This window comes from Triplophysa dalaica, chromosome 16 (assembly GCF_015846415.1).
Source record: "Triplophysa dalaica isolate WHDGS20190420 chromosome 16, ASM1584641v1, whole genome shotgun sequence".
Taxonomy (NCBI): Eukaryota; Metazoa; Chordata; class Actinopteri; order Cypriniformes; family Nemacheilidae; genus Triplophysa; species Triplophysa dalaica.
Genome location: NC_079557.1, coordinates 698334 through 818333, shown reverse-complemented (window position 1 = coordinate 818333; position 120000 = coordinate 698334). Strand labels below are relative to the sequence as shown.

The 120000-nt window shown below is 40.0% G+C and overlaps 11 protein-coding genes and 1 long non-coding RNA gene across 19 annotated transcripts in view; 6 read left to right on the top strand and 6 right to left on the bottom strand.

The window, feature by feature from the left end:
• stx18 (syntaxin 18) overlaps nucleotides 1-10291 on the top strand; it is a 22343-nt gene extending 12052 nt beyond the window's left edge. For 2 of the 3 annotated variants that reach the window (XM_056769191.1, XM_056769189.1), the window contains exons 2-11: nucleotides 7561-7628; nucleotides 7749-7864; nucleotides 7960-8037; nucleotides 8569-8635; nucleotides 9001-9065; nucleotides 9141-9223; nucleotides 9489-9547; nucleotides 9681-9750; nucleotides 9848-9928; nucleotides 10023-10291. In XM_056769191.1, the coding sequence (XP_056625169.1) occupies nucleotides 7753-7864; nucleotides 7960-8037; nucleotides 8569-8635; nucleotides 9001-9065; nucleotides 9141-9223; nucleotides 9489-9547; nucleotides 9681-9750; nucleotides 9848-9928; nucleotides 10023-10118 (711 nt within the window). In that variant the 5' untranslated portion in view covers nucleotides 7561-7628; nucleotides 7749-7752 and the 3' untranslated portion in view covers nucleotides 10119-10291. Of the gene's footprint in view, nucleotides 1-45; nucleotides 298-7560; nucleotides 7629-7748; nucleotides 7865-7959; nucleotides 8038-8568; nucleotides 8636-9000; nucleotides 9066-9140; nucleotides 9224-9488; nucleotides 9548-9680; nucleotides 9751-9847; nucleotides 9929-10022 lie in introns of those variants that run through there. The other variant, XM_056769188.1, reaches the window with a different exon arrangement.
• Nucleotides 5004-7554, bottom strand: LOC130437706 (uncharacterized). Its single transcript, XR_008909222.1, has 2 exons — nucleotides 6362-7554; nucleotides 5004-5178 (listed from the first exon to the last, which is right to left on the bottom strand). It is a non-coding gene; the product is annotated as an uncharacterized LOC130437706 (long non-coding RNA).
• An 808-nt stretch (nucleotides 10292-11099) lies between the features above and the next one.
• On the bottom strand, nucleotides 11100-15229 carry zbtb49 (zinc finger and BTB domain containing 49). 2 transcript variants are annotated; one of them, XM_056770323.1, is made up of 9 exons: nucleotides 15192-15229; nucleotides 14698-14849; nucleotides 13456-13618; nucleotides 12306-13119; nucleotides 12170-12216; nucleotides 12022-12095; nucleotides 11847-11929; nucleotides 11595-11756; nucleotides 11100-11480 (listed from the first exon to the last, which is right to left on the bottom strand). In XM_056770323.1, exons 2-9 carry the CDS (start codon nucleotides 14847-14849, stop codon nucleotides 11203-11205), a joined length of 1773 nt encoding a protein of 590 aa, XP_056626301.1. In that variant the 5' UTR covers nucleotides 15192-15229; the 3' UTR covers nucleotides 11100-11202. The 2 variants fall into 2 exon arrangements, with proteins under 2 accessions (XP_056626301.1, XP_056626302.1); XM_056770324.1 differs by having other exon boundaries at nucleotides 14698-14865; nucleotides 15192-15220.
• Nucleotides 15230-15373: 144 nt separating this feature from the next.
• lyar (Ly1 antibody reactive homolog (mouse)) lies at nucleotides 15374-18087 on the top strand. The gene is made up of 9 exons (XM_056770325.1): nucleotides 15374-15671; nucleotides 15777-15956; nucleotides 16035-16149; nucleotides 16225-16332; nucleotides 16415-16498; nucleotides 16721-16943; nucleotides 17031-17096; nucleotides 17532-17617; nucleotides 17892-18087. The coding sequence occupies exons 2-9, from the start codon at nucleotides 15835-15837 to the stop codon at nucleotides 18027-18029; spliced, it is 942 nt and encodes a 313-aa protein (XP_056626303.1). The 5' UTR covers nucleotides 15374-15671; nucleotides 15777-15834; the 3' UTR covers nucleotides 18030-18087.
• Nucleotides 18088-21396: 3309 nt separating this feature from the next.
• Nucleotides 21397-27895, top strand: tmem128 (transmembrane protein 128). The gene is made up of 5 exons (XM_056769765.1): nucleotides 21397-21598; nucleotides 25818-25959; nucleotides 26285-26446; nucleotides 27006-27113; nucleotides 27202-27895. Exons 1-4 carry the CDS (start codon nucleotides 21517-21519, stop codon nucleotides 27103-27105), a joined length of 486 nt encoding a protein of 161 aa, XP_056625743.1. The 5' UTR covers nucleotides 21397-21516; the 3' UTR covers nucleotides 27106-27113; nucleotides 27202-27895.
• A 1180-nt stretch (nucleotides 27896-29075) lies between these two features.
• On the top strand, nucleotides 29076-34210 carry otop1 (otopetrin 1). The gene is made up of 6 exons (XM_056770165.1): nucleotides 29076-29492; nucleotides 29579-29715; nucleotides 29851-29909; nucleotides 30255-30385; nucleotides 32753-33654; nucleotides 34037-34210. Exons 1-6 carry the CDS (start codon nucleotides 29132-29134, stop codon nucleotides 34205-34207), a joined length of 1761 nt encoding a protein of 586 aa, XP_056626143.1. The 5' UTR covers nucleotides 29076-29131; the 3' UTR covers nucleotides 34208-34210.
• Nucleotides 34211-38209: 3999 nt separating this feature from the next.
• drd5a (dopamine receptor D5a) lies at nucleotides 38210-40460 on the top strand. Its single transcript, XM_056769733.1, has one exon. The coding sequence runs from the start codon at nucleotides 38458-38460 to the stop codon at nucleotides 39709-39711; it is 1254 nt and encodes a 417-aa protein (XP_056625711.1). The 5' UTR covers nucleotides 38210-38457; the 3' UTR covers nucleotides 39712-40460.
• Nucleotides 40461-46374: 5914 nt separating this feature from the next.
• Nucleotides 46375-73870, bottom strand: slc2a9l2 (solute carrier family 2 member 9, like 2). Of its 4 annotated transcripts, none has more exons than XM_056769583.1 (13): nucleotides 71356-71463; nucleotides 69867-69955; nucleotides 67769-67867; nucleotides 66493-66653; nucleotides 61531-61655; nucleotides 60778-60923; nucleotides 55728-55860; nucleotides 54494-54681; nucleotides 54304-54414; nucleotides 51239-51340; nucleotides 50950-51025; nucleotides 48170-48297; nucleotides 46375-47303 (listed from the first exon to the last, which is right to left on the bottom strand). In XM_056769583.1, the coding sequence occupies exons 2-13, from the start codon at nucleotides 69936-69938 to the stop codon at nucleotides 47043-47045; spliced, it is 1602 nt and encodes a 533-aa protein (XP_056625561.1). In that variant the 5' UTR covers nucleotides 69939-69955; nucleotides 71356-71463; the 3' UTR covers nucleotides 46375-47042. The 4 variants fall into 4 exon arrangements, with proteins under 4 accessions (XP_056625561.1, XP_056625560.1, XP_056625562.1 ...); XM_056769582.1 differs by lacking the exon at nucleotides 71356-71463 and adding an exon at nucleotides 71166-71218 and having other exon boundaries at nucleotides 54283-54414; XM_056769584.1 differs by lacking the exons at nucleotides 69867-69955; nucleotides 71356-71463 and adding an exon at nucleotides 73638-73870 and having other exon boundaries at nucleotides 54283-54414; nucleotides 67701-67867.
• A 309-nt stretch (nucleotides 73871-74179) lies between these two features.
• Nucleotides 74180-82811, bottom strand: wdr1 (WD repeat domain 1). The gene is made up of 15 exons (XM_056768909.1): nucleotides 82654-82811; nucleotides 81756-81877; nucleotides 81566-81656; nucleotides 81348-81495; nucleotides 81089-81269; nucleotides 80864-80941; nucleotides 78976-79056; nucleotides 78669-78902; nucleotides 78376-78463; nucleotides 78130-78286; nucleotides 77058-77145; nucleotides 76868-76978; nucleotides 76585-76758; nucleotides 75138-75282; nucleotides 74180-74903 (listed from the first exon to the last, which is right to left on the bottom strand). Exons 1-15 carry the CDS (start codon nucleotides 82667-82669, stop codon nucleotides 74797-74799), a joined length of 1821 nt encoding a protein of 606 aa, XP_056624887.1. The 5' UTR covers nucleotides 82670-82811; the 3' UTR covers nucleotides 74180-74796.
• Nucleotides 82812-83490: 679 nt separating this feature from the next.
• LOC130437558 (zinc finger protein 518B) lies at nucleotides 83491-89885 on the top strand. The gene is made up of 2 exons (XM_056768906.1): nucleotides 83491-83993; nucleotides 86325-89885. The coding sequence occupies exon 2, from the start codon at nucleotides 86485-86487 to the stop codon at nucleotides 89302-89304; it is 2820 nt and encodes a 939-aa protein (XP_056624884.1). The 5' UTR covers nucleotides 83491-83993; nucleotides 86325-86484; the 3' UTR covers nucleotides 89305-89885.
• A 1143-nt stretch (nucleotides 89886-91028) lies between these two features.
• Nucleotides 91029-101521, bottom strand: LOC130438463 (cytokine-dependent hematopoietic cell linker). Its single transcript, XM_056770394.1, has 18 exons — nucleotides 101510-101521; nucleotides 99346-99391; nucleotides 96608-96648; nucleotides 96474-96513; nucleotides 96192-96235; nucleotides 96070-96106; nucleotides 95776-95838; nucleotides 95058-95092; nucleotides 94926-94945; nucleotides 94688-94846; nucleotides 94585-94609; nucleotides 94267-94288; nucleotides 94121-94172; nucleotides 94003-94028; nucleotides 93688-93782; nucleotides 91691-91768; nucleotides 91441-91596; nucleotides 91029-91355 (listed from the first exon to the last, which is right to left on the bottom strand). Exons 1-18 carry the CDS (start codon nucleotides 101519-101521, stop codon nucleotides 91200-91202), a joined length of 1107 nt encoding a protein of 368 aa, XP_056626372.1. The 3' UTR covers nucleotides 91029-91199.
• A 1572-nt stretch (nucleotides 101522-103093) lies between these two features.
• Nucleotides 103094-104737, bottom strand: hs3st1 (heparan sulfate (glucosamine) 3-O-sulfotransferase 1). Of its 2 annotated transcripts, none has more exons than XM_056768908.1 (2): nucleotides 104535-104737; nucleotides 103094-104294 (listed from the first exon to the last, which is right to left on the bottom strand). In XM_056768908.1, exon 2 carries the CDS (start codon nucleotides 104283-104285, stop codon nucleotides 103440-103442), a length of 846 nt encoding a protein of 281 aa, XP_056624886.1. In that variant the 5' UTR covers nucleotides 104286-104294; nucleotides 104535-104737; the 3' UTR covers nucleotides 103094-103439. The 2 variants fall into 2 exon arrangements, with proteins under 2 accessions (XP_056624886.1, XP_056624885.1); XM_056768907.1 differs by having other exon boundaries at nucleotides 104571-104735.
• Between the last annotated feature and the right edge of the window lie 15263 nt (nucleotides 104738-120000).

The following is a 120000-nucleotide window of genomic DNA, read 5'->3' as shown; positions in this document are numbered from 1 at the left end:
GTAAAACTGGTTACTGTAGTAAAATCGTGGATAATGTTCCTGTGGGAACCTTTGGTGTAACCATGGAAACGAGCGCGGCTGCACTCGCGCGCGTCGCAGCCGGATGACGTCAGATGGGCGACGTGTCAGTCAGTCATGGCTGCTGATATTACGTTATTATTCAAAGCGAGTGTAAAAACGGTGAAAACGCGCAATAAAGCGCTCGGACTCATCGACACCGCCGCGAGAGACGAACCGAGCTGCGCGAGGAGAAACACGCGACAGAGAAACACGTTCAGCTGTAAAGCCAAAGAAGTGGTGAGACAATCTGTGTTCACGTCACTTTCACTTTATCTGTATAACGTGTCACCACAGTAAAGCTAATCTTGTTTCATCACGTTGTGATTAAGAGAAATAAAACTTTATTTCTGTCGAACTAAGATTTTTCGCACAATGACATTAACCGTTAAGCCGTAAACTGTCGACAAGTGTATGTACAGCTTTCCTGTAGCTCAGTGGTAAGAGCATTGTGTTAGGTTGTGGGTTCGATCCCAGGGGATTGCAAATACCTATGTAAAAATGTATAGGATAAAGCAAAGTCGCTTTGGATAAAAGTGTCTTCCAAATGCTTAAATGTAAATGTATGTGTTTGTGTTGAAGTGAATCATTGTGTGATGTTTCACTGTAGGAATTCATTGTGTTGCGAAGGATTTAGGATGATGTTGATATAAATGTAGCACAAACTTGTTGTAATTGTTAAAGGTGTCATTTGATGTGGTTTTGTTTTTAACAGCAGCAGATTTAAAGAAACTGAGAGAGACAATGATGGATTTTGAGAGATGACGTTTGTTTTAATTGAATCATGGAATCAGTTTGTGTTTATTCGTGGTTGAACATCTGTGCTGCTGGTAACTGAAAGCTTTTAGCTTCAAATCCCACACACATCACCTCATGAACTATCACATCAGAGCCTGAAGCAGTAATTAAGCATGTACTGTAACATGTACTGTAACATGTACTGTAACATGTTTTGGGGTTGAATATGACAGCTGAGACTGACACTGGCTGCGTCCGAAATCGCATAGTTCCATAGTATATAGTAGGCGAAAATGAGTATGGCTGCGTCCAAATATTCCCCAATTGTGGTTTTTGACTTGACCACTTGGCTACTTTCATGACGTATTTCCTGTTTTTGGACGCAGCTTATGAATCATAAATAGTATTTCCTGTTTTTGGACGCAGCTTATGAATCATAAATAGTATTTCCTGTTTTTGGACGCAGCCTATGAGTCATGAATAGTATGTCCGAAACCTCAGTATGAAAAAAAACAGAAGGCGAGAAATACCCGGGTGGTCTACTACTTCCGGTCTAATTTCAAAAGTAAATCAAATAAATACAGCAGAAAACTTCAAGACTTTCGTTTCTAATGTAAGTGCCAATCAATTAATTTTGCTTGACTAAATTATGTTTTTATCAACGCTCACGTGTAGGATGTTGTCAATACGTCCGAAATATATTCATACTACCGCCACTCGTACTATATAGAACGTACTGTTTTTACGGCAGATAGGAAGGTATTTATTCAAATACAGTACGTACTCTCACAGAATGCCATTTTGGACACAGCCACTGTGTGTGATAATCGAGAAGAGCCACACCGATTAATATTATAAAACTCTTTTGATTTAGATTTTCTGTTAGAGATGTTCCTCACAGTGGGATTGGCCAAAATGAGTAATAATAATATATCGCAAGTTCTGCATAAATGATGGTTGCTAGACACAAAACAAAAATAGGTTCTGGCACATCTTTGAACTCATGTATGCGCTGTGTTCGGTGTGTGTGTCACCAGTGAGCTAAACATCTCATCTGGAGTGTGACCTCTTTTAGATCATGTCTGAATAGTCTTTAAGTTCATCACACTCGCCTCTTCAACAAAATGAGCACAGTATCTGTGGCAGCAGGAAGAATCAATGTTAGCATTTGTATGAACACGATTCAGATGCTTTGTCTTGTGTGTTTCCACAGCTGTATTCGTGCCTCACACTTTGAGAGAATCTTATTCTTCATCATCTTTCCTCAGATTGATTCTTATTCTTATTTATTTGCCTGCTTGGCTCATCAGTGTCGTGACAGAAGTGAGGCGGCCCGCGGTACATTTCCACCTGAGGTTTTCAAACTCGATGTGCAAAATCAGCTTGTTTATTTGCTGATTCTAGACATCACAATGCATTCTTATATCTGTATTTTCCTGTGATAGATGTAAGACACAGTTCAGTTCAGTTTTGCATGAATTTGGACACACTCAAAGTGAGAGACCTGCGGACAGCCCCAATAAGTTATTTCTGAGTTGTTCTCTTTTTAAAAAGCAAAAAGAATCTATGGTTCAGATTATTGATCATACAGTAATATTTCTTATAGAGATGAAGGCTCTCAGTTTTAGCTTGATCTTAAAAACTTGTTGGTTTGCATATAAATCACCTTTTGAAGTTTGAACTGCAAACCAACAAGTTTTTAAGATCAAGCTAAAACTGAGAGCCTTCATCTCTATAAGAAATATTACTTTTACAATATTACAATTACAATTTTAAGGTCATGTTAAAAATCTTTTTTATATTTTGGACATCCTCATGATGGGGTGTTTGATCTCCACCTTGTCCGTGTAAGGTTAATTTTTTATTACATGCTACGAAAAAATCAAATAAATATTTTGAGTGTGTCATCTGCATGTTTTGCGTGAATGTGAACAAGCTGCACAGTTTAACGCATTACTACACACGTGTGACGCTCGTGCATTTGTCTGCGTCTCTGTATGAGGACATGAACACATGAAGTCCAATTCCAGAGCTGATCTGAGAGTTTATTTCATAAGCATTTCACTTTGAGAGAATAGATAATATCAACCACACACTCTTCGTATCAACCTGTCTAAATAAAAGCCTGGTAAACTTGAACATCCAGATTAAAAACACTGTGTTGTATTATAATATTAACTAAAACAAATTATATTATTTTAGCAGTAAATTTACAAACTATAAACTCTAGAGTATATTTACTTAAGTGTAAATATATATCAAAAACTCCATTGTATCTGCAAGCGTAGGAATTTGACTGCAGTTTACCATTGTAAATAATATTATAACAAATTTTGTTTTTAAATATAGTTATTGTAAAGTAAAAGAATGGAAAACACAGAACTTAGAAAAATAAAAACGGAAAAAAAGAACTTGGGAAAAACTATATAATTATACGGTCCTAATTTACCCAACTGTAACATAATTGTCCTTCGTCCATTACCCAGCCGTTAAATATATGTGTATATTTTGTTCTAACATAACAGACGTTTTATACCTGTGCTACAAAACTACTTTAAACCTCTGTAGCACCAGTGCTACGTGCAAAAAAGTTAACACAATAGTAATATTAAATGAGGATTGCCGTTTATATGTTTTTTAAATGCTTCTTTTGTGTCTTTTAGTGACTGTAAAGCACTTTTGGGCAACAGCTGTAAATGTGCTATAGAAAGAAGAAAAGCATTTCTTGTATGAAACTACAAGCATGTTTCAGTAGATGTCTTATTTGAAATGTATTGTTATGAAACATCACTGTGGTGTTTTTCATACATTCGATAAAACCAGGAGCTCCTCTCTTTGTGTCATGGACTTCATATGAAACTGTAATCATACATAAAACTTCATAGCTTTTGAGCTCACTGAGCAATAAAACCTTTTCATGCTTTTGTATAAGTATTAATATTCACTCATTCTCTAAGGGTTTGTTTGAGGCTGTTGAAGATCATTCAAAGCTTTCTGTTGCGCTCACATGTCCTGCTGATGTGCATCTCGGTGTTCAATTTTCTCGATTTGGATGGCAAATGTGATGGGATTTTCAGCGCACGCCGCACAATAATTGTTACGACACACTAAATGACATTGTTTCATGTTTAATTCTTGATTGATTAAACAGGTATATATCGTGGATGTGCACAGATTTTGCAACCTTTAGGTTCAGAACTTGTGGGATGACACACACACCCTGACTCTTGAAAAGTAGAATATTCGTTATTTTTGTTTGTGGACGGCAGTTTCAGTGGATTTGATGTGAAGTCCGGTCTCAGCAGCCCTTGTTTTGAATCTGTAAACATGCTGCAATAACATTTTCATTGAGTTTCTCTTCGAAAGTGGATCCACTGGAGGCCGTGATTAGAGGTGCAAGATCAAAACAAAGTCTATATTAAATTAGTTCTCTAGTACCAGCGCAGAGAGCTCCTAATGCCCAGCAGATGTTCTCTCCTCCCCGCCAGCCTTCACAAGACAGATAGAAAAGCATGAGGGAAAATAAACAATGTCAAATGCGTCTGGATGTTTTCTGCTCCGGGCGAGAGAGAGCGCTGGAGAATTTGATGGACTAATGGAAACGGAGTCGGTCACATCAGATTCTTTTACCTCGTACTGAGCGTTTTGACTCTCTGATGTTTGTGAAGAGTAAACAACCAGTTAAACTCTCTGTGTGAAAGTGCAGACTTTAGTTTGGACCCAACCTGGATGATGCTCTGAATGTGAAATATATCAATCATTAGGCTACTTTAGATTTGTTTTGATCATCATGATGAATTTCTATCGTCTAATAATAAACATCACAGCGTGTGTGACGATTCACACACGCTGTGTTGTGTAGAATTGTGAATCTTTACTGGATTTACAGGTCCAAACAGCACAGTTTACACACAATACTCTTTAAGAAGCCTGACTTATGGAACGTGTTCTTGGAAAGATCTCTGAATTCAGAGCAAAATAAAAATGATTTTATTCTTAAAGGGAAAGTTCAGCCCATGTCATCACTTACTTTTAGGACTGGATGGTGGTGATAAAAATGATGTGATATCGTAATGAGTTACGTTTGTGAAATAAATCTAAGCCAAATTGAATATAATATATAAGCAAAATTCTAGTTTTATCGTTTCTGAGAAAAGAAAACATCATTAAGATTTCTGAAAGTAAACAGTTATGTTATTCTGTTGCAGTTCATTAAAACTAATCTGACAACTTTATTCAAACCATTGTGATGTGCACCTTATATCGCTGTCCTTTTAAAACTTCAGATCTGCAAACTCGCTGATTTTCTTTCTTCAGAAAATTGAAAAAACTGTGCTTTTTAAATGATTAAATAACTTGTTGTCCAGTGTTGGGTAAGTTACTCTGAAAAAGTGAATATTACATATTTAGTTACAAATTACATATTCAATAGTGTGATTACATTACTGTATAAATGACGCTCTTCAAAAAGTATTAAATTACTTATTACTTTCTATATCCAACATCAACCTTGATTAGAATTGATTCAAGGATGAAAGGGCATTACATATTTACATTTAGCAGAAGCTTTTATCCAAGTTATTATATATACATTTTTAGGCATAGTTAATTATTTCAAATAAATAACTACATAAATTAGTCTATTTAACTGACCAACGTATACAAATGTGAGAATGACACATTAAAAATTCATTTTAAAGTTGTAGACTTGTAGTGTTGATGTCATTTCCACTATTGAATATATTACATTTAGTTCAATTACATCAGAAGTAACTGTTATTAAATCCAGAAAAATAAGAGTAATCCCTTACTTACTTTTTCAAGGGGAAAGTAATGAAATTACAGTTTCTAGTCACACCCAACACTGGTGTTGTCGATGTTAAAAAGCACTTCTTAATACTTTATAATGGTAAGATGTTTGCAAAACCCAGTGACAGACATAACTAACAAATAATAATGTGACAAATAATAACGATATATGGCAAATATCACAAAATCTGGAGATACGAGGTTTCAGAAGGACAACAGCGATTTGTTGTATATTTGCCTAATTTTGATATTTTGCTTCCGTGTTAACTTTATATTTGAATATAAGATGAAAAATAACGTCCAGTCAAAAATGAGTGTCGTTGTGTGGATCACAGAGAGTCAGAAGTGTCCGCGAGGTTCTATCTGCGCCGCACAAGCTTCTGTCTGTGAATAAAACCTCCATGTGAGTTTATTTAGTTCTGGAGAACAAACTGCTAAATTTGATTTGCTTCAGTCTGCGGTGACGAGACGTTCAGGTGAAATCACTACCTGATGTTCGGTGACGCTTTTAACTTTCCACGCAACGCTGATGTTAGAGACGCGTTTCCACGCCGCTTCAATCAGCGCGCGCGGGATTTACCGAACGAATCTTTCGTAAACAGCGAATCGCTTTAATCAGCTACGCAAATTTAGCACAAACTCTTTGACCTTTCTGGGTAAATCCTTCAAACAACAACAAGTGGATTGTAAACAGGTTTACAGTGATTGTTTGGCGATGTGTCTGTCGGACGGGTTCTCTCAGAAGGTGTTCGTTCACCTTTAATCGTTCAGCTGCATTAAGCGCCTGTCGGAGCGTCGGCTCATAAAGAGAGTATTGTTGCGCGGTAACCGCTTCTCTCCTCAGAAACTAGACCGGCGACGAAACCCCAAAACTGACCCGAACCCCATTACTGATGATTACTATCAAGTTACTATGGCAACGGCTCCGCGGGAACGAGAACAGACGCGTGACTTTACCGCTTGTGCGTGTGCGTGTGAGGTAAACTGAAGGTCCCTGATGATGAGATTAAATGCAGCCCGGCAGACTGTCTCCTTTAGCCCCTCACACACACACTGGTGCTGGCTTCATTGTTGGGGTATTAATTGCTCTTTAGGGTCTTAAATTACCACAGCAATTGATCCCTGTGACCTCACGCAGGCCTCCAGGACCACTGTGGGAAACACGCGCGCGCATCTCTCATGTCCGGCTCGCTGCTGCCCTCTGCTGTCGTCACTGATCTGATCTGATCTGATCCGATCCGTCAGTCTCAGTTGATAGACAGATGATGGATGATAGACCAGTATTTGATTCATGTGATGGTTCAGTTAGAGAGTCACTTCAGATTGAGTTCATACACTGAACAGTGATTTAATGTAGCAGTTTATTATAGATATTTTAGATAACTTCATTTAAATACAGTGAAAATAAGAGGTGAGTCATTTATTAAGTAACTTTCACTGTGTGTGTTTGTGGGATGTTGAAGGACAGCATTCTTGTAATGTTGGATTTGGAGGGAATGAGTGTGTGAAACAGCATTTGACCTTTGACCTCGTCTGACAGTGTTATTGTGTCTGTTACAATTAAACTGCCTCTGTGTGTGTTTTGAAGTCGTGATTGTGAGTCACGAGTGATTCTGTTCGGGTCAAATTCTACAACTGCAGCAATTATGTAATTGGTGTTATTAAAGGACCAGAAACAGTTGAGTAACATTAGCACAATAATTCACTGCATCTGTCACTCTCACACCACTGTGTGTGTGTGTGAGTGTGTGTGTGTGTGTGTGTGTGTGTGTGGCTCACTATAAAGGAAGTTGAAATGAAACCACACCGACTACACACACTGAAGAGATTGTGTTGAATTTTCATGAATGTAATGTTATGCAGCAGTCTTAAAACAGTGTGTTAAGTCGAGTCGAGTTGTGTTGTGTTTGTTATTCCTTCAATTGCGTGTTGATCTGTGTGATGTTTCTACTGTAGATTTCTAACATCTCAAAGCTGAAGGATTTTCTGCTCCAGCACAGGAAGGATTATGTCAACGCAGGCAGGTCAGTGGAGAACTTGAACGTTTCTTATGCCAAACTGTAGACTGATGTCAAAACTTATGAATGAACGGTTTGCTGAAGGTATGATGGTACACAACTGAGTGTGTGTTTGTGTTTCGACAGTTTCATGTCCCCAGATCTGTCCCACATGACAGACAACGAGAGAGATCAAATCGATCAGGATGCTCAAACCTTCATGAGAACCTGCGCAGACGCCATCGGCCAACTGCGATCTGAGAGTATGACGCACACACACATACTTTGCATCACACACACCAATGTTAACACACTCTCTTTGAGAACTCTCTGAACCGTGTGTGTGTTGGTTTTCTAGAAGACAGACAGGTGGTCTCAGCACAGGTGAAGGATCATCGTGCAGCTGTGTTGGATCTTATTGAGGTTTATCTTAAAGGTGAACACACACACACACACACACACACACACACGGTCCTGTTTACACCTGATATTAACATTCACTTCAGGTGATTTGATCACAGTTTCAACATTTAAACAGTCATACTGACACGTTAAATCATTCATTCAATCAACACACAACTGATGTTAAAGATATCGATTACAACAAGATGCGCCACTGCCGTTACAATGAATGGCGAAGGAAGTCCCGCCTTCCAGGAAAACGAGCCAATCGTCAATCAGTAAAGACTGATGACGATTCTCTGGGGCGGGGCTCTCGCGAGGCGCTTAGTTGCCAGCCTGTGCGCAGCCACAGTACATGAGGCGATATCGATAAGCTACACAATCAAAACGTTTCATGGTTTTTATTTAATATTAGGGTGCGTATCGTGTGAGCTCTTGTGATCAGATTTCATCATTCACACTGAATGTTGATAAAGAGAGTTTACTGTACACATATTCAGTCTGTGTGTGTGTGTTTATACTGAATTCTGCTAATGAACAAATGTAAATGTGTGTTTGTGTGCAGGAGTGTGTAAACTGTACTCTGAACAGAGAGCAGTACGCGTGAAGAGAGTCGTGGACAAAAAGAGACTGTAAGTACAGAAGGTGTGTGTGTGTGTAGTCTGTCTGAAAGATATTTACACATGAACGTTACACACAACCCCTCAGCTGTTAGATGAAGGACTTTCTGACATATAGACAGTTTAAAAATGACAACATAAACAAACGTTACAGTCCTGACACGCGCCTCTGATGAAACGGTCTATAGACAGTATTTGTGTGCTGAAGAGTCTCACATCAAATAACACTACCGACCATTCACAATCTAGGACACAACTATTCATTTCATCATTAAATTGAACCAGCAAGTGTTATATGTTGATAGCGTACTGTTACTGCTGCAGACTTTACTTTTAACTTTACAAAGTTTATTTTCTGGGGTTTGATGTGTTAACAGGTCCAGATTAGAACCTGAGACACCCTGTAAAGGCAAACCACAGACTGATGTGGAGGACAACAACGGTTAGACACGCACAAACGCGCACACACACACAAGCATACACACACCAGTGCCTGACGTGTGTGTGTGTGTTGCAGATAAGTTGGTGTCAGACAGTAATGTTGACCTGTGGGAGGACAGCAGAGTGGAGGACGATCTCTCACCAGAGGAAATACAGATGGTACAGGATCTTCACTGTGTGTGTGTGTGTGTGTTTGTGTACAGGTGTAGTGTGAGTGGTGAAGTCAAATGTCCTCTCTATCACTGTGAAATATCATGACAACCAGCTAGTGTTGGTTTTGCTTCTCACTCAATACAAACACTCATAATCATGTTTGTCGTTTAGTCTAATGATGTGTTTGTGAGGGTTTAATCGAAAGAAAAAATCCTTAGCCGGATATTAAATCAATAGACATCTGTAAAATGTGTGTGTGTTTGTGTGTTAGTTTGAGCAGGAGAATCAGCGTTTGGTTGGTGAAATGAACAGTCTCTTAGATGAAGTCAGGTGAGAAAACACAGATTTTTAGACATAAATCGTCCCATCATATATTCATTAACACAAACCAATCACAGTCGGCTATTCCATCAGAAAGACCAATCATAAACAAGATAATTGTTAAACTGTGTGTGTGTTCCAGGCACATTGAGGGGAAGGTTGTGGAAATCTCTCGTCTGCAGGAGATCTTCACTGAAAAAGTCCTTCAGCAGGTCAGAGAACACAACACAACATCACACAACACAAGACAAACATGATCACACTAATCACTCACACTCACTGAGCTCTGTGTGTGTCTGTGTGTTGTAGGATACTGAGATCGACAACATTCATCAGCTTGTTGTTGGTGCCACAGAAAATGTGAAGGAGGGAAATGAAGATATAAGAGAGGCAAGAACATACACCCGAACACTGTGCTTGCATGTTTTTTAATCACAATGTGACCTTTTAATCACATTAAACGTGTGCGTTTGTGTGTGTTCAGGCTATACAGAACAACGCCGGCTTCCGTGTTTGGATTCTGTTCTTTCTGGTCATGTGTTCATTCTCACTGCTGTTTCTGGACTGGTATGATGGCTGAAGAACTGATCAAACCACTCACAACAGTGTGTGTGTGTGTGTGTGTGTGTGTATGAATGAGTGCAGCTCCCTCTAGTGGAGGGTAGAGAGTCTACAGCACATTATGAGATCAGTTTAATCTTAATGTGGAGCATGTAAAGTACAATATTCAATAAACATTTATCATTGAAGTCATTTTGTGTTGGAGTGTTTGATTGTGACTACATTTTGTCTGATTTACATCGATGTCACAGTGATGTTACTGCTTATAACACAGCAATTTACAGTCTTGAGTGATTTACGACTGGAATAATCTATCTTTTATAAACTCTGTCGATGTGAATATGACACAAAAAATGAGCTGAAGAATGATAAAAAAGACCAGAAGAATATATCCAAAGTTAGGTTTTCCACTTACTATTCTTACTATTTACACTCTACAATTGCACATCGATAGCCCACATACATCTGGCTAAATATACGTCTGCCTTTACATCTACAATACATAGTGTGCTCATCTGCAAACGCGTCATATAGACATCAATAAGATATGTGTTAGATGTTTATGATCTAGAATCGATGTAAACCTGCTCTTTCTAAGATGTTTAGCAGATGTTTTCCAGATATTTAGTGAACGTATTACAGACGTCTCCTAGACCTATTGCAGATGGGCAAACTATGTATTGCAGATGTAAATGCAGACGTCAAATAGACTTAAGCCAGATTGAGTGTGCCATGATCATTAATTTATGTGTCTTAAGATCTTCTCAGAGAGTTGTGTTAATTTGTTTAATGTGTGTTTGTGCTGTCTTATGGCTCCAGGAGGGTGTGAAGGAGGTTGTGTGTTTGTCAGTCAAATGTATTTTGAATTTTGCACTGCAAAATGCGTTCTATAATAACGGAATTGTCCGTAAAATTAATGGATTATTTGCTGGCGGCACAATAGTGGTTTTACAGCACAGGTCTCATCACTCAAAAATGAGATGTACACAACAACACAATCTAGTGTTTAAATAAACAACATTTTATTCAAAGCCCACAGACAGAACAGAAATCCCTGAGAGAGATCACGCAACACACATTCACGTCACCGTAAAGATTGACTCTCATTGGTCCATTTCAGTGTCACTCTGCAGAGTTTTCATGGCCCGCCCCCACATCGCACCGCTGCTGCAGAGTCCTCCGGCGGTCCCGCACTGTGCGTCAGGTGCGTCTTCACAGAGCGCCTGCTCAGCGCCTGCGGGCGTGCAGTGGGCGCTGCGGTGTCTGCGCAGAACTGCGCTGCGTGTGAAGCCTTTCCCGCAAGTGTCGCATACATACGGCCGTTCACCTGTGTGTGAGCGCACGTGACGCTGTAGATCACCTGACCCGGCAAAACACTTCCCTACACACACACACACACACACTAGTTAGTACTGAACAATTCTTCTGAAATAAACACATAGTAAAGGTTCTAAATGAAGAGCTATAAGTTATGTTAAGAGTGTGTGTCTCTCACCGCAGGTCTGGCAGCTGTACGGTTTGTCTCCAGCGTGTCTCACTTTGTGCTTAAAGAGTTTCCGCTGCATGTTGAAAGATTTTCCGCACTGATCGCAGGTGAATTCGTTCTCTGTGCTGTGAGTTTTCTTGTGTTCCTTTAGATTACTGAAGTTACTGAAGCCTGACACACACACACACACACACACACAAACACACATCTATTAAATCATGTCTATCTCACATGTGTCACGCGTGATAGTTTATTTCTCACCTCGTCCACAGAAGTCACACAGGTGCGGTCGAGCTCCCGAATGAATCAGAATGTGACGCTGAACATCACCTGCCGCCGCAAAACTCAACAACACAACAAACAGCAGAAGTTCACTTGAGATTTGTTCAGTTGTGTGTCACTGTGTCACAACTTTTCTCTGGAGTAACACACATACCTCTTTCCACAGAGCTCACAGATGTAGGGTTTCTCTCCTGTGTGACGTCGTAAATGTGTCTGAAGGTTTCCTGCCTAAACACACACACACAAATATTTGTCCCTCTTGTGTTCACTGTGTCGAGTAACAAACATCAGACCAGATTTACCTGTGAAAATCTTTTACCGCACACGTTACACTGAAACGGCTTCTCTCCTGTCAAACACACACAACAGGAACACATCAGTGTGGGAAGAGATGCACACCATGTGTTTGTGTGTGTGTGTGGGGGGGGGGTTTGTTACCTGTGTGTGAGCGTGTGTGCAGCTCGAGGTTACTGGGATGTTTAAAGGTCTTTCCACACAACTCACAGCAGTATTTGTTACTGCTGACCTCTGACCTCTCAGAGTCAGACCTCACGTCAGGGTCACGTGTCTCTCCTGCAGGTGTCGTCTTTAACTCGGACACCTCTGCTGGGTCAGAGGTCACAATCTCAATGGGGTCAGCAGGGTCAGAGGTCACCTCTGTGGGCTGCATCGTCGGCGACTCCTGCTGGTCACATCGAGTATCAGCATCCGCACAGTTCTCCACCTCATCCACGCTGACGTGAGAGCGCAGGTAGTTAAACTTCTTCAGGTACACTGTCTTTTTAGGGCGAAGAATACGGGCGATGGGATGGGCCTCAGGTGGGTGGGCGGAGTCCGTCACATGACTGGAGCTTTGTGTTTGGTTCTGAGGCAGTGATTGGTTAGCAGTGCTCGTGTTCAGCTGCTCGTCTGCTCCTCCAAACGACCCGGCGTTCTGGTCGGCGCTCTGTTTGAAATACTGTTTAGTGTAGAAGTTTCTGAGCTTGTAGCCGTGCGGCGGCTGTCGGTTTGGCTGTGACGCAGCGTCTGGCTCTAGCGTGGTGTTGCCCAGGGCCGGCGTGGGCTGTGCACGTTTGTACGGGTCGTCGGCAGGGATGAGAAGATGTTTGTTGAGATCCGCTTCTGAGGACAGAGAGTTTCTCAACACACAGTCCTGGTCATAAGAGACGTCCGCAGGCAGAGAGAAGGACGCGTCCGGCACTGTCACACAAGGCTTCAGAAACGCGTGACATGTGTTAAGGAGGTTAGACACCTACACAAACACAAACCACTCATGAAATCAAATATAATCAAAAGTTATTTTTTCATTTATTTATGTCGTGACAAACCTGTATGGGTTTTTTTCTTGTGAAGAACACAAAAGAAGATATTTTAAAGAATGTCGTTAATCAAACAACACTGAACCCCATTGACTTCCATTGTAGAACACAAAACCAGACATTTTTCACAATATCTTCTTTTGAGTTCCACCGAAGTCAAATAGACGTTTACAACCACACGAACGAGAATAAACAATATATGCATTTCTGATTTTGGATGAGCTATCCCTCTTTAAGGGACTTTTAAAGTTGTAACGGCTGTGTGTGACCTGCAGGCTGTGTGCGATCTCCATCAGTGTGTGAACATTGTCTTGGTTGAGCTCCAGGTGTGAAGTGTACATGTAATCCAGAATCTGACCGATGCCACCCACATCCTGAATGCTCAGATGAAAAACATCGTTCTTCTGTGCTGGAGAGTTCTGGAACAGAGATCTGATGAAAGATCATTCAACACTGAACGTCACACAACACCACTGTGTTTTACATCAAATTGCTGTAGTGTGTGTCTCCATAGATATAATCAACTAGATGCCGCATTAGCCCGCTTTCTATGGCCCGCTATACGTATGTCGTCCGCCATATTGGAACGGTGCGAGCCGATTTTAACACTCAAAATCGATACAAGATTATGAAAACATATTCATTGTTGTTCGAACTCACACATTGTATCCTAAAGGTTATAAAATTTTTAGGCAATTTAAAATCCCGTGGTTACACAACCATGGCTGTGAAGCGCGGTGTTGGGGCATTCTAATCAACTGTGAGTGACGTCAGTGGACAGTTCCAATATGGCGGACAAGTCTATGTGCCTGGGTAGGGTTGCACAAGCCCTTCTTAAGTTCTTTCTTAAATCAGCACTAGAGGCTTAGTAACTGCTAGCTAGTTTGTAACTAACTCTGCACGTTATTCGGTTTCAGCGTTTGATCTTAAGGCCGAACGTAGCTAGTAGTTCGTCAGCTCTCCGTAAAGTAACACGTAGTCGCATAATATGACGTTTACCTTTAATAGTCCAATAGCAGCCATTGAATGCGTGAGGTACAGTTGTGTTGAATTGTTGTGAATTTCAAAACGTTTTTGATTTAAATGTATTTTACAGAACATAATAACGGTAAAATAGTTTTTTTTTAATAGAATACCACCTAATTAGGAATAGCATAATAGGAATTAAATATTTCAAATTAAACAATATGAATATCAAATGCTAATTATAAACAATACAGCATTATAAAATCTGAATAAATGACATGTTATACGTGATTTAATTTTACTGCCAACCGCAAATGAAAGAAAAAATATGATTTTATGTTGACAAGCACAACATAGGCAGATGGACACACACGGAGGCGCCTCGAGTTCAGTGATTCTGCTTTTTTATTCCTATAGTTACTCCTGGCGGGTGGCTTCCGTAAATATTTATAGTGCGTATGTTGTAAATTAGTATAAGTCAAAAGTAGCTGCAACCGGGGAGCGCATGAATGCGGCATCTAGTTGTATATATCTATCTGTGTTACCTGAAGTATGCGCTAAAGGCAGCCAGCACGTTCTTGTGCGCTTTAAAGCAGACGCCCTTCACCACCAGCATGCAGTCGCACAGTAAACCCTGAATGCGCTGTTCCTGCAGCTGCTGCAGCACATACACACTGTGACTGCTCAAACCGTCCATCTGCACACAACACACACTCACACAGAGAGACAGACAGATGTCAAGTATGTCGTGCAGATCAGATGTTAGTTGTCATCTTTCTATTTCTATTACTTGTACAGTGCATCTGTAACTCAGTCATAGTGATGCTGCTGCTCATAATGACAGAAGTGCGTGAGTCCGTGTTCTTGACCGGCCATGAGAAAATGAGGCTCCAGCAGAAGCGCGCTCCTCATCTAATATACTCGATCACATCAATGAGCGAAACGCGTCACGTGCTGTTGATGTCTCGTTTTATGTTCGCGTGTGTTTATGCGATAAAAGTGTTTGTTTAGAATAAAAAATGTTTGTCACTGTTCTCACCTTTTGTTAGGATGAACAGGCACAGAGCAGATGGCGTCACTCACTTCCCTTTACAAATTAAGAGTCCTTATGCATATCTGTCCTAATTTTCAAATCGGCGTATTATTTTTAAGAATTCAATAACGTATAAAGGAATTTAATCAATTAAAAACAGTTTTTTACAATGTATTTGTTGACATAACTGGACGAAATTTAACGTTTTAAAAGTTTATTTCATCGGATTGTTTTACGGGTGTTTCGTGTTTCCGTCCGGAACGAAAACAGTCCCACCGGTCGACCGTGGGATCACGTGGTTCATTCCTGTGTCGCTTCACGTGTTGATCTAGTGAACTGGATCTGAATTAAACTCGAATAAATGTTCAGAGCAGATTGTGCCAACATTCACCAGAGAGTGTGAAGATCAGACCGGAGAGATCAGTCACTCGAGCTGCTGTTCTGCACGTGATCAGACTGAAGAAAAGATCAGACTCACTAGGTCAGGTAAGTTTGAGTTTGCATTAATGGGTCACTCACACACACAATACATAATACAAAAAGGTTGAATTTAATAAGGTCTAATGCACGATGTATGGTTTCTCATCCCAGGTGCTGAAATCAGTTGGAGAGATCAGATTCGTCAGACTGAGAGATCAGATCGATCAGGATGGTGTTCTTCACATGTAATGCCTGTGGAGAGTCACTGAAGAAGGCTCAAGTGGAGAAACACGTGCTGAAGTGTAGTGGATGTCAGGTTTTGTCCTGCATCGACTGTGGAAAAGACTTCTGGTCAGTGTGAGGTTGTGTAGATGCTGTGTGATTGCGTGTTGTGTAGTGATGATTGTGACCGATGCTTTTTGCGCACAGGGGCGAAGATTACAGAAACCACATCAAATGCATCAGCGAAGATCAGAAATATGGAGGAAAAAATTTCCAGGCAAAGGCGAATAAAGGCGACGTGAAGCAGCAGCAGTGGATTGAGGTAAATAAACTCTTGAGCTGTCAGAAATATCCAGAGAGATTCTCCAGAGAACTCAAAGCTTCTGTTGTGTTCCAGAGAATCCAGGAGGCCATGAAACGACCCGACATTGATCCCAAACTGCATCATGTTCTGGATCAGGTCAGCTCGTATGAGAACGTGCCCAGGAAGAGAGCAAAGTTTCAGGTGAAGATCTCAAACCAACCGTCGTTCAGCTTGATGGTTTATGAGTTGATTTATGATTGTCGTGATGTTTGTTCATGTGCAGAACTGGATGAAGAACTGTCTGAAGATCCACAGCCCGCCTTTGATCGAGCAGGTCTGGGATATTTTTTCAACGACTGCCAGCAGCGTAAGTGTTTGAGCTTCCTTATCGTTGTTTCTGCTGATTATCAGTGACATTCGATGGACATCTGTGTCACGGAAAATCAATATTATAGAAGATTTATAATAATATTTTTAGGTCTTAAATGAAACTCAACTCTATCAAATCTCTGAGCAAAAGATGAAAGACTCACATCACGTGTGTATATTTGTTTATATGTTTATAATAATGTGTAACAATGTTTTGCAGGAAAATAACACACAAAATAAGCAGACACTTAGTGAGTGTTCTGCGGAAAACAAAACGAATCCTAAAGTGAGATCAGAAGAGACCTCGAAGCAGAACGGACACGATACCCGTGATGAGAAACAGATGAGTAAGAAGAGGAAACGACAGACAGAAGAAAACCATCAGAACACAGAAGAAAAAATCAAGAAAAAACACAAGAAAATAAATCAAGTGGAATTTGATGGTAAAAACATCTTGAGAATATCTTGCTGTCTCTTATCAAGAGATCAACAGAACCCTCATTTCATTCCTGTCTTTTCTGACCAATCAGAGAGTTTTAACACAGAAGGGGAGGAGTCAGTGGAGCAAGAGGTGGAGTCTGAATCAAATGCTAAAGGTATTTTATTCATGTAATAGTGCTGGCATTAATACACCCTGTGACAGAGTTTCATGTAGTGATGGACAATTGTTGCTTCATTTGATCAGTGTGAATAAATTTATATTCAATGAACTGGCTGATATATCAAATATTAATAAAGCTAATATATAATAGCTTTCCTGTAGATCAGAGCATTGCGTTAACCATGCAAGGTTGTGGGATCGATCCCAGAGGATTGCACATACCTAAGTATAAATGTATAGGATAATGCTACGTAAGTCGCTTTGGATAAAAGCTTCTGCCAAATGCATAAATGTACATGTATTATATAAAAGGGAAAGTATTTATCATGTAGTAAACATAGATTGTCGTCGCAAGATCTCACAATTGCTAGATATCACCCATAGTATATATTATAAGTTTGAAGTTCTGAGTCTGTTAATTGTGTCCTAGGGAAGTTTAATTGGAAAGGAACGATAAAGGCTGTTCTGAAAGATGCTCCAGATGAAGGGCTCGCTGTCAAAAAAATTAGAAAGAAGGTGAGTTGGGTTTCACTTTAGTGGTATTTAAGATATGTAACTTCCTTCCGTGATCGGCTTTTATTCTAAACTGGAGACTTTTATTTTGAAAATAAGAGTCATTCTTTCGAATTCTATTAGGAAAAATTCATTTGATTGGTTAGTTTTTTAACCACTCTGCACAGCTAACTGTAACTTGCCCTCTATGGTTTATTCTCATGTGTTCATGTGTCATTGAGGCAGATTGACGGTCTGTTATTGATCATCGATTGTGTGTCTGTTGTTTATTTTTCAGGTTTTAGCTCAATACTATTCATTCACCGGAAGCTCCAACTACAGATCGGAGGAGGAAGTTCTCGCTCTGTTCAACAAGAAAATCAACCACAACCCAAAGTTTAAAGTCCTCAAAGATAAAGTTAGACTTGTGAAGTGATGCTGGTGTTTTCTGCTCATCACTGTTTTTAATAAACGCTGTGAATAACAGAACTGCATTATTCTGTGTGTGTGTGTGTGTGTGTTCAAGTGTTCACCTCTGACCGCTCATCTGTCCTGAGATCAGTTGTTTAAGATGGTAGTGGGGGGGCTGAAAGGACTGAATCGGTCTCTTGTGTGGGAGTTTTTTTTCTCAGGCCAGGGTTCAGTTGGCCCGACACACAGAGGCTCCATACAGGTGCGAGCGCTCGCTGGACCCGCGGGTCAAGACTCACAGCAGTCCGGTTTCTGCCCGGAGAATGAGCCGCCTGTGTGACATACACACACACACACTGCGGAGCGCTCGACCTGATAAATCCCAGCGTACCGCACTGATCCTGTGCTTAAATGTAATCATATCAGCCCAACGGCTCACGTTTGCTGGAGGTAAACTCTCGACTTCAGTTACATGATTTTTTTTCTGTTCAGCATGTTTATTGTGAATGGAATAGTTCAGTCTGAAATCATAAGATATGTATGTGTGACATCTGTACATCAAACTGTCTGGTGACTGGTGTGATGAAAAGACCTGAAGTTATTCTGAATCAACCAGATTGTGGGAAATGTAGAAACTTGATCTTCAAACCCCAGACACACTGAAGTCAGCAAAAAACTGAAAGTGTGTGTGAAAGAGAGAGAGTTTGTGTGTGTGTGTGTGTGTGTGTGAATGAGAGAGTGTGTTTGTGTGTGTGTGTGTGTGTGTGTGAATGAGAGAGTGTGTTTGTGAGAGCGAGTGTGTGTGTGTGAAAGAGTGTTTGTGTGTGTGTGTGTGTGTGTGTGTGTGTGTGTGTGAATGAGAGAGTGTGTTTGTGTGTGTGTGTGAATGAGAGAGTGTGTTTGTGAGAGCGAGTGTGTGTGTGTGTGTGAAAGAGTGTTTGTGTGTGTGTGTGTGAAAGAGAGAGTGTACTTGTACGAATATCTTTATGAGGACCAGTTTGAGTTTAAGAACAGCAGACTGAGGACTAAGAGAGTAAAGTGAGGACATGTAGGCCGGTCGTCACTTTCAGAGACCCCTTTAAAGGGCTGTTAGAGGGTCAAGACCTGGTTTTAGGGTTTAGGTTATAATCAGGTTTAGGTTAGGTTTAGGGTCAGGTACTCACTTCTGATGGTTAGGGGCTAGAGATTGCATTGAGTCAATGTATGTCCACATAAGGATAGCTGTGCAAACGTGTGCGTGTGTTTCTGTGAGAGCGAGAAAGTGTATGTGTGTGTGTAATAGTGTGTGTGTTTGTGTGTGAGAGCGAGTGTGTCCGTTTGTGTGTGTGTGTGTAAGGTATGTGTATTTGATAAACTCAGCTCGGTTCTCTCTCCTCACAGAACACTATTGTTCTCCTCATGGTTGCCTCAAAGGCCTCTGGGAAACAGGAGAAGACGCGCAGGTTTACTGCAGCAGCAGGAAATGATGTTATTGTCTGTTTGGGTGAGAATCAAATGTACTCGGTCGATTCTCAGAATCACACACATTCTTCCTGCAGGACGTTTGAAAGAGTCACATTATGATACATGATGGTCTTTTGAACACGATACTCTGATAAAGTCACAGCAGGTACAATCAGGTTCTGTTTAGAATCAAAGCGTTTAATATCTCCACAGGTTTGATGTGATGCTTGAATAATGGAAGTGATAACGGAAAGTGTTCTCTGGCAGGTCATGCTTAAAACAAACGAAAGATTCACCCATGCAAGCGGCAGGGAAACTGATCTTCTGAGGTTTAGGAATGAAGAGTTGATGCCATTGATGAGTTTTGAGTTGTGTTCAGTTCTGTTGAGATCTTCACCGGTGCCCTGTTTTCTCTCATATGGGACCCTGGAGAACAAAACCAGTCTTTAGGGTCAATTTATCAAAATTTAGATTTTACATCATCTGAGAAAAGAATAAATGAGCTTTCTATGGATAGTATTTTTTTGAGAGTAGAATAATATCTGGCAGCAATACAACAGTTTAAACTCTGGAATCTGATGGTGCACACAAATCTAAATATTGTGAAAATTGCCTTTGAAGTTGTTAATCAGAGGCACTGTGGTAGAACATCCACTCACAAAAATCAAGTTTTGACGTCGTCAAGGTAGGATATTTACAAAATATCTTTACTTACTATCCTTATGATATTTGGCATAAATGAAAAATGCATAATTTTGACCTATACAATGTATTTTTGGTTATTACTAAAATGTTCTGTGCTACTTAAGACTTGTTTTGTGATCCAGGGTCACATATGGTCAGCATCATGTGTTCAAGGCCAAAACAGAAAAGTGTGGCAATGAAAGTGTCTTATTCTGACTCCAGCAAAGCTGTAACAACACAAAAAGTACAATATAACTTAATGACAAAAATCTATTTGTGTTTATTTACAGGTGTTCACAGAACTCCGTTGGATAAACATGTCCACGAAATGCATACAGTAATCGTTCATTACGTGTTTTGTTTAGTTTAGGACACCGAGCAGTGAAACAAAAACAAACATGAATTGCCTAAGATAACAGTTAACTATACAATACATCTGTTTACCAAACACACACTCAAGCATTTCAAATAGATGTCTAATAAACACTTATACTTCATTTACTCCATTGTGCCCATTAGAGAAGATTTTTTTGGGTCTGAATGGGGTCTATTTTGTTTCTAAATATGACTTTTAAATGAATTAAACATCTATTTAATGTGATGTTTAAAATAATATAGTCATTTGTGATGTGTGTGTGTGTGTGTGTGTGTGGGTGAGTTTTGTTTCAGGTCAGTCTGATTCCAGCTGGCAGGTAACTCAAACTGGGGCAGGTTCAGAGAGACCGGGGCGGTTGGCAGGATGCAATATTCCACACCTGTGCTGCTGTCCACACACCTGAACAGCTGACCTCCTGAACCCTCTTACAGGTGATGCTCAGCTGCTCACGGACCTGCTGACCTCCATTTGACCAAACATTTCATTACTGCCAATCAACTCCTGTTTCTCTAGGGTCAACATACACATAGACATAAACATACTTATATATACTTATATACATGATACAACTCTACATTGCATTTAGATATATGTTCATATTTATCATCTAAAAATATATCAGTTAAATAACATATCAGATGCTTTAGTGATATATAAATACATTGTAATATATAAATACAATTTATTTAAAATAATAAATATATTTAAAAGCTATTTAGTAAGAAAAAGCTATATTAATAAATGTCAATTTTTACTTTCAGAATGTCCTTCTCGCCTTTACGAGTCGTTTTGTGACGTCATTAACGGGAAGTGACGCGATCAGTGATTAGGCTGAAAACGCTTTTAATCAATAACCAAATGTGCACAACATCAATAAGGTGAAGAAATGAGGAAAATAAATCGGTAAATTACAAAGAAAACACGTTAAATATAACGGCATAGTTTGAAGGCGGGCGCTTGATTTGACGTCTCCTCCGAGTCTCCGCCCCTTTATCTTGACGTTGGTGTCATGGCGGATTTCAGTGAGTTTGTGAATCTGCGGCGGCGATTTATCAGCATACAAGAACAACAACAACAAGAGGACGAGCAGAGTGAGAAACACACACAAATATACACAAAACAACAACACACAGCGTTCTGATGATCGCTGTCGTTTCATCCGTCAGCAGCTGTTTGTGTTCATGTTGTGAAACACCTGAAACATCTCTGACACGGTTTAATAAAGTAGTAACAATGGCTTTATGGCAGTTGATTGCCATTTTTATTACCATAGTTTCACTTCAAGTATCACGGTTACTGTTGTGAGGTTACTATGGTGTGATAAAGAAAAACTAAGGTTACAGAAGTTCTTCATTTTCGTAAGGGTGATGTGATGTTGTGATGTTGTGTTTCAGGCGTGTGTGTGATGTTGTGTTTCAGGCGTGTGTGTGATGTTGTGTTTCAGGTGTGTGTGTGATGTTGTGTTTCAGGCGTGTGTGTGATGTTGTGTTTCAGGCGTGTGTGTGATGTTGTGTTTCAGGCGTGTGTGTGATGTTGTGTTTCAGGTGTTTCAAGTGTGTATGATGTGATGTTGTGTTTCAGGTGTGTGTGTGATGTTGTGTTTCAGGCGTGTGTGTGATGTTGTGTTTCAGGTGTTTCAAGTGTGTCTGATGTGATGTTGTGTTTCAGGCGTGTGTGTGATGTTGTGTTTCAGGCGTGTGTGTGATGTTGTGTTTCAGGTGTTTCAAGTGTGTCTGATGTGATGTTGTGTTTCAGGCGTGTGTGTGATGTTGTGTTTCAGGTGTGTGTGTGATGTTGTGTTTCAGGCGTGTGTGTGATGTTGTGTTTCAGGCGTGTGTGTGATGTTGAGTTTCAGGCGTGTGTGTGATGTTGTGTTTCAGGTGTTTCAAGTGTGTCTGATGTGATGTTGTGTTTCAGGTGTGTGTGTGATGTTGTGTTTCAGGCGTGTGTGTGATGTTGTGTTTCAGGTGTTTCAAGTGTGTCTGATGTGATGTTGTGTTTCAGGCGTGTGTGTGATGTTGTGTTTCAGGCGTGTGTGTGATGTTGTGTTTCAGGCGTGTGTGTGATGTTGTGTTTCAGGTGTTTCAAGTGTGTCTGATGTGATGTTGTGTTTCAGGCGTGTGTGTGATGTTGTGTTTCAGGCGTGTGTGTGATGTTGTGTTTCAGGTGTTTCAAGTGTGTCTGATGTGATGTTGTGTTTCAGGCGTGTGTGTGATGTTGTGTTTCAGGTGTGTGTGTGATGTTGTGTTTCAGGCGTGTGTGTGATGTTGTGTTTCAGGCGTGTGTGTGATGTTGAGTTTCAGGCGTGTGTGTGATGTTGTGTTTCAGGTGTTTCAAGTGTGTCTGATGTGATGTTGTGTTTCAGGTGTGTGTGTGATGTTGTGTTTCAGGCGTGTGTGTGATGTTGTGTTTCAGGTGTTTCAAGTGTGTCTGATGTGATGTTGTGTTTCAGGCGTGTGTGTGATGTTGTGTTTCAGGCGTGTGTGTGATGTTGTGTTTCAGGTGTGTTTGATGTTGTGATGTTGTGTTTCAGGCGTGTGTGTGATGTTGTGTTTCAGGTGTGTCTGATGTGATGTTGTGATGTTGTGTTTCAGGCGTGTGTGTGATGTTGTGTTTCAGGTGTGTCTGATGTGATGTTGTGATGTTGTGTTTCAGGTGTGTCTGATGTGATGTTGTGATGTTGTGTTTCAGGCGTGTGTGTGATGTTGTGTTTCAGGTGTGTCTGATGTGATGTTGTGATGTTGTGTTTCAGGTGTGTCTGATGTGATGTTGTGATGTTGTGTTTCAGGTGTGTGTGATGTGATGTTGTGATGTTGTGTTTCAGGTGTGTCTGATGTGATGTTGTGATGTTGTGTTTCAGGTGTGTCTGATGTGATGTTGTGATGTTGTGTTTCAGGTGTGTCTGATGTTATGTTGTGATGTTGTGTTTCAGGTGTTTCAAGTGTGTCTGATGTGATGTTGTGTTTCAGGCGTGTGTGTGATGTTGTGTTTCAGGCGTGTGTGTGATGTTGTGTTTCAGGTGTGTTTGATGTTGTGATGTTGTGTTTCAGGCGTGTGTGTGATGTTGTGTTTCAGGTGTGTCTGATGTGATGTTGTGATGTTGTGTTTCAGGCGTGTGTGTGATGTTGTGTTTCAGGTGTGTCTGATGTGATGTTGTGATGTTGTGTTTCAGGTGTGTCTGATGTGATGTTGTGATGTTGTGTTTCAGGCGTGTGTGTGATGTTGTGTTTCAGGTGTGTCTGATGTGATGTTGTGATGTTGTGTTTCAGGTGTGTCTGATGTGATGTTGTGTTTCAGGTGTGTCTGATGTGATGTTGTGATGTTGTGTTTCAGGTGTGTGTGATGTGATGTTGTGATGTTGTGTTTCAGGTGTGTCTGATGTGATGTTGTGATGTTGTGTTTCAGGTGTGTCTGATGTGATGTTGTGATGTTGTGTTTCAGGTGTGTCTGATGTGATGTTGTGATGTTGTGTTTCAGGTGTGTCTGATGTGATGTTGTGATGTTGTGTTTCAGGTGTGTCTGATGTGATGTTGTGATGTTGTGTTTCAGGTGTTTCAAGTGTGTCTGATGTGATGTTGTGTTTCAGGCGTGTGTGTGATGTTGTGTTTCAGGCGTGTGTGTGATGTTGTGTTTCAGGTGTGTTTGATGTTGTGATGTTGTGTTTCAGGCGTGTGTGTGATGTTGTGTTTCAGGTGTGTCTGATGTGATGTTGTGATGTTGTGTTTCAGGCGTGTGTGTGATGTTGTGTTTCAGGTGTGTCTGATGTGATGTTGTGATGTTGTGTTTCAGGTGTGTCTGATGTGATGTTGTGATGTTGTGTTTCAGGCGTGTGTGTGATGTTGTGTTTCAGGTGTGTCTGATGTGATGTTGTGATGTTGTGTTTCAGGTGTGTCTGATGTGATGTTGTGTTTCAGGTGTGTCTGATGTGATGTTGTGATGTTGTGTTTCAGGTGTGTGTGATGTGATGTTGTGATGTTGTGTTTCAGGTGTGTCTGATGTGATGTTGTGATGTTGTGTTTCAGGTGTGTCTGATGTGATGTTGTGATGTTGTGTTTCAGGTGTGTCTGATGTGATGTTGTGATGTTGTGTTTCAGGCGTGTGTGTGATGTTGTGTTTCAGGTGTGTCTGATGTGATGTTGTGATGTTGTGTTTCAGGTGTGTCTGATGTGATGTTGTGATGTTGTGTTTCAGGCGTGTGTGTGATGTTGTGTTTCAGGTGTGTCTGATGTGATGTTGTGATGTTGTGTTTCAGGTGTGTCTGATGTGATGTTGTGTTTCAGGTGTGTCTGATGTGATGTTGTGATGTTGTGTTTCAGGTGTGTCTGATGTGATGTTGTGATGTTGTGTTTCAGGTGTGTCTGATGTGATGTTGTGATGTTGTGTTTCAGGTGTGTCTGATGTGATGTTGTGATGTTGTGTTTCAGGTGTGTCTGATGTGATGTTGTGATGTTGTGTTTCAGGTGTGTCTGATGTGATGTTGTGATGTTGTGTTTCAGGTGTTTCAAGTGTGTCTGATGTGATGTTGTGTTTCAGGCGTGTGTGTGATGTTGTGTTTCAGGCGTGTGTGTGATGTTGTGTTTCAGGTGTGTTTGATGTTGTGATGTTGTGTTTCAGGCGTGTGTGTGATGTTGTGTTTCAGGTGTGTCTGATGTGATGTTGTGATGTTGTGTTTCAAGCGTGTGTGTGATGTTGTGTTTCAGGTGTGTCTGATGTGATGTTGTGATGTTGTGTTTCAGGTGTGTCTGATGTGATGTTGTGATGTTGTGTTTCAGGCGTGTGTGTGATGTTGTGTTTCAGGTGTGTCTGATGTGATGTTGTGATGTTGTGTTTCAGGTGTGTCTGATGTGATGTTGTGTTTCAGGTGTGTCTGATGTGATGTTGTGATGTTGTGTTTCAGGTGTGTGTGATGTGATGTTGTGATGTTGTGTTTCAGGTGTGTCTGATGTGATGTTGTGATGTTGTGTTTCAGGTGTGTCTGATGTGATGTTGTGATGTTGTGTTTCAGGCGTGTGTGTGATGTTGTGTTTCAGGTGTGTCTGATGTGATGTTGTGATGTTGTGTTTCAGGTGTGTCTGATGTGATGTTGTGTTTCAGGTGTGTCTGATGTGATGTTGTGATGTTGTGTTTCAGGTGTGTGTGATGTGATGTTGTGATGTTGTGTTTCAGGTGTGTCTGATGTGATGTTGTGATGTTGTGTTTCAGGTGTGTCTGATGTGATGTTGTGATGTTGTGTTTCAGGTGTGTCTGATGTGATGTTGTGATGTTGTGTTTCAGGTGTGTCTGATGTGATGTTGTGATGTTGTGTTTCAGGCGTGTGCTCTGAGGAGTCTGTGGATGTGAAGTCTTCGGCTGGTATCAATCGTCACTCAGTCTTCTGGATCGTGGCGTCTCTCAGTGTTTCCTACTATGTGGATTTCTTCAGAGTTGTGCTGAACAGCAGTGACATTCACGGGTGATTACAGACACTCATCTTGATACCAGGATTACCTGTGAACTCACTCACACACCCTACTGTCACTCTCCTGAACACTGCGTGTGTGCTGCTTTACAGTTGCACTGTGGTTTTGCCCCACTGCAAATCTCATTCTCTCCATCCGACACTCCACATCTCCGTCACACAGCCGTTGGTTGAGCCTGGATTACAACACAGATTACAGTGCTCTGGTTACACACTGAGACCCAAACACACAACTCTCCTCACACTCTGCAGTGGTGTACAGTAGACAGTAAGAAGCATGATTTGATATGACGTCATGCGTGTGTGTTTTGTGTTGTAGTTGGTGGTTTGCTGTTGGACTGCTGTTGCTGGGACTGTGTCTGAGTCTGGCAGCGTTCTGTATCGTGTATCTCGAGTGGTTTAAAGGCATCAAGAACTATGAGCAGGAATATCCAGCTGTACCAGCGGTCACGACTGCGGCCTTCATCGCTGCGTCCTGCAGGTCACATCAACACTCATTTCACAACTGACACATCCAGGTTTCGGTCTACACAAGATAAAAGTGATAGTTCATCCAAAAATGAAAATTCTGTCATCATTTACTCGCCCTCGTGTCATTTCAAACCTGCATGACTTTCTCTCTTGTGCGGAACACAATAGAAGATATTTGAAGAAAGTTGGTAACCGAACAGCACTGGACCCCATTTACTTCTATTGTATGAACACAAAACCAATGCAAGTGAATGGGGTCCAGTTAACAACATTCTTCAAAATATCTTCTTTTCGTGTTCTGCGGAAGAAAGAAATTCAGACAGGTTTGAAATGACAAGAGGATCATGAGAATACATCCATGTCACATTTAATCAAAAGAGAACATTATTTTGCATTCAGACTTTTCATTCCCATAATGCACCATCTTTAAACAAGGGATTATTTTGAAGTAATTATATTATAATGTACAAATACAAATGGATGTGAAACACACACAAACATTTCATCAACAGATTGTGAAGTTTGTGTTGTATTACTCTGTGATAATCGTAATGTTTTGTGTGTTTCAGTTTAAATGTGGCCCTGTGGCCGGTCTGGTCTTTCTTCACTCCCGTCATTCTCTTCACTCAGTTCATGGGAGTTGTGATGCTGATATCACTGCTGGGCTGAGACACGGGGTGAGAAACAAACACTCCCACAACACATCACGTTCAAAAAGACCTTTCTTCAGTTTTAAAGATCTGTTATATTTCTGTCTGGGAATAGAACGTCACTGTGTTTTAAGAAGCTGAAGGTGGATATCAGATGATCTGTGACGGCCGTGACCTCTGCCTGACCTCTGACCTCTGTTCAAGAAGCGATTTCATGACCAACAAGAGACTGAATATTCTGACCTCTCACATCAGCGTCTGATAAGAGGCGTTTGACTTTTAATGTTAACACCATTATGATGCCAGCGCTGGAGAACAGCATGAGGTCATTTCAGGTACATGAGGTCTATGGGAGGTTTTCCCTGAGGTCCTGTATATTTTTCTAACGTTAACTTTCTTCTTTACACTTCAGGTTGCATTAAATTATTTTTTCTTTTTTACACACTAAACAAGAAATGTCGCATGTGTGTAAGAATGTGACTGTGTTTGTGTTCTTGTAATGAAACACGTGAATCAGTTTGATGAGACAGATTCCTCAGCTCTACAAAACACTCATTTGCTTCTAATAGTGACTCTCTCACTGCTTTCAAAGTGTGACTTGCTATCATTCCTACAATAATGACTGTATTTTAATGATTGTGTGGAAGTGCGTGTGCAATGAAGAGATTCACATTTCTGAGTATTTTTTGTAAACTGGTTTGGTGGGCCATGACTGATGACTTTGAGAAATTAAAAACCTTGACAACACATCTGTGTGTTTCAGTAAATGTCACTTTCTAATCTGAAATAAAGTGTACCACACAAATTCATTTGCATTACAATTCATTACAAATGTGTACTGATGAGAAACTGTTGGCGCTGTTTAAAGTAAATGTTTTATATGCACAAAATACACAAAAAACATTCCAGCAATGCCACGGACAGAAGATCCACTTTGGTTTCCTGTAGAAGCTTTCAGTCACAGTTTGCTAAAAGAACCATTTCTTTATTATCTTGTTAACATTTCTCCATTACAAAGAAGCTTTTGTGTGACCGCAAGCTTCAGTGGACGTTAAAGGTTGTTTATGGAAGCAAATCTCGACAGAGATCCTCTTCACAACAGTGTTCAGGTGCATCTGTAGATCTGCTCTGATGTTTTGTTGTCATTATTCGAACACTGATCATCAGCATCCGTCACATCAAACATCAAAGCGCGCGTGTAAATGTGATGAAACTGAAGAACTGATGACATTACCGTCCGCTGGCGATAAGCGCCTGATGATCGCATCTGTGATCAGACTCAATCAGAGCTCTCGATAAACGCATCACATCAGACGCAAAGCACAGCAGGACATTCATGAAAACTCAAACTTGAGTCGGGATGTTTCTGAGGGTCTGTGAGCATGTTAATCCGCCTCAGATCCGTTATAATATAAAGCGCTTTTGTTGGAGCTGCGGATCGGTTTCAGTTAATTGGGGGTCTCGCTGATCGCGCGCGCGCGCAAAGCGCGTTTCTTCATATACGAGCATTTAAACGAAACGCGTTAACAGCAAACATTGCGTCTGATAGAGCTGCCATCGTGTGCTTTTCTCTTTAGAAGCTTGCAGACGTCTTTTCTCATCACATTTCAGAGATGCGCAACAGATCCACGCCGTTATACGAGTCCGCGGGCAACAAAGGGAACCTTTCCATAAAGGGCCATTGACCAGTGAAATATGAGCTCGTGAAAACTCACTGGAGCTTCACACGTGGACTGTGGGACGATGAGAAATCACTAGACTGCCAAAGCCACACTAAACCAGCAGAGCTGCGGAGGTCTGGTCTGGATGGGTGCGTGCGTGATGGTGAAGTTTATTTCAGCTCCTGGCATCTGAGCTCTTCTCAAGTTCTCGGTGAATTCTTGGCACTTCGTCGATTCCCCCGAAACGTACAGCCGAACGAAACTCAATCCGCGGTAATCTCTTTGTAGGAGGTATATATGAGCGCCTTGTTCCCGAGCGGGATGTATGCGAAACATGCGTGATCTCTGAGCGCGTAGCGCATTTGGAGACGCGTCGCCGGCACCATGGTGGAGCACAGCGGCCTGGACATCATGTGTATGAACAAATACAGCCCCGGCTCCTCCACCGACACGGAGAAGAAACTTTTCACGCGGCTCAAGGTGAGTTTGACCAAGAGGTACCCGCAGAAGAACGCGGAGACGCTGAGCGCGCAGTACGGCGCCAACCTGCTGCTCATCGGCGTGTCCGTGATGCTCGCGGTCGCCCAGCACGGTCCCGTCGTCAGGGAGGAACACCTGCTCACCTTCATCACGGTGCTGATGCTCGTGCAGCTCGCGTGGATGCTCTGCTACATGATCCGGAGGGAGCGCGAGCGCAGTCCGTTGCCGGAGAGGGACGCGCACGTAGGGACCAGCTGGATACGAGGTGATGCGCGCGGCACGTTATTCTTCAGTTCGGTTGTCATGATGATGATGATGATGATGATGATGATGATAATGTCTGTGAATCAGGTGGACTGACGATGCTGGCGTTACTCTCCCTGATCATGGACGCGTTCCGCATCGGGTACTTTGTGGGCTATCACTCGTGCATCTCTGCGGTTCTGGGGGTCTATCCCATCATCCACGCGCTCCACACCATCTCTCAGGTGAGAGCACATAATGGGAATAAAGAATGTATAACTTTAACGCGCTGTATACTGGCACTTTTGGAAAGGTGTAATGATCCTTTATTATGATGAGACGCAGTGGATGACGTGAATGTGTTTTGCTTTTCATTGCAGGTTCATTTTCTTTGGTTCCACATCAAAGACGTCATCAAGAAATATGAAACGTTTGAAAGGTGCAAATATAAAACATATAATGCCGCCTAACCACTTTTATTAATCAGATTTGATCCAGAACCAGGTATAAGGTATAAAATAAGATATTTTTAGAAAAGTATTATTCTGTGTCCATTCAATGGATGTCAACTGAATTCAAAGTAAACAGTATTTTTCAAAATATCTTCTTTTGTGTTCAGCAGAAGAAAGAAACTCATACAGGTTTGACATGTCCTGAGAGAGGAATACATGTTGATAGAATTTCCATATTAAGCCTGAACTGTAACTATAAGAAGAAATATCTTTAGAGTTCATTGCTGTATCAATACACTTCTGTTAATAATGTTGAATGTTGTGTTGAGCAGGTTTGGGGTGATTCACGCCGTGTTCACTAACCTGCTGCTCTGGTGTAATGGAGTGATGTCAGAGGCTGAACATTTCCTCAACAATCACAGGAGGAGATTAACCGCACTGGGATACGCAAACCACACCACAGGTAACCGTGTGTGTGTGTGTGTGTGTGTGTGTGTGAGGACAATAGTGTTTTTCAGAGTGAATGTGTGGGAGGGTTCAGAGGCCCCCTCTTCTCAGACGGACATTCTGGCTTTTTATCCAAAGTGAATAACAAAAGAGAGAGCATTCAGCATTTTGTCATTTTATTGAATCATACAGAATTAACTGTGATCATATAGATAAAAAAGTCTAAATGTGTCATTTATTTGAAGTTTCCCTTGAGGAAATAAATATTCCAATAATTGAATTAATAGAAAATTTGCATGTTTAACTTCAAAAAACTTTTTTATCTGTTTTGAGGTTTAATCAGTAGTATTTTACATAATAATAATTATTTCTAAACATTTCTTTGCTATTTCAAAATATTTCAAAGCAATGGAAACTTGTTTTGTGCCGAACAAACTCCCTGCAATTCCCTCGTGAACCCCCAGGGGGAACTGCTGTATAGACACTAACATTAAAGAGATAGTTCACTAAAAAATACAAATTCTGTCATATTTTACTCACCTTCGTGTTCTTCCATTGTCTACCATAATAGGAAAAAATCCTTACATCAGTTGTTCTGTTGAACACAGTATGAGATATTTTGAAGAATGTAGGACAGCAAACAGTTCTGCGGCAATTCTGACGACTGTGGTCATTTTCAATGACTACTGTGTTAGTCAATACCGTCCAAGAACGTATTTATTCAACCAAATAAAGAAATTTGTGCAGATTTGGAACAACTAGAGTGAGTCATTCATGGCAGAAATTTCATTTTTGGGAGAACTATCCCTTTAAATTTCATTGAATCAGTGATTTGTTTTGGTGCAAACCTCTAGATGGCACCAGACAGACAGAAATCACTCATGTCCTGTTCTGGCTCTCCTTCTCGTTTCTCAGTTTATTTTTTTAACATAAGTTTAGTCCAAACTAGATAAAAGCATCAGTATAGACCAACAAACATTAACGTTTTTAATGCACAACATACTTATAACATAATATTATTAGAAAATTACAAACATCTGAATATAAACATATTATAGTATGAAATATATAGTGGTTCATTCTTTTAGAAATCTTGTGAAAATGACTTTATTTTGAATCATTTACTCGCCCTCACGTCATCTCAGATCTAAATGACTTTATTACTTCAGCTGAACACAAAAACACACAAACACACGATTATTTTTGTAATGTTATCATCTTATTTGTGACTCAAAGTGGCAAATTGGTCTTGTGAAGTTTCTTGTTTGTCCTGAGATTCACGAGATCCATCGAGATAATGACATGTTGCCGCATTTGACTTTTTAGAAGAGATTTATTAACCCGCTCGAGTCATTTAAATGATGGATGTTTGTGCTTTTTTGAAGCTTTATAAATCCCATATAGACTGTTTCAGCATAACAACACAAACAAACATTACTCGGCCCAAACTTAAGTTGAGGTAGACCTCAGTAAAGAATCAATAACTGTTAAGTTGCTTTAATACAATTCCATTCCATTTTCTACCGCTTATCCGAACTACCTCGGGTCACGGGGAGCCTGTGCCTATCTCAGGAGTCATCGGGCATCAAGGCAGGATACACCCTGGATGGAGTGCCAACCCATCGCAGAGCACACACACTCACTCATTCACTCACGCACTCACACCCTACGGACAATTTTTCCAGAGATGCCAATCAACCTACCATGCATGTCTTTGGACCAGGGGAGGAAACCGGAGTACCCGGAGGAAACCCCCGAGGCACGGGGAGAACATGCAAACTCGGAACCAAGTCGGAAGCGGGAATCGAACCCCCAACCCTGGAGGTGTGAGGCGAACGTGCTAACCACTAAGCCACCGTGCCCCCCTTTTAATTCAATTCATATACAATAAAAAAGTCATATACATTAACATCAATTAATTATAAAATTAATAAATAAAAACACAAAGCGAAAGTTTACTTGTGTCAAGGCACTTGCGTCAGATGAAACCATCTGAAAAAAAGTATTGAGACTTAATTTTTATACCCTTGTTTTGTTTGTGTTCAACTAAAGTAATGAAGTTGTATAGAGTAGATCTGAGAGAATGATGAGAGCTTATATGTGACATTGATTCCTTATAATGAAACTCTGTCAAGTGTTCTGAGAGACGCCAGCTGAAGATCAAACTCCTGAAACACTGACATCAACAGATGGTTATGTTTACATCTCTCTCTCTCTCTCTCTCTCTCTCTCTCTTTCTCTGTCTCTCTCTCTCTCTCCCCTCTCTCTCTCTCTCTCTCCCCTCTCTCTCTCTCTCTCTCTCTCTCCCCTCTCTCTCTCTCTCTCTCCCCTCTCACTCTCTCTCTCTCTCTCTCTCTCTCTCCCTCTATCTCTCTGTCTGTAGTGGAGGAGGAGCCTCAATGTAACTGCAGCACAAGCGTATGCTCCATGTTTTCCACCAGTCTCTACTATCTGTACCCCTTCAACATCGAGTATCACATCTTTGTGTCGGCGATGTTGTTCGTCATGTGGAAGAACATCGGCCGGACACTGGACCACCACACCAACCACAAGCGGCCGTCCACACGCAGCTCTGGCCTTCTGCTCGGGCCGGTTCTGGGTCTGCTGGCTCTGGCCAGCTCCATCACAGTACTGGTGGTGTATCTCATCCACGTGGAGAAGTCCATGCAGACGCGCGAGGCGGCCGTTTCCATGTTCTACTGCTACGGGGTGGTGATGCTGGTGTGCATGTGCGGGGCCAGCGGAACCGGACTCCTCATATACCGGATGGAGGACTGGCCAATGGACACCGGGCAGAACCCGTCCCGTGCGCTGGACTCGGATCTGTTGCTGGGCTCGTCGCTGGGGTCATGGCTGATGTCGTGGTGCAGCGTGGTGGCTGTCGGAGCGAGTCAAAGTTCACCGAGCTACCGCTGGACGTGTCTGGCCTACTCTCTTCTGCTGGTTCTGGAGAAGTGTGTTCAGAACCTCTTCATTGTGGAGTCGCTGTACCGCAGGCACACAGATCCAGCCGGGGGTGAAGAAGGTTCCGGGTCGGTGCCTGAGATCTTCTCTGTGGCCTCTTCGATGGTTCCGCCATACGACGGCATTGTGAACCGGGCGTACGAGACGCAGGACAAGCGCTGCACTCCTCTCGAGAACGAGGCGCACGAGAACCGTCAGGTGTACAGCAGGAAGTGCTCTGGAGTTAGACTTCCTGTGGGAAACAGCCTAAACGTGACGCCCGGAAGAAAGAGACAGGTCCTGAAGAACATCACCATCTTTCTCTTCATGTGCAACATCTCGGTAAGATTTATCATCGAAGCAGAAAGTCACAGACAGAATCTTTGGGGGTTATCGTACACCCGGCGCAAGTGTTTTTGTTAGTTTCCTGATGCAGTTCTCAATTTTCTGTCCAGTGCATCGATCTTATGAAATAGAGCCCTATTTGAAAACATCATCAACTCATGCTTATATAATGTTTTGGCACAAAAAATGACACTGAATTTAAAATAGAAAATCTGGACAAATGGTTAGTCAACGCCTAACGTACGTAAACTAATGCAATCTAACACATCAAATAAAACTGTTGAAGAATGTGGTTTGAAAAGTGTTAGATATCTAAACCTGTGTCACACACATATTGAGACTTAAGCGTGAGGTGTGACGTCTTGTTTCTGGTCTTCAGTTGTGGCTTCTCCCGGCGTTCGGCTGTCGGCCGCAGTACGACAATCATCTGGAGCAGGAGATATTCGGCTTCAGCGCGTGGAGCACCGTTCTGAACGTGGCCATTCCTCTCAACCTCTTCTACCGCATGCACTCTGTGGCGTCTCTCTTCGAGGTTTTCCGGAAGGTTTGAGCATGTGGAGAACGAGGTGTTTTCACACGAACGACAGAAGCACGATGCTCACAGAGACTAAATGAAGTCAGAGATGAATGTGGAATGATCAGGACTTCTATACAGTATAAATATATATATATATATAAATATGTATGTGTGTGTATCAATAGAGATGTGTGTGTATATCTGGTGCTCTCACACACACACACACACACACAGACTGTCATTCAGAGTTTATTGATTGATGATTGACGTGTGTGTAATGAGCCATAATGAAGATCTAATGAAGTTCTCATAGGTTTCATTGGCTGTTAGAGACTCTTCATAACTGGCCATGAAGACCCCCACACACACACTTATGTTTACATGGCCAAACAGATCCAATGAATTCAACACTGACATGTTGACAGATCTCAGATCAGTGTTTGATTCAATGATAATGGAAGATGTTCTCATGTGGAGTTTGTGAATGTTTCTTCTCATCTCATCGTCGCTGATAAACACTGTGTCATTGTGCGGACAAATCTCACAAAACAACACATCATCACGCGTCACATTTACCCCAACATCACAAGATTTAAATACAACATGATGATGTGAATGAAGTGGAATTCACCATGAAACATTCCTAAAGCTTCTTAAATGAGCTTCATACGTAAACACACTTTCTGTTTAGAGAACATAATTTGATGGATTTTCTGGTGAGATGTGACGCTCCTGACAGGTTTGGTGATGTTCAGGTATCTGTTCCCCTCATGTTTATACGCTGCATTATAATGTCAATGTGTGAAACCGTTTCAAGCATGTTATAAATGTACAATGTCCTGTTCTTACACCACTGTGTGTTGAAATAGGTTGTGAGACAGTCAGATGGAAACGTGAGAGTTTGATGGATTTCTGATGGAATAAATGATTTCTGTGTTGGAAGAGGATTGTTTGGTGTCTGGTGATTCAGTTTCTTGCATGTTTGTAAAGTTCTCCAAACAAACTTAATAAATATAAACAAACGAAACGACAGCTCGGTGAAGAGACTTCAGGATCACAGACATTACACTTTCATTATCAGACTTTCATTATCAGCTTGAGGTCAGAAATGAATGCAAAAGCAAAAGTGTTTCTTGTAAGATCATAGACTCGCTGAAACTGTCCATCGTGTGATCTGTCGCTTTCGTCATGATCTGTTTTAGAATAAACAAACTGAACGCTGTCTTTTTCTGAAGCTTGTGCAAGACGTTCTGCAGACGTTTCTATATGTGTTTCCATCAGCACTGTTGACCTTCAGCTTCTCTTTTGTAAAATGTTTCTTTGATCAAATCCCTCATTCACACACAAACTGTCATGCGCACGAAACAATTGAATAAATGAACACTGACATTTAAGAACTCTTAACTGTCGTGATGAACTCTATGTGTATGTGAAGATACTGTAAACATGTGATCACTGTGATCCTTCATCATCATCATCATGTGTTTGTTATGGGATCCTCACGACATTCAGTGAATATTCAGACTGTAATGTCAGTTATTTTATTCAAATCACATCACAGTGGAGTGTTTATTCGGGCTGTCACGCTCTGATGAAGAGATTTTCAGCAGTAATATCTGTGTCAATGAGAAAAACAAACACAGACGTGCCTTCAGAACTACTCGTGAGGGCCAGCTGTCTGTCTGTCTGTCTGTCTGTCCTGTAATCCCATCATTTCACCGTTCATCCAAACACAAGTACAGACAGACGGACTGATGTTTGACAAAGAAATGAATATGTTGTGGATTATATTTGTGTTGAAGTAAATCTTCAGCGTAAAAGAATGACATCCGTCCACCAGAATGTTGTCTAAACTTATATTGTCTGGTTGAAGCTGAAGAAGCTTTTCTGACCTCTGACAGATTTGTGTTCATTCATTTACATTCACTCAGCCCATCTTAACGCAGTGCAGACAATCTTGATGGTAAGCGTGTCTCGCTCGTCTTTGGCTCGTTGGTAGGCTCGCTCTTTCACCTTACTGTGCTTTTAGCCAATAAAAATGTGTGACGACACAAGGATCCAGAATTATAAAAAACTTTCTGAAAAAAGTTGAAGTGCTGGAGGAGTGTTCAGGTATCAAGTACAGAAATAGTACGCCACATGTCCAACTGGTTTGTGAACATAGTTGACCATGTTAAGTATGAGAAAGCAGCAGGAGGAGGAGGAGGAACATTTCTAGATGCTCTCCATAATATAGTTGTACAGAACAGACCAGATCAGCGCAGGTTTGTGGTGGTATGGGATAATGTCAGTTTCCATCGGGCTTCTCTGGTCCAGGCCTGATTCACCAACCACAATCAATTTGTGGAATTATTTTCGGCTTGGAGATGGTGTGTATCTGACCGCCAACCACATGCCCGCATGCCTCTTCTGCAGGCAATGGAACAGGCCTGCGCCGACATTCAGGTGACAGCAATCCATGGATGGTTTCGACATGCAAGGGGATATTTTCCCCGGTGCCTAGCGTGAGAAGACAACGCTTGCGATGTCGATGAGATCCTGTGGCCAGACCCCAACTGACGGCAGGATTCACGAGCCCACGTTTGCACAATTGCCATGATTTTCAGTGTTTACAGTATAGTGTTTTTTCTTTTTTTATTTGTTTTGCTTTATCTGAATTCATATTACTGCAATGTACAATATTGAGTAGGCCTATTTCCTTTTCTGGTTGTTTGAAAATGTGCCTCCTGAAAATATGTCTTCTGAAGAAACAGTGAAAATCAAAGACTGCAGTGTTTTATATAAAGTAGACTAGTGTGTTCCCCCTGATCTGAAAGTGTATGTATATGATGCAAGTATGTGTCATTTTGTCATCAGAGTTACATTTTGACAAAGGAATGTTAGGTTTTGATAGTAGAGTTTCAATTTGACACAGATGTGAATGGTATATTTCCCAGTGTTGTGTCATGTTTACGTGTGTGTAGAGTTTTGGAAAAATGAGCAAAGTTTTGCAAAATGTGTTCAAGCAACGGGTAAAAACTGTAAGAGAATGGAACGTTTGACACAAACTAATGCATGAAACATTAGAATATTCATCAAATGCTTTTTTTAACTAACTGGAGTATAATGAAACAAAATTCAAACAGAAACATTAAATAGAAAGAAAGAAAGAAATGTCAATTACAAAACGATACTTCAAAGAAAATGTTTTTTTAGGTTCTCTTTCTGGATAAAGAAGATAAATTTCAACCTCAACAAAAATATTTAAAATTCACCCACAAAATTGCACAACATTTACAGATTTACATTACATTACAATGCCCAGATATATTATTTTCCATTTCTTTTTTTTCCCTTTTAATTTAGAGGTACTTCATTAGCATGACTTTGTGCTAACAACATTGCCAAAAAACAAGAAACATACAGTATATATAAACACAATATATATATATATATATATATATATATATATATATATATATATATATTATACATATAGTGTGTTGAGCCTGCAGGTGGCGATACCCACATCCTGATGCGCGTGATTAACAATCTTTTAATGAATGAAAATAATCAAAGTTTAAAAAACTCAAAAATGTAAAAAAAAACACTCTTTTTATTCTGATTCATCATAAACACACAGGGGCATGTTGTCACATATGAAATATCACAATAAACCCCTGCTGGCTACTATCAATCACGAGTGAACTTTAAAAACTTTACCAGCTGTCCAGTCTTAAATTAACCAGTTTTACTCCAAAAAGTAGTCCTAATGGTGACCACAAATGAACTATTATGATTTCGTTACCGTAATGAAATCACGGTATATGTAGTGTTAATCAATCAGCCAAGGACTTTCACGATAATAAAAGCACAGTTAATATTCGTGAGGGTTTACAGCAATAATGTTGATATGAGATTAAGACTGAGCAGCTTTCTGTCTGTGATTGTGATGGAGTCTAAACACGGATTATTTTACGGATTTCATTCATTCATTCTGCTCTGGATTTCTGATCACGAATCTCTCTCTCTCTCTCTCTCTCTCTCTCTCTCTCTCTCTCTCTCTCTCTCTCTCTCTCTCTCTCTCTCTCCACCTCGAGCTTAAAATAGCAGTGAGGATTTTCCGCGCGCTCAGACAGAGGTCATACGATCCTCGAGCTTCACGCGAACGAACCGGACCGAAACCGTTTGTTCATCGGAACAGATCGGCGTCGACTTCACCTTTTCATCGTGTACCAGATCATGCGGGTGACCGCGCCAACACACGGACCCGATGACGACCCGTGACTTCACCGGGACTCGCGATGTCCAGCCCAACCGAGTCCGAGACGCGAGGGATGTTCGCCCGCGCGCTCACCGGATGCCTGCTGTGCGCACTGATTCTCTGGACGCTGTTCGGGAACATCCTGGTGTGCGCCGCGGTGTTCCGGTTCCGCCACTTGCGCACCAAAGTTACGAACACTTTCATCGTGTCTCTGGCGGTCTCGGACCTGTTCGTGGCCGTGCTCGTCATGCCGTGGAAGGCAGCGGCGGAGGTGGCCGGATTCTGGCCGTTCGGCTCGTACTGCAACATCTGGGTGGCGTTCGACATCATGTGCTGCACCGCGTCCATCCTGAACCTGTGCGTCATCAGCGTTGACCGCTACTGGGCCATCAGCAGCCCGTTCCGCTACGAGCGCAAGATGACCCAGCGCGTGGCGTTTGTGATGATCGGCGTGGCGTGGACTCTGTCCGTCCTTATTTCGTTCATTCCGGTCCAGCTGGATTGGCACAAGGCGGCCGCGGAGACGAACGCGAGCGGCCCCGGAGACAACTGCGACTCGAGTCTGAACCGGGAGTACGCCATCTCGTCCTCGCTCATCAGCTTCTATATTCCCGTGGCGATCATGATCGTCACTTACACGAGGATCTACCGGATCGCGCAGATTCAGATCCGGAGGATCGCCTCGCTGGAGCGCGCGGCAGAGCGCGCGCAAAGTTGCCGGACCAACCGGCTCGCGTGCCAACACCACAACACGCTCAAATGCTCCATCAACCGGGAGACCAAACTTCTGAAGACTCTGTCCATCATCATGGGCGTGTTCGTGTGCTGCTGGCTGCCCTTCTTCATTCTCAACTGCGTTGTTCCGTTCTGCGACAAACCGACCGGCGCTCCGGGCTCGGGTCTCCCGTGCGTCAGCGAGACCACGTTCGACGTGTTCGTGTGGTTCGGCTGGACCAACTCCACCCTCAACCCCATCATTTACGCGTTCAACGCCGAGTTCCGCAAGGGTTTCGCCAGTCTGCTGGGCTGTCGGAACCGCTGCTCCGGTACTCCTGTGGAAACGATCAACATCAGCAACGAGCTCGTGTCCTATAACCAGGACGCGCTGTTCCATAAACAGATCGCGAAGGCGTACATCGACATCATACCCAATGTTGTGGACTGTATTGACGCCGAGGACGCTTTCGATCGGATCTCGCAGTTTTCTCACGATAACGACGTTTGCTCGGACTCGGAGTGTGACGCGGACACGCGCGCGTCTTTCACTCCGAACGGAATCCACGGGCCGACGTGAACTTTTGAGTTTTGAACGGGATGCTGGAGCACGGCGTCATCTGAAGACGCTCGTTTTGAAATTATAAAAGCAGATATCGACATTCAACAACTGATATTGATGAGACCTGCTGACTACTGTAACGGCACAACGCACGCAGAATTTACACACACACACACACACACACACACACACACACACACACTGATCAATGACACACAACTGCTGGAGAGATTCTTTTGCCTTACACCCAGTGCAATATGAAACACTAATGAAGATAAACTTTCATCACAAAATGCCAAAAACTGAAGTGGAGCGCAGACACACTTCAGCTGCGTGCCAGTCTTCGTTTCCTTTGACAGGAGCGTCTGCGCAGGCGCAACACTCCTGCAGTATTACAACCAACATGAGCTAATATCTTTTTAAAAACTGATTAATTTATTTAATTAAGAAAACAATGATGTGCTGCTGATGTTTTTATAAATGAACTGGAGAGAAAGACAAACACTTTCAGTATTGTGTGTGTTTACAGTGAATGTGTGAAGAGATGATTTATACGGTGAGACACAGACAGATGTAATGTTGTGTTGTGTTTCATTACTGTAAGGTTTGTTGTTTACAAAAGCAAAGACCTTAGATTTACTGTAACTGTGGCACTGACACCATGAAACGGTTTCTAGACTTTGACATTGTAATATTGTGTGTGTTTCACACACTGGAATGTAAAATATCACGATAGTCACGTTTTCAATAAAAAGATTGTTAAAGCATCATTCTGTGTGATGTTGCAGAAGCTCAGGTGTCTGTCAGAGCTGCTTTTGAACTGTTTGAAGTAGATTTTCTATTACGAAATTGATGCGACGCTACAGTCAGAATTCTGTTTAAACACGTCCATAAAACTGAAAACATTTCTGCTCACGTGTTTCACCCGAGGACGTTTAATAAGAGAAGCACAAACACATGAGCTAACAGAAGCACTCAATATTTTTATTTTCACTAACTAAACTCATATAATTATATCTTTGCGTCCTTCTGAAACATTGGATATTCAAATTTGCTGTTTTTCAGAGATGCAATAATTGAAATGATAAAATACAGTGTTATCAAAGTTGACAAGCACTTTTTAAAACGGTTCACTGGTTAGATATTTGCAAAACCCAGTGACAAATATAAAGGATGACAAAAAATAAAACTAATGAAATATGGAGAAGTGAGGTTTCAGAAAGACAGCAGCGAGATGTTCACACATCAAACAGCCCATCAGAGACTCAAGCGTGTACTGGACACTGTTTTGCTTAAATATAAATTCAAGTCTGTGTGAGATTCCAGTAACAAGCTGAAATCCTGAAGTTCAAGGGTCTCGAAACACAAACACACAGAGACACAACGAGTATTTCCAGTTTCATGTGCCTGAGGTTAAGCAGTTCTCAACATATTCATCTTCAGTCTGATCTCTGCAGTTTACACTCGCTGGAATGACAAAGATTCCTACAGTCATGAGCCAAATCATTTACAGCTCATCTGCGTACAAACCATCTGCACAAGAGATCACACAAATCTACAAACACAAGAAATGTGACCCTGGACAACAAAACCATTTTTACATAATCTGAAACCTGAATAAATAAGCTTTCTAACGATGTATGAGTTGTTATAATAGGACAATAACTGACTGAGATAGAACCGTTTAAAACTCTGGAATCTGGAAGTGCAAAAGAATCTAAATATTGACCTTTGAAGTTGTGAATCAGAGGCACTGTAGCAGACCATCCACTCACAAAAATAAAGTTTTTATATATTTAAGGCAGGAAATTTACAAAATATCTTCATGGAACATGATCTTTACTTAATATCCTAATGATTTTTGGCATAAAAGAAAAATCAATAATTTTGCCCCATACAATGTGTTTTTGTCTTTTACTAAAAATGTTCCCGAGCTCCTTAAGACTGGTTTTGTGATCCAGGGTCACATATAAAGATATATTCTCACAACAGTGAGACAGAAAACCACGGCCAAACAAATCAACATCACAAGACCTCAGGTGTCTAAAACACACACACAAGTCTCAAACAAGTGTGTATATTACACTCTAATAAAATGATAAAATATTTGTATGTTGTTGAATCTGAGTTATTTGTAAAGTTGAGATCCAAACAGCACCGGCGTGTGGCTCTTCAGGTACAGATGCGTTCACAAGAGCTGTTCTCAGGTCAGTGTTTAAACTGGATGACTGTGGTTCATTCTGAGATGTGTTAATAATTCATTAGATTGTGAAATAGGGCACACGCACACACTGAACACACACACACACTTAACACACACACCCCCCCACACACACAGACAGACACTGAACACACACACACACACTCCCTCAACACACACAGACACAGAACACACTTCCACAAACACAACACACACACACACACACAGACAGACACTGAACACACACACACACACACACAGACAGACACTGAACACACACACACACACACTCCCTCAACACACACAGACACAGAACACACCTCCACAAACACAACACACACACACAGACAGACACTGAACACACACACACACAAACACACACACACACACACACTCACACTTAACACACACACACACAGACACTGAACACACACACACACACACACACACAGACACTGAACACACACACACACACACACACAGACACTGAACACTTCATCTGATCTGCTGCTAAAGCACAAAAAACCATCACGTCGTCCTTTAACTGGAAACACTGATACAGACGCTCGATCAATACAACAAATGTACAGACACTGAGAAGAGCTGCTGTACTCTCACAAAAACATCTGTGATTATAAATCTGACTCACAAACACTAATGAAGAATAAGACTAAAAGATCCACTTTCAAACTAACTAGTCAAAAATCAATGTCTAGTAAACAGTTTATCAGAAACACAGTGTGCAGAAACCCAGAGGGAGATGAGGAGACACAATATTCAACAAGTTCATAAAGTGTGAAGCAGACGTCTCTTAGAACATACAGCTGAATTCGTACCACGTCCTCCATTTTAGTAGACAAACAGTCGCCGTACATGATTTCTATTGCACAAAAGGTTCTTTAAGAGAGAAATTATTATTTCACAAACCTTTAACTGAGTTTTTTTTTATCACTTTTAGTTTATCAAGCACACACTTCGTCTGTTTCTTCTTGTATTATATCTGTTGTTTAAAGAGGAGCTATCATGCTATTTCAAGCATTCTGCCCTCTGTTAAACATGCTGGCTTCTCATGCTTAACACAGTCAACATGTCAAAAAACAGTTGAATGTATGACGTGGTATTTCTGTGCTCGATTCACTCCTCCAGGGTTCGTACAGGTTTCAGAAAGTTTTTTCCAACATGGATTCCCATTTTGTAACAAAAGTGTGTAGTCCCTAATTGGACAATTCTCCCGGAAGAGCAAGCCCACGTGTCATCCAGTGAGCAAAAGAAAGAGCACATGCATCAATGCCGCTTCCCTCGGCTGACGGAAGTTCAGCTAATCTCTAATACTCAGAATGTTATATATACAGTGAATGTACCGCTGGATGTGGACATGGTTTGACACTGATGGAGCGAGCAGTTCGAGCGCTAAAAGATGTCGGACATGAACTGCACGCGGTCAGTCAAACTAAGTCATACGTCTGTGTTTTGTTGGCCATCGGCGTGTATGTTCATTATATAAACATCATGAAGGGATTAATGTGATGATGTGTTGTGTGCTCGTGCTGTAGTTCCATCTCATCTCCATGCGCTCGTCTTTTTTTGGAAATAATGGTACAGCTGTATCTCTCTTTTATACATTTGATCAAACTAAATACTCTTCAAAGATACAACATATCCAATACTACTGTATAGACTTAAAATTAATATAACATTGACAGAAACCGCCTGTGATACCTCATCTTTAAGTCTGATGTTTGTGTGGTTTCTAGAATTTAGTGGTGCACATGAGCCGGTGTGATGTCAGGGATAAACTCAATTAACAATACAATAAGCCGTGGGTTACAGTGTATTTCATAACAGCAAAGAGCGTTGTGCCACGACATGAAGCTTCGCAGGGCTTATTGCTTTTATAAAATGGTGGTTTCACATGCATAGGCAGGTTTCATAAAATAAAATAAATAAAGTTATATTTAGGCTATGTAATGACGTCAGCTGTTATAAATCTGGGTATTTTATAACGGCTTAGAATTTAAATCATCCAATCAGAATCAAGGACCAGAATTGACCATCTTATAATTCAACATGAATCTTTAAAGGCGTCATATGACACGGCTAAAATGAATATTTTGATTTGTTTTAGATGTAACTCAATGTGTATACAGTATTTAAGGTTGAAAAACGCTGTATTTTCCACACACTGTGCATGTTTGTATCTCCTCTTTGATTTTTAACAAAGCTCATGGTTCTGAAAAGCGAGGTGTGCTCTGATTGGTCAGTTCACCAGTGAGTGGTGATTGGTGGAATACTGCAAGCGTATGAGGGAAATGTAACGCCTCTGACCATATTTGGAACATCAGGTTCCTCTTCAATTGTACTGACAGGTACACCACCTTACTTGTATTTGCATTTGGGCGGTCTTAGTCAAATCAGACCACCATCTGACGTATATTTGTGTGGGTGTGGCTACACGAGGTGTTTCATTCGCTTTTACATAGAATGCATCTTATGTTGCCACACTTTCATTTCTGCAATTTGACATGTCTAATACATGCATGGGCAACTTATAACACACCAAATACACAGAACAACACGTGCCATATGACCCATTTAATACTTTTTTTGAAGTAGCGTTTCAACATCAGAGAATAATTCTTTAAAAATCAGATGATTCACTCATTCAGATTGAGTTTGTGTTAATGTTAGTCTGATCTCTAGAATAATTTCCATTATAATATTCAGACACACCGGGAAAGTTAATCTTCTAAACACAGGGGGACAGAAATCCTTCCCAACACACACACACGATACTGTCAGATACTGTGACAAAAGCCGCATCCAATCACCTGTGAGCAGCTCGACCAATCAGCAGCAGACGCTCACATCTCAATGTCACACTGACCGCATTAACTGCGCTTCACACACACAGGGTCTCTGTCTGTTACGCAGCTCTGGTGTTCAGGAGAAACAGGATTTACTTGTTGTATATTCGGCATTACTAAAAAGTCAGTTTTACGGCCGCAAAACTTCCAGGAATCTCGTTTTGTTCACTGAAATAATGACTCACCAACAATGACAAGAACAACATTATCTGAACCTCACTAGCAAACACTACACACACAAAGCCACAGACAACAACAATATACTCTATACACAGATCATCTCATACCACCATACACATACATACACACACACACACATACACACACACACACACACACACACGTACATGTACACACTGGTTGTAGATGCGCAATGAAATGGAAGCATCTCAGATGACAGAACAAGCCCTCCGGGACCGAGAACCAAACATTACAAAACAAATGACTCTTAAAGGGGAACAAGAGATGGTGTGTTACAGAGATACACAAACACAGAACAGCCTGCAAAATCCTTCAAAATATCAACCGAGTGACCAGAACATAACAGAGAAAAGAAGAAAGTTCTCTTTACACTGAGAACAGAGATGATCAAAAGAGTGATTTCACCGTGAATCAAATCAGAGCTGAGAAACACTTTCATCATGTCTGTACACCAGAGAAACAAGAGAAATATATATTCTCACAATTTGCACACTGACTCAACCTCAAAATATCCACATCCCCTACAAAACAGTCGAATTCACAGTTTTTGTGTTCTCTATTTGACATTCTCTTTCATTTTTATTTTAACATGCAGTGTACCTGTGCAAACACACGTGAGGTGTTAGAGAAACTGAGATGAGGATTCTGTCAGCTCACTCCGTAAAACTGATCTGAGTGTCATGTCACTGTTGGGATGTAATTCATCATGTGTTGTCATGCGTCATGTGAGCAGATCAACACGACAAACAGTCCAGTGATGCATTAGAAACAACACAACCAGGTAGGGCTTGTTTTGGGGTATTGATTTGTATCATTTGTTCATTGATTTGATTAACTAAGCTCTAATCTTATACTGCACCGTGAAATAAAACCACTAAACAATTAACCAGAGAAAGAGGGAGAGAGAGAGAGACAAACACAGAGAGAGAGAGATAGATAGAGAGAGAGAAAGAGAGAGACTAACACAGAAAGAGGGAGAGAAACATAGAGAGGGATTGAGATAGAGACAAACACAGAGAGAGGGGAAGAGAGAGAGAGAGAATCCAGAATACACCGATACACAGACAATGTTTTATAGAAAAATCCATACAGCAGCCGTTTGAAAGTCTGTCAAACGATGAGAAACCGTTTAATAACATTATTTTATTATATCCCTTTATTCTGCTACTTAAAATTATATTTTTCTTTTATAAATCTTTGATTGAACTATATTCTTTATATAGTTTTTATATATTTACATATATTCTAAACCACTTTAAACTGCACTTCATACATCACACTTTATTTTATTTTATTTTATTACTATAATTATCTTTCTTTTTATGATTTATAGCGGCCACTAGCGGCAAGTTTGAGGATTGCAACCAATCTCAGTCCTCAGCTCACCCCTCCCTTGTGAATCATGACGGTGGCCAACATAGTACAAAAATATGTGGTCGGCTAAGACAAAGTGTCTTCCAACGTTGACACAGGGAAGAGATCATGTGGGCATTAGAAAGACTGTAATGTCATATTTATAACATAAAAGTCAGTTTTTGAGTTTTTAATATCATGATGTTCTGCAGAGTCAGGACCCACAGATCATCACTTCTATCGCTGTGAATTTTATTACTTTAAAGAATTCCTTCACACACACAGTTTCAAAACCACTATTATTAAATCAAACAAAGATTATTTTTAAATCTCTTCCTAAAATATTTCATTTTACGATTGGTTTTACTTGATTATTCAAGTTATGTTGTATTGTTTATTCTATAACTTTTATCTGTGTACAGTGTTCTTATTTTTGTTTTACCTGATGTGATGTTTGCAGTAAAGCGCTTTGAGAAATAAACTTTTAATGGCGCTTTATAAAACTGTGTACTATTATTATTATTATAATAAAACAACAGACATTCTGGTTAAAACACTTTGTGTTTTCTGAGGAATTTAGTCTGAAGAATAAAACACTCACATATGATAATGTCTCTCAACTGATGTCCAATAAAAATCTACTGGTGACTTTAAACCCAACATCAGAATCTCTTCTGAGCGTCACACTCGGCTGTTGTTGTGTTTTAAAGTTATTCAGCAGTACAAACCCTTCAGAATGAACTTTCCATTTCCGTGTCAGTGTGTTTGATGCCGTTGGCTGTGTGTGTGTCGGTCTGCAGGCGTCTGCTGCGCTCCAGAGCGTCCTGCATCTCTGTGTCCGTCTGATCCGACACTCCGTTCATCTTGGCAAAACTCTGGCTGATCTCCATAAAGGTTTTGTTTTTGGTCTCTGGCAGAACGAGGAGCAGGTAAACAGCCCCGGCCACACACACCACCACAAACAGCAGGAAGGCAAAAGTCTGCAGCGCCTCCTGCAGGCGCACATCAACATCACACTGTCATACTGTACACATGAACACAAACATCAGCTCTGTTTCAAACACTATAAAAACAGTCTGATGTCTACTGTCTAGACTGCTGCCCTGTAAGAAAACAGGCAAACGGAAATGAAGCTTCAGAAAAAATCTAACCACAAACTCATGTTGATGTGAAGCAGCACTCTTTTGCTTGATTCTTTAAGATTATTCAATATTGAATTACAGTAATATGTTATAAAATTGTATGGGTGTGGGTGGACCGCTCACTGACATGAGTGTGTGTACAGTGAGTCTGACCAGACTGACAAACTCTATGATGAAGTTAAAGAAGGACGTTTCATTTTATACTGAAACATACAGAAGCATAGTGTACACACAAGGGCACACACAAACACACATGCACAAACACACATGCACAAACACACACACACACAAACACACACACACACACACACACACACACACACACAAACACACGTGCACAAACACATGCACACAAACATGGGCACACACACACGTGGGCACACACACACACGCTCACACACACACACCCACGCACACACAAACACACACGCATGCTCACACAAACACTAGCACACACACACACGCCTACTGATCATTTAACACAATTACTAAAGCTACAGAAGATCAAGAATAAAGTGAATTTCTGCACTCTGCTCTGATAATCTGAGCGGCCCGGATTATGACGGAGAATAAGATTATACGTGCAAGACTACACACCACAAACACTCACACACACACACACACACAGTCAGACATGAACTTCTATTTTAAAAGACACAACAAGAACAGACACTTCATGATATCTGTCTCACACACATGTGACGGGCGTGTCTCACCTGTATGAAGGGAAACAGGAGTCCTACAGCAAAGTTTGCCAGCCAGTTCACCGTTCCAGCGATCATGAACGCAGCCGGACGATTGGCCTGTTCAAAAAGTTCACCGGTCAAAACAAACGGGATGCCACCTAACAAAACACACAGACAACTCTGTTTCAGACCGTGTGTGTGTGTGTGAGAGAAATAAAGAGAGACCTGCAGTGAACATTGATACACACACTTTTGTTTTGTGTTTTTTGTCTGTTCTATTGTTTTTATATGAAGCTAATGATGTTAGCACCTTAACCAAAGCTGCTAACCACAATGTACCTGATCTCAGGTTTGAGAGTATTTCATCTCTACACACACACACAAACACACACAATGTCCTGAGTGTTTTTGGTGCTGAATGATAAGATGCTGTCTGTCTGATAGCTTGTGAAATGAGGATTTGACACTGATTTAACAGCTCATCTATTTTTAAACATCAGGTTTTTTTGGAAAGCATCTCCAGCACATCTGGATCAGTCTCTTAAAAACCACCATCTGCACACTGACCCCCGCGCGCACGCGCACGCGCACACACACTGCATCATTACATAAAGTGTTGTGAGAGGACATCATCCGCGGTGGCCTTGCGGGCAGATCAGCTGATCTCAGGTTCTCCGCTGGAACTCGACGGATTTAAACGCCACTCTCACCTAAAGCTTCATGTTTAAGCGAACAGTCTGAACCAATCAGAACACAAGCCCCGCCCACTGCGGTGATTCTGCGCTCACAGGACGTCTGTCCGCAGCTCAGCTCTTCTCCCTCGTGGTCGGCAGAGCAGCTGTGGTCACCCTGAAGCCCAGAAATCATCAAACCACATCAAAAAAATCCCTCTGCAATGTGTTTTCATCACGTCTCACTTTTCTCTAAACCTAGGCGGAACACTTCAAAACTGACTACAGAAATAAATGAGAATCTACTAAACAAATAAAAAGACTTTTCTGCAGAACTCACTGATGACACGTGTGAAATAAAGCTGATGTGAAGCATAAACTGATGTTTGACATGTGCAGCAGATTCACTGGAAATAAAACACATGACACTGCACCGTCATCACGTAAACACATCTTTAACATTCGATATGTAATGTTTCATCCACGGCATCATGACAAACCTTAGATTTCACCCATCAATTCTCTTAATAACATTACTGTGTTTATTCAAATAAAAATATAACTTTACTAATCCTCTGATCGGATGAGCGCGGGCCTGTCTCCTAGTTAACTTCCGGTTTGTGTTTGGCTAGTGTCTAATAATATAACTATTTATATCTGATCTAATTAATGTTAATATTCATTTGTATTATTATTTTACTGTATAATAATTGTATTAAGTAAACGATTTGCTGAATTTTCATTTGATTAAATAAACAATCTGTTGAATGTGTCCTGTAGTTCGGTCGCATTTAAAGAAAGCGTTTGGTACACTGACACCTAGCGGTTGAGTTTAGTATCGCAGTCTACATTCAGAATATTACAGAGACAAGTTTAGCCAAGTTACACTTCTTCTCGGTTTATTTTGATTGTTATCTGAAATAATCTACAGCGCTCTATTGTTTGTGAATGTGTACCGGAAGTTAATTTGGGGTCACAAAAGTGCGCATGCTCAGTAACGTTGTTTATGTTGGTGAGATGAAACCGTCTATACAGCAAATAATCACCAGAATCAATTATTCAATTATAAGTCGCTTTATTTTCAGTATAAAGGGTTACATTATATATGAGGAAAAATGATTAAAATTCTCTTAAATCACGGGCTGGTTTGTGTTAAAGGCCCCAGTGCACACACACACACACACACACACAATAACAGTTCAGACACACACGCAAGCAAGCACGCCCACAATATAGACACACAATACAGATATACACATCATTATTCTGGCTGTGGGAAGTCTGAGATGAATGAAGTGAATATTTGAATATATTTCTCTCCTCATCGTTTAAGCTTTGGTGTTGTTGTGTGTTGTGTATGTGTGTGTGTTTGTGTTTCAGATGATAAACTGCTTTTAACAATCTGCTAAATTCTCAAACCAATGACTCAATTGTGGAGTCAGAGCGGATCACCAGCAACAGGAAAACATTTAAGAACCTCTGACAGACAGACAGACAGACAGACAGACTCACCTGCAATTCCTGACACGCATGCACACACACGCACACTTTCTAAATGTGACGGGCGACCCTATTAACTGTCTGTCCATCATGTATCTCTGTGTGTTTTCTCTCTGCTGTGTCTGTGTGTGTCTCATGAATATTAATTTGACTGGTGCGGTCAGAAGACAGCGATTCAAATGAGATACAAACAATCAGCTAGAAAGAGTGACATTTTCATATTCTCTAAACCTGATTCATATCACATCATCACACTGTATAATAACCTGAACCCTCAAGATTCAGTGAGAAAACTACACGAGGGAAATATGACACAGATTAGATTTTAATCTGAACTAGACATTTACGCTTCTCAAACCTTATAAAGACTTCAGTTTTAATGTGTTACCATGACTGAGGGTCTTAATATTGTTAAATGTGTGTGTGTGTGGGGATGAAATATTCTCACAATAATAGCTCAGGTACTGAGATCAGGTACAGTTTACAGTCCCCAAGAAAACACACTCATAAACATCCTGAAAAATACTTTCATTTATATCTGAAAATTTAAAGATGTGGTTTTAAAATATCTTGAGCTCTGTGTAATGAAATCAATGCATTAAACATACAGAGCACATGTGTGTGTGTGTGTGTGTGTACCTGGGCCAGAGCAGAAAGAAGCAATCAGAGCGAGAATGGAGACAAAACTGAGATATGGCATCCATGAGAATCTATCCTGAACACAGAGAGAGAGAAAGAGAGAGAGATAGAGAGAGTGAGAGAGAGTAGAAGTTTGAGTAGAAAGATAATTATATCCTTAAATGAGACACACTTCAGTCACGGTTTTAATGAAACATCTAAAATAATGGAGTGATATTGATATATTAATAAACTGTGAGAGGCTGGTCAACACAGATGCATCTGAGACCTGTGTGTGTGTGTAATTAACCTGAAAATTGAGGAAGACAGTCAGAAGACTGAAGCAGACGGCCATCGATGAAAAGCCAAAGATTAATAACGGCCTGCGTCCAACTCTCTCTATCACTAAACCCTGAGAGACAGACGTGAGAAACACTGTGAATGATGCTCTGTGTCATTAAGGTCAATTAAAGTCATTCTCATTTGTAAAAGTGATCTGAAATGCATTAAAAATAAAGGCTGTAATCACATCAGTCATGTCAAACACTTGTGCAGAATTGGTTTGCTAATGAAATCTGACCTGATATTATTATCTAATAAACAACATTCAGCTTCCTTCCGAGTTCACTCAATTTGGGTTCTCTCTCTCTCTCTCTCTCTCTCTCTCTCTCTCTCTCTCTCAAGAACACGCGCAGACACACACACTTGGTTTCCATGTTTTATGGGGACATCACATAGATGCAATGGTTTTTATACTGTAGAAACTGTACATCATATTTCAACCCCTAATCCTCACAGTCACACAACAATTTCTGCTCTTTTAGATTTTCAAAAAAGTTCATTCTGTATGATTTATAAGCTGGTAATGGAGACCAAAAATTGTCCCAGAATTTGGATATTGTCATTTTTGTCGGGACATCTTTTCCCTATACTGTAGGGTTTATCAGGCACACACACACACACACGAACACATACGCACACACAGCTATCAGAGATGAACAGGTTGCTGAAGGTCTTTCTTCTGATGTCCATTGTGTCAGATCTCTGTACACACAAATCCCATAATGCTCTCTGATATAGTTCTGTCATGCCGTGCTAACAGGGCAGATTACCCTTTAATTTCCCACGAGGGAAATCTGCTTCCCTTTCTCCCAAACCTCATTACAACCATCTTAAACACACAATCAACACACACAACGGCTAAACAACACGCCCAATATCATAAATACGAGAATAACACACTGTTCTGCCAAATTAGGTTTCATTAAAAATACTGCAAAGATAATGTAATCGCTTTTAATACTATTGTTTTATTTAGCATTAATTAAATGCAGTAATATTGGGTTTAAAAACATTTTAATCTTATTGACACAATCATTTCCTGTTTATTTATTTTGATTTAGGGTGTAAGGCTGGTGCCAAGGTGTCCGCACCAAAAGGGCATCATATCCCGGGAAACACAGAACTTCATCCAATACAATGAACTCCCCGCAGAGTTTGCATCTCCATCTCAGACAGCTTATAACAATGAATGATGATTACCAACTCACACCTTTACATCTGTTCTCTTCCCCCCCCTCTCATCTCTCTCCAACTGAACTCAGAGCAATTCAATGCTCACCCATGAACTGGATTTGACAAATATCATATCTTATAAGAACAAAGAATCTTCATATGCATGTTTGGTATCATTTGAAGTGTCTCAGTGCGATTGGTACAATGGTCTCATATCCACAGCAGTGGAGCAGATCATAACAGAGGTTTGAGGCTTTAAAGATATTCTGCTCACTGTTGAGGTTGTGTCTTCATGCAAATGCCCATTTGTGGCCTGATCAGATCCAGGACAGAGTCCTTTACAATGTCAATTGTTGTTGTGTGGAGGAAGGGTATTTTGGTCTGGGTATTTAAGGGAAGCAGGCAAAATGTTCTGGGGAATTCTTACTATGATGAACCCCACGGTGCCTTCAGACACACAGCACTGTGTTTTTTCCGATCGCATCTTTTTCTATTGTCAGGTGTGCGTCTTAGACTCGTAGACTAATCTTTGAGGATTTGATGTTTTTGTTTTTGTATTCTCTGAATTGAATTGTAATTGGCAAGAAACATTTACCTGACTAATAAATTGCCATGTTTGAATTGTTCCGCATTATTCTGATTTTATGAACTTTAGTAGATCACACAATATCCTTTGTTAGCGCACATCTACGTTCAGGTTAGTGACGGACTAAAGTCCTGTATTAGGAGGAGCATTGGGGCACGCCAGCTGAGATTTTAGAGCTCCTGCTAACTACTTGGCATTAGTTAAGTGTACTTAGACCGTAGGGGCCAATGTTTCCGTTTAGAACAACACATATGTTGTCTGACCAATCTAAATGAGAAAAGTCTCAAACCTCTGGTTATTGGAATATTATTCTAACTAAGTGTACATAGGAAACTATGGCATGATTATACAAATATACCATCAGAGGAAGTAAGATTGGTCTACTTATCTCTATGGAGTGGTCATGACCTCTGGTTAGAAACAATCATTACTCTGATTAAGTTTTTATAGTCTAAGGGAACTAGATAAAATAATGCTTTCTGAGTGTTACTAGTCATAGAACCTCTGACAGTGACCAAGACTGACGAGTTTGTGACCGTGAGATCCGCGTGTAACGGCCGGCGCGAGACTCTAAGCGACACTGAGTGTAATTTAGAATAAGGCAGAAGAATCAAACACTGACCCAAATTGCAGGATTATTATCACTCATGATAATCAAATACAAATAATATCATTCAACGAGGTTTTCTTTTAATCTTTTGGAGTCAGATAAATTACGCAATGTTAAAATAACGTTAACTGTAACAACCCAGAGCGCTGGAAAGACAGAAAGCGCGAATGCCTTCGCCATGACACTTGGACTCCGCCATTGGGTCAGTGGTTGGTTGGTGGTTCTTCTGTTCTCACATTTTCCTCCACCTCACAAGCGGTAATATATAAATGGACCTGTCATTCAAGCGGTGCTAGTGACACATGCCGTGAGGACACAGATGACATCAACATTATTATCACTTGTGTATCATTTTCTGCGTCTATAAACTCTGACGTGAGCAGGAGTCTTCTTCACTCTTTTATTACACTTCTGACATGTGACACTTAAATGATGCTCACCATGGACACAGCCACACCACCATCACTCTCAGCCAATCACACGGCTCCTCTGTGTTGTCTGAGCGCTGACTGACAGCTGTATAACCCTTGTAACTTGTGTTTAGTGATCACGAGCTCTTCTAAATGTACCCTGTTCATCTCTTCGTCTTACATGATGTCAGATGATTTTCTGTGATTGAGTGATTCAGAAATCACATCCGCACATTGCAGTTGCTTCCGCTCACCGATATGATGGCCGCCAGCGTCTCTATGCCGCCCGTGCTGAGCGTGATGTAGGGAATGAGCGACTTTGTAAATCCAGCATCCTCAAAGATGCCGTTGGTGTAATACCAGATCTGCAAACACAAAGATAGTTGACCGGAGACTGCAGAGATCATACGTGTGAGTTTTTCTCATGCGTGTTAATAAACCCACAGCGTTGAGTCCACAGAGCTGATAACAACTCATGACCACGACCACGGTGATGAGCTGCCAGCGGACCGCTCGCTTCCGGAGCAAATCCATCGCCACCACTGACCGCTGTGTGCTCTGAGCTCGACTCTCAGCGTGAACCTCCTCCAGCTCACGAGACACATCAGTACGACCCAGAAATACCTGGAATGCTGATAGACAGACACAAAATCTTTTAAAGATGCACAAGCATTTTATTTCAGGCGGTCAAATACAAACAAACACAACTGTATATTTGACTATTTCAGTTTAGACCCGCTGTAAATACAGTATAGACAGTATAGATGTCCCATTGTACAGTCAGACCGTGGTCATCGGCAAGAATCGGCCCTCCCTCACGGGGACTGGACTGGTCCTCTTTCGTCGTACACTACTGTTGCTCGTCCTTTTATGCTTCTGATCTCATTATAACTCGCATCACCGGCCTCGCGCCGTTCCCTCACAGCTCCCGCCTTACAGCGGCGTTCTCCTGTCAGATGGCGTCTCCTTTTCTTTTTGGACTCCCATTTTGCATTTATTCTGTTGTTTTGTTTCCTTTTGGCTTGAGCTGTGTTTAATCAGATCTTCTTTTCAGTATATTTTGTTGTAAATATAACGCAACTCTTTTCGCCAGTATGCTCGTCTGCTCACTTTTTTGTTGTGATCTTTTGGAATCACAACAAATGGGGGCTTGTCTAAAACATTTTTTTTTAATTTAAATTGGTTTTGGTTACTGTTTTTGCGGAGAGACAAGTATAAAATGAGTTGAGGTAATGGACAAATTGCTCTTGTATTGTTGCAATTGTGACAGTCTAAAGCCTGTAATTTGCTCCTATGTTAGATTCATTATCAGTGTGTGTCGGCATTATAATGTTGGTCTCACAGCTAATGATAAAAGGGTTCGGGTCAGATTAGATTTTCAAAAAGCATCTTATGAAACTGCTGAAGTAAATAAAGATGAGAGAACGTTTCTCTAGAAGACTAAACTGAATATTCTCCTGTGTGCGCTTCAGCTGGTGTCCGGCTCTGACAGCGTCTGTGTTCTTAAGTTAAACGTGTTTCTCTCAGAGGAGATGTGTTTGATTTGAGTGCTGCTCTTTAACAAGCAACCTCAATCTGTCACTCACTTCACAGTGAACCACAACTAACCAGAGCACTTCAAAAGACCTCAGACACACACACAGAGAAAATAACAGAAACTGTGTGTGTGTGACGCCACCTCTCTCGGCTCGAGCCTCATCTCGTCGTTCCATCAGCAGGAATCTTGGACTCTCGGGTAGAAACGGCAGAACACACAACTGCAGTATCGCTGGAACAGCGAGGAACCCAAACAGAAAGTTCCATCTGCTTTCCTGCAACACAAAAAATATCACAGAACAAACACACACACAAACACACGTGGTGTTTTTAACGTGACTGCATGATGATTCACAGGTAAAGTGTGACGGGTCATGTTCATCTGAAACTCTCAGAGAGCATTAAATCACATATTGACATGTTCAGATGTGGGTCAGCACCCGTGCGTCTGGGCTGGAGCTCACAGCATCAGCTGCATCACCTTCACCTGCATGAGGAGTGATGTCACAGGCTCAGGCATCACATCATCTTTAGATCAGACACAGACTGACGGGTTCACATCAGGGCCGAGGGATTATTCCACTCGTCTGGGACACTCTCTCTCTCTGTCCAGTATCATGACTCTTCACAGAGGAGATTGCGTGGACAACAATATCAGACACCGGCCTGGTGCCCATCAGATGATACTCGTTTATTATAATATATACAGTATATACATTTATTGTCTGTTTGTGTCACTGTTTGTTTTCACAATCTGTTTGTTTAACTGGACGGTTATGTGATGTTATCAAGTACAGGTGTGTTGTGTTATATAAGCGTAGCTGGTTGAAGGATGTGACTCTCCTCAGAGCTCATGAAATATCACTTTGCCGGATTCTTTTAAACTCTGAGATGAATGAGATTTAGTTCTTCTGTGGGAATGAAGGTGTCACTGGTAATTCATTGGGACTCGGAGCGGTAGAAGAATGAAAGTCACATGAAACCATGTCGACCATGGTATTGTAAGGGGTACTGAAGTTCAGACCTGTTCTGATTCAGGTCAAACTCACGTCCAGAGCCGCTTCAAGAAAGACGGCGAGAAACTCTGTATAACTGCCAGTGTGTGCATGTCAAAACTAAATCTAATCTAATCTGATTCATTCACTTCATTTAGTGTTCATGTAAACACTGTTTAGATTTGTTATTAATAAAAAACACATGTCCATGTAAACACAGCTCCTCTTGTGGAGTGCTTGTGTCAGACAGATGAGGGAACTCCAGATTACATTCATCAAGATTCTACGGACAGTTAAAAGGAGAAGTTCACTTTCAAAATAAATGTTGATGATGATTTACTCACTCTCATGTCATCCAAGATGTTTATGTGTTTGTTTCTTTAGTGGAAAAGAAATGAAGGTTTTTGAAGAAAACATTGCAGGATTTTTCTCCATATAGTGACTTCAATGAACTCCAAACGCTAGAAGGTCAAAATGACAGTTTCAGTGCAGCTTCAAAGGACTTTAAACCACCAGAACATGAATAAAGGTCTTATCTAGAGAAACCATCGGCCATTTAAAATATAAATGTATATGCGATGTGCGTTCATGACTTCATGTAATACGTAGTCACATTGAAAAGGTCACGCTTGATGTAGGCGGAAGTACAGAGTCAGTGTTTACAATTTGAATGTGCAAGTTTTCAATGTAAGAATGTGAAGTCATGAACGCATATCACAGAACAGAGCAAGGCCAGCGTTTGTGTTTTTAAAGCATATACATTTATATTTTTTTTATTAAATGAGCGATGGTTTCTCTAGATAAGACCTTTATTCATGTTCTGGTGGTTTAAAGCCCTTTGAAGCTGCACTGAAACTGTCATTTTGACCTTCAAGCGTTTGGAGTCCATTGAAGTCCACTTTAAGGAGAAAAATCCTGCAATGTTTTCATCAAAAACCTTCATTTCTTTTCCATTAAAGAAACAAACACATAAACATCTTGGATGACATGAGGGCGAGTAAATGATCATCAACATTTGGTTTGAAAGTGAACTACTCCTTTAATCATCAAAAGAAACGATACCAGCCCGCTGAGAGTGAAATACACGTGTGTGTGTGTGTGTGTGTGTGTGTGTGTGGTATGTTGGGAAAAGATTTTAAGCAAAGTGTTTTGTGTAAATGTCAAGAAAAGGTCACATTACAGCATTAAGAATGAGATTTTTTGTACTACAGTAATAAAAATTTGCCTCACTGTCATGACAATAATGTCACAATGCAAAAAGTTGCTGTTTAATATCTTGTATAACACTCATTCCCTCAAACACATTTATATAGCACATGATAGAACCAACAGAGAGACACAAACGGAGAATGAATGAGAGAAAGAAAGAAACAGACAGACAGATGATCAGTGAAGAGAGCAGAATATCATAGAGATTTGGATGTGAGCTCATTTGACTGAGAATAATCCCCCCTCACACAAACACACACATAAACACACGCGCACGCACACACCAGCTTTAGTCTCATGTGTTATGTGTAAGACATGTGCTGCGTCCCAATCCGCATACTATCCGTACTAAATAGTATACGAAATTACAATTAGTATGTGCCAAATCATGAAGAGTATTTCAAAGATTCCCAGATGGTCTTTTTTTTTAGATTCAACTTTATTGTCATTACACATATACAAGTACAGTGTAACGAAATGTAGTTTAGGTCTAACCAGAAGTGCAATTAGCAAGTGCAGATATACAGTGTGAATAAATACAGAATACAATATTAGGAAAATAATTTACGATGGGCATGTACTATAAAAATATGACAATCGGTATGTACTATGAACAATATATACGGAAGGCTATATACTGTGAACATTAATGTACAGGTGGTTATGAACAGTTAACAATTTAGACTATACAATAGTGCAAGTGACTTGAGTGTGCATTAGTTACAGACATTAGCTATTAAAGTTACAGTGCAATAGATGAGTTGATGTGGTTATTAAAGGTACGGTGCAATACATGAGTAGATGCAGATATACAGTTACAGTGCAGTAGATGAGTTAATGCCCTTATTAAAGTTACAGTGCAGTAGATGAGTTAATGCCCTTATTAAAGTTACAGTGCAGTAGATGAGTTAATGCCCTTATTAAAGTTACAGTGCAGTAGATGAGTTAATGCCCTTATTAAAGTTACAGTGCAGTAGATGAGTTAATGCCCTTATTAAAGTTACAGTGCAGTAGATGAGTTAGTGCAGATATTGAAGCTATAGTGCAATAGATGAGTAGATGCAGTTAGTTATGCGATAGATGCAATGCAATAGATGAGTTACAGTGCAGTAGATGAGTTAATGCCCTTATTAAAGTTACAGTGCAGTAGATGAGTTAATGCCCTTATTAAAGTTACAGTGCAGTAGATGAGTTAATGCCCTTATTAAAGTTACAGTGCAGTAGATGAGTTAATGCCCTTATTAAAGTTACAGTGCAGTAGATGAGTTAGTGCAGATATTGAAGCTATAGTGCAATAGATGAGTAGATGCAGTTAGTTATGCGATAGATGCAATGCAATAGATGAGTTACAGTGCAGTAGATGAGTTAATGCCCTTATTAAAGTTACAGTGCAGTAGATGAGTTAATGCCCTTATTAAAGTTACAGTGCAGTAGATGAGTTAATGCAGTTATTAAAGTTACAGTGCAGTAGATGAGTTAATGCAGTTATTAAAGTTACAGTGCAGTAGATGAGTTAATGCCCTTATTAAAGTTACAGTGCAGTAGATGAGTTAATGCCCTTATTAAAGTTACAGTGCAGTAGATGAGTTAATGCCCTTATTAAAGTTACAGTGCAGTAGATGAGTTAATGCAGTTATTAAAGTTACAGTGCAGTAGATGAGTTAATGCCCTTATTAAAGTTACAGTGCAGTAGATGAGTTAATGCCCTTATTAAAGTTACAGTGCAGTAGATGAGTTAATGCCCTTATTAAAGTTACAGTGCAGTAGATGAGTTAATGCCCTTATTAAAGTTACAGTGCAGTAGATGAGTTAATGCCCTTATTAAAGTTACAGTGCAGTAGATGAGTTAATGCCCTTATTAAAGTTACAGTGCAGTAGATGAGTTAATGCCCTTATTAAAGTTACAGTGCAGTAGATGAGTTAATGCCCTTATTAAAGTTACAGTGCAGTAGATGAGTTAATGCCCTTATTAAAGTTACAGTGCAGTAGATGAGTTAGCGTCCAGTAGAAATTCTTAGTGCAGAATGATGGACAATAACGGCTAATATTACCCACAAAACACGGCGAGAGGGCGGAGCTTAGTGACACTCCACTGCATTAATAAGATTAAATAGCAGATGATTCACTGAATTAACAAATGTAGTATACAGTAAACATTACATAAGAAATAAGAAATGAGTAAATAAGTAAATGCAAAGAAGAGCTGTATTTTGATCACAGTTAATGATGACTGTGTCGTCTAGGCAACAACGGTCACTTCCGCTTAGCGTTAGTATGTACCAGTGTGTGCATATCGTCTTGCTATGCCCTAAAATGTATATACTTTTCCATAACAAAACACTACATACTTTTAGTGCATAGTATAAGAAGACGAATTGGGACGCAGCAGAGCTCTGGGGCCGGATTCACCAAACTGTTCTCAAAACAAAATATAAGATTGTTCTAGAGATTAAATATAGTAAGCTTAATATAATGTTCCTTCTTAAGAAAAATAAATAAATATTTCCTTGAGAACATTGTAAGAAGAAATGACATATGCTTTGCAAATCAATCTTGAGAAGAAACTGTAAGAACTGGTATAAAGCATTCCTAACTTTGTTCTTAAATCAAAGATTGTTCTTCTTAAGAATGTTTTGTGAATCCGCCCCCTGGTTACACTGTGTGTTATTTTCACCGCTACACGGCGGTCAGATCTGCGCAGTCGTCTGCACCACTGCAGCTTTTTCTATAGATGCCACATCTCGCCATCAAACTCGCCCTGACATTTACAGCTAATCTCATGTCTGCACATGTTAAAACACGCTAATGAACCGCTGCAGTGTGTGTTTGTGACTGAAGTATAAATATTACACAACAGAATCCAGAGTCCATTTCCCATAATTCCCTACAGATCACTGAGAGGCTCTGTCATCAATATATCAGTCTATAGCTGTTCCAAACACTAGAAGCACTGTTTACACACAAACACACACACACACACACACTCACCTGTCCAAATATCTCAGGTAAGCCCAACACCTGTCCAATAAAAACACCCAGACAGATGAAGATAGAGTGAAACTGACCAATGAAACCACGAATCTGCCGTGGAGAAATCTCACCTAGATACATCGGCAACACACTCAGAGACACACCTGACACACACACACACACACACACACAGAGAGATCGATACTATCATCATTTACATACATCATGATGTGTTTAAAACAGGGTTTCATTTATATTTGATATAAAAATGAGTTTTAAAGTTAAAAACAGACCGTGTGATATGATTCTCGTGGGTTTGTTTGATATACTTTAGATTAGGGCTGTGCAATTAATCAAAAAAGAATTGTAATTTTCAACTTTGGCCTTCAACAATTACAAAAACAAAATAATCGAGGTAAAACAGTTATTGTGCCGCATTCCATTTTGCATGGATCCTCTTTTCTTGTGGTATAAATCCATCGGATAATATATATTTATAAATGTAATCTATTAAATATATAAAGCGCATCCCTTTTCACATGGTTCAGCTGTGCTATTCTTACATTTATATATTTTTTCAGTTGAATTCACAGTTTAAAAGAAATGTTGTTCTTAAAGGTGATCAGTAATCGTGTTAAATAATCGGGATCACAATTTTGGGCAAAATAATCGTGATTATGATTTTTGGTCATAATCGAGCAGCCCTACTTTAGATTTAGTTTAAATTAGAGATCCAAGAATATGGGCATATACGAGCCAATCAGAACCGACCTGAGTCCATGCCAATGATGAAGCGACCAATGATGAGCATCTCAAAAGAGCCGGCTGTTTCCCCAAGACCCAACAGGAGAGCAGCGATCAGAGCGAGGACATTATTGGCCAAAAGTGTTCCTTTCCTACACACACACACACACACACACACACACAGACACACAAACACAGAGATGTGATTATACTGTATGTGTTTATCATTGACTGCATCAATGTTTTCTAAAACAATAAATAACATGAACATGAAACCTAATTTTCCATTATTTTAGTTGTGTATTTTACGCTCGTTCTCACACCGACTGTGACGTCTGTGAGTCTAAAACTATGTGACTGATGTCTGATCCTCTCTGTCGGGGTCTGACTGCTGATGAATTCTAATGGAACAGGTGTCACCATAGCAACAGTGCTCTGCCATCTCTCTCCAAACTTTAGTAAAACAAAACCCTGGTAGATCTGCTTCTTTAATGTATGGATTGTCTCATTTAACACAATAAATATCATCTCTATGTGAAGTCACCCACATCTGCATTTAAATCATATCATATAGGGCCTTACATCTGTAGATACTAAAAGTTAATTCAGAACCAATATCTTAAAGATTTTTAAGATGTCTAACATACGTCTTGACTCAACAATTGTAATGTAATGCAACAAGGACTGAAGTCAACAGATTCTGGAAGAATCTTGAGATTGAAATATCTGTGTAAACATAAAAAGACGATGGTGAGATCATTATTACGTCACTTTTATACTCCCTGTAGTTTAGCTGAGAATGCCAAACCGGTGTCATGAGGTATCGAGTCCCCCCTGGAATTCGGGCCACTTTAGGACCCCGACTGGTACAAAAGTTCACATTTTTGTGAATGTTCGGTAAGTGCTAGGGATAGCTTCTTTATTCTTTAAAGCTATCACTTTATTGCTCCCTTAACTCTCTGTAAGTGGCTTTGGATAAAAGCTTCTGCAAAATGACTAAATATAAATGTAAATATCAACATATATGCATTTAGCAGATGCTTCAGTGACCTACAGTGCATTCAGTCCTAACATGTCAGTTTGTGTGCACTCTTGAATTGAACCAACATCATGTGTGTTGCTGGCGCAGGAACATGGGGTCGGTATGTTTCAGTCAGACGACTGCGGGTGTGAGCACTGATCTCCACACGCTCGGGTTTATCAGGTCTGTGACACCCCGACACAATCTGGATCAGACTGGATTACAAACAGACTGAAAACATTCCTCAGAGATTGAGTCTCATGCAATTAATGCTGCTATTCTGGCCACATGCTGTTCATGTGTGTGTGTGTCTTAACATTCCTTATGCTGAACACACAACACAAACCTCTCTGAGCATTCACCTCCATTACTTTCCATGAGCAGGAAACAGGTGTCAGATCATCTTCAGTTCTCACAGCAGTGATGCTGAGACCTTCTGCTCAGGGATCTGTCTCCTGATTTGAGAATCATCGGGTGATTCTCACGAAATCCAGATTTTCTTAAAAACACGTGTACTATATTCCCTTTATATTAATTTTAACCAAGATGTGACATGTTTGAAGGCATTACTTTATACATTTTTACTGACAGTTTAACACAATTTTCAATTAATTTGTACAAGAAGTCCTTAGAAATTCTCATTACCGTAACCATTTAAAACGGTCAATCTCAAAGCATGTTTTGCTAAAAATAAGTTGATGTTAATCATACATAATAAGACATTTATGAATTATATTTAATAGTAAAACAGCTCGTTAGAATGCTTGATTCTGATTGGCCAGTCGCAACATTTGCAGGTTCGTTATTCCCAACAGCCGCTCAAAAATAATAACACATAGTAAAAATGAGCTGATAAAATATTTTTTCTCATGTGGCACGTCGCCGTGTAATAAGCGGGATAATGTACAAACAGCAGGCTGTTATCGCCAAATAAACCCCTTCAGTGTGACACAAGACCCTCCGCTTCACGTCCCGATCACACTGTCGGGGATAATTTCTGTTATATATGCCACGTTTAACCGTTATAACGGATTTATACTGTAGTTACAGACAGGGGCGTAGCAAGCTTTACAAAAGTGCGAGGGATGGATGTGGTTTGTTTGTTAACAATGAAAACGATGAATGCAACGACAGAACGGTGCAAAAGGTATAACATACAAGATATAAAAAGCTTCCCATTTAAATGAGTGATACTAGAAAAGTATCAAAACACATTCGGAACACACAGAAAATAAGTCAAAACTCTTCTGTGAAAATACACAACAGTAGACTTACTAATGAATCATAAATACTTTTCCCAGGGGGAAAAGACAGTGGTAAACTTGATAGTGACATGGGTCTGACAAGACTGTGACTGAGACTGCTAAAGTTTGCTTACTTGAGCCTTGAAAAGGGGAGATATAAAAAACGGCCACACAAAACTTTTTCTCTGGTGGTATAAATAATGTAACAATTTACTGTTTTTAAACATTAAAATATATACCCTTTTCTTTCATAGTTCTTCAACAGGTAAGTATCCACAAAAGTATTCATCTAATCAAAAAAACAATGCTCAAAATATCAAATAACTTTTAATATTTATGGAAAGAAATAATTGGTCGCTCCAGAAGATGAAAAAGTAAGAAAGTGAACATCAAAGGCAGCCAGCATTAGCAAACGTCATAAAACAGTCACTGAAGAACAACTAGACAAGATTGAAGGTGAAAAACACGGGAGAAACACCCCTGTGAGCTTTCTATAAAACTGTGAGAACTGCAGCTGACACTAACTGAATAAATAAACATAGATTGAAAACTTGTTCCATTTTTTTACATCATTCAGCAAAAAAATACAAAAAATACAAAAATGATACGTCAAAATTATGTTTTGTCCAAGGTAGAGAACACAATTATCTTTATTATGATCATTTTTGTGTTACCGAATTGTATGTTTTATCATTCAAAGCTTTAATGCCATGATGTTTCAGAATCACCCAATTGGGTCTCATTCTCGCGGAGAGAGAGAGAGAGCGAGAGAGAGTCGGAGCGAGCGAGTGAGAGAGAGCGACTGAGAGAGAGACAGAGACAGAGAGTGAGTGAGTGAGTGAGTGAGTGAGTGAGAGAGCCAGAGATCGAGCAGATTTAATGAAGCAGGTACAGAGTAAGTAAAACAACAGTGCGAGCGAGAGAGAGAGAGAGAGAGAGAGAGAGAGAGAGAGAGAGAGAGAGAGAGAAAGAGAGAGAGAGAGAGAAAACAAGATAGAGCGAGTGAGCAAGCAAAAGAGAGAGATAGAGAGAGACAGACAGAGAGAGAGAGAGAGACAGAGACAGAGAGAGAGAGAGAGAGAGAGAGAGAGAGAGAGAGAGAGAAGAGAGAGAGAGAGAGACACAGAGTCAAGTTTTAGCAGAGCCTGAAGGTTGAAGATTGGAGCAGAATTTCTCACTGTCTGAACTTTGGTCCCGATGAGCTACAGATGAAAAACTTCCCCTGGGAAATAATCTCAATCTAACCGCCTCCATCCGCTGCCCGACATCCAGTTCCTGTTGAGCGCCCTTGAGAATGTTTGTGTTGCCTCCTAATGCAGTGTGTGAGCGGAGTCACAATGAGCCCAGCATCTGTGTGTGTGTGTCAGGTGTCACAATCTCCACAATGAACTAAATCACATTGTGCTTAACCTTAGATGAGTAACACACACACACACACACACACACACACATAAAAAATACTAAGAGAAGGAAAACGCACAGAATAAAAGCAGGTTAAACTCAACTGGAGGAACATTGTGTTCGTCGTTCAAAGGTTGTGGATTCGACACATACTGATAAAAAAATAGCGTGAATGCAGTGTATGTCACTTTGAAGAAAAGCATCTGCCAAAATGCATTAATATAATCCATCACAAGAGAACTGTGTGTGTGTGAGAGAGAGAGAGAGTATTGTGATTATTGAAGAGTCATATGACACGGCTGAAAGGAATTTTATGGTTTGTTTAAGATATAACTCAACGTGTTGTGGAATTAAGGTTCATAAACACTGTATTTTCCACACACTTTGCATGTTTGTAACTCCTCTTTGCTCCTTTTGCAGATTTTAACAAAGCTCATGGTTCTGAAAAGCTAGGTGTGCTGTGATTGGTCAGTTCACCAGTGTGTAGTGATTGGTCGAATACTGCAAGCGTATGAGGGAAATGTGACGCCTCTGACCATATTTGGAACATCAGGTTCCTCTTCAATTGTACTGACAGGTACACCACCTTACTTGAGTATACATTTGTGCGGTCTTAGTCACATCAGACCACCAACTGATGTAGATTTCTGAGGGTGTGGCTACAGGAGGTGTTTCATTCACTTTTACATAGAATGCATCTTATGTTGCCACACTTTCATTTCTGCAATTTGACATGTCTAATACATGCATGGGCAACTTATAACACACCAAACACACAGAACAACACGTGCCATATGACCCATTTAATAGAGTAATGATAACTGGATTCATTTAATGTGTGGTCGGTGAAAGTAACATCAGTGTGTGTTGTGAGCGTGTTCAGCCTCAGACGGACCAGAAAAACAATCACAGACAATTCTGTATCTCACTGTCAGACGCAACAAAAAGCACTATATGACTGTAGATGCAAATCCCCGCGGTGAAAATAAATGCGACCCAAACACAGCAATGAATACTAATAACTGCAGATAATGAGACACGTGTGATGAGTTTCACCACTCATGTACACACCATTACACACAATCACCATTAACTAGAAAAACTCATTTAACAAAAGCCTGAGGAACAACACACTTAACCAATCACCCGTCTGTCTGTCTGTCTGTCTGTCTGTCTGTCTGTCTGCATGTGCTGAAGATAAATCTCTCACACACACAGACAAATAAACATAATTTCACCTAAAAGTGAACAAATCAATAAAAACTTGAATAAACGTTTAACGGTTGAGAAATGAACCGGACACACAGAAGACACGGATCTAACCTGCCCAATACTTTGATGAGGAAAGAGACCATCAGCGCCCCCACCAGGCCACCGATGGCAAAGATGGACACGGTGACGGACCACAGCAGAGTGACCGTCTCGTATCCTATTGGCTCCTGATAACGGTTCATCCATGTTTTATTGTAGAAGGTCTTTATGTACTGCAGAGAGAGAGAATCAACATGAACCATGAGTGAATCTGAGAGCTTTGTAAAGTCTGAGAGAATGTGTCGTGACTCAAATAATTCATCACAACTAAACATAGCTTTTAAACTTAGTACATCTACAATTAATAAGACAAACAAAAATACACAGAAGACCCGCAAGAGAGAGACACACACAAAGAAAGAGAGAGAGACACAGAGAACATTGAGTCGTCTCTGCCCTGCTCTGATTGGCTGGTGTGTGTGTCATGGTTCCACCTCTCCTTGTCAGGTATTTCTTGGTTTAGAGGTGGAATCATACAGAATCCTCTGTTTCATGTGGGGAGAGACATTTTTGACCCTTGCGGTCTTCCATACTCTCCTCAAGTCGCGTCATTGCCCTACCATTCTGTCACGGATCACGTGGCAAGAGAACCCAATTGCAAGGCAGACAGGATGACGGGAGGTGAAGGGTCAACAGGGTTTATTTAACAAACAAAGAACACTACTAAAACAGGCAAAACAAAACCCATGAGGGGAAAACAAACAGGATATATATATAATATATTACAAAACAAGAATACGGACTAACTAAACTAACAAAACAAACACTGGGAACAAACACTAAACTGACACTTACTGAGACACGTGGAACAGGAAACGGGAACAATGACTTGGCATAGAACAGCTAACATCAGGTATCACATACATCAAACAGGGTATGATATACAATGAACGCGCACAAGACAAAGAAACATGAGGACTCTTTATAGGAAGAGGTAACAAGAGGGAACAGGTGCAAGGGATTACACTCAAGGAAAGCTAATTAACACAAACTTGGAAACAGGAGGGTAGGAACGATGACGAGACAAGAGAGAGATGAGATCGTCTCTCTCCCACATGAAACAGAGGATTCTGTATGATTCCACCTCTAAACCAGGAAATACCTGACAAGGAGAGGTGAAACCATGACAGTGTGTGTTGATTCAGTGTGCACACGGTCACGGGTCTCTGATCTTAAACACACTGTGGGTTCTCTGGTTATTGACACTATATTACACTTACCACATATAAAACTCCTTGGACAATTGTGTGTGTAATGTTGAGAGGTCAAAGGTTAATGCCGAACTCACAGCAGCAGGTGCGTTGACCACAGACAGATTATATCCGTACAGAAAGGACGAGCCCAGAGCACCAAAGAACGCAGCGGAGATCAGACTAACGGTCAGACGCTGTGGAGAGAAACACACACAAACACACACAAACACACAAACACACACAAACAAACACAAGCTGAATCATCTCTTAGGCACATCTGCCAAGGCCTTCAAATCTACTGATGGGAGTTGTGCTCGTGATTTCTTTCATTCACTTCTTTGCTCTTTGGGGGTTCGGGGTAGTCTAAATGTGCCCCAGAAAAGCAAAAGCGATTACTTACATCCTTTTCTCAAACACACACTGAAAGCATGTGTTATGTTGCGATAACACGAATCACCCGATTCAATTTACACGTTATGATTACAAATGATGCGACATGACAAGAACAGACTGTCACGTCACTGTCAGAGAGAGGGGAGGACAGTAACTATCCTCAATGTATACAGGTGAGATTTGACTAATGAGGAGGCAGTGTTTTCTTAATTGTGATTACTATTTTAAGGAATTAAACATATGAAGAAAAACTCCTCATGTTTTTTATTGTGCATTCCAATCAAACTGCAGTTGGTATGGTTTGATTCAAACCTTAATAACTAATGAAATACAGCTAACTAACACAATTAAAAAACATAAAAACTTACTAACATCATAAAATAACATGCTTTTTTTACATTTTGGAACCAAACTCTTCATATATATATATTTTATTTTACGTTCAAATCATTGATTAAAATTGGTTATATGGTAAAGGCAGAGTGTTCCTATTACTATAGTAGACTATTTGCTATGATTTTCCCAAAACTGCTTCTAGGGAGATCTAAAATGCCAACTGGTATTCTATATAGAATTGATTTATATGAACATGTTTGTCCTTTGAGGGTCACATCACCTGACCGCTGTCCCCCCGCTTATAAAATGGCTGATACTCCCCATGGTTCAAATAACATGTCATGTCACGTGTACATGTAATATTACACCACAGAGTTATTTGTGTTGTTCTGATGGTTGTGTCGTCAGTGTGTCTGTGCTTTAATCTACAGGGACTTTCTCTGCGATCAGCACATGACATTTGTAGGAGATGATGTGTGATACTGGAGCAGCAGGGTTACTGTTAACCCTGTTGAGACCGCCAGCAACACCCAGAGACAATGACCGTTGGCGACAGGAAGTGGGCGTGTCTGGTGACTTGACAAAATTGAGCTCAACTATATGCAAATGATGAGTGACTTTCAGGAGCGTCTACCAATAGGAATAACGTCAGCCGTCTCTCCTCTGTTACTTACGGCCGGGTTTGTTTTAAGGATTTGTTTTAAGGATGCAACGATCTGTCGGCCACCGATATTAATTGGCTGATATTGCATTAATTTAACACCATCAGCATATTGGCAATAGCATGAAAGCTGAAACCAATGGTTTATTAATTAACAGCATGGTGTCAACCAGTTGCATGTCTGAATAATCCATGTTTTTCTCAGAGCCAAATAATGAAATTATAGCAACAGCACAGAGTTTATTTCAGTTTATTATAGAAATGTTCAATGTTAAGTTAAATATGAGTTAAGTTAAGTTAAATATGGCTAAAAATCCAATCAGTGCATCCCTAGTTTGTTTATAAATGTTTCTAGGACTTTGCGAGAGACTGGTGACACAATCGCTGGCGGTCTGAACACAGCTTTAGTGTAAGTTAGTTAAAACAGATCAAGGGAAACACTGATCTGACAGCAGTGAAATCCATCGGAACAGAATAATTGTGTGATTTTTTATTTTTCACCTGGACTGACAAAAGAATAAAAACTAATTCACAACATGAGAAGATCACACACAAAGACACGGATAGTCCACAAGAGAAGACATCACACACACATCCATTGTTCTGAATGAAATTATTAAATCGATGGTAAAGCTTTCCTGTGGCTCAGTGGTTAGATCATGGCACAAGCATGACCTGGGATTGCACATACTTAGAAAACAAATGTATAGTCTAATGCAAAGTAAGTTTTTTTGGATAAAAAAATGTAAACTACCATGGGACGACCCAACTGAACGCACGCACACGCAGACACAAACACACACCTGTTCAGATGGAGCTTTGACATCACTGTTGTCTCTGTGTGGCTTCTGTTTAATTTGGGTATTTTTCTCCATTTCTCAAATCCAGATCACTGAAAGACACACACACTTTTGATCAATGTATTATTTTGTGTAGTGAGTAACAGCTCTGATAGCAACAGTGACACCAGCTGGTAAACACGCATCAGTGTGTGTCTCATGTTGTCCTTCAGTGTGTGTGTATAACACACTCTGATGAACATGACTGAACTCTCTGCTCCTGACTGGATTATATTACTCGCTTCTTCTTACATTAAATAAACATTTAGAAGTATTCACACAAGGATATTTAAACCTGTCACCAACATTACGGCAAGCAGTCAGTGATCCACATGAGGAAAATAGCTTATGATTCAAACTATTAGAAAATGTAAAAAGGGTTTGTGTGAGGGTTCAGTTCAGGGGATCATAAACACCATCAGCTCAGTTTGAAAAGATCAGACGTCGATGGAAAGTCCTCACAAACCTGTGTACAGTGTGTGTGTCAGGTACATCACAAGATACCCAAACAAACACACTCCACATGCACATTAAACAATCACAACCCACACACCATAAACATAAACACAAACAAGTGACACACTCACACACACACACACACACACACACAGACACACAACATAACTCAACTCAACACTTCTGGGACAGAAAACCACACACATGAATGACACACACACACACACACACACACACAGAAAGACAGACAGACACACAGATCACGCACACACTCACACACACACACACACACACACACACACACACACACAGAGACACACAACATAACTCAACTCAACACTTCTGGGACAGAAAAGCACACGAATGAATAACACACACACACACACACAGAAAGACAGACAGACAGACACACAGATCACGCACACACTCACACACACACACACACACACACAGATCACGCACACACACACACACACACACACACAGAACGACAGACAGACAGACACATACAGACACACACACACACACAGATCACGCACAAACACAAACACACACACACACAGAGACACACAACATAACTCAACTCAACACTTCTGGGACAGAAAAGCACACGCATGAATGACACACACACACAGAAAGACAGACAGACAGACACACAGATCACGCACACACACACGCACACACCCACACAAATATTTCAACTCTACACTTCTGACACACAAAAACACACACAACTCTCTCTCTATCTCTCTATCTCTCTCACACACACACGTAACCTTACAGGGCTGAGACACAAAAACAACACACCTGAAACTCCACACTGGTCTATTTCACACACTGGTGTAACTCCACACATCTGCATAGAGTCAGTGAGAGACGGTTGTGCTAATGTCACTGAATGCTCTTCACTTTGCCTTTACCAGTTAATGTTTCAACACGGTTTCCATTAAATATTCACATGCATTTAAAACCCCACACAACACAACACAACACAAACCTCACGTGAAAGTGCCGTCCGTCCGTCTGTCCTCATAAACCCACACAGTACAGAATCTCTACATCAGGACAGAATTGCTGTGTACCTTTCAGGACGAAGTCCAACAAAAACAACCGAAACCACTGTGTGCCCTGCAGCGCCCCATCACACAAATGTGACTATTTGTTCGTTTGAAGAATCTCCCAGAATTCAGTGAGCCTTAAAAAAATAAGGGTGGACCCCAGTCTCATATTCATCTAGCGGTGTAAAGACAGTTATATGAAGACCAGTTCACACGCGTGAAGCCCATCACATGGTCAATACACATTTCACAACTGCAAAGCATCACATATCACTGTGTCTTTGCTCAATCAGGTACAACTGCAAAACAATAAGCGCTCAAACAAATCAAAAGCTTTCATGTTTTACAATAAACACCATCATGATACTGTAATATCTGTTCATGCTGTGACTTCATGTGACCTCTCTGATACCCTATAACTGAATCAAATACGATAAAACAATAAAACTTTTAATACGCTCTGTAAAACATTAGCTTACACGAGACCATAAATATTTATAAAGATCAGTATCGCATCTACAGCGTGTGTTTGAGGGCCTTACACATACTGTACTAAAACGTACTATAACACACAGACAACAGCTATGATAGTAAACAAATAAATACATCATCCACAGACAATACAGATGTCTGTTCAGAACATACTACATCCAACATGTTTGCATTGTACGAATACATTGTGAAATGATATAATCCACAGCTAGCCGTGCGCCAAAGGGTTTTTATGCACAACGTGGAGGCCGAGAACCAGCTGATGCGAATCCTTTAACGCACTCGCTGTGGATTATCCCGCTTATATGGTCTATGGTCATTTGCCAAGTTAAAGCTTATATTCATGTTTACAGTTTCATTTTAGATAAAAAATGACGGTCATTTTGTCAGTTTAAGCTTAAGGGTTAAGTAAGAGATAATGTACTGACAGTGTGATCAGTACGTGAAGCAGAGGGTCTTGTGTCACACTGAATGGGTTTATTTGGCGATAACAGCCGGCTGCCTGTACATTATCCCACTTATTACACGGCTACTTGACACATGAGAATAAAACTGGATCTAAAATGTGAATTTGAAATATTTTAGCTAATTTTTATCGATTGCAGATCTTCCTAGAGGAAAAGCCCTTTATTTAAAGTTTTAAGGTAAGAATGACGTTCAAACGTCACGAACAAGCTATTTGGTTGAATCGTTTGTAAATATAATATCATATACGTTATTAAAAGACATATTTATATGTCATTCGTAATAAAGGGTTTAAGTGCACACCTTCCAGCAAATCAGAATCCAGTATTAGAACAGACCATGGTATAAAGAAATGTATCATTAAACATCATTACAACAAATGTATATTTTAGATACATAAAATATATGAATTTTATATTTCATGATAAAAATCCACCGTCACCATCTCCAATGAAACATCATCATGTCCTTAAATGAAACATTCTGATTGGTGCAGCTTCTTCAATCATTTGTTCAATCTTAATTCCATTTAGACACAAATAAAGAGTCATAAGTAAGAAAAAATCTAACTGCTGATGAAATTCAAATAGCCTGAAGCAGAAGACGAATAAGAAGTTTGTGTTTAGACACATTCATACAGAAGATGATTTCAACTGCATGAATCAGATGTCTAATAATCCTGTGAACTATAAAATAATCACTTCCTCTCTTTTCTGTTTCCCCTCGATTGTGAAAACATGACCAAACATTAATATATCATCGCAAAACTAGACTGAAATCACTACAAACTGAACACATATATTTCTCTACATGTGTATCGAGTAGAATTTCTAAGAAGAAACAGAATGTGTCATAAACTCACTCAAGTCTGCAGTCAGTCTCGTCTGGATCAGTTTCTGTCTGTCAGGAATCTGATAATCTGATCTCTCTCTCTCACATGAGACTCATTACAGTAATTCACTTACTGTTCCATTCAGAGACACAATTCAAACTGAGTTTATCAATGCAACTGAAACAAAATACATCAAGACATACAAACCCAATGAGTTTAGACTATTTTAACAGTAATAATTGAGTATTATGAATATTTGTATTAAACGAATTAGATTTGACAGTAGAGGTGAACGCTGCCCCCTGCTGGACACAATCGACTTTCACAAACTGACCTGAAAACCTTTATGTTTCTGCAGCTTCACTTGTATTTTCACACTGTATGTCAACAACTCTAAACAATCTTTTCAATACAGAAAACAAATAAGTTTACCTTCACAATCCCGATAGCTTCGTTTCTCCACCTGAACACAGACTCATGTCTGAGAAATCACCTGATTCGTAGTTGTTCTCATTGAGCGTCTTCCAGTTTAAAAGACACTTTTAATAGGTTACCTCGTTAAGTTAAGCTGGTTTTAGTGTAACAATAGAGTTTATTATTAAAGCCTCTCATATTCCGATTTATAATGACTTTTATATTTAATGCTCGTCAGCGTTGAGACTCGCGATGTTTTTCCCGCTCTCGCCTTATCGAGCTCGCGCTGCGCAGGTGCTTCATTCTTTTCTTCATCGACGCGTCACACTGACGTCTATCATAAAATAAATTAAAAATAGTGTCAAATTTATTACTGTTTGTTCTGTGGGCTCATAGATTTCAAAATACAACAGCTGTCTCTACACATAACATCAATACACAGTGAAAAACGCATTTTTGTGTCCACTGAAGAAATAGTCACATACAGATTTACCAACACATGAGAAAGAATATATATATATTTAATTAAATGTGACCAGAAGATACAACATGACCAGAAGTTGCATAAAAAGAGTTTTATTATCCTTAATAATATAATTATGAATCACATCCACTCAAAAATGAACCAGAGAAATTCAAACATAAACCGTAAATGAACAACATGTGAGGGTTAGAGGAGATGAAGCTCTTGTTACTCCAGCTCAGACACTTTCTTCTGTTCATTTCTCATGATTATTGCTCCCTTACATCCTCTCCACATACACACACACACACACATACAGGAGAGGAGACGTCCGCCACAGAGCTCCTGGAACACACGGTCACGTTAGGTTTCGAGAACTCCCGGCCGGGCGATGAACTCTGACCCCTGCTTCTGGAATGTCACAATGACAGAGTTTCCGGACAGATTGGAAGATCAAGTGCTTCAGTGTTTCTGAGTTCATGTCTGTCTGTCTATCTGTGCAGCGATACACAAGATCTTTCCATTGTGTGTTTGTTTATTAGCTGAATTACTGTTACGAGCTTCTAAACCGCATGTGAAACGCACATGGCAGCAGTGACATACAGACAGACACAAGACAAAAAGCCATAAAAAGAGAGAGAGATAGAGAGAGAGAGACAGAGCGAGTGAGACGTGGTCTCTTTTCCTGTTGATCCCGAGAGCTTGTGCGTGAGTTTAGATTTTTAAGGTCCACTGTTTCACACAGGAGTCGTGAGAGGTTGTGACGAGCGTGTTTGGATTGAGCCACGCCAGACCACTGACGTGATGCAGGCGATGAGAGTCTGCCACACAAACACAAACAGATTTCATATCAATACACAAACAATTACATTGTAAAAACACATCAGTTCTGACAAATCCAGAAGCGGATGAAAGATTTCACTTTCCTCAATGAAACAAAAAAGGAGAATTAGAGATCAGAATTCTACAAACAAAACAGCGTTGCGCAGAATTTTTTTTTCAATAGAAGCAGACGAAAAGGTAAACTACACTGTGTGTGTGTGTGTGTGTGTTACCTGGGATTTTGATCCTCTTGTCAGGATTGCTGACCGTCCACACATAAACCATCATGTCCATTCCACCGGTGGCAAAGTGCTCATTGTCAGGTGACCAGGCCAAACAGACCACCTTCGCGTGATGTCCGTAAAACTCATTCTTCTCCTTAAACACACACATTCAGGCATTCATCAAACTTGAGACATCATCGAATCTCTTCACTTAAACATGAACTTTCAGCTTTCAGAAACAGAAACGCCCTTTAAATCTTTCTTGAGCTCTGAGATTAACACACGTTATGTTGGATCATAAAAGACAACGGTGGTGATTCAGATGGGCGAAATCCACAGACTGGACTTGTTTGGTCATTCTTAATGCTTTGTGTGATTGTCTGCCTTTTTATCCATGGTTTAGATTACGTGTTGTAATGTTGGTTAAGAAAACAATACACAACGAAAAATACACGAGAATCAGGACTCCTACAAAGCGAGTGCTCAAAGTTCTTATTATAAACTTCACTTCAGATTTTAGATTCTTATGCAGCAGTCACACTAGAATTTGCACAATGCGAAATTTGTTCGGAAATGGGAAAATGGGCGGGAACAGGAATACAATCAGTCACTACAATTGAACAAGTACAAACACGCACAACCACACAAAATTCCACATTTCACAGTTTAAACCAGTGGTTCTCAACTCTGGCCCGCGAGATCCATTTTCCTTCAGAGTTTATCCCCAACTCTGATATTAAACACCTGAACAAGCCAATCAGCGTCTTTACAATAGATGCGTTCAACTTAATGCGGCGCTGCGCAAATCTGTCATCATATGACATTTAAGTACCGCAAAAGAGATTCAAGTGCAGATTGTTCGGTACGCATTTGAATCGCTCTCGCGGTACTTTAATGCGATATAACAAACAATCTGCGCAGCCCAACATTAGGTTGAACGCGTCTGTTCCTGAAGTCACTGATTAAACTCTTCAGGTGTTTAATCAGAGTTGGTGCTAAACTCGACAGGAAAGTGGATCTCGAGGGCCAGAGTTGAGAACCACTGGTTTAAACTTTACCATCCGCTCCTGTTTCTATTGCCACCGCAAACCAAGCCGCTTCTCTTTTTATAATCTTTTTTTATGTGGATACCCGGAGCTGTACGATACATCGTATTACTTTTATCGAAACCGCAATAAAAGGTTCTTGTTTAGAAAAATGTGAGTGAGGAGGTCTGATAATCTGGTATGTCTCAACAAAATCCATGTCAGCAATTTCGCAACGAGACTGGAGCCGCCTGGAAGAAGCCCCTCCCATGATGCGAATTCACGTCAGTTGTGAAGTAAATTTCACACGAGAATGAAGCAAGTCAACTCAAAATGTTCAAGCGTCCAACTACGTGCGATTTACCGCTGGTGTGAACGCTCAGTTAGAAAATCGTATCATAAAACTAATATAGCTGATCAGTTTGATTTACCGTGTATCCGTCAGCGACATTGAACACACTGACAACCTTCTTCTCATCCGTGACTGCGAGGAACGCCCCGTCCCAAGAGTATGACATGTCCGTCACAGGCCCCTGAACATCCAGAACCTTCCCATCATCCTTCAGGGTGTTTCCCTGAACAGAGTACAGGTGCACCTTTCCATCCTATAGCAACAGATCAGACAAAAACAACGCTGTCAACCTACCCGAGCAGATGTAAACACTGAAACACAACTAACTGCAGTGGACTAGACAGTTGTGATTGGTCACTTACAGCTCCGCCCACAGCCACAGTTCCACCCCCGGGTTGACAAGCGACAGCTTCAGGCTCGTACCCGAGACCGTCCAGAGTGAAGAGCTTCTTCTTGTCTTTCAACAGAACCAGCTGCACAAACAACCTGCGTTTATTCTGTGTTGTTACACATACATGACAGCACATGTTGTGTGTGATATCAGTTATGTACCTGGCCAATACACGCAGTGACAGAGACGCCTCCCGGACCAACGCTTACACACTTCGGCTGCATGTCCATTTTTATCACATCAGATGCACTGACACACAAAATAACAGAACGTGTTTTGAGGATCAGCTTCAACAGTGTACACGATCTGATCCCATTTGAGTAACAACATTTTCACATCTCACAAACATAAATGTAGAATTTAATCACTTTTCCTAGATAGCACCTTTAAAAGTTGCACCTCAAAGCGCTTGGCATAAGACAGAGAAATCAAGTAAAAGAAATTCACATTTATTATCAGATTCAAGGAAAACAAGATAGAAACAAAGAAAGAATAAAAAAATACACTAGACAAATAATACAAATCACAACTAGAAAGGCACATAAATCACATAAAAACTATCATAAAAAAGTATGTTTTATTTTAAAATTAAAAAAACAGTTTTATTCAAAGTCAAAATTTAAAGGAGAAGTTCACTTCAAAATGAAGATGTCATAATAATTTACTCACCCACATGTCATACAAGCCGTTTCTGTGGGAAACAAATTAAGGAAGCTTTCCAGGCTTCTTTCCATGTAATGCACTTCAACGGGGGGGGGGGTAAATTTCTGTTTCATCGCAGCTTCAATGGCTCTACACAGCACCAGCTGTGTTTTTATGTTTAAAAACTATATATATTTTTTCTTGGAAAAAGACCAATCGTTTGGCTAGACAACACACTTATTCATCAGCTGGTGTCGTGTAGAGCCGCTTGAAGCTGTGATTAAACTGAACTTTGGACCTTAACCAATAGCCCCCTGTTGAGGTGCATTATATGGAGGAGAACCCCGGAAAACTTCCTCATATGCCAAAATTTGTTTCCCACAGAAGAAATAAACACAAAGACGGTATGACATGTGGGTGAGTGAATCATGATGACATTTTCATTTTAAAGGGAACTCGAGACCCTTAGACAAGAACTGAAATACAACACTTCAATTTGAATTTGAATGACCTGAATATTATAAGAATAAACAAATATTTACTCATATTTTTCATTGTTCATATTCAATCCCAGAGGGCTGATCATCTCACCTGTACTCCTTCTTACTGAGGTCAGTATAGCGAACCGTATCGTCCATGCTGCAGGACACCAGACGACCGGACTCATCCACGGCCATCCTGGAGACCTGGTTGGAGTGTCCCTTCCCCAGAAACTCGTCATTATCTCCGGTCTCAGAGTCCCAGTAATGTGCACACACACGACGTCAAGGACAAACACTTTCACAACATTAATAAAACACAATTCAATCGTCCAATCACGAGAGAAATGAAGGATATTAATGTGTCCATCATGACTGCCTGAATAGATGTTGGATCGTCCGTCCGCCTTATGAACCGTGAGACACTGGATGGATTTAGTGTGGCCCTGCACAGAAACACACAAAACCATAAACAACCTGTCCGCTGCGTGCAAAACACCTGCCAGATGAGGAACAGTCTGCACTATTTCTGCAGCGTGTGCTCTTTAACTTATTTTGACTAATGGGACATTAAACAACACATCCAATAAACTACATTCCCAGCAGACCCGACAAACAGAATGTCAGGACACAAAATTGCGCGTCGCTCACTTTAACGGTGCGCAGCGGACGGTCGGGGTTATTCCTGTCCAGATAGTTGATGTAGCCAGACAGAGAAACACTGAGCAGGTGATTCTTCTGCCACAGACAGCCCAGCTGCTGATCCAGAACATCAGCGCCCATGTTAAAGGTCGTCACTGTCGTCCCGCTGCCGACGTCCCACAGTTTCACCGTCTTATCTCCTGATGCTGAGATGAGCTGCGTGCTGTCAGGACTCCAGCTGACCTGAGAGACAAACATCATCATCATCATCATCATTATTTCAGAGCTCGTGAGCCGTAGGCGCACTGACACTCACAGCATAAATGCCTCCGGCATGAGCCTTCTCTCCACCCAGAGAGCCCACCTTCTCCCCAGTCTTCCCATCATACAGCAGAATCTGAAACGAGAGAAACATGAGAGATGAGACGCACAGAATGACTGCTACAGAGAGAGAGATAGAAGCTCTAAACACAGTCCTTTGCTTTGTTTACCAGTTTCAATTGAAACGCATCTCACAATAGAAAGGCCTCCGCTCACACTCGAAAAATAGATTTTTACCCTGTCATCACGCCATGAATGCACCAGAGCTAAAGGATAAGGGGACTTGAGGGAAAAGTGACGTTAAAATGATTTTAAAAGTCAACATTAATGTCACCATGAAACGGAAGTTGCGATTGACTTCTTTTCCCTTTCGTGACGTGTAATATAGTGAAACGGCTTAGAAAAAAAACGTAGGGTGGGACTTTATTTTGCCCTTGGCTATTTGATTGGTTTGTTGTTATTCAGTCTGGAGGGGAGGGCTAAAAGCACCTGGCCATTGGACAATGAGTATAGTCATACCTCTTTTTTTGTTGCTGATGTCATGAGGTGAAGAGTTATTGAGATTGGGAGAGGAGCTTAAATGGGTCATAATTGTGTTCATGTTATAAGTTCCCCATGCATGTATTAGACACGTAACATTGCAGAAATAAAAGTGTGGGAACAAAAGATGCATTCTATCTAAAAGCAAATGCTCACCCAGACCTGCCTGACTTGACTAAGACACCCAAATGTACACGCAAGTAAGGTGGAGTACCTGTCAGAACAATTAGAGAGGAACCTGATGTTCCAAATATGGTCACAGGCTGGCCAATCAGAGCACACCTCGCTTTTCAGAGTCATGACCTTTGTTAAAAAATCTGTGCGTTTCAGAGAGGCAGAGCAAAGAGGACATTCAAACATGCACCGTATGTGGAAAATACAGCGTTGTTCAACCTTAAATCCTGTTTACATATTGAGTTACATCTAAAACAAACAATAATATTAGTTTTAGCCATGTCATAAGAATCCTTTAATGATTTTGAGTAAAGACTGTGAAGTGAATTTTGAAAAAATAATGGTGCGCATGGATAAATCATTTATAATAATCAATGCAACACGGTGAAAAAAAAAATGTTCATTCCTTAAAAATCAAGTTGTTTTAAATTGAAATATGTGCCACCATGGCAATAAACGCAACGTTATGTGAACGGGACATCCCAATTATTTAGGATGAATATGTTCTGGACTAAAACTTTTGACAACTTTTTTGATCTTTATTATTAAATCTTTACATCTTTCATTTTCTTTTAACAAAATGACGCTCAAAATATTTGCTCATTTTATTCCTTACAAATAATAAATGGATTAAAACAGTACTATGACAAACCCGCTTATATTAAACATACATTTATGAATAAAAAACGAATAAGATGGATATTACTTAATAAAGCGTTACGACACAAAGTAAAATAATTGTTATTTTAATAAATACACAATTACAATAAAACGAATTCCCTGATATTAAACAAAGAAAATACTAACAAGCCTTGCCCTTTTGTCTCTGCCATCGTCCTTACGCGCCTGACTGACTTAAAAACTGCACAGCACGCTCTTATAAAGCTGACGCTGCTAAATTCATCTAGCGTCCGACTGAACAAAATGTTCTTTATTTCTATAAGAAAGAATCTTTTAGTGATTGTAAAATAGTTCTGTTTAAACAAATAAAATACAGAGTAGAAAGAGCTCATTTTTTACACTACTAGCCAAAATATAAAAATGTTAATTAAGTGTTTATAAAACAAATGTGGGCCTCCATTTGTTTCTTTGAAACGGACCTCTGAATGGCAAAGGCTGCCCCTGACCAAACACAAAGATGTTCTTCTCATTCAAATATAAACTCTCACCTGACCGTCGGCACCGGCCGATGCGTAACGATTCCCATCAGGAGAAAACCGCACAGAGTTGACGAAGCGACTGTGATCCTGCACACACAAACACATCACCAATAATAAGATTTCCTGCGCAAAACACCCTAATCTGTTAATCTGGTGGAGTCACAGCACACAGTGTTGTGTTTCTCTCTCTTGGATTCATTCTGCTTGTTCTCTCCAGACGTGTGAGAAACTCACGCTTGTGGTGCTTTTATATTTAAAGGGCGGCCCCTCCAGGAAGGTGGTGCAGTTGTCGTCGCTGCCTGTCACAAGGCGATACGGCCGCGTCTGCTTGATGTCAACGCTGTTGATGATCTTACTGTGACCCACGATTTCACCCACCGAGGAACCCGTGTCCCAGAGAAACACAGCCCCAAACCTGAACAGACAACAATATTCAATCAGATTTCTGTCTGACACAGACCACACGCTCCTAGAATCCAAATCGGTCGCTCACTTCTCTCGGCCCTCCCCCACCACAGCGATTCTCTTGCTGTCTTCGGTCCAGGCGATGTCCTTGATCTTGCCTCCGAACGGCTGATACTCGTACTTCAGCAGATGCTCCTTCTGAGTGGTGTCCCAGATCCTGATTTTCCCGGACACATCTGCAGAAGAAGAACCGGTTTAAACATCGTACAACGGTGCAGACGAACAGCAGATGTCACCCTGACTCACCGCCCGACGCGATGTAGAACCCAGTGGGGGCGTACTTCGCTACGATGACCTGATGAGGATGTTCAGTGTAGATGTCTGCGATCGCAGGGTTCTAAAAACGACACAAAACATCACGACCTTAAACAATCGCCAGGTGTGAAGATTTCAGCAGCGACAACACATAGAAACAAATGCTCATCAGAACACTTACGTCAATGTTCCTGATAATGACGCTCTTGCCATTAGTATACAAGAAGTTGTTTCCTTTTGGATCTCCGCCCAGGACTTTGGCCACGCCCCTCTCCATTTGAGGCAGGCTGGCAAACACGCGCTCTGTAGAAAAACACAAACGGTCAGATCATAAAGTTCTGGATTCATGAAATAACCAAAAGGCGCTGAGAAATCCAGCATATTGTCGGCTGATTTTAGGGAAACGAAACAGAATTAAACATGGTGAAATAGCACTAGTACACTTTTAAAGCTAGAAGACACCAAAAAAAGATTGCAATTTATTTCCTAAATAAAGAAAGTTTTGAGATTCAGTTCAGTTTGTGATTGACAGATTCAGTTCAGAAGTCCACACGCCCATGACATCAGGCTGGAGTACACTAGAAACATTACAGTATATAGTATGAAATTAGTAAGAATTTCATAATTGATGTATTTTTTGCACTCAGTGTTTACGTCAGATGAGTATATGTGTACTCCAGAAACAGTATTTACAGTAAGAATAATACAGTATGGTGTGAAGTAAGGTATCACCACAGTTGAATACACTCACTGAGACATGAGGTGTGTGTCACCGTGTAATAAAACAGCGCAGTAACACACAGACATTCATAAACACACACACTCTCTCACAAACTCATACACAAACACACACGAGCGCGCGCACTGCTGCAGCTTTTATCACCAGAATCAGTGCGAGTGCGAGTAACCACATCTATACTACACCATACTATAGCACAATTATCACCATTAACTAAACTATACTAGCATAACCATCAACACTAGCCCAAACGTTTGCATCCAGTCAGCAAACACACACACACACACACACACACACACAGGCTCGCGCTCGTAGATATCAGACACAGCATCAGACTTACTGAGCTCGTAAGACATATCGGCTTATTTCCTCCGGTAAGTGAACTGAACGCAGGTGAAACGGGCCCGTCCGGATCTGAGCACTTCTTCTGTCACCGGCTGATCCCTGAACGCGGAAGAGGCGGCGGCGCGCGGCACGTCTCGGCTTTGCCTATATATGGTAAAGACCGTTCGTCTCGCTCACACGCCTAGCAGGAAGTGACGTTTAGCTGGAGAAAATGTACGACGGTTTAAAGGACCGTCTTTTGTTTATTTGTTCGATTCTTTTTTTCACGGTTTGAGTTTGTCTGCTCGGGGCTCATGATTGTTTGCATCCTTACGTGTGCAAGATGACGTGCCATTGGTTTCCCCACGATGATCCATGTTTAGTGTACATTATGTTATGATAGAATGCCATGTGTTCGTTTTACGAAAGAAAACTCTAAAATAATGTGAGAAAAACGAGTTACAGTAACATTAGGTGCGACCTGATCTTCAGTCCACCCGAAACGTCAGACGAGTGTTGGAACAAATAACGAATGATGTAATTGAGACATGATAAACACTATACCGAAAACCTCTACAAAAGAAGAACAAGACACTCGTGTTTTGCACTAAAATAACTAGCTTAAGACGATAAACCTGGCCACGTGTAAAAAATATATTAATGTATACTTAGTTTAACTCATTTAAGTATTGTTTATTTGTTTCATTAGTAAAGTATTCTACATCATTTTCCGTTGGATACATTTCCAATTCATTTTTGCGCATTTGTGAGGTTTACTAAAGATGTAAAGACGTAGATCCCCCAGAGAAAATGTGTATTTAATGAATTCATCTTCATGGGTCATTTACAGGAACTACTTGTCTGTATTGTTCTCATCGATCTTAATCGATTTTAAACGATTAAAATACAAAAACAAATATAACTATTTAAATTGAAAATAAACAGTTTTCCTGTTACGTAATGGTAGGGTCATGTGACTGGATACGGTTACAGCATTGAACTGACCGAACATTTGTTCGAAAGTGTCAAACATGACTCAGACCGACAGCGAAACCCGCAAACAGCCGCAATAAACTCTACAATCTACCGTTAATCACGCGCGTGTACACGTTTCTTTACGTAACAAGACCACTGTGTAAAATGCGGGAGCGCGCGTGAGCTGTAGAGCTCTACTGAGGCAAACAGCCAATCAGGTTCTCATGTTTTGTCACGCGTCTCGTGCACCCGCACCCATACTGCGCAGACACATCAGCAGAAAAAATACATTGTGCAGACAAAGATGGAGTGAATAGTTTGAAGTATGGGAGATATTAGCGCACCACTCGCTGTTTTTTTGAAGAAGAGCATGCTTTTAAGGTTAGTATAAAACGAGCTGTTGTTATAATCGCGTCGGTCATCATGGCGGCTGCGGGTTGTGCTCGAGACCATTTGTCGAGTACACGCACATGAGATCTTCAAATGCATGATCGGCGCACGTCAGTTTTAGATTTGCCTAAAGTCTGTTGCGAAAGACTGTTGTTTTGTTTCGTTTTCCGTCATATCAAGGGACCGTACTGCAAAAAAATCGTTATTTACTGATAAATTTAGCTCTGACAAATTTGATCCTGACTCAATTCGTCGTGAAGAGATGAGACAGGAGTGTGAGTTTGTGAAGTGGTGTCAGCATGTTGTAGTGTAAAATAAAGAGATATTCTTTTCCTCGTGAACTGCAGAAAACATTTAAAACTGTACAAATGATTCTGGAGGTTATTTTCATTTTAAAGAAATCATTTTGGAAATAGAAATTGTGTCGAATGTCTTTCAAGGATATCATTTATTTTATGATGTAAACCAATTCATTTACATGAATTCATCATCATTTGGAAGTAATAGGATATTTTTCCATGCTATTTTTAAACCTTACTCTAAAACACTTTGTTTTGACAGATGCCCCACATGTATGACTTAAAGTCCCCCTGTGGTGAAATTTCAAGTTTTTAATGTTAAAAATTCTTTCATTTTAAACATTGCAGAGTATTTTCTCTATACACTGTAGTTTACCAAAGAAAGTTTAAAAAATGAAGTTAAAGGGCCTGATCAGATAGAACGCATCTTTTGCTGTGAAACGGGACTCTTTTGAATTGTTTATAGATGGCAGTAAGCGTTTTGCGCGCTATTATGCTATATATTATTATATATATTTCTGCCGCCTGCTGCGCGTTTTAAGTGGAGCGTCCAAAGTTGAAAAAAAAACTCAACTCTGAGCAGAAAACCGCTTGACCTCATGTGTGCTTTTTCCATTGTCCAATCGAATGAGTGGAGAGGCGGGGCAACGGACGTTTACAGATGCTCGGAACAACCGGAGACATGGAGGAGAAACTTGTTGTGGCTGTTTCGGGTTACCTAGCAACATACAAAAAACGCTGGCCGCTGCTTATTTCAAAGAGTCATCAAAAGACCAGCGTGGCGCGCCTCGCGTTTTCGAACATGTGATCGTACCCTAAAACTGTCTCTGTTTTTGGACATCATAACCCTGTAAGCAATCACTTTAACAAATTCAAGCTATAGATGCAAAACAATGCATTGAAACTGCCGCTGCTGTATCAGCTCTGCTCCTTAAACACGAGCACACGCTGCTCACACGTTGAATGAGGCATCTAATGCTGCGTTCCAGACAACTCTGAATTCGAATATTATGTCGTAAAATATCTGACTTCGGACCTCAATACATTTTCTCTCAATCATTAGCATTTTACAACGTGATGTCACTATGATATGCTTAGAGAACGTAACAGTAGTCTATGTTATTGTTACATGGTAGCTCTTCAAACGTAGGCATTTGTTCATAATTTCTGGATGTATTAACGTTCATGTTACATACATATTACGTGTTATAAAAGTAGTCTAAAGTTTGTTTACGGTTCACTAAAGCTGGCGATGTGCTATTCACCATCTTGTCCGTGACGTCAAATGATGCGTCTCGCTGAGATCAGGGTTGATCGATCTGCCCTGAGTTCAGAATTCGGATAACAGACTTGGTTTGCCGTTCCGGACGAGATCGCCAATACCCAAAATCCGAATTGTCTGAGCTTTTCCCAGAATCAATGGTCCCATTGCATGGAGCTGGGGGACCAATTCACATGTTCATGTTTCTTATAGACTAGTGATCCATTTAAGGCATGAAGAAATTATCACATGAAAAAACTTTTACATATGCTATTTAATGCTTAAGGATCTGTTCAACAATTATTGAATGCAGTTCGACTTTTATTGTGTTGGTCTGGCAGTATGATTGTGTAGAAGCTTTACATATTAAAAGTTTTTGCAACATTTTCAAAAATGTATAAATACTACAATTAACAGAAAAAGCAATTTGGTACACTTAGTAAAAACATTGTTACTCACATGTGTTTGGAAATTACTGTCAGATCTATTGTAGTTTGCATGACACGGCATTATCTTTTATTTTCTGTCTCTATGAAAGGTCTGAACCTTACTGTTTCTGGTAAAAAATTCTAATCTAGAAAGCACACAAATAGACAGTTCTTTACTGATGTAATCTGGAATTCATTTGAATAAAAAGCTTATCTATGCTTACCTAATGTTTTAAATCACAAAGCTGGGCGTTGACACTGCACTACACTTTATTGACTCTTTGTGAAGTTTTTTCTAATTTCCTAAAACACTCTTCTTTTCTCCATTGTGCAGGTTAAAAAGGTGTTCTAAAATGCAAGACTTTACTACATTACCTTCAGTGTAAAGAAAAAATCCTCCAGCAGGAGCAAATGTTCATTGCTGTGAATGTAACCAACGAACACAGTGGATATCGGAATCACTTACTTAATTTTCTCACCCTAATGTCCTCACCATGCGCTCACAACAAAGTTTCATGTCTTTTTTGAGCAAGGATGAAGCTGTACCTACTAAAGACAATGATCGTCTGTGCTGTGCAAAATGCCGTTTTTCAACCAAAGACATGGACCTATTCCAGAGGCACGTGTCTCATCATAAAGAGGTGACGTTCTCTTGTGCACTCTGCAGCCATGTTTCCTACTCCATAACAGAGTCTCAGAAACACGTTGTCTCACATACAGGCTCGTACCCATATCGATGTAGCTTCTGCTCCTATGGAGCCGTGCGGAGAGATTATATGGTGAAGCATATTCAGCGTATACACAAGAGATCAGCGGAAAAAGGTTTTTTTACTAATTTTGATGAAATCACCCCATCCTGTGGACACCCATCAGTCACTGACACTCACAGAACATCAGGTTGGCCTGAAAGGCCTGAGCATTGTATGAATCCCAGCACAGCTTCTCAATCCAAAGGAAACGCGCATGTCGAATACCTTAGCGGAAGTCAAACGAGAACCAGTATTTCCAAGACTGTTAGCAAAACCAGCAGTGGACATTCCTACTTGACCTGCAGTACAACAAGACAATCTGTCGCCAACACAACACTTGCTCAGACACAGTTTACAGGTGCTGCTCCCAGCTACACTTCGAACACGAGTAACTCATTAGGCAACACTACACAGGTGGTTCCAAGATCTGGGCAAGAGAATGGAAATCTGTCAAGTTCTCTGGTCAGTGGGGATAGTCAGGTGGGAAAGGTAGGTTGTAGCAAGCCAATCTTAGAAACACCTAGTCTGAAAGCAGCCTTTACAAGAGTCCCAACTGGTTGTACAGATACACCTTTGATAAGCCAGAGGAGTGGTGTTCCTGAAAGGCCAATCCATTCCAAAAGCATTCCCAAAATCAAGGTCCAACTGCCTGTTGAAATGACCAGCCCTCTCAGACCGCTTCTTAATATGCCATCGGGAGCATTAACCCAGAGAACAGTTACAACTCAGAATGGCCAAACTGATCACCGGGTCAGTCAGTCCGTAATGGGGACAAACAGTCTTGCGTCACAGAAAAAGAATTTGACTGCAACGCTCATCAACAGTCAGGTCAAACATTCTGAAAGAAGTCCAGTGGTTTCCACGCAGAGAGAACAAACTACAGAAAAGAGCATTCGGATGAGAACAACCCCCATAATTCTCAGAAGATCATCAGCAAAGAAGGCAAGTCCCCTATCCAACGTTCAAGTGGAACTGTTAGCACCGTTAAACCAACCCATTGAGCACAACAAGCCTTTGACTGTGTCCTGTCCAGAGGAGATCAATATTCCTGCTGGCTGTTTGGTTGAGTTGGTTGAGGTGAAAAATGTCAACGGGACTCGGGAGCTGGAGCTTCGCCTTGTCCCGCCTAATGGAACCCCACAAGAGCTGAAGTACACTGTGGACAGATCTACACCAGTCGCTACTGGAAAAGAAATGTCATTCAAATGTCAAGTTGCCACTGAGTCTACAGCAAGTCCATCAATGTCTTTAACCGGTCAGATGGCGAAACAGCAGCCACCTTCAAGATGCTCTGTTCAAAGTGTCAGAAAAACTCAACACAAACCTCAGCATTCCTCAGACATAGCAGTTAAGACCGTGAACAAGCAGAACCAGAAAAGCAATGGTCCAGCGTTTAAACCCTTGGTGGCGGCTTGTGAGGGTACAGAAGTGAGTTCTGAAGGCCTTCCTGTGATCTCATCAGTGTTTTCTCTTTGTCCCACACCTACATCCACTGCAAGTGTCTCTCAATTCGTGTCAGAATTTAACAACAGCAGATTGCAAACAAATGGGCCACTATTCAAGCTACAGCGAGAGTTGAAAAACATTTCAGATGATGAAAGTAAGATGTCAGCAATGAAAGGCTCAAAAGAAAATGTGCGGTCAGTGGTCTGTAGCATTAGCATTAAAAAGGAGGAAGAAACTGAAGAGAAACCCAAAGTTGAAGATATGGAGTTCAAAGAATCCAAAACAGAGCTTGAAACTGTTGAAAACAGCAAAACAACTGAGACTTGTGGTCAAGAGAATACAACACCGAACATGCTCGAAAAACGCTCTAATCTTAATGCAAGAGATTTGAATGACAACCCAAATATGACTAACTCTCCAATAGCGGGCATGCAATCCAACAAGAAGAACGTTTCGGATAAAGACAAGCGAGATTCCGAGTCTCAATCTGGAAATGACCTTGAACAACGCAGTTGCCAAGCTTCCCTCATGTATCCTAAAGTGGCTTTGGTTAGGATTCCAAGTTCACTGCTAGAACCCAACAAGAAGGTTCCAGAGACGCCACCACAGGAGGAGAGTTTGACGGCACGACCTGTCCTCTACTGCAAATTAACTGAGCAGAACATGTCCAGTGGTCATGAAGGAGCCATCAAGCTGATCTTAAAAAGAGACTTCCCTAAAGACCAAAACCTCCATGCACCTCCTCGTAAAAAACGCAAAAAGGGAAAAACCAGAAAGCACAAGTCGGTTTCAATGAACTTTCAAAGTTTTTTGTCTAAAGATCGGGAGCTGAGATTAACTCCTCTGAAAGAGGACCAGCTTGTCAAGCTTCCTGGTCCAAACCAACCTGTTGTGGTTCTGAATCATCCAAATCCTTCAGTTCAGATGGTCAGTGTTGGCGTCCAAACCCTGAAGAACTTTAAGTGGATACGTTCGGTCCATCACTCACAGGAACAGAGGGAGGTTCCAGTCAGCAATCAGCCTTCATTGAAGATGAAACTGAAAAAGGTAACTGGACAAAAGTATCGAGTAATAGAACTGGTTGTGAGAGGACTTTCTGAAAAACTGCTAAATGTCTAGTATTGACTGATATTGATTGAGAATAGTATTATTGACTGACAATTTAGAACTGTACCAGTGTTTTAAATTACAGTGCCATTTTAAAACTACTTGTATTATAACGTTTTTACTTGTTTGTGTGCCGCATTTTATTTCCGTATTGACGATTTCAATATATTACCTACGACTGAAGTCTTTTCTGGACCTTCTTGAGACATTGTGTTTTAGGTAAACATGTTGCTTATTCTGCTGCAGGACCTTATACCATTTCTTTTACTGTATTCATTGTGTTCTACGTCCCTACAGTTATCTATCTGTGCCCCTTTGTAGTTACAGTGTGTTTGATCCGTTATATGGATTCGTATTGAAAATAGATTTGAAACATTGTGCCAACATCAAAGTCTGTTCATAAGATGATATATATTCACTTGTCATAATTGCACTCCATCTTTTTGATCAGAATTGTTTGTCATATCGATGTTTTGTGTCTTACACCACTGAAGAAAATTGTGTTCATGTACTGTAGTGAATCTGTGCTGTCCACGCTCACAGATTCATTGGTAATGTACAGTGTTTGTCCACAAATACACTTCTACACATTATCTTTCTTGAAGCTTGTGTCTTGTGGACTTTAAACATGATGATGTTCATTTCCACTATTTTGTGTAATTCACTAAACTGTTAAAATTGTTTATCACTGCTGACTGATATCTACCTCAAATCATCAAACTACAACTCTCAAGTGTTCAAAAGCTATGTATACATGCAACCATAATATCTGCTTGTAAATAAAGCATGATTGAATTGAAAGGCATTCACATAAACAGTTAAATTAATCCAATTGAGCTTTAACTAAATTACTTTCCATCGGATTGGTAGGGGTGAAAAAAAAACTGTATTTGGTGCAAGAACCTTAATTATATAAGGCACTGGCAACATACATTATTTGTTCTTATTACACGCCTGTTTGGAATGCCTGATTCTGATTGGCCAGTGGCGACATTTATAACACTAATAACACACGGTAACCCGGATGCAGCAAAATATTTTGACAGGTTTTTTTTGACAAATGTATTATAAATATGTCCTTTAGTAAAATATATGACATTACATTTACAAATGATTAAACCAATTTGTCTGTTCGTGATGTTTGAACATCGTTTCTTTCTTCAAAACTGAAACTAAATGGCTTTTCCTCACAGAAGGTCTGCATTCTGTAAAAATGAGCTAAAATATTTCAAATTCACATTGGCCAGTTTTCCTCTCATGTGACAAGTAGCCGTGTAATAAGCGGCATAATGTACGTGCAGCCAACTGTTATCACAAAATAAACCCCTTCAGTGAGATACAAGACCCTCCCCTTCACCTGAGCACACTGTTGGGGATTATTTCTGCGATAATAACCGGCTGCCTGGACATTATCCCTTACTTAACATTAAATAAATAAAAAACAACAACCTCACCCACAAATCTTGACTTTGTAAGTATTTGACAGCCTGTGGACTTGAACTTAAGTTTTAACTTTGCAAATTGATAATAATTAGGTTACCAATGTTTAGGGTACATATCTATACTGTATAAAAAATGGGGTGTGTGTAAACGTACCTAGTTATAAGAAAGAAAACAAGCGGTTGACCCTACACTGAAACAAAGTTAAACCGTAAACAACGCTTCAGATGCCTTTGTTTTATGTATTATAATTAGAATAGGCTAAGAAACGAGAAAGAAATTATGATATAATGATCATCAGTAAATCAGAGGATGTGTTTCTGAATCAAGTTCAGATACACACCAACATTTTAATAAATGATTTATTAGTTATGTTACACCAAATGTCTGTACAACAATACATTAAAGTCTTAAATAAAACTCAATGACGTTTTAAAGACTTCTTTTTAAATCTGTGTCGGGGATGTTTAGCGCAACAGTTCTGTCATGTCCTGCTTTGTGACCGGGTACATGAGGACACTGTGTCTTCTCGGGTTGTTAGCTGCCAATATTTTCCGTCCATCAATGAGGATGATGGGAAAGATGGAGTGGAACTTGATGATGTCAGTGACGGAATCAAACCTCTGAAAGACAGAAGACAGGACAGCTGAAGCTCTGCTCGACCCTACGCTCTCTCTCTCTCATGTGAATCGTGTGATCAGAACTTACTTCACTGTTTCTGAGTCCTGTTCCCAGAGTGTATTTACAGGTGTCCTCACAGAAACGAATTTGAATGTTGAAAACCCTTTTGTCGTAAAACACAGCGAGAACAAAGGGTTCCTGGGTAGTGTTCCTCGAGCAGTCGCGCACCAGGAAGGCACCCTCCTGTTCATAAAAGCATTTCGTATAAACAGGGATGGAAAACAATCAGTTATATGAACTTAATTTCTCATGTCAAAGAGAAATATTGAAAGTGTACCCGGTTGACCAGATGAAGAGCATGTTCAGAGTCTACGCGACTAAACGGGCCAACATACCAGTTCTGCTCCTCTAAACCCTGCACGACACAAAAACAAACAGATGTCACCCTTCAACACAGACTCTTCAGTTTCATGTTCTTCAAGTCTTCTTCAATAACACATACACTCTTAAAATAAAGGTTTCTTTCTTAGGCTACATTCTCAGAAGCTTTGGATAAAATTCTCCCGATGCAAGAAAGAAATGCTTCTTATAGAAATCTGTGTACGGTTTTAAATACAAACAGGCACTTAAAGCTTTGTAGCAACCCCCACTGTCTTCTGAAGAGGCACCATTTGCCCCTCTCAAGATCACAGGGGTGCTGTTGGGCGAGATGTTTGTTTATTGTGGGGGACGTAAAGGTGGTGTCCTGATTGGGTCATGTTAGTCACATGGTCAAGAAAAGGAATACAACGGAAAGGATCAAAAGGAAATCAGCCTCTTCTCCTCTGAGCTGTTTTCTTTCAGGTCTGCCCTGTGACTTCATCCTCTTCTTCTTTATCTGAGCTCTTATTTAAACGATCCGTAATGCAATACAATATAGTCTTATTATCGCAATGCTCTCCCACATATGAACAATTTTGTGAAAATGTCAACCTTACCAGGACAAAGTTTAGTTTCTACCAAAGGTTTTTACAACACTACTAACACACATGTCAACATTTGATGGTTTAAATACCCATTGGTTTTTTGTTTCTGGTTTGTGCATTTTAATTTACAGGAATTCATCGTCTTCCAAAAACTCTTTTGTACTTTTTTCACACATAGATTTTTTTCTGCAGAGCATCATATCAGAATAGGAGAGCAACATGCAACGAGTCCGTGTTATTTTCGGGGAAACTACTTTGATGAGCACCATCAGTGCTTGTTTATTGATATTACAATGCAGAAGCCACGTGGTGTCATTTGCCTGTCAAATTAGCGCTTTGGAGCTTTTACAAATTTGACCGGAAGTTCAGAAACATATGAGAATGCACTTTATTTGCACGCCACTTCTTTCATGCGTGCTTTTATCGGAAGGGAGACAGAGAATGCACTGATAACACTACCGATTTTATGATGCAGAGCGCTCTAGATGAATTCTGATAACAATCAAAAGAAACCGAGTAGAAGCGTTACTTGGCTTAAAGGGGTGGCATTCTGACTTCTTTACAATGTTCGAACATATAAATCTGTTTTGTAACTATTTTTCTTAGTCCCTTACGCGGCAGCATAGAGAGCAGGAGAAGGAGCATGCGCAGACGTCACTTTCACTTGTGTGCAGGAGAGAGAGTTTAAGTTTGTGAAGTTCAGGTGTTTGTTTGTTCACTGTATTCGGGTGATGAATGTTATATAAACGGTGGATATAACTTTGGAGTTGAAGATGGTTTTAAACTCATTTATGGAGCTGTTCCAGCGCTAAGAATGCCGGAATGAACCACATGCGGTTAGTGAAACTGATGTCTGTGTTTTGTTGACAATGTGCTTTAGTTAAACATACCCCCCCCCTCACGCGCCTTATGATTTCAGAAGTAATCTATCTATCAAATGTATCACTCTTTTATAAATGTGATCAAACAATTCTACTCTATAGGTATTCTATAGGTAGATTAATATGAGAACCCCGTGTTAGGGCCGCTTTAACTTGTCTCTCCAATATTCAGAATTTGCAATACCAAGCTCAACCGCTAGATGTCAATGTACCATACGCTTTCTTTAAATACGACCAAAATACAGGACCAATTCAACAAACTGCTTATAACAAAATTCAATAAATCGTTTACTTAATACAATTATTATACAATAAAAGATTCATATTAATTAATATTAACATCAATTAAACAAATTATTATTATCAGACACTAGCCAAACAAAAAACATTAACTGCAGCCCCGGCGCGCATGTCCGATGAAACTATCCTTAGACCTTTGACAAAAATGATTTTTTGTTTGTGACCTGTACAGTTGTGTGTGTGTGTACCTGTACAGGTTTGCTGTGGCTGCTGAAGCCGCTGTGGTGTGAATCTTCTTTAGTTGGTGGCCATTCATGGTTCTGCTGTCTTCTGAAATGTGACTCTGTCATAAAAACACTTTGAGCATCATGACTGATGATGTAGATTGAGATGTGTGTGTCTGTGTGTGCATGCGTGTTCTTTACAGTGAGATCTAACTCTTAATCTCACATTATAAAAGTTTTAATAAGGGATTCATCAGCAATCTAAAGTGAAATCTTTATTTCTGAATCAGTGTTTTATGTGTAAATCTGGACTGTGATGTTGTATGTGTGGATTTGTACCAAAGTTGTGTTCTGTCACACAATCACTGCAGGTTAAAAAACAGACAACAGAAGAGAGTTAATTCATGATATGATGCAGTTAACAGCAGTTAAACATGATACAGAGAAACATCTGAACCTGCTGAGATCCTGAGAGTCCAGATCCAGAGACAACCTCTGACATAAATGAGCTGAATAACAAAAAACAAACACAAGCCATCAGACCGTCAATGACAATATGATCCAAATAAAAACATCAAATAATAGAATCACATCCTCACTTACCTTCAGATGATCGACTTTTAACCTGGGAGTCCAAATAGAGTCATTTACACAAATTATTTATCATCATTTACTTTAAATGAATCAATAATGTTTTTTGTGGTTTTGTTGAGCAAATGAAATGAAAGTTTATTTAATATGTTTAAGTAAAAAGTTAACCAATGAACATGAACTTTATAAAGCAACTGCAATTGTTTCTCTATAATAATTATAATAATAATAATAAGAAATGATTAAACAATATTTTTGCTTTTATAGTTGAGGTTTGTATTTGTATGTAAATGCTGTAACGCAGAGATGTGTAAAAAATATTAGACTTACATTCTTTATTTCACTCAGACCTGATCTGAAAAATAAACACAACATTTCATTACAGATAGATCACGTGTGTGTGCGTGTGTGCGTTTGTGCATGCTTTGCTCACTCTGTCCATGTGTGTGTGTTGTTTTGGTTTCTGTTGTGTGGTGAATTTGGTACTGGTCTGGATGCTGGACAGTCAACAGTCTTGTTTCGATGCTCACTGATGGTCTCTGTTGGTAGAGGTGGTAAACTCATCTGATCTCTTGGTAAATATCGAACCGGTCTGAAAACAGAGCACAACAAAACTCACACACAACACAACACAGTCTTCAGTTTTAATACTGTTGAATGAAGTTTATTACCTCTGTGGGACTGTAAAATCCTGCAATGACAGAAAACAGAAGCTCATGGTTTCTCTCATCATATACAGAGTGTGTCAGTGACATGAGGTACATATAAATATATTTACAATAATATAAAGGTTTAGATTTTACCCTGTCAGCTGATCCCAGTAAAGGTAACCTTCCATCTGCAGAGACACAACACACACAGAGTGAGAGAGAGAGAGAGAGAGAGACATTTTAATATAAACAGTTGCATATTTTACGTCATGCTTTCAGTTCTTTTTTTTGCGCTCACACTGCATGTGTACCACGCCCGGGTCCAACCGCACCGTGCTCTGGGTCACTCAACACAATCACAACACAAATGAAACAACACTATATCACTCACTGAGAAACTCAAACAAATGAACAAAGTCAAATGAATCCAGTCTGTACACAGTGACAGATCACAAACTTAAGAGGACACAAACTCAACACACACAAACATGTCCACACTGTCATCAAACTCCACTTCCAACACAATGCACAAAACACACGGATATACAGACAGTGTCCATAGTCCACACACTAGACGTCTGAAAGTCTGTCAGATGATGAGAAACTGTTGTGTGTGTGTTAGCTGCACAATATGTGTGTGTCTGTCACAACACAAGAGAAAACATTCAATCTGCCCTGACCTGATGTTTACAATATATCCTCATAACATTATATTAGTATATCTCTTTATTCTGCTACTTTGTTTAAACTATACTCTATTTTTGTTGTTATATATTTACATATATTATATTATAAACCACTTTAAGTGCACTACACACATCACACTTTATTACATTTGATTTGATGATTATAATGATCTTTTTTTGTGTACCTGATCTTGGGGGTAATCTTCTCCCGGGTTTGAGGTCTCTGTTGACCACTGGCCCTTTGCATCCTGTGAAACAGGAAATAATTATGACACTGATTACAGTTATTATGGGATGGATTCCCCAGACTGGAATACATGATGACAGCAGCTAGCTCATGTTGTGTTGTTAAGTGTGTGCGTTTCACTTCATCTCTGACCAAACACACCTGTCTGTGATCACAGTGAAACCTCTACAGCTGTTGTGTTATTGTGTGTTATTGTGTGTTATTGTGGGTTATTGTGTGTTATTGTGCTCACCTGGCTGGACAGTCCGTGGAGGAATGTACACACTATCCTGCAGATAACAAGTACACAAACTCACATGACAAGTAGACAACACAATCTGAGATGACAACAACACCCGAGATGGAAACACTTACTCTTGTGACATGATTTTTAGGTGATCGCCCATCGGTATATCTGTCTGTTACACACAGAAAGAGAATGAGTGAGAGATCATTTTGTCATTTTAACGTTTGTAAGATTCTTTAGTTGCACAAACAGACAGTTGTCACTAGATGGAGACATTACAGATCAACACATTTGTTGGCATTGTTAAATCAAAGTAAAATCATTTTTTTAATTGTTGCTGCAGAAGTTGTTGACGTGGTAATAAAAAATGATGCTTTGTGGGTTTGTCTGAGTTTGATTGGTGAACAAACCTTTTGCGAGTCTGTCACGATCCAATCTGTTAATGCCTTCCTGAAAACACAACACAACACTGATCAATAACTCATCACACACATGCACACTTACACACCAGGATTTGATGTGGAAGCTTCAGTTCTTCACTCACCATTACTGAAGAAGACACATCATTTCTGAGATGATCTCCTCCTGTCAACACACAAACCCACAACAGATGCAGATGAGATAGTGTGCGATGTGCGGAGCACATGCAGCTTCGTCTGACACAGATCTAATTTTAGTGTGAAGCTCTCGCTGGTTTCCTGTCATCTTTCCTGTTCCAGTCAGTCAAACATTCACTCAGCTGATCTAAGAGCAGCTCCACACACATCAGCGCTCTGAAACTAATCCAACAACACCAGTTCTATGTCCAGTTCATGTAAACGTTGGGATCAGTGCATGACAAACGCATCGCTGGGATGTCAGGAGGTTGCTGTGCAGTAGTTATGGTGATTGTAGGAAGTGTGCTACTGTGCGGTTGCTAAGTGGCTGAAGTAAAAAGACCCCACCCACAACGTTTTTCTCGTGTCTGTGGGAGAGATTTTTCACCTTTTTATAACATCACACAAAATCTCCTCAATACACAGCAGGAATACTGACAAGTGTATAAGAATCCCGCATTAAAATGACACGATGGGTCATTTTTAAACATACTCAAAATAAGGATTTGTTCAATTTAATTAACCTTTTTATGTCAACAGGTTCCACCTCACTGGATTACCTTGAATTTAAGTAAAATGATCTATTTCAGTAAACTTAAAATACTTACATCAAGATAATGTAATGTTGTTTAGTTGAGTCAGAGCCTTTTGTTGTTTTACATCATTAACTTGATGAAATTGGATTATGTTAACAAGTATATTGACATAAAACCAGTTTAAAAAACAACATTTATCGATTAGGGTTATTTAATGAATTCACCCAAGAATATTTTATTTACATTATAAATATTAAGCAGACATAATGACGGTATCAAATAAAGAGAATGCAATAAAAATTCAACATTTATAAATATGGAAACCCCACTCCCTAACCAAAGGCAACACTTTTCCGAACAATGGTAACCACCAAATTTTTTTTTTTTTGACAAACTCTTCAAAAAGCTTAAAGATAACTGAACATCAAACACTTAAAGTGTTTATTTGTACTGAAAAATGCATAAAATAACACTTATGTAAGAAAATAACTTAAAAAATACAAGTTATACTCAAAGCATGCTGGGAAATATTGTAAATATTTTATGTTTACACAACACATCTCCTTTCTCGTGTCCCAACATGAATAGATTCAGTTGTATGACTTAACATAATAAATCATGTCGTGACCAAATTTTCTAAAAGTCGAAGTGAATTGGACAAGCAGCAAAAACCTTTTTTTATTGCAGCATCATTCGTTTACTGCTTACTAGCTTATATTTTCATATTTCAACAGTTTGAGTCATTATTAGTAGGTTGTTGGTTGGCATTTGATGTGTGAATATCTCACTCTCCACATTCATGTGTCTGATGTTTAGTGTTTATATATTATGTAACACTCGAGGATTTTTTAAGAATCATTTCTCACCTCATTTCCATTTTTATCCACTAGTCAGATGTCAATATTAAGCTTAAAATGTCTTATATTATATTTCAATGAAAAAGACTGTTAATAACATGTTTAATGTACAGTACCTGTCACACGATTCCACACAATAAATAGCAGAAAAACATACTAAACATCCTTCATCGGTGTAATATTTCACTATCTAAACTATTATTATTAAGATGTTGATGTGCATTTGTTCAATCAGTTTTATTAATGTAAATATATCTCAATAACGTGTCAAACGGAACTCAGATGTGTCTTGTCTGCAATCAAAATATTATTGAAGATATCAATATCAACTTAAACATTTCTCGTGAACATAAATAGCCTCATGACAGCATGACAGTGTTCTTACTGTATTCTCACTACAAGATTATTAGATTATAGCAAAAAAATAAAAAGACAAGTCATATCAGCAGATAGAATGATGGTTTCAGGGCCAAAACAATAACACAATCTATCTGTCCATCTATCTCTTCAACTATTAATATCATGCTCAGATCCTTTTATTTATTTATGAGCTGTGGTGTTTTAACAACTTACTGTGCACATCTTAAACTTTAAACGTCAAAATGAACAACAGTTGTGTGAATATATTCATGAGGTGAACACTGACGGCCATAAAAGCTGATGTTCGGAAAGGCTTTCAATGAAAAATTATTAAGTAACACAGGCCCTTTAGTTGTTTGTTATTTGATTTATGTATATTTATATTAGATTTAAGCATGCATTTTAAAAACACAAAAATACAAATATCGGATACTAGTTGTAGTGCGCTATTGCAGTATAATACATACTAAACTAGTAGTGTACTGTCGTGAATTCATATTGAGCTAGTGCACAAATGAACAAATGAATTTTTACAAATGAAAAATGAACTTGTAAACTATAGCTGTGTACTCAAATTAAACTCAAAGGTGCACTTTTATAAACTAAAAACTAGGCCAATTTAGTTAAAGTGTTCTTCTGTCAGTGTCTTATTTTTATATACCTGACTTTTTTTCTGAGAAGCACATAAAAGTATACTTTCTTATATTCAATTTAAAAGAAGTGAACACAGAGCACATTTGAATAAACATCTTCATCTGTTAGTTCATGTATGAACTCATAGGGCCAGAACCCACAGCAGGTTCACCAGTTGACTTACTACATTCTAATTTAGTAAAGTTTGCAAATTATACAAACACTAAGCAATACACACACACACACACACATGTGCATGAAGACTAAAGACACAGAGCAGAAGAGTGAACAGCAGCTTACCTGCTCTTGTTGAGCGCAGCAGGGCGATGTTGGACTGTATGTGTGTCTGTGTGTGAGAGAGAGAATAATTCACAGTTATTCTGGTGAGTGTGGTGATGCCCCCCCACACCCCGCTGGGACTTCTTGACTCACTTCCTGTGTCTGTGATTAACATCAAACCTTCTGTACACAAAACACACACACACACACCTTTAACCCATAACAAATACTTCTTTAATTTATATTAATAAACATTAAGATTATTTTATTCTTTTTATTATGGCTAATATCCATGTGAATGACATGTCCTGTTGGGGTCTCTTACAAAAGACACACATGCTCGCGCATACACACACAGACACTGACACACATACTTCCAGTCTATCATTCATCATTGAGCAGAGAACAGTCGCTCATTTGAGTCTGTCAGGATGAGTGTATTTTGAGTAAAGTACTGTACAGGAAACATCTATTTATACGCACACACACTCCTATGATAATTTCTGTTTTAGATTATAAATATCTTTCAGATTATCAGAATGGTGTTGTTCAGCAGAAATCAAGCATGGCGTCAGTTCTGTCAGGTCACGTGAGTCAAGCTTGCATCAGCCGATCACCTCAGGTGCAGCTAATCAAAGTTAACCAATAACAATAATATATATTTATATAGACCTTTTCATACATAAAATGTAACTCAAATGCTTCACAGGTGCAAAAAAATTTAAATATTACAAATGACATAAAACAATAACTATACCAAAAAAAGTAAATAAAGGATTAAACACAGCTCCAACCACTTTTATGACTGAAATAAACAATTGTACATCATCAGCATACAAATGATAATTCATGTCACACTCCTGAATTATACCACCCAAATGGAGCATATAATGAAAATAAAACTGGCCCAAGAATTGATCCTTGAGGAACACCATACAACAATTCATGAGTATCAGACATATAATCACCTAAATTAACTAAAACGATCTGTAATATATGTTTTGAACCAATTTAAAACTTTAACAGAGAGACCTACTGTACACACATTTAGCAGAATACAATGATCATCCGATCAAACAGTTCTTAAGAGAAAATAATGTATGTAAGATGAAAATAAGATCAATTACAAGTGCAATTCTTAAATATTTTCTTACAAACATAAGAATAAAGGGCAGGCTTAGCCAATGATTATACTATATCAGTAATATGTCCATTTGATAAACATTTTTTGTGTAACAAGCACCTTGTGACTCACGTTCTTAAGTAAGCGTGTAATGTGTTAAAAGGCATTAACGAATATTATAAATATACTTTAGCCTATATATTACGACATCATAATATTTGTGTGTATGTAAACATTTTGCAATGTATGTAAAACCACTGCGGATTATCCAATAATGAAGCCTAAATATTGGTAAAGTAAGGCAGTTAGACGTATTGAACATCATATCAACATAAAATTCAGAATGGGCTAGGAAACAACACCAAATAAATGTCAAATAAACATGCACCTTTTAAATTTTGGTCCACCGCCGGAGTATTTCAACAATTTATAACGCGACATCATCTCACAAATCACCATAAAAAAACATAAAAAGTAACCATGTGCGTATTTAAAGACAAACTGTGTTCAAGTTCGTATATTCAGACAGACGATAACATAGACATGTTGTTGGAAACGCTGTTGTACTCGTTTCATTAATGCGTCACCAGAGAGACCTCGCGCTCCCGGGACAGTACTGGCGACACTTTTCCACTGAATGAAAGCTAAAGTTTATCAAAGATGTCGCTAGATTTGTTGCTATGCTCTTCTTTTAAACAAAGGCCGCTCAAGAGCTCATAAAAGAAACAGTGCACCTGCGTGTGTGCGGGCCAGAGAAGTGCGTGGCAGAATGAAGAGCGGAAACACTGTTATGTGACATTTTCTTCCCCTTGCTTGGGCCCCAATCGTGCATGAGCCCCATGATGCCCATTGGATAATCTGGCCCTGTCAACATGAATATTAAAATCGCCCACAGTTAAGATTTGATCATAACTTTAGTGACACTGATATAAAACAGGACTGAGTTTAGGAGCGCAATATAAAATGTATTTTGTCATACTACACACACTAGACCGCGTGCTATTTAAGTTGCCTTTCTTTGCTCCTTATTAGATGATTAATTGTGCCGCACTCAAAATTCACCTCCATCCCCATCTCGAATCATTTTAATTGAATCCTGTTACGCATCATGAACTGTTCTGGTTCCCCGGGGGCTTGTATTGCTGAGACTTTGCCCAGAACACTTTCATTCTGCCAACCTTAAATATTGCTATTGTTTAAAAATTTGATGACAGTGGTTTGTTTGTGGAGACTGAATCTAAGCAAACATGTGTGTATTTGAATAAACTAACATCAACACAGACAGACCAACACAACAGAAAACCTTACCACTGTTCACCTTATTATAAAGCGTGTATCATTGAGTTGGTTTTGTCATGTTTGCCCACATTTTGTTCATACTTGAAGACTGTGCACACGCACGCATGCACACACAAACACAGAGATAACACAGCACAAGAATGTACGGCTCTCATGTTACAGCTTTGCTCCGTGTTACACAATCACAGCCCACAAAACTTCACATCACTGACAGAACAAATGAGCCTTTGGAAAACTCAATCCAATTCCTTCTGTTTTTATTTGACATTCTGTGAAACATCACATTCTTCACTCTCACCACAGAAATATGTGCAGCATTTAAACCAAACACACGCACAGTTACAGTAAGTGAGGACCTCTCTTGTTTTCAATAGTTTCATCCTCACATACTGATATTCCCCCTCACACAAACAACTGGCTAAAGATTTACGCAGTGATGGATAAAGTACATTAACTTGAGTAAAATTACAAATATCTCGCAGAAAATTACTTTGGTGGAAGTAAAAGTAACCTTTAGGAATATGACTTCAGTAAAATCTTAAAGTTACTGATAAATATGTACTTTGGTATCAAACTAAATCGTCTTCAGTATTTCAAGTAAAGTTGAAGCAAAATATTTAAAAATGGTGCTTACATAGAAATTCACAACTTTGAAAAAGCTCTGTCTCAAGCGCAGTAGTTTAATCTGGAACAACACGTTGCCAAATTGCAAAACTGTCGAAATACAAGTTCAGATACCACATATTTATAACTTTACAACTTAATTCTTTATAAAAGGATCATTCCCTCCCACCCCCAATATTACACCTCTAAGAGAACAACTTTGAACAAAATCTGAACAAATCTGTCCGGCCTTTACTTCTTTCTTTCCTTGCATTTCCCTCACAGTTATAACCAGTCATTTGATCATTCATTGAAAAAGGAAAAAAAGCTGTTTATCTTTAAAAGAAGCAGCATATTTAAACCTTTTTATTAACCGCATCCAAATTCGCCTACTTATACTATGCACTTGAAGTATGTAGTGTTTTTGTTATTGAAAAGTATATAAATATTAGTGTGTAGCTGTATGGACGCAACGGGAAATAATTACGCGAAACGGAAGTGGCCGTTGTTGCCTAGACGACACTGTGATCATTAACAGCAACAAACATCAAATTACAGCTCTTCTTTGCATGCAAGTATTTTTTTATTTATTATTTGTATAATATAATGTGGAGTAAAAGTCTACTTAAGTATTTTTGCTTCGTTACATTACGACACTGGATTTACAGCAGATTTGAACCATTCAAACAGTGAGTGAAAGTTTAGAGTCCCGCACAGAGAGAGAGAAATCCACAGCCAACCAAATGATAACAAAAATACTTTATTAATATAAACTTCCTTCATTAAAAAAAATATTTGATATAAGAGAAAATATAAACTAGCATATACATTGAGGTTTGCGTAATGCTGAATGATTTAAAGACACATTTAATAAAGTAGCAGCAGTAAATTAAGCTTCATTAACGGACTTCATGAAGAACACGTGTCGGTGACTGTTTACTGTTTAGTATCGTCAATAATACTCTTATCCAAGAGAAAATAAATGTTTTTTTTCGTCATTTCGTATTGACATACACATCAAACCTTGCGTTTAGTTTCCAGTTATGTTCCTTCCCTTCAGCACTGTTTGGTTTTTGGAGGTTTTCGTCTCTCACTTCCAGTCAAAGGTTCGTCCCACCAGCTCAAAGAACATCCGGTTGGGTTCACGGAAGTACTCGTAGAGTTTCTGCAGGATCTCCGGAGACACCGGTGGATGTTTGCGGCCCTTCGACCCGTGCAGGCATCGGTCCCGCCCGCGCGCGCGCAGACAGTAAAACCCGCGCGTCGCGTTGAAGTAAAAGTTAGATGCGTTTATCTGCGGCTCGAGCTGTAGGAACTTCTCCACCTTCTTTACTTCCGCTAACGGGTCTTGAATCAGCGCGTCCCCGTCCACCAGGTGGATGCTGTCTACGGGGAACACGGCGAGCCAGCGTTCCAGATGCACGTGATACAGGCTGCGGTTCAAGGGCTTGTAGTTCGAGTTCAACTCACCGTCGCGCATGAGCAGAGTGTCGAGCGGCAGCGGGCGTTTGTGTTTCTCCAGCTGGTTGTGGAACACCTGCGTGTAATCGGACAGCAGACGAATCGTCGGGTCCCGCACGATCAACAGCAGTTTGACGTCCGGCTTCATGCGCAGGACGCGTTCGGGCGCTTTGACGCTGGTGAAGTAGGCGGGTGTCTTCTCCACCGTCAGCTGACCCGGCAGGGCGAGCGGCATCTGTGAACGGTACCAGTCCAGGCCGCGCTGGTAGTGACTGTCCCAGTCGAAGAAGTGAACTTCGTTCTGCGCGGCGACGACAGATCCGTGAAGTTTCAACATCTCGATCAGCGCGCGCGTCCCGCCCTTCCTCACCCCGATAACAATGATGTCGGGCAGCCGCTGCGCGCCGGTGACCCGCGGGCTGATGGCCGGTAAATAAATATAGAGAAACAGCAGCGCGAAGATCACAGCAGCCATCAAAACAACCTGACAGCAAACACACACACAATCATGTGTCATTACAATAAATAAATAAATACGTCCTCGCGTTTTACAAAGTTGACCAACTATATGCAAAAAGTTTTTCCAATGAATAAATTAACAAAGAAAATCAACATACGGATTAAACACTACATGAAAAGTCTCACGAATAGATCTTTTAGACAGAGGATTAATTACGATTATTGTTTGTTACATTAAAACATCTTGGGACATTTAAGGACTCACATGGTTCTCTCTCTTTGTGCGCGCGAGGAATCTCACCTGCTAATCGAACTCCAGAACGAGAAACTTCATCATGATGAGAAACAAACCATCCCGACCTCTGGTCAATACCACCAACACACACACAAACACTGGAGTGTCCGATCAGTGAAGTTTTCACGTGCCCACGGCTCTGAGTGTCCTGCGCGAGCCTGGCACACATAAACCCTGCCGCGCCCCGCTGTGACGTCACCGCACAACTCCTCCTATCTTGACGTCAAAACGGCCGCTATATGGTTATTTCTTTAGAACAATTGCGCTACTGGGATTTCTAGATGATAATTAATATATTGTTAATGCCGTACACAACACCTGTGAAGTTCTGATGAAGAGTGATTCATGAGACATCATCAGACCAGATGTAAAGGATCTCACATTAGCTGCTCCACTTAAATTAACATGATTAAAGCCACCGTGACGTCACACGAGGAATGAATGAAAAGCTTTATTTCGAACATGTACAAATAATACAATTTACAAGTAAACAAAAAATAACAAAACAAAATAATCTAAACATATACATAAACGTAAAGGAGTAGAAAGAAGTCCTACCCCCTTCTCCACTACTCAATTATGATCATCATATTATCTTTAATTCTGTCACCATAAACCTATATTAATAAATTAATTACAATTAGTTTTTATCCACGTACTACTCAAGATATCCAAAACCCACATAATCACAATTATATCCACTATAAGGATAAATAATGTCAAGAAACTTAACTAAACTAAACTAAGCAAACAGACACAGACTAGATAATAAGACAACAAAAAATAAATAAATAATTGGTGAGAACACTACTCAAAACCCTTCTTCCTCCCTGTTGGACACAGCATGATCACTAGACTTAATCTGTTCCACATCATCTCTCCTCACACAGAAATACAAAAACGTTTTAAAGTAGTAATGACACAAAGATGTTTGAAGGTACCTAAAATGATATCTCACTTCTATATTAGAAAACAATGTTTGAATTTTGCCAGAGAGTAGGTTGTGTTGTATTTTGCTTTATACATTATTTGTGAACCAAAATGAGCCCAAATTATTTCATTTTAATGACTTTGATTTAAAAAAAATAGTATGATCTCTACAATATAGAATGTGGAGTGATTTATAGATCAGAACTTATTCTACTCTACTATAGTCTACTCTATTCTATTCTACTCTACTATAGTCTACTCTACTCTACTCTACTTTATTCTACTCTACTCTACTCTACTTTATTCTACTCTACTCTACTCTACTTTATTCTACTCTACTATAGTCTACTCTACTCTACTCTACTCTACTTTATTCTACTCTACTCTACTCTACTCTACTCTACTCTACTTTATTCTATTCTACTCTACTCTACTCTACTCTACTTTATTCTACTCTACTCTACTCTACTCTACTCTACTCTACCCTACTCTACTTTATTCTATTCTACTCTACTCTACTCTACTCTACTTTATTCTACTCTACTCTACTCTACCCTACTCTACTTTATTCTACTCTACTCTACTCTACTTTATTCTACTCTACTATAGTCTACTCTACTCTACTCTACTTTATTCTACTCTACTCTACTCTACTCTACTCTACTCTACTCTACCCTACTCTACTTTATTCTACCCTACTCTACTCTACTCTACTCTACCCTACTCTACTTTATTCTTCTACTCTACTCTACTCTACTTTATTCTACTCTACTATAGTCTACTCTACTCTACTCTACTTTATTCTACTCTACTCTACTCTACTCTACTCTACCCTACTCTACTTTATTCTACTCTACTCTACTCTACTCTACTCTACTCTACTCTACTCTACTCTACTTTATTCTACTCTACTCTACTCTACTCTACTCTACTCTACTCTACTCTACTCTACTCTACTTTATTCTATTCTACTCTACTCTACTCTACTCTACTTTATTCTACTCTACTCTACTCTACTCTACTCTACTCTACTCTACTCTACTCTACTCTACTCTACTCTACTCTACTTTACTTTATTCTACTCTACTCTACTCTACTCTACTCTACCCTACTCTATTACATCTAATGTTGTGCCAATCGGATTTGAACATTTCAAACATGGAAAGCTTGGAGCAGATGCAGGAAGAGAAGTTTCCGTCCAAGATAAACATTCATATATACACAGAATAAATGAGAAGCAGACACATCGGTTCAGATGAGTGATGGCTCTGGACTGTGCCAGGGTGGAGCGGATGGGCTGATATCACATCCACACACATCATAAAACTCCTTTAGTGTGTAGCTGTGAGAAGTGAAGTGTGTGTCATGTGTTTGTGTGTAAGAGAAAATTAGTAAAATACCAGCGGCGTGTTGAGACAAAATCAACCAACCGTATAGAAACATCTGAAAGATGCTGAAGAAATGTGTCCGTCTGTTACCTTTAAAGTAGTGCTGTCAAACGATTAATCACGATTTTGTACATACTGTATGTCTGTGTACTGTGCATATTTATATATTTTTTATAAAAACATACGCATTTATTTAATAAAAAATAAAATATTCATATTAATAAACATTTACATATCATTAAAATGATTGGCAAATATGAATAAATGTTAATATTTTATAAAATGAACTGAACATGTTTGTGTACATGTATGTGTTTATTAATGCAAAATGAATATGCACCGTACTCAGACATACATTATGTAAACACAGACTTTTATTCTAGATGCGATGAATCGTTTAACAGCCCTACTTTAAAGCTCAAGTCAACATGGAATTTCAAACAACTACACTTCTGATGACTCTACATGACAGATTGTAATAATAAACGTCTGATTTGAAGATTTCTATTTGAAAAACATCAGAATTTCTATTGGTTCGTTGTGAGAGCAGTGATTCTCGAGGAAACACAGCAGATGAGTAGAAGTCAGCGCACCTATACCCATAATCCACTGGGTTCTGTCTTTAACTCATTCCATTATATTTTCTGCTATTGCAATGGTTCTGTGTGATGGAGCTCGCGGGTGTAATGCGGCACGACATTGAGACACAGTTAAACAGCTCAATAAATCACACCATTACACAGAAGACCATCAGGAGCACTCGTCTTCACATCACCAGGTGTCATAAACTTGAATGGTTCAGCAACATAAGTTATCACGACTCACCGCAGCGGGAATGACGGACGGATTCCAGACATTCCATAAGAGACTCTGTGATTAGTTAGATGTTGGTAAGAAAGTGTTTCATGAATCACCGAACGTTAACGTGAGATCAAGTTGAATATTGGCAAAGGATGATCATGTTGAAGTGAATAAAAGTCAATGTCTGTTGCATTGTGTCGTGCTAAAGAAAAACTTTGTCGATGTGTTTCTCGTGAACGGTCGTGTGCTGATCGTCATGGCGACGGCGTTTCAAACACACAGAACCTGAGCTCTCTCTGCTGCTGGTTCCAGTGTTCACACCCCACAAGAACAACAAGTTGATATAATGCAGATCTGAGATCAGTCGGGTGGTTCTGTCTTCAGCAGAAGTCTGGACAGAATCAGTGCTGCTGCTCCGCAAGCAAAAATGTTTGAGTCGTGATGTAACTGCATGTGTGTGAGCGTGTGTGATGAAGTGACATCACAAGGAAAATTCTGCTAAAGCTTGTTAAAGACTAACAGAAGACATGATTCTTGTGAATAGAGGACAAAAACATCTACATTCACGCATTTGGGCCTTTTTGTATTAGTTTAATACATTTTTTGTGTGTTTTACATGTGAATTGAGTCCATGACTTTTGTGTCGTTCTCCTAATTGAGCTACAGGAGCATCACTGGGGCTTATCTGAAGAACAAATGAGCAGCATCATACACACCAGGCCCGACTCCACGGGGGACCAGGGTGGGCTTTGGCCACCCCATCAGAAGCTTTGCCCACCCTGCCTCCACCCAGAGCTGTTGAGAAAGAGGATCTGTGAACCGCCACTGCTGTGAAAAGACTGTTCCTTTGCAGTGAACGGAGATAGCACGACTCTCTCTCTCTCAGCGACTCTGCGTCCACCCTGCCCACACCCCACACAAGATGAATGCTTATTTCGAGTCAGCTCCAAACGTTTTTCTTTTCTGTTTCCTCTTTATGGCGAGACAGTCTTAGCTCATTCACTTTGATACATATATTTAGGTACTCTCCTCGGCCTCCACCCACCTGGAAAATCACATGGCCCACCTTTCCTCTCATATCTGGAGCCGGGCCTGATACACACACATGTATACAGACCGATCGCTCGGGTCCCGTGTGTTTTGTTCTTGAGGGATGAAGCAGTCAAACATTTTACCTGACCTCACACCAAACACTTTGAATAACCTGAATGATGTTATTTTGTTCATATGTGTGTGTGTTTCATTAAGCACACTTGAAATATCATGATCTTAAAGTCCTTGATCTGAACAATGAGGTCACACACACAAACACACACACACACACACACACACACACACACACCAACAGTCAGGTTAAACCACACACATGCTGTGAGATTCACAACCTTTATAGAAGACACACACACACACACACCAACAGTCAGGTTAAACCACACACACGCTGTGAGATTCACAACCTTTATAGAAGACACACACACATACACAGAATTTTCTTCACACTGCAGTATGCATTGCATGTTAAACTGATTTGTTCCCAAACCCCACCGCTCCCTCTCATCTCAAACCTCGTCAAAATCAAATGCAACGGACATAAAAAGATACAGTCATTATATTTACAGTATATGAGATAATATCAGAATCAAAGAACATAGATAAAGACAGACGTAAATAAACAAAAGAGATAGACAAGAGAGAGAAGAAGTGGCAGATGATTTCTTTCAGGTCCGTTTTTTGTATAAATCACATCTGACTGCTTCTCTTCTATCAAATTTCATTACACACACCAAACACCTTACATCATACACTTATTAGATATATATATAAACAACACGTGTGTGGACAGTCCTACAAAACTGTCTCTCTCTCTCTCTCTCTCTCTCTCTCTCTTAAAGGCAGGGTGGGTGATCCTGTCCGGAAACATTTATTGTCATGTTGGTTTAAAATCTCTTTACATCCTGTTCAAAACATTCTGTCCGAACGCTGTGATTGGGCATGTGTACATTTTCAGCCACCGTATCTTGCATCCCTCTGCGCACCGTGTTCACGCAGACGTCATACATCATCAGTGCGCTCAGGCTGCTGTGTCAATGTAGATAGAATCACGGACAATCACCAAAAATCTAACTTTCATGCGGAACGGACTACAAAACGAAAGTCTGTTTTTGAAAAAGCAGTGAGGAAATAACATCCGGATCATGAAAGAGGAAAAACAGGAATTAACATGAGTTCATCTTTTACACGATGGAGACAGCTGCTGCAGGCAAAGGGTCTGAAAGACGATACTGTGGTTGCTCTATTTCTTTTGGACAGGTATGTACATGCTTCCAGAAGAATCTAATGGATTTAGTTTGTAGTCCGTTACGTGGATTTACGAAATACATTAATGCGTTTGAAGGAGGCGTGGCTTTGGATGGTGAATCTCATGGAGGGCCGGATTATAATCTCAGTGCTAGCAGGCCGTGTTGCCAGATTGACTGGAGAATATCCAGCCCACAGGCTCAATAAAACCCGCCAAATCCAACAAAAACCAGCCCAAAATTTAACTGCCAAAATAATGTAATTGAAATGTATTGCAATGTCTATAAACGGTGATAATGAGCATTTATCTCCTTAAAACGAACTGACAAGATGAAAAAATATAATTTAACCAGGAAAACAGGTCAAACATAATTAAGTATTTACATTTAGTCATATAGCAGACGCTCTTATCCAAAGCGACTTACAAGTTGGGTAAACAATGGAAGCAATTGGGTCAAACATAAGGACAACAAAAAGCATAAGAGCAATAAAATCATGTCTCACAAAGCCTACTACAGTGTACATAGCCAAGTTTAGTTTATCTAAGCTTAAATAAGCATGCATATTTTTTTTTCTCGATATTGTAGAATATGACTTATATGTCCAGAAACCACTTCAAAGTGACCAATGACTTTAACCCTCAAAAAGACATTTTGTTCAAAAAGTGCCCACTTTAATTAATCGGATTCAGAAAGCTGGATAGGCATTTTCCACTCGTTCATGTACTTCATTCACACATCACGGCAGCCCAAAATGTGCAATTCATTGATACACACAACAGAACAAAATAAAAATAAAAAAAATAATGTACTGGCCTTTGAAAGTTGGCTTAACATCTGACAGAACTACAGTACGTCTTTCGGGAAGTTTATAGTGCAGAACATATAATGCAAAATTTCGTAAGTCTGTCAAGAACGAGTATGATGAACAGAAGTTACATAAGTAGAATCCCATATTCAGTTTGATTTTTATTCAATCATTCAACTGCTGTGAATTCAGTTATAGTTATATTTACAAAGTCTTTGAGGCGTCTGTCACCACATGTGTAATCCACGTTGTGAAATTGGAGTTCCTCTCCCTACCTTGCAACATATATTTGGGCCACTTTGGCATTGCGATCGCTTCAAAATACTAAATCTGGTCCTTTATCGAGCCAAAACCCCATCACTCATGAGCCATCACATGATTTCAACTGTAGATTGATTGACAGACAGTGTTGGAGTCAAATAAAAGCCTCCAGGAGATCTTCTGTGCATTCAGCATCTGAATAAGAAGCACATGTTCTGTGCGTGTTTTCATGAATGTCTTTCCAAAGATTCAACATCTGGTTCTAGATATTTTAGTTGTGCAGTGTGTTTCTAACAGTGAAAAACTGAAGAGTTTTTATAGACTTCGATGAGATTATCTAACAAAAAACGTCTGTGTTTGTGTGTAACATCTTTACATTCTCTAACAAACCAAATAAACACTTTGTTTATTTGTGTGTGTGTGTGTGTGAGAGAGTAACATTTTTCATTTTTCTCCCTCATTAATGTTCACATCAGGTCGAGCAGAAACAGTGTTAGTTTAAGGAAATAAAGGCACACAGAGGTGAATAGCTGATAAACTTTCTCCGCTTATCTCTCTCACTGCAACTTCTGTTCACTTGCTCATAATTTATGAACAGGAAGTACACAAATACACGCACACACAGGCACACACACAGGCACACGCACGCACACACACACACACACACACACGCACACACGCATGCACACACACACACACACGCGCACACACACACAGGATCTCCCGGCGCCAGGCTGACTCCACTGGCACACACTCCACCACATTCCACCCACTAAACTCAAACAAACATCTACATTAACTCTCAAATTCAATATTATAAATGCTTATAAAGTGTTGATATATTATACTGAATACTACTTTTAACATGTTGATGCAGAACAAAACTGCACTCAGACTTTATTCAATTATTCGTTCACTTAGGCTGTGATTACACAATTTGCAATGTTTACAGTCAGAAACTACACTTTACTTACATATTTTGCTCATATACCAAACATACAAGTACACGTTCATGCACAATTTCCACTGGTTACAGTAAGCAGTTCCACTAGCATAAATAAATATTTACCAAAAAAACTATAAAATAAAGCAATAAAAAAATGGAAAATGAATATAGAAAAATAAATGTAGGCCTAAATTAAATTAAAACGTATTCAGATCAGAGCATTTAAATATCATTTCTTTTTTTATTTTATTTCAGGTTTTAGATATTTTTAGGTCCTTCATATAAATTTTACCAAGTAACAACCGGTCTTTTGCCTTAAGTTTTAGTTCACAGTTACTCTGTGAGTTTCCAGGCTGTGGCGCCCTCTGTTGTTCACACTGAGCACCTACAACTCAACAGTGTTTCTCAGGCCAGTTCTACCAAACGAACATTACAAACGACACATTTGGCGTTTTGAACAACGTTTACTGGCTGAGTGAAGTTTATAACAGGAATTGACCGATCAGCGTTTATATCGTTTTCCACAGAGACGCGCCTGCGCACTAGCGTTCATCATGGGTCACACGATGAGCTGCTGCCACCTGCTGGATCACACGTGACAGCGGCTGAACACATCTGACAACTATAACAGACACCCACCAGTGTGTTTGTTTTATATTCATATTTTAATGACTCTAAATGAAACATTGTTCAGTAGCCAATATACATTTATAATATAAAAAATCTTACAATAATATTTTGCTTTATTATATATTTAGTAGTTTTCATTATATTCTGTTGTTCAATAAGGTTCCTGCAGTGTTAAAATTACTGCCTTTAATTTTTAAGTTCAGACAAATTGGCTTAATGAGTCATTTAATCACTTTCTTCAACTCATCAAAATAATTATGAAATGTCAACGTAATTTCTATGTTTAAAGCATTTAGAGCAGAAAAAAATCTTGTGTGGAAATAAAAAAAAGGAAAAGTTGACATGAACATGAACCTCACAACTGCAGCTCAAAGGTGACAGCATCATGTGACCTCTGACCTCTAAGCCTTTAGAGAATTTAAAGAGAAACACAATGAACAAGTGACAGTCAACTGAGAATAACTCTACAGCTGCCTGAAGAAAAAACATCACATTTAGTGGCACTGATGATCCTCACCATCAAACCAATCTCTCTCTCTCTCTCTCTCTCTCTCTCTCTCTCTCCCTCTCTCTCCCTCTGTCTCTCTCACTCAATCTCATTCTCTGTCTGAGTGCATGCTGGGAGCGAGTGGAAGGAGCCGTTTGGTGTGAGTAAGAGTATATCGCTGTGATTTGTAGATGCATGCAAGTCTAGTATGCAGTTTACTATTTGATGCAAGATTAAAAGCAACCATAAAAATGTGCTGAAGGCTGTCTTTTACAGTCTCAATGTATTTTTATTGTGGCAAATATATATATTTGACAAAAAAAATATTCTCTTTACAAAATTATTATTAATGAAAGATTTAAAAAAAGTAAAATGAATAAACTTAAAAATTAATATCATCCTCTCAAAACAATGAAAACGGCAGATTTTTTTACTAAGCTGCACATATATGCCAACAAGAAAATAAAGTGGACATGTTAAATGGAATTTCCACACCAGGGTTATTATAGTGCTAAACGTCCTCCCTGCACTGATTAAATGGTGATTAAATGGTGATTAAATGTAGGCTAACACTAGTCTGTTGTTAGTTTATTTCACTATGGACATTAAGACAACAGTTTAATACCCCTCACAGACTATAGGCCAGTGGTTCTCAACTCTGGCCCCAGAGATCCATTTTCCTTCAGAGTTTATCCCCAACTCTGATATTAAACACCTGAACAAGCCAATCAGCGTCTTTACAATAGATGCGTTCAACTTAATGCGGCGCTGCGCAAATCTGTCATCATATGACATTTAAGTACCGCAAAAGAGATTCAAGTGCAGATTGTTCGGTACGCATTTGAATCGCTCTCGCGGTACTTTAATGCGATATAACAAACAATCTGCGCAGCCCAACATTAGGTTGAACGCGTCTGTTCCTGAAGTCACTGATTAAACTCTTCAGGTGTTTAATCAGAGTTGGTGCTAAACTCGACAGGAAAGTGGATCTCGTGCACCAGAGTTGAGAACCACGGCTATAGGCTACACACCTTTCTTGGTTAAAAAACTGGGTTACAGTTTGACACCCTTTCCTTTGTCTTTCCATTCTTTTATTGAAAACCAGATTTTGATTTGACGTTACTAGGCAACATTGTGGTGACTGTAGTTCTGACGCATTTACTGACTGCAGCTAAACACCGTCGCTAAAACAGGACCAAACCATTTCATGCAGATACAGGGGGGTAGTCGGTCAATATGGATGTTTAATTTTTGGTCAATGGGGATTTTTTTAAAACAAATCGCACAGAGCACAGAGCACCTTTAAACACCCTTATTGGAAATTTAATTGTAGGTTATTGCAAGACCACATCTTTGTGCACTCTTTCACGTTTTCTGGGAGTTCTGGAGAGAGAGAAAAACGCAATATAAGTCTCTGAGCCAGTGGTGGGACATTGGCAAAGTCCAAATTAAACTGTTTTGTCAGAGATATTCTGCATACAACAAAAGTATCCTCGACGAGAAGATGACCCAAATTGAACAAGAAATCCTTTAACTCAACTTTGAAGGGGACCGTGTTGTCCTGTCAGTGTTGTGTTGTGTTGTGCTGGTTGTTCTTTGGTCGTGGCAGGACTTGACATATCTTGCAGCAGGTTTGAGCTTCTTGACTTTTCTCCCAGTATGTATGAGATCTTGTCCTTTTGTTGAAACTGGTCAAAGTCTTTGTGTAAGTTTGTAAACTGGGGGAAGAATGTTTCTCTGATGTGTGTGTAGTTGGGACAGGAGAGGAGAAAGTGCAGCTCTGTTTCCACTTGATTGTGTGTGCAGTGTGGACACAGTCGCTCTTCTCTCGGTGTCCATGTGTGTCTGTGTCTGCCCGTCTCTACAGTGAGCTGGTGATCACTGAGTCTGTACATGCTCAACACTTTTCTTAGTTTAGGGTCTGATACGCTTGTGAGGTATTCTGACACTTTATATTCTCTCTTTAGTGACAGATAGCATTCCACTTTACTTTGCTGAGCTGTTGCTTCTGTCCAGTGTTGGAGATATTTCTCTTTTTGTCTTTTCATCATTTGGTTTAGTCTGGCTGGGGTTTGGGGTTGACTTGGGCATGTTTGGGGTTGTAGAGTTAGTTGTGAGATCAGTTGGATGAAGGGGTTTCTCTCTGGGCTCAGCTCTTGATGACTTAAGGCTTTGTGATGGAGTGTGTCTGTGTCGCTGTTCTTAAGGTGTGTGTAGAATTTTAAAGCTCTTTTTTGTATTTTAATGATTAGAGGATACAGTCCTAATTCTGCTCTGCAGGCGTTGTTTGGAGTTTTTCTCTGTACCCGTAGAATGTTTTTACACATTTCTGTTTGCAGAATCTCTATTGGGTGTTTGTCCCATCTGCTGAACTCTTGGTGGGCGAGAGGACCCCAAACCTCACTTCCATACAGCGCGATTGGTTCTATAATTGATTGTATTATTTTCAACCAGATTACGGTTGGGATGTCAATTTTGATATTCTTTTTTATGGCGTAAAAGGCTCTTCGTGCCTTGTCTCTCAGGTCGTTCACAGCCTTGTTTAAGTTTCCGGTGTTACTAATGTTTATACCAAGATATGTGTAGTTCTTGGTGTGTTCTAGGGGCACGTTGTTTAGTTTGAAACGGTGATGTTGATTTTGGCTACTGGGCTTTTTTTGGAATATCATGACTCGAGTCTTCTTAAGGTTAACCGATAGGGCCCATGTTTGGCAGAAAGTGTGCAGGGTGTCCAGATGTTGCTGTAGACCCTCTTTTGTGGGTGACAGCAGCACCAGATCGTCTGCAAACAGGAGACATTTCACTTCGGTGTCTTGTAAGGTCGGGCCGGGTGCTGGTGACTGTTCTAGAGCTCCAGCTAATTCATTCATGTAAATGTTAAATAGTGTAGGACTTAGACTACAGCCCTGTCTCACTCCACGACTCTGGGAGAGAAAGTCTGTGTGCTTGTTGCCAATTTTAACTGCAAATGTGTTATTGGTGTACATTGATTTGATGATGTCGTAGGTTTTTCCTCCGATGCCGCATTGAATCAACTGAAGAAAAAGTCCCTCATGCCAGATTGAGTCAAAAGCTTTTTTGAAGTCAACAAAGCATGAGTAGAGCTTTCTTTTATTTTGGTTTGTTTCTTTGTCAATTAAGGTACGAAGAGTGTATATATGATCGGATGTGCGGTATTTGGGTTGGAAACCAATTTGGCATTTTCTCAGGATGTTTTGGTTGTTTAGATATTGGAGAAGTCTGCTGTTAAGAATGTTACAGAGGAGTTTACCTAGATTACTGTTTACACATATTCCGCGGTAATTATTAGGGTCGAATTTGTCTCCACTTTTATGGATTGGAGTTATGAGACCTTGGTTCCAGATTGTGGGAAATATACCTGTACTAAAGATGATATTAAACAGTTTGAGGATGGCGAGTGTAAGTTTTTGGTCTGCGTGTTTAATCATCTCGTTTAGGATACCGTCGATACCACTTGCTTTTTGGGATTTAAGTTTTGGTATATTTTGGCCTAGCTCAGCGAGTGTAATTGGATAGTCTAAAGGGTTTTGGTAATCTTTAATTGTTGACTCCAGAGTGCATAGTTTGTTGTGTAGGTTAGTTTGTTCATGGTTCTTGTTTATTTTACTAAAGAGGTTTGAGAAGTGCTTTATCCATACGTCTCCGTTCTGAATGGGAAGATCTTCATGGTGGGGTTTGTTAAGTGTGTTCCAATGTTCCCAGAAGCGATTTGTTTCTAGAGATTGTTCAATTGCTTTTATCTGGTTTTGTGTATCTTGTTTCTTTTTCTTCCTTAGTGTTTCCTTATATTGTTTAACTTTTTCATGGTAGAGTTGGCGTGTGTTTACATTGTCAGCATCTCTGTGTTTCTGATTTGATAGAATTCTTACTTCTTTTCTAAGTTTTTTACACTCCTTATCAAACCATTTCTCATTTACAGGCTTTTTGTTTGGTTTTGTGTTAGTGGGTTTTAGGTCAGATAGCGTTGCAGATATTGTAAAAATTTGGTTAATCCTGTCTACTGCTAAATTTACACCTTCATAATTGTGTGGAAATGGGGTATCGAGGAATTTATTCAGTAGGATTTGAATTTTTGGTTCACGAGTTATGCTTTTGTATGTATCTTCGCAATTTTGTTTCCACCTGAAAGTTTGTTTTAGGGTATGGAGGTGAGTTTGTTTTGATGCGTCTGTGTTAGGTTTGGATCTATTGAGGTAGAGAGTGATTTTACTGTGATCTGACAATGGTGATGGTGGGCTGACTGTGAACGCTCTGAGGGAGTTAGGATTCAGATCCGTGATGAAATAGTCTACCGTACTGTTACCCAGCTTAGAACTATAGGTGTACCTACCGTATGAATCTCCTCGTAGTCGTCCATTGACCATGTACAGACCCAGTGTGCGACAAAGATGGAGAAGTCTTAATCCATTTTTGTTTGTTGTTTTATCGTAGTTCAGTCTTTGTGTATGTGTAGGTATGGAAAGGACATCTCCTCCTGGAATGTGTTTGTCTCCCTTGGAGTGAACTGAGTCTGACTCTTCGCCTGTCCTGGCATTTAGGTCACCGCAGATCAGAACATTGCCCTGTGACTGAAAGTAGTTGATCTCCTCTTCCAGGATCGTGAAACTGTCCTCATTGAAGTAGGGTGACTCTGCTGGAGGGATGTAGGTTGCACACAGGAAGATATTCTTATCTGTTGAAGTGATGGTCTTGTTGATTTCTATCCATGTGTAAAACTGGCCAGTTTTAATCATTTTTGTTGAGTTAGCGTATTCAGATTTATACCATATCAGCATTCCGCCTGAGTCTCTTCCCTGGGTGACACCAGGCAGTTTGACGGATGGAATGATGAATTCTCTGTAGTTTGTAGGGCGACCAGTGGGTCCGTCTCCTCTACTCCATGTCTCCTGTAGGATGAGGATGTCTGAGTTTTTTGTTTCAGAGCTGAAGTCTATGTTTTTGCTTTTCAGTCCAAAAGCAGATGACCTCAGGCCTTGAATATTCCAACATGATATTGTAAATGATTTGTTATCCATAAGTTATTAATTTGTTTAGTGCGGATTTTGTCTTAGTACAGTAGGTGTGAGCAGATAAGGTTCAGCATCTGATGGATGTCTTTTAGCTGTCTCTCTCTCTGTCTCTCTCCCTCTGTCTCTCTCTGTCTCTCTCTCTGTCTCTCTCCCTCTGTCTCTCTCTCTCTCTCTGTTTTCTTACTGAAACGACCACACAGAATCTGACAGTATAAATCCATCAGCAGGATGTTTCACAGTGAGCAGAGATCAGCGCTTCAGTCATTCCTCTGCTGTACGCTCATATTTGCTCCTGGAAGAGTGAGTGAGGTAATGTGTGTAAGAGGAACCCATCTGTAACACACACACACACACGAGCATGTGTGTGTTTCAGAGAGTAACAGTGTTGATGTTCACGTGTGTAACAGAGAGTTTGTTTTGCTGCCCCAGGGCTGTTAGTGAGAGAGCTCCACTGACACGCTACATTGAACTTTATGATTCTCCTCCATTGTGCAGAGAGACGCTAGGACTTTATTACTGTGTGTGTGTGTGGGCTGTGTGAAGAACACACATATGGATCTCATCACTTACTCTCCGTTTATCAACTTCTGTCTGTCTGAGCTCACTGAACACACGTTTCATTCACATATCTTCATCATCAATGCAGAATTCAATGGACACGCTTTTAACTTTATTTTCAGCCACATACACAAATCGCACACAGCTCCTGCACTCAAACAAGTGTGTAAACATACTTCTATCTGTCTAATGTCAACACAAGTACATGTCACAAATTCTCAGTGTGAAAACAGATGATTTCATCAGTTTCCATGATGATTGTCAGTCCGTTCCAAATGGGATCTATCGCCCTCTGAAGGGCCCTTCGGAGTGAAAACAATCATGGCCGCCATATTGAAGGGTTGTTTCAAACTGAAGTGCTAATAACTGTCCACTTCCAAGGGCTCTTCAGAATGAAGGATTTAGAACAACAATTGATGGACACTTGGGATTCTTTGCGATCTCTCGGCATCTTCAGAAAGAACAAGATGAAGTCTCTGGACTCGGCTGTAATGACATCGGTCAGGAGCTTGAGTTATAAGGATTCTGGATTCTATTGTGTTTTTTCCATTCCATTTTCTACCGCTTATCCGAACTACCTCGGGTCACGGGGAGCCTGCGCCTATCTCAGGAGTCATCGGGCATCAAGGCAGGATACACCCTGGATGGTGTGTCTATTGTGTTTTCATTCATTATTATAACTGCTTATGGTCAGGACACACTCTCTCTTATAAAGACAATCAAACTCTCTGTAAACTTTGTGTTCTTTCATGAGGTTCTGGAGAACTGAAGAATTCAGTAATGTGTCAAATCATCACTAGACAATTCCAGAATATTCCACATGTGATAAACCATAACCTGTATTATGAGATATTTCCATCTGTGTGTGTGGAGTGTGTGTGTGTGTGTGTGGACATGGTTTTTTATATGTTAGTGGGGACCTAAATTAAGGTCCTCACGGTAACAAAAGCTCATCAATTGTACAGAATGATCATTTTTGAAAATCTAAAAATGCTAAAAGTTTTCTATGATCTTTAGGTTTAGAGATTGTGAGGGATAAAATATATAGTCTGTAAATTATACATTCATTACACCTATGGACTGTCCCCACGGAGATAATACAACATACTTGTGTGAGTGTGTGCATGTATGTGTGTACAGTGCATGTGGGTACAGTGCGTGTGTGTGTGTATGAACAGTGCGTGTGTGTGTGTGTGTGTATGAACAGTGCGTGTGTGTGTGTTTGTGTGTGTATGAACAGTGCGTGTGTGTGTATGAACAGTGCGTGTCTGTGTGTGTGTGTGTGTGTGTATGAACAGTG

What these genes read in the sequence shown, in the direction of transcription:
- zbtb49 (XM_056770323.1), bottom strand. Translation starts at nt 14,849, where the DNA reads ATGGACGGTTTGAGCAGTCACAGTGTGTATGTGCTGCAGCAGCTGCAG. An exon ending in AGATCGCACACAGCCTGCAG is followed by an intron (nt 13,120 to 13,455) that starts GTCACACACAGC and finishes GTGTTTGTGTAG; the next exon opens with GTGTCTAACCTCCTTAACAC. An exon ending in GTGTGACTTCTGTGGACGAG is followed by an intron (nt 11,757 to 11,846) that starts GTGAGAAATAAA and finishes TGTGTGTGTCAG; the next exon opens with GCTTCAGTAACTTCAGTAAT.
- lyar (XM_056770325.1), top strand. Translation starts at nt 15,835, where the DNA reads ATGGTGTTCTTCACATGTAATGCCTGTGGAGAGTCACTGAAGAAGGCT. An exon ending in AGCAGCAGCAGTGGATTGAG is followed by an intron (nt 16,150 to 16,224) that starts GTAAATAAACTC and finishes GTTGTGTTCCAG; the next exon opens with AGAATCCAGGAGGCCATGAA. An exon ending in GGAAGAGAGCAAAGTTTCAG is followed by an intron (nt 16,333 to 16,414) that starts GTGAAGATCTCA and finishes GTTCATGTGCAG; the next exon opens with AACTGGATGAAGAACTGTCT.
- tmem128 (XM_056769765.1), top strand. Translation starts at nt 21,517, where the DNA reads ATGGCGGATTTCAGTGAGTTTGTGAATCTGCGGCGGCGATTTATCAGC. An exon ending in ACAACAAGAGGACGAGCAGA is followed by an intron (nt 21,599 to 25,817) that starts GTGAGAAACACA and finishes GTTGTGTTTCAG; the next exon opens with GCGTGTGCTCTGAGGAGTCT. An exon ending in TTCATCGCTGCGTCCTGCAG is followed by an intron (nt 26,447 to 27,005) that starts GTCACATCAACA and finishes TGTGTGTTTCAG; the next exon opens with TTTAAATGTGGCCCTGTGGC.
- otop1 (XM_056770165.1), top strand. Translation starts at nt 29,132, where the DNA reads ATGGTGGAGCACAGCGGCCTGGACATCATGTGTATGAACAAATACAGC. An exon ending in CGCTCCACACCATCTCTCAG is followed by an intron (nt 29,716 to 29,850) that starts GTGAGAGCACAT and finishes TTTTCATTGCAG; the next exon opens with GTTCATTTTCTTTGGTTCCA. An exon ending in ATACGCAAACCACACCACAG is followed by an intron (nt 30,386 to 32,752) that starts GTAACCGTGTGT and finishes CTCTGTCTGTAG; the next exon opens with TGGAGGAGGAGCCTCAATGT.
- drd5a (XM_056769733.1), top strand. Translation starts at nt 38,458, where the DNA reads ATGTCCAGCCCAACCGAGTCCGAGACGCGAGGGATGTTCGCCCGCGCG.
- slc2a9l2 (XM_056769582.1), bottom strand. Translation starts at nt 69,938, where the DNA reads ATGGAGAAAAATACCCAAATTAAACAGAAGCCACACAGAGACAACAGT. An exon ending in CTCATCAAAGTATTGGGCAG is followed by an intron (nt 61,656 to 66,492) that starts GTTAGATCCGTG and finishes GTGTGTGTGTAG; the next exon opens with GAAAGGAACACTTTTGGCCA. An exon ending in AGCTCTGTGGACTCAACGCT is followed by an intron (nt 54,415 to 54,493) that starts GTGGGTTTATTA and finishes TTGTGTTTGCAG; the next exon opens with ATCTGGTATTACACCAACGG.
- wdr1 (XM_056768909.1), bottom strand. An exon ending in CGGCCGGTGCCGACGGTCAG is followed by an intron (nt 79,057 to 80,863) that starts GTGAGAGTTTAT and finishes CTCTCGTTTCAG; the next exon opens with ATTCTGCTGTATGATGGGAA. An exon ending in ATGCCGGAGGCATTTATGCT is followed by an intron (nt 78,903 to 78,975) that starts GTGAGTGTCAGT and finishes TTTGTCTCTCAG; the next exon opens with GTCAGCTGGAGTCCTGACAG.
- LOC130437558 (XM_056768906.1), top strand. Translation starts at nt 86,485, where the DNA reads ATGCGCTCACAACAAAGTTTCATGTCTTTTTTGAGCAAGGATGAAGCT.
- LOC130438463 (XM_056770394.1), bottom strand. An exon ending in TCCACGGACTGTCCAGCCAG is followed by an intron (nt 95,839 to 96,069) that starts GTGAGCACAATA and finishes CCTGTTTCACAG; the next exon opens with GATGCAAAGGGCCAGTGGTC. An exon ending in GACTCTCAGGATCTCAGCAG is followed by an intron (nt 94,029 to 94,120) that starts GTTCAGATGTTT and finishes TTTAACCTGCAG; the next exon opens with TGATTGTGTGACAGAACACA.
- hs3st1 (XM_056768908.1), bottom strand. Translation starts at nt 104,285, where the DNA reads ATGGCTGCTGTGATCTTCGCGCTGCTGTTTCTCTATATTTATTTACCG.